Below are 139,803 nucleotides of genomic sequence, written 5' to 3'. Positions count from 1 at the left end.
AATGGGAGGCCATGCTTTAGCGTAAAGAGATTGTGGGGTGGGGTGGGGGTATTGCTGGGGAAGCCTCTGACCTTTGGAGACCCCCTAAAACGGGACTACTTCACTACAGCCCTGGGGGCAGCTGCAGGTTCCTGCCTCCAGAGCTGACTTTCCCTGTCAGCCAGGCTGTAGCATGGAGAGGACAGGGCTGTGTGTGTGTCGGGGAGTATGTCAGCGTGGGTCAGGATATCACAGAGAAGATTCAGGAGCCCAGAGCCTGGACCTTTGACCCTGGCAAGAACTCAGAGCTGGGAATGTGTGGTGGTGGCTGGGCCTGGAGGCCACAAAGGAGGAAGGAGAAAGGCCTCCCTAGAATGCAGCCTGGGTGAGGAGGCAGCAGCAAGTGGTCCTTCCCCTGAGATGGAGATTGGGTAGGGAGCTCCTATGGGAGGCAACGGCCTTCCATAGTCCCCAGTAGGGGAAATTTTGGTGCCTGACGGCTTCTGGTGGAGGAGGCTGGGGGGAGGGGAGGGGAGGCCGCGCAGGATGCTATGGAGCAGCGGCTTCCCCCTGTTCCTCCTCCCTGGCCGAGAATGCCAGGAGTGGACCAGGCCGCCCCAGTGATCCTTGGTGGGTGGGGTGGGCCAGCGCTGGGGTCTGTACACTCGGCTGGGTCTCATTGGCTGTCAGGACTGGAGCTGCACAGAGACAGGCCAAGCTGATGCAACGTGGGCCTATCATTGCAAGCCCTGTGGAGGGATGCAGCTGTGCTGGCTGCTGCCCAGCTGTTCCAGCGGGGAGGTGGGGAATGACTCTCAAGGCAGCCCAGCCAGGCCCAAAGGCCTCTGTTGTCGGCCTGCTCTGACTCAGGAGGGAAACATGCCTTTCATGGAAGCATCCAGCTCTCTGCTCTGTGTGTGTGTGTGTGTGTGTGTGTGTGTGTGTGTGTGTGTGCATTCACCACCGGGAAAGAGACCCAGCTGATGATGTGCTGCAGCTGTTCTCAGGGCTCTGCGCTCTCAGGGCCAGATGGGGAGGAAGGGTAAGGGAGAAAGAGCCTGAGGAGAGAGCCAGGGCCATCTGCCACCTCTTCTGTGGGGGAGTTTGGGCAAGTCCTTGATCCCTCTGAGACTTAGTTTCCTCATCTCCTTAGCTGGAAGAGTTGTGAATGAGAACTCAGAAGGCAGGCTTGGAGAGGGAAGGAGATGCCCCAGAGGGCACAGTGCACCAGTCTGAGCCCTGACACAAGAACAAGAGAAGGGACCTCCTCTTCCTCCTCCTCCTCTTCCTTCTCCTCTTCCTCTTCCTCCTCCTCTTCCTCCTCTTCCTTCTCCTCTTCCTCCTCTTCCTTCTCCTCTTCCTCCTCTTCCTCCACCTCCTCCTTCTCTTCTTCTTCCTCCTCTTCCTTCTCCTCTTCCTCCTTTTCCTCCACCTTCTCCTTCTCTTCCTGCTCCTCTTCCTCTTCCTCCTCCTCCTCCTCTTCCTCCTCTTCCTTCTCCTCTTCCTCCACCTCCTCCTTCTCTTCCTCCTTCTCTTCTTTGGTGTATTTTTCCTCTTCTCTCTTTTTCCCCCTTTTGTCTATTTCATTTTGTCGAGAAGGGTTTTATGTAGTCCATGCCGGCCTCGAACTTCTTATATAGCTGAGGATAAATTACCCTTGAGTTCCTGATATAGCTGAGGCTGGACTTTGAACTCTATTTTGTTTTGTTTTGTTGTTTTTTGTGACAGGGTTTTTTGTGGGAGCCTGTCCTGGAACTCTCTTTGTAGACGAGGTGGCCTCGAATTCACTGAGATCCACTTGCCTCTGCCTCCCAAGGGCTGGGATTGAAGGTGTGCTCCATCACCGCCCTGTGTATGGCCTTTGAACTCTTAGTCTCCCCCCCTCCCAAACCTCAGTCTTCCAGGTGCTGGGATTACAAGGTGCCACCTCCCCAGTTTAAAGGAGTGTCACGTGACACCCATCTTCCTGTGCCCCCAGACCTTGTGTCTTCCCTGCTGGGGGGCCTCAAAGGAAATGTTTCCTTCAGCAGCCTGGAAATGACATACGTGGCTTTGAAGTCAGGCCTTGGTTTAGGTCCCTGGGCTACACCAGAGGGCACCAGCAGGCTTGGCACTATGTCACCAAGGCCTCTTGGTGGCTTTGTCTATAAGTTGATTACCTTTAATTCTGCCCAGGACCTAGGCAGAGCGTTTGAGGTGTTGGGACAGTGGGAGGGGAGACTTGGACACATGGTCACTAGGGCTGAGGGAGTCTTGCTAAGCAGTTGAGGGTCCCAGGGTCTGCACTGGGGCTCAGGCTGGACTCAGGAACCCCATGTGGAGTACTGAGAAAGCTTTGAGGAGCAGTCAGAGCCTGTGAGTGCCTCAGGGCCCCCGCTTTCCGAGAGGATGTTCCCCAAATCCCACCTCTCAAATCACTGTCCTAAGCCTCAGGGTCATCATGAAGTGAAGAATAATGGTTCTTCACACACACACACACACACACACACACACACACACACACACACGCCACACCTTGTGTATGTGTGCACCCACTCGTGTGTGCATACCAGGACACAGATGTGTAGCGTCAAAGGACAACTTGTAAGGGTCAGTTCTCTCCTCCCACCGTGTAGGTCCCAGGAATCAAACTCAGGTTGTCAGGCTTGGTGGCAAGCCCCTTTGCCCACTAATCCATCTCCCCAGTCCAGTAGTTTGTTTTTTTTTTTTTTTTTTTTTGTTGTTTTAGATAGAGTGTCTCTATGTAATCCTGACTGTCCTGAATCCTGCTATGTTGACCAGGCTAGCCTGAACTCAGAGATCTGCCTGCCTCTGCCTCCTGAGTGCTGGGAGTAAAGGCGTGAGCTACCACTGCCCAGCTCAACCCCAGAGTCCTTCAAAGTCCGTCTCCCGGTTGCTCTGAGGAACAAAGTAAAGCAAAATGAAACACACCACTGGTTTGGAATGGCCTGTAAGCTGGACAGCTATCACTGGAGGACACACCCCTCCCTTCCCCCTCCCCTTGCTTCTCTCCCTCCTTTCTAGCAGCTCAGAGACCCAGTCTGCCCTCCCAGAGTCCGGGGGTGGGGGAGATCCTCCCAGTCAGCCAGAGAGCCCCCTGTCCCTGAGCACTGAGCACAAGAGAGTCCCAGCAAGTCTGTTCTTCTTTCTCCAGTGTAGCAAGGATGCTCCGAGGAAGCGCTATGGACCAGGCACTGTTCTAGGACCTGGGAGAAGAATGAGCTGAGCTGACCTTTGCTTCCAGGGCCTCCATGTTGGCTGAGAACCAAGAAACAAACACGATGTGATCACACTAGGAAGAAAGAAAGGCGAGGGAAAGGGGGAAAGATTCAAATTACACCAGCCACTGAGACTTGAAAAGCAAGTTTCAAGTGGCTTGAAACAACACAAATTTATCCTTACGGTTCTAGGGGTCAGAATACTGAATACGGCACTCCAGGGGTGAATCTGTCTTAATCCGTCATTTTTCCTGGTGCTGTGACAAAATGACCCAGGAAAGGCCACTTAAGGAAGGAAGGGTTTCTTTTGGCTATGATTTGAGGGGGTGCAGTCACCTCGGTCACAGCAGGTGTGTGGGGCAGCTGGGTCCATTGTTTGTGGTCAGGGAGGGGGTGGGGTGTGCTGATACTCAGCTAGCTCTCTCTTGTTTGTTTTTATGAAGTCCAGGCTCCCAGCCTGTGGGATTATTCTACTCACAGCTAGGAGAGACAGTCTCAGACACACACAGAGATGTGTGGCCTAGGTGATTGCAAATCTAGTCAAACCGACCAAGGAAATCCGCCATCATACTGTCCTTCCCAGCCTCAAGGTCCCTACAGTTCCGTGACTCTCTTGGCCTCTGCTTCAGCCTTCAAAATCAGCAATCATAGCACCACCAGGTCCCCTCCCTAGGACTCCTCAGTCCATCCCCTCATCTGACTCTGACTTCCTCTTGTAAAGACCCTCCTGATTGTGTTTGTCTTTCTTCACAAACACCAGAGCTTAGTTACCCACGTGAAGTCTCTTGACTACACAACGGAATGTGTTTCTGGGTTCCAAAGATCGGAACACAGGCCTTCAGGAAGCCATGATTCTTTTTCTTTTAATTCCTTTTTTGTTGATTATTTGGGAACCTCACATCATGCACCCCAATCACACCAATCACACTGACTTTCCAGTCTTCTCATGCCCCCTCCCGTGACCTCTGTCCCTGAAAAGAAACAAGTCCATTTTGTGTTGTCCATATATTCACTGGAGTATGGTCAAATTCCTGGTGGCCAGTCCCTCAAGGGAGGATGAGTCTTTCTCTGCCTGCATCTGTGCCAGAAGCCATCAGCTAAGAGGAGACTCGCGGTGGCCAGAGTGGGGTTGGGCCGGCTCCCCTGCCCTCAGGGACATGAGCATAGCTGGGCGGCACATCTGCATCAGTGGAACACAGGCTGGGGACATCAACACGACCCTTGGCCGTGTCAGGACCACTGGCCCACTCATGGCCTTCAGCAAAGTCTGAGGACATCACCACGACATCAGAGAGCTGCACAGACTACACATGTCCACATGGATCTCAGGTTTCATTGGGGTCTGTAGCAGCAGCATGGGCCACGGACACTGACATGGCCTCCGGTGGCCACGAAGAAGGTTGGGGGCTGAGTCTGTGTCTGTGTAAGTTCTGCCACCATCCCCCCAAGCCTGCTGGGCACTGCCGAATGTAACCTCAGCCCTCCTTCTCACCTGTCACAGCCGTCCAGTCTCCAGTTCTGCCTCTCTCCCTAGTGCACACACCACTCTGTTCTTCTAACTTTCCACCTCTCCATCATACGTTTGTTCGTGTTGTGGTGATACATAGTGTACCCTAATAAACTTGCCTGAGGATCAGAGGACAGAGCCAGCCACTAGCTCAGACACACAGCCAGGCGGTGGTGGCACACACCTTTAATCCCAGCACTTGAGATCTCATGCTTTTGCTTGGGAAGCACACACACCTTTAATCCCAGGAAGTAATATGGCAGAGCAGAGAAAGTTATATAAGGTGCGAGGAACCAGGAACTCGCTCTCTTTAGGCTGAGGATTTCATAGAGGTAAGAACTAGTGGCGGGCTGCTCTGCTTCTCTGATCTTTCAGCTTTCACCCTGACATCTGGCTCTGGGTTTTCTATTAAAAGACCATCTAGATTCAGACAACATCATGTAGTGGCACCCACCTGCCCTGGGCCGTGGGCCCGGACATGCTTCAGAAACTCCTCCCCTCCTCCATCTTCCTCTTCTGCTTTTTGGTTTTTCAAGACAGGGTTTCTCTGTGTGACACTCCTGGCTGTCCTGGAACTCACTTTGTAGACCAGGCCGGCCTCAAACTCACAGAGCCTGCCTCTGCCTCTGCTGGGATTAAAGACACGCGCGCCATCACCGCCCAGAAGCCATTGTTCTTATCATCGGTGAAGCCAACCCCAGCCAGTATCCTCTGAAGGGAGAAGCCAGTATCCTCTGAAGGGAGGTGCAAGCGCAGAGGGCCAAGGCCAGAGCAACTGAGGCATGATCTAGGGGGTGACAAGAAGGTTAGCTTTCTAGAAATCAAAGCTCTAGTCAGCTTTATCTTATCAGTCCATTCATGAGGCTGATCAGACCCCTGCATACAATCACGCTGTGCTCCAGGAACCCAGAGCCTCGGGTCACTGAGGAGATTCGGAGTTATTTCAACCCCTTTGCTCCTGGCTATCACACTTGTGTGGAGCTTAGAGGAAGAGCCCTGGATACTTGAAGGAGTCTGTGGGTGGGCACTCCTCTGCCCGGACTGACGGGTAAGGCGCATGCACAGCCACTGGTACCTGGATATAATCTTGGTATGTCTTCCTCAGTGAAGGCCAGGATTGTGTGGCTGAGGGAGGTTGGGCCAAGAAAGCCGGCCTGGAGCAGTGGTAGGAACCTTCAATGGCTGTATTGTTGGCCCTGGGCTGTGGCAGGAGAGGCTCCAGGGTCTGCTGAATGAGTCATCTGTGCTGTTGAGTTGGAATGCCCAGGTCAGGCACTCTCTTGGGAGATGACTTCCCAACCTACCCCCAACTCAACCCAGGCCCTGCCATTTGGCTTGCTGTCAGGGACCATGGCTGTAACAAGTCAGCTCTCTGTGCGGCTGGCTATTGAACTGTGGTCCTCCTTGTTGGAAGGTAAGCTCTGTAGACAAGCCAGGAACTGCCTGCCTTCATCAGCACCGGCACCACCAGGCACTAATCCAGAGCTGGGCTCAGCGGTGTTCCGTGTATGTCTGTGAGGGATCATGCACGCAGGGACACGTAAACACAGGGATGGATACATGGATGCAGAGCTCGCTGGCACCGTCATCCTCGCTTTACCTGGTCACCTCATTCTTGACCTTTGTCCCTAATACTTCCTTACCAGCTTCCAGCCTCCTCCACACTGTTGCCAGGGGATCATTCCAGCACACCACCTAGTGAGACGCTTTCTGGGATTCCCAGCAGCTCTCAAGAGGTAACCACTCCCTGCCTGGCTCCAAAGCTTCCTCTACCCCTGCCAGCTTCAGCAGCCCCCTTCCGGGTTCTCTCCTCCACCTCAAGCACTCTGGTATTCCCAGAACATCCTTCATCCTTGCTCCTCTCATGGATGGCTGCTCTGTCCAAGGCCTCCTGGGCAGCCCCTTCCCTGGGCTTTTTACACCTCAGCACCAGCTGTAATTCCCCGTTAGCATACCTGCCTTCCTTTCTGTAACCTGAGACCCAAGCAGCAGGAACTGAATCTAATCCATGCCTCCAGCATCCCCAGGACACAGCACAATGCTAAGCAGTTGTGTAAGACCTGCCCCCAAGACAGTGGGTGGGACGAGACCTGACCCGTGGACGCTTCTGCCCTCTGGTGTCCGTTTTGAGCTACTGCAGTTTCCTGCAGCTTTCAGGACCAGTAACATCAGTTAAGATCAAATCTGTTTAGAAGGGATATTTACTGGATCCCATCTTAGACCTATAAACGAGAAAATTTAGGAGGAGTAGCCTACTGATCTCTCTGTGTTAACGAACCCTCCAGGTGGTGTGGATACAAGTTTGCAAACTATTCTTCTGGCATCTTGGGTAAGAACCACTCCTGAGAGGCTGAGAAAACGGAGGAGACAGGAGGTGCCTGGGAGCAAGGTTGGAGAAATACAGGATGCTTAATTAAGGCTAAATTTCAAATAGAAAAAATGCAACATTTTGTTGTAAATGTTGCTTCAGACACCCAAACTTAAAAAAAAATCCATCGTTTCTCTGAAATTCTTCTTTAGCTGGGTGTGTTTTCTTTCTGAAGCCTTGTGTACAATACAGGCATAATTCTGCACTGTCACCATCTTAAATCCTTTCTATTTTAAAAATTTATTATTTAGTCAGGTGGTGGTGGCACATGTCTTTTATCCCAGCACTCGGGAGTCAGAGGAAGGTGGATTTATGTGAGTTCCAGGCCAGTTCGGTCTACAGAGCGAGATCCAGGACAGTGAGGGCCACACACACACACACACACACACACACACACACACAGGAACCTTGTCTCAAAAAACCAAGTATACATCTTTTTTAATTGAGTGTGTGTGTGTGCTCCTGGCAGTCGAGAGCGTGCATGGCCTGGGTGTAAAGGTCAGAGGACGGCTTCCAGAAGTTTATTTCCCTGCCACCGCGGGTTTTGAGCTGGAATTCGGGGCACCATGCAAGCACAGCAAGCGTTTTGTGACAGCTGAGACATCACACCAGCTGCCATTTCGAATCTTAATAGTTTTTATTTGTGGGGTTTTGTTGGTCTTACTTTTGTTGTTGCTGTTGTTTTAGACAGAGTCTCACTGTGTAGCCCTGGTTGTCCTGGAACTGGCTATGTAAACCAGGCTGGCTTCAGGCTGGCCTTAAACTCACAGAGATCTCTCTGCCTTTGCCTCCTAAGCGCTGGGATTAAAGGCGTGTACCCCCACACCTGACCTTAACATTTTTAAGCCAAGTATGGCAGCACACTCTTCTAACCTCAGCATTTGGGGTCTGAGCAGGGGTGTGGCAGAATCTGCCAGTGACTTGTGGGAGGCTGAGTGTGGGCTCCAGTCAATGCCCACCTGGGCAAGAGCCAGGGTCCAGGCAGACAACACAGGAAGGTGGCAGCACAGATGCAGAGTGACTTATTGAGCACCTACTGTGTGCTCGGCATGGTCCTAGAGGGTGGGAACTCAAAGCTGAAAGAAGCAAATATCGGCCCGGCTTCCATGGAATGGCTCTTCCATTCTGCCAGCCTCTGTCTCAGGTGTGTGCCTGGACCCTAGTGCCCTAGTCAAACAGAGGGCACGGACTTGGTCATTTTTCTGAGGTAATCAGATGTCGCTGCACCCTTTGGCAGAGATTTCACTTACGGAAAGGAGACAGCTGAGTTGGCAAGTGTCCGATGAAGAACCCACCGGTCCTTCTTTTTCTCCCCCGGGACCATCTTTGCTGCTACTTGTAGTCTGGGATAGGTGAGGAAGAGAGGGCAGAAAACACACTCCTTGTGTGGCACAGTGGAGACCTGGCCTGGGGTGGCTCTCTGGGACATGGTGGATGTTCGGAGTTTACTAACTGACAGCTTCCCCTTCTGGCGATCATCTCACCTGTCAGCTCGTGACATCTCCTCCTGGACTTGATTGAGTCTGAGCAGTTTCCTCTCTCCTTGTGTCCCCCAGCTCCCAGCCATAAGCCCTCGCCAGGTCCACCGATGAGCAGGCCCCCCTGTTTCATCCACTCTGGCAGTGAGAACCCCTTCTGGTTTGTGCTGACTCTCTCCAGGATACCCCAACATAGTCACCAGCCTCAGCATGTGTGGGGACCAGCCCGGTCCTGTGCAGTGGAGGAACACAGAGCAGGTCTCTGATAGCTCTCTCAACTCTTCCTCATTTGGCACAAAGGTGGGAGAGGGGCCAGAGTGGAAAGATGATTTCCTCTCAAAAAACCTGTTTAAGCAGGGTAGGTAATAGGCAGGGGCTGGTGGGCCAGGTCCGGGGGTTACTATGGTGCTCAGCAAAGGGTGTGGGATGCTCTGGTTTCCAGCTTCTAGAGCCTTGGCTGAGACCCCTGGGGCAGTCACTGGGAGAACAGAATCCTGGGCCTGGAGAAGCTGCGAGACAGTCCCCATGTCCCTGACCCTCCTGGCTGCCCTCTAGTCCACAGGGTCCACCCACTTCTGCTTCCTTGGGATTGACTCCCTGCAGGTAGAGGCTGCCTCCTCCCCACACTCCACAGTATTCCATCACTCTCCACCCCCATCCCAGCAACTGATGTGTTTTGCAAATTGTCTTTGTGTCCCAACTCTGTCAGGTTGCGCTTTCCTTGAAGTGGCCTGGGTGGGTCCTGGCTCACCGCTGGTTCTGGTGCCCGTTGGCTGCCTGGCGGGAGGGGTGTAGAGTGACGGTAGCAACAAGACAGGAGCGCCTGTACCGAGTCTTGGCTGTGTGCCAGGCTCCTGCCATGCTGTCCCAGCCCTTACTACTGCCACCCGAGCAGGGACGGGCAGCCCTGTGCAGCCAGGAAACAAGCTCACAGGCAAACACCTCTGGCCAGGGCCTCCCTGGGAAGGGAGGCGGGAGAGGCCAGCTTTGATGAGTCTTTCTCCCACAGAAGTCCTTGTCTTGCGTCAAGGAGATGGCTCCACTGTGCGGGCTGGAACCTGGGTGGAGGTCCGCTCACTTCAGACCCCACCAGGTGAGGGCGCTGTGCAGCGACTCAGAAGACGGGAAAGGTTAAGAGTGGGGAACTGACTTCCACAGTAGTGCAGGGAAAATCCAGTGTCATTTGGGCTAGTGTTTCATCTTCCTGATGACTCAAACCCAAACCAGTCCAGAGGCTCCCAGCAGTGCCAGGAAGCAAAGGTTTAGGAACCATCACGAAGTGGCAGTCTGTGGGAACTGTGGCAGGTCTCCGCTCCGCTAGGCCTCAGCTCAAATCCAACAGAGCTGATTTGCCCAGGGACGAGGGACATGGGACTTTTAAGGCTGAAATGGGGACAGTCTTGGGAAAACTAGAGCAGTGGGTTGTCTTATAATAGCTGTAACAACATCCCTCCTGCCCATCAGAGGCATCTGGACCATGGGTAAAGGACACTTGGGAAAAGCAGGTGACGTCATGGTCCAGACCCACAGGTACACCCTGGCAGGTCACCTTGAGAGTGGCGGACTCAGGCTTCACTGAAACAGCAGGGCCCAGAAATGAGAGTGACCAGGACTTAATCCCACCTCAGCTTCACAGTCACTGAGCAGTCTCGGATCACTTGCTTAACATCTCTGAGCTTCCTAGTCTCGTTCCTAAGATGAAGTCATATCCACTCGTCAGAGATGTTGTCAGGATGATGGTGAGATAACCCAGGAAAAGTAAAGTGGATTCTATTTCAACAGAACCACAGAATAACAGTGACTCAAATAAGTGTTTCTCACTTGGATACAGTCTGGAATTAGGAGCTGGAGAGATGGCTCAGCAGTTAAGAACACTGACTGCTCTTCTAGAGGACCTGGGATCAATTCCCAGCACCCACGCGGCATCTCACAACTGTCTGTAACTCCAGTTCCAGGGAACCACAAACCCATGGCAAAACACTAATGTACATAAAAACCAAACAAACAAAAAATCAACCAAACAAAAGTCTCGAAAAAATATGGTCCAGGGGTGAGGCGGGGGTTTTGTTTCATCCATCACTTATCTCAAAGGGTGTGGCACTTGTCTTCAAAACCCTAGATGGCAGCCAGAGCCCAAGTCATCATATCCATTCTCTAGCCTATAGAAAGAAAAAAGATGGAATGACGTCATGTTAGTCTCTCTAAGGGCACTTGTCAGAAGTCATACACAGCAATTCTATTCATTCTCCATTTGTTATGACTTTAGTCCTGCGAACATAGATAGCTGCAAGAGAGTCTGTGGAAGGCACTCTTTGTGTCGAAGGGCCATAAACCCAGGGAAAAAATCAGGAGTGTTGTCACTGTGGTAGAAGCAAGGCATGGGTATATGAATTCCTAGTATGGAGCCTGACCACACCAGAAACATGCAGAAAATGCATGCTCCTTTTCCCTTTAACATTTGCTGGCCTTTTCCCAACCTAAGAAAGACAGTGGCTGTGTGCCTGAGGCTAGCACATCCCATCCTGAGTGCGCTGGAAGGAGTGTGGGGGAAAGTGTGGGGAAGGAGCTAGAGCTGGGAAATAAGAGGCAGGGACATTCCTGGATGAGTCTGGCTGCTCACAAAGCCCTGAGGCTCAGTGTGTGTGCTATCCACAAGCTGAAGGGCCATTCTTCAGATGAGTATTCAGCTGTGGGGTTCCAGATGCAAAGTGCCCTCAGGAACTGGCCAGGGCTTGAGAGGAGGCTCTGGTTAGGAGATGAGGATGGTGCCCACCAGGTGTCCAGCTACACAGCAGGCTGCAAAGTGGATAGGCAGTGGGTCCCCTGGACAGAGCCCCACTTTCCTGGAGGGCCACCTTGAAGAGGAAAAAAAAAAAAAAAAAGAGGCATAGCCACGCTGTTAGATGTCTGAGGCACTGGAACAGGGAGGGCCGGCTCTGCCTAAGTATGCAAATCCAGGCCTGTACCTTCTAACCATCCAGCCTCTTACCATACACCTGCCTGGGCCCTAGCCTGGATGGAAATGCCTGGCGCTCTGCTTCAGCCTTTGTGGTCCCATCACATCTGGCAGCCACTCTTAGGGACCTGTACCATTAGCTCTCTCCCCCTCCAGGGCGACCTTCTCCTGCCTCCTTCTCTCCTTCACATCCCTGCCAACCCTCGAACAGCTGGGAGTCTCTGACTCAGAGAAACCTGAAGCTACCAGGAAGGAACTCCCACGGGCCCCAGAGACCCTGGCCTGTCCCCAGTGGATAGACAGGTGACCTTCTTTCGGTCTCAGGGAGGAACATGTGCCCCTCTGCCTGAGCATCAGCCCCAGGCTCCCACCTCCTCCAGGCCGTCACTGCTCCTCTCCTCTCACCCCTCCATCAACAGACACAGCTTAGGAAAGCCTTTTCCTCTGTCCTCTATACCACTGGTTCTCAGCCTTCCTAAGCTGAGACCCTTTAATACAGTTCCTCATGCTGTGGAGACCCCCAACCCCAAAATTATTTTCACTGCTACTTCGTAACTGTGACTTTGCTACTGTTATGAGTCGCATTGTAAACATTTTTGGAGACAGACGTTTGTCAAAGGGGTCATGACCTACAGGTTGAGAACCACAGCTCTGTATCAAATCCTCTCTGAAGAGAGGCTTATCTCCCTGTTTCAGATTCTCCCCTCCTCCCCTTACCCCTGTGGCAGCCAGGGTTCACCTCTGTTTTTTCCATTGAACTCTCATTCCTAGGTTCAAGAAGTAGCCGAGGCTCCAGGTCCAGGAGTGGGGGTGGGAGGATCCTCCATGCTTTGCCCTGTGCCCTGGCTCCTGGTCACCCCTCTAGGCCCCTCTCTCTGGCCCCTCCTTTCAGGCTACCCTTCTCCCCGTTCCCTGGTTCCTCTTCACTTCATCTTCAACCTCCTCGAGGCTCCTGGACCCCTGCTGCCGGCCTGCCCTGCTCTGTCCTCACCCTGGGCTCCCGCCTCTTTTCTGGCAGCCAATATCGCCTGTCCAGTCCCATCTGATCACATTTTTCTACGCCTGGAACACCCAGGTTTCGAGAACTCTCCCTGACCTTGGACTACAAACAAGTGGGCCCAACTTTTTTTTTTTTTTTTTTTTTTTTAATAACTAAGCCATCTAAATGTCATCTGAAAATGGACATGTCCAAATGTGAATTCTGGAGGGCTCCCTCATCTTCTTCTTATATCAGTTAATTGTGGTGCTTTTGGCCCTCCTTTTTCTCACAGCCTACCAAAGGATTTTTTTTTTTTTTTAAATTCAATTCATCAGAAAACCCTGGGACTGGGGAGACAGTTCAGTGACTAAAATGTTTGCCCTGCAAGCATGCAGACCTCAGTTCAATTCCAGGATTCCTCATTCTACAGTCACAGAGCCAGGGAGGTGGAGACACGTGGATCCCGGGGCTCGTTGGCCAGTCATGGCTCCTCGCCTAGTTGGTGAACTCAGGCTTGTCTGAAAAGACAAGGTGGATGGTTTCTGAGCAGCAACTCCTGAGGTCCCCTCTGCCCTCTGCAGCACACTGTCCCCCTTAATCCTAACGTTCTGCTTCTGAAAGACATCCAAGAATCTGGTCCCCATCTCTGCTCTCACTACGACTGCCCTGTTGTCCCTCCTCTATGGTTAACCCACCTCACCCCCTCACTCTGGTCCTCAGTCAAATGCCTCCAGTATCTTCTCATAGTAAATTGAGAAAGGCGGGCTCCTACCACGGCCTCCATGGCCTGGTCTCCTTTACCTCTTCAGATCCCAGGAGTCACCCTGTCCCTTCCAGCCACATGGACACCAGGCACCCCCACCGTAGGCCTTTCTTCCTGTCATTGCTTCAGTGTTTTGTTTTGTTTGTTTGTTTTGTTTTGTTTTGTGTTTTTGTTTTTCGAAACAGGGTTTCTCTGTGTAGCTCTGGCTGTCCTGGAACTCACTCTGTAGACCAGGCTGGGCTCGAACTCACAGAGATCTGCCTGCCTCTGCCTCCCGAGTGCTGGGATTAAAGGCGTGCGCCGCCGCCGCCGCCGCCGCCGCCGCCGCCGCCGCCGCCGCCACCACCACCACCGCCGCCACCACCACCGCCGCCCAGCTTGCTTCCATGTTTGCTTGAATGTCAGCTCCTCCTTCCTCCTGAGTGGCAGGTGCTCATCATCTACCACAAAGTCCCTTTAGTGAAAGTAGAGATGTACCCACTGTGCCAGCATGGCAGTCACACTGGGCACCAGGGAATCACTCGGGATAAACTCACAAGACTGAAGAAAGGAAGGAAGCAATGAATGATGAACCAGTATCTCTCCACCTTGTCGTGGGCTGCCCAGAAAGCGCAGTAGGAAAGGAGAACCTGGGGTCTGCAAAGGCAGCAAGTGCTTGCAATCCCCAAGCCATTTCTCCAGGTTCTGAATGTGTCTTTCATCCAAGCAGGATGTTATCACATCAGGTATTGTTCCAAAGTTTGAAGAATACACTGTCTTAAAAAAAATTACCGGGGCTGGAGAGACGGCTCAGTGGTTGAGAGCACTGGTTACTCTTCCAGAGGACCACATGGCAGCTCACAACTATGTAACTCCAGTTCCAAGGGATCTGGCATCCTTACACAGACATACAAGCAGACAAACACCAATTAACATAAAAATAAGTAAGTCCTTTTTTTTAAGATTTTTTTTTTATTTATTATGTACACAGTGTTCTGCCGGCATGTATGTCTACAGGCCAGAAGAGGGCACCAGCTCTCATTACAGATGGTTGTGAGCCACCATGTGGTTGCTGGGCATTGAACTCAGGACCTTTGGAAGAACAGTCAGTGCTCTTTACCTCTGAGCCATCTCTCAAAGCCCAAAAAAATAAGTAAGTCTTAAACAAACTTACCTTCACTGTATATCACCACTGACCTCATTAGAGGCTACCAGACTCACAACAGTAACACAAGTTTCTCTAAATCCTGATTTTTTTTTTCCACTTGAAAGTTTGAATTTTGTCATTAGCAATAAGTGCTATCAATTTGCCTGGAAACATGCCAGAGGCACTTTACTCATTTTTGAGTAAATGTCTGCCAGACACCCAAGGCTTCACATGTGTAGTTCAGCTGTCAGTATTTCTTTTAAGCGGCAGTGACGCTCTGTGAAAAGGGTGACCAGTTCAGCTCGCACGCTAGACAATTGCGTAGACATTTTCTTTGAACAGTTGTCACAGCATATCCTCTGTGGCAAAAGTGCTTTGTGACACCCCTCATGCTGTCACACGGAATATGCAAACGATCCCCGGGGTGTTGGGTAGCTCAGTGGGAGAGCAGGGGTTTGGTGTGTGCAACAGACAGGGATGTGTGTGTGTGTGTGTGTGTGTGTGTGTGTGTGTGTGTGTGTGCATACACATGCATATATATGTAAGATAGATAGATGGATGGATAGATAGATAGATAGATAGATAGATAGATAGATAGATAGATAGATAAGGTATGTATTAAGGGCGGGCATTGAAGCACCATGAAACAGAGAAAAAGCAAGAGACTGCACACACTTGGTGACTTCTTGCAGTCAGAGACGACCCAGGGGCAGGGTAACATAGGCAAATGATGTTTTCTTTTCTTGGTTTTTGTTTTGTTTTGATTTTCAAGACAAAATTTCTCTGTGTAGCCCTGGCTGACCTGGAACTCACTCTGTAGAGCAGGCTGGTCTCTAACTCAGGGATCTGCCTGACTCTGCCTCCTGAGTGCTGGATTAAAGGTGTGCACCACCAATACCCGGCTGTTAGTTGTTTTTTTTTTTTTTTTTTTTTTTTTTTTTTTTTCACCAATGGGTTTCACTATGTAGCCAAAGCTAGCTTTAAACTTACAATTCCCCTGTTTCAGCTTCCCTCCTGAATGGGGATTACAGGTCAGCACCGCCATCTCTCTTTAAATGATGCTTTCATGTTATTATGAAAAGAATCTGAGGGCTGGCTATATGGCTCAGCAGGTAAAGGTGTCTGCCACCAAGACTGACTGCTTGAGTCCCTGGAACCCACATGGTGGAGGGAGAGAACTGATTCCTCTGACCTCCACATGAGTGCCATGGCATGGAAATGCTTGGACACAAATACACACAGAGACAGAAATGAGAGAAGAACATTTTTCTAATAATGATTTTTTTTTTTTTTTACTGGTCATATTTTATTTCAAGAGCTTACGGTTTCTAAACTGAAATATATGAAAAATGATACACTGTATGGGACTGTTCACACCATGTTAAATGATAAAACAGTATGACATTTGAAAATACTAGAAAATTAACTACATTTCAAATAAATATATGTATATGTTGTTAACCATTAAAAGGATTCATTATTATTTAAAAACACTGATATGAATGTCTTTTAAATATATAATTATACACCTGTTGACTTTTAAAAAGACAAACTACTTTTCAGACATTTAACAAAGCAGTAAAAAAAAACATCTAATCTTGTACAAATGTCTTTAGCTACCAAAACCTATGAGAACTCATACAGCACAAATATTGGCCAACTACTTCTACCCATGTTAGGCACAGAGGAGCTGCTGTTTGAGTCATTCACACGGCTGAGAATCAGCTTTACAGACCTTAGTTTTTCTCTCAGGCATCCCTGGGGCAAGAAGAAAAGTCTAGAGAGGTCACACAACTTAGACTCTTGCTGTTTAACTAGTGCCTCCTCTGCTGTCCTCACATTGAGATGTAAAAACGGACTAACACAAATGTATAGGGAGAGGTTTGGAGGAGAAAATTGGATACCCTAGGGGTGGGTCAGCAGCTTGGACAGTGAGGTTCCTCAGAAGGAGTGGGTGAGCCTGGATACTGTAGCGCTCCTCATCATCGTTGGTGGCATAGAGCAGTTCCCATGAAAGATTGGCCCACTGGCCTCGAACAGCCTCAGCATTCAGCTTCCCGACGTGGACCAGGAGCTCCTGGAGCACCAGGACCCTCGCAGTGTAAACGCCCATACTAGACTCATAGCCCAGGGAAAACAAGCACGGCTTTTCTTCTAGAATTGCTTCTTTCCACTGCTCTTCGGTCACTAAACCGATGTACCAATCCCTCTCGTATTCTCTGAGGCAGTCCATCAGCTCTTTAAAGTCTTCTATTGGACCCAAACTGGCTTTATCAACCATTAGTTTCAGTGTATACCTGAATGCTTTCTGAACTAGTTGGAACAGTTCTGGTTTTTCTGAGAGCCAGTCCAAGGTGCCTGAGCAGGGTAAGCCACCACTGTAGACTCTTACTATTTGACCAGGACTAGGCACCATGTTGTCTGTTCCAAATAAACCAATGTAACACGCCATCACTGTATGGACATACACGGCTTTTAAAGCTTTATCCTTTGCGATTTCTTCCAGTACACCTGACTTTTCCTCTGAGTGAAAACACTCCACCTGCCTTAGAACGAACTGATACCAGTCTTCTGGAAACAAGGGGCTTGCCTCCGTTATTCTGGAATGGGGTGTACAGTTAGACCTCCACTCTTCGGGTACACTCAGCAAGTGCGACTGTGAACAACTGAACTCCACGAGAGGGATGAAAGCCACGTCTTCTCTCTGGCCCTTGTCAACAGCAGGGAACCCCAACAGCATCGTCCTGTACAGGTCATTTTGGGGGCCTGTGCTTGTGGAACGGTCATCTGCACTCTGGGAGTCTACTGACCCTGGAATGGGCAGACTGGTACCTGGTCGATCTTTGAACTGAAGGTTTTCTTTTTTGTTTTTGATAGTTGGTTCATCATCAAAAATACAATCATCAGACCAGTCGTGGAAAGTGTCTGAATTTAAACTATCCGAGTCTTCCAGGGATTTGGGGTATGGTGATGTGTTCAAGGCAGGCAGGACCACTGGTAAGGCTTCTCTGTTATTTTCAGTTCTGGGAATATTCTCCTGCAGGCTGGGCCTTTTAGAGCAGTGCTGAATAAGCACCCATACAAGCACTTTGACAAGGTCGTCTCTAAATTCCTTCACATTAATGCAACAGTAGGAATAGCCGCGCTCAAGGACCATTATCCATATCAGACGATCCTCAAAACGGCCCAAGTAATGAGAGCCAGGGAGGAGGGGGCCGAAACTTCCAGCTGCCATTGCAGTCTGCAGCGCCGCGGTGAAGCGGGGGATCATCTGCTGGTAGAACACCGTGTCTGTGCACACACATGCTGCGGTGCCCACCGCTCCTGGCCAGCTCTGACCCGGACGAGGAAACCCCACCAGGAAGATAGGAAGGGTGAAGAGGGGCAGCAGAGGAGATGATAGCAGTGCTGAGAAGACTATGATAATCAAGACAAAGGGAGCGAATACAGCGTTGAGGACACACAACGTTGTGGTTATTTTTCTGTGCTGTTTTTTTTCTGTCCACGATGCCAAGAGCACAGTCATGGCAAACTGCAATTTAGTGATGAACTGACGCACACGGTCTCGCATGACACCAATCAATAACAGTCTCACACCCGTATTAAGGCTCCTGTTCCACCAGCAGTCTGTGTGGGACACCATGTAGACTGCCCACACAATCACAGTCTCTAGTAAAGCATTTTCTGTGTTCTGCCACACCATTCTGAAAGCCCTGGTGAATCCGATGGAGACAGTCACAGAGTGCAGCCTGTATAAGGAGCTATCCAGTGCAAGGAAGGCCACCATAGCCAGAGGAGACACTATAGTTAGCAAGATCCATCTGACCACCCCAATCTTCAGGAGCTTGTTCTGCTTTTCGGAGAACACAGACACAGCTTGTATATTCTTTGGATAAAAAGGGTTTCGAAAAATTCCGAAGATGTAGATGCTTTGAGTTTCTCCCAGTATCCACAGTATTGAAAGTAACGCCATCAGAACATAGCCCAAGATGGACTGAGAGCTGCTTCTGGAGACCTGGGAGACGCCAGCGTAGTGATGTAGCAGCCCAGCCTCAAGGAGGGCCACACCCAGCACAACGGTGCACAGAAGGCATTCCTTCCTGCCGAATTGATGTCCACAGCTCCCTGGGAAAGCCTTGGGACCCCTTTCTACTCCGGGCCTGGCCACACCACGCCTGAAGACCAAACTCAGGTCGCTTAGGTTAAGACTCAGGAAGAATCCAAGTCCAGTCATGAAAAGCACCACACCAACGGTGCTGGGGATGAAGTAGGACACGACAGGTGTTCCAGCAGAAGTGATGAACATTGCCAATAACCGTAGGTGAGATGACATGGACGAGCCTCCAAGAATGAACACTAAAACCTGCTCCATTGCCCAGAAGAAAAGGGCGTCGGGTGGGGGGAGAGTCCCAAGTGCCCAGAGGAGAGGCAGCAACACAAACAAGATGTGCAGAATCTGATTCACTTGCTCTAGAGCTGGTATATTTACAATAAACCTGTGTGCAAGGTCCACAGAAACAAAGAAAAAAATATACAGTGGTCACAGGAGAGGAGTGATTTCGTAGGTATCCTGGGTCTGAAATGTTGCGGTCTCTGTGGCAGTGTTTACAATTAGGGAATATTCTGCTATGCAAAGGGTCAGCCACCCAAAGACAAAGAGAGTGGCCGTTGCCCCGGGGCTGCCGTACAGCGAGGTAATTCTGTCTGGGAGCAGATACCATGTTCCAAGACCACACACCAACCCGGCAAGACCAGAATGGAAAACTGTATTGGCCACGTATTTTTTGCCAGGAATCAGAAATCTGACGGTCTCAGCCCCAGCACAACTTGTAAACTCGTGCTCGTCTTCCTCCGCTAAGATGTTCAGGGCTGTCATCCTCTGGACCACCACCGACTTGCTCTTGGCGTGCGCACTGGTTAGCTGGATGACAGCCGCCGTGATCACCATCAGTCCTCCTGAGAGAGCTGCCGCCGAGTAGTCTCTCAGGATGTCCAGCTGGTATAGAAGAGTTCCTGTTCCACCTAAGGCCCATGGCATCAGGAAAAGGACAATCTGATTAACGTATATGTAAGGAGGGGCACAATAGCCTAATTTGAGTCGAGGGCCTCCAAGAACAGTCTGTGGAAAGCGCTTCAGCAGGAAGTCCTGTTTGTAATCGTTTAGCAGAGGGACATCTGGACTCATACTTCCCGTTCAGGACTGGTCTAAAAGTCACATCTTTTTCATAACCAGCAGTATCTGGAGTCATCTGAGGGGAAAGGCGACGCGAGGGCGTCCCGGGACCACATCTCCCCTGGGGAGGTCGGTTGGGAGCTCCCGCCCCACGACGAGTGCGGCGGCGCCAGCGGCTGACCCGGGGCCTCCAGGACCGCTCGCGTTTCCATGGCTAACGTCTAATAATGATTTTGAGGAGAACATTTTGTAAAAGAGCCCGAGCCTTGCAGATGCCCCTGCACCCCTGCCTGGAGTATGTGTTGTGTACTAGGTGTGTTTTCTACACCTTGATAGGCCAAGTACGCTCACATAAAGCAGACACACATCGTGCCACATCGTCACCACTCACTTCTGGAATGTTTCCATCTTGCCAAACTGAAGCTCTGTGCCCTCTGGACAGTGACCTCCCACTCTGCTCCCTGAGCCCCGGGGAGTTGTTGCTCTTCTTCCCTGGTTCCTGCACTCCGGGCGCCTCCTGCAGGAAGAATCGTCTGTCCTGTGTCTGCTCATTTCACTCAGCCTGTTATCCTCAAGGCTCATCCATGTTGTATCGTTATGGCAGAATTCCCTTCTCTTTCAAGGCTGAAGAATGTCACATTGTGTGTGCTCCCCCTTCCTTACCTGTTCATCCGGCTTGCTCCCCCACTTTGCCTGAGGTGAACAGCACTATGAACACGTGTTAAAGGCTCTGCTTCCAGTGTGTGTGTGTGTGTGTGTGTGTGTGTGTGTGTGTGTGTGTGTGTGTGTGTGTTGTACTCACAGTGGGTTGCTGGATTTTTTTTGGCATTTATTATTTTGTGCATGTCTGTGGGCACATATGTGCTATTGCGTGCATGTGGAGGTCGGAGGACAACTCGCTGTAACCAATTCTCTCCTTCTGCCATGTGGGTCCTGAGGATTGAACTCGGGCTGGCAAGCTTGGTGGCAGGCACCTTTATTCACTGAGCCATCTCATTACCCTCGCAATATTTTTTATTTGGGAGAATACAGTTCTCTTCCCTAAAGCATGCTGTTATACTGGCAGCCGTGCTTGATCTGAAATTACAGACAATTAACACTTGTGCGTTTTAATTTATAGCAATATAAATTACAGTATGTATAAATCCAACAATCGTGGTTCATTGGGGTCCTCCAAACTTTTAGGTGTGAAAGAGGTCCTGAAACCAAAATTTGAGAACCAGCTCCAGCCCTAGCTTATATTATTGCAGTGACCAGTATCAGGCAGCAGGGGGCGGCATAGGCAGCCAAATGCAGGCACTTGCTTTCTGCAGAAAATGTATACACACCTGCTGATGTGACCTATGCCCTACGCTAAAGACACTCAAGTAAATCTGGCAAGGAGTCCATAGTCCAGAGGTTAGCAGCCCTGCAGTCGAGAGTGATGGGGACAAAGTAACACTGGTTCTGAGCGGCCAAGGGTGCTAGTGAAGGGCCAGGCAGTATGGAGTTGGGATCCCCAGGCTTGAGGGAAAGCAGGACTGCAGTCAGAGAGGAACTGAAGGTCTGTAACCTTTACGGGTAATAGGTTCAGGAGTCCAGGAGAAGAGAGAGCTGGGTATCACCCTTCATTAACCTGACCCAGACTTACCAAAGCCACCCAACCCTGTCCATGTCACAAGGGGCCACACATACCTTCTTCACTGGTCCTTGTGCCCTCTGTGGTCCTCCATTCTTATCTCCTCCCCAGCCCCAGGGGGCTTTCTCTTCCCAGTGCCAGACTGGCCTCCTGCTCCTGTCCTTGGTTGCACCGTCCGCCTTTCGGTCCTCCTCTGGCACCACGCGAGCATGTGCTTCTTTGTCGGCTGCCCTGGAAAGGGCTGACCTGTCACCAAGGATGCTCCCCCATCTTTACCCACATCCTGCTCTCCCATCATCCATGGCCCCAGATGTCCACACAACATTTCATCCCTGGACCTTCCTGTCTTACTTTTCTTTAGCTGTGAAGAGACACCTTGACCAAGGGAACTTGTAAAAGAAAGCGTTTAATTGGGAGTTTCCTGCTGTGGGATGGTCTGTATGTCAAATTACTCTGATTGGCCAATAAATAAAACACTGATTGGCCAGTGGCCAGGCAGGAAGTATAGGCGGGACTAACAGAGAGGAGAAAAGAAAGAACAGGAAGGCAGAAGGAGTCACTGCCAGCCGCCACCAGGACAAGCAGCATGTAAAGACGCCGGTAAGCCACGAGCCACATGGCAAGGTATAGATTTATGGAAATGGATTAATTTAAGCTATAAGAACAGTAAGCAAGAAGCCTACCACGGCCATACAGTTTGTAAGCAATATAAGTCTCTGTGCTTACTTGGTTGGGTCTGAGTGGCTGTGGGACTGGTGGGTGACAGAGATTTGTCCTGACTGTGGGCAAGGCAGGAAAACTCTAGCTACAGTTTTCTTACATTTTCAGAGGGTAAGTCCATGACTTCACGGTGGGAAGCATGATGGCCGGCAGGCATGGTGCTGGAGCGGTAGCTGAGAGCTCACATCTGATCTGCAAGTTGCAGGCAGAGAGTGTGCTAGACTGGGTCGGGCGTGAACTTTTCAGAATCATAGCCCACCCCAGTGACACACCTCCTCCAACAAGGCCACACCTCCTAATTCTTCTCAAACAGTTCCACCAACTACAGCCCCAATATTCAAATATGTGAGTCTGTGGGATCCATTCACATCAAACCCTCACACCAACCTTTCAGCAGGTCATTTTTGTTTACTTCTACTTTGGCCTCAGGAAGTTGAGGCTGAGAAGAGGGTTCAGATGCTGACAATGCCCTGGTGTCCTGGACCTTCCATGGCACCCCCCTCCCATCTTCAATAAACGGGGCCATAAAGTTGTCTTGGTGTATGTCCCCAGCTTCTACAGTTCTAGTTCACATAGATTGTAGCTGCAGGGCCACAGGGGACGCAGAAGGTTGGGGAAGTGAAGGGCCAGCAGCCTGGAGCCCTCAGAGGCCCCATGCTGTGTGAAGGTGAAGAAAAAGGGACTATCCCAAGTGAAGCTCCCTCAGGATGAAGCCCACACCAAAGCCCACCAGCCCCTCCGTCTTCATTTTACCCATCAGGCACCTGTGTGGGGCTCACCACACATCAACATAACCCAAATGTCTAAGAAAAGCTGACTCCTTGGTCCCTTGAAACATCCTATGATATTTACCTACCTAACAGATGAGGAAACTAAGATAGAGAGAGATCGCAGAGCTAACACAGGCGGAGTCGGGGGTCTGGACGGACCACATGGCCCCGGAGTCTGCGCTCTCACTGCTCTACTCTGCAGCCTCAGTTTCTCTATTTTTTCTGCTCTACAGATGGATGGACTTTCTCACCCATCACGGTTTCCGAGCTCATGTCTCTGACCAGTGTCCCCTGATTACCTTGAGTGATCCGCATAGCCTTAGGTACTGTGTGTTCCTCGCTTAGCTGCTGGGACAAACACCTTATGAAAGCAACATAAGGAAGAAAGCGTCTATTTTGGCTCGTCCCATGAGGGCTCAGTCCATCACGGCAGGGAAGTCACGGAAGCAGGGTCACGGGAACAGATGCTCACATCGCAGTGACAGTCAGGACGAAGAGTGATGAGGATGGTCCTTGGCCCGCTTCCTTCACGTTACTCAAACGGTCATCCCAGTTTACAGAATGACCCTGCCCACATTTAGGGTGGGGCTCCTCACTTGAATTAATCCAATGGCGAAATCGCTCACAGACATGCCCAGGGGCTTGTTTTCCTAGGTCACTGTCGATCTAGTCAGGTTGACAATCAATATTAACCATTACAGGTACCCAGCGCTCTCTCATGCTCTCCCCGTGGTGATGCTGTGGCCCCAGCCAGCTAAGTGGGCACTCCTTGGGTTCACAGAGAACTTGACACGCAGGTCCATGCAGATAGTCTTGGACCCAGGGCTCATCCTAGAGGGTGTCACCGTCCCAGAATGAGTGTCCATTATGTGGCATATGACTCGGTCTAGTTCAGGAAACCCTGGGGAATGGAGAGGGAGAGAATGAAACACACTATCTCCGGGCAGGGGTGGGGGGCAATCACGTTCCATCCCTTGTCCTTAGAAGCTCAGAATCGAGTGGAGAAACTGAGTCACCGCCAGCTCTAATCCACAGGCGTACATTAGAAGGGAGGGGCAGGAGCCTTCACAGAGACAGGCCCCAGAATAGACCTGGTGCTGTCTATTGAAGTGGGGAGCCTTCTTGGAGAAGCCAGCCTGTATACTAAGTTTTACGGGATGGGACAGTCATCCCCTGGTGGAAAGGGACGCACGCAGGGACTATGGGCTGCTGGAGCCAGAGGCCTGGGTGGGAAAGCATCAAGAATCGGCATGTGCGGTGAGCTCAGCTGAGCCCCCTCAACAGTGAGCAGCGTGAGGGTAAGGTCACCGCCGCCTGCTGAGCCTCCGTGCCTCCTGCCCCTGCTGAGCACTGTGCCCACGCATCACACACACAGGTTATCCAGCAGAGAAGCTTTATACAGCAAGGTGGCCTGTTTAGAAAAAGAATGCCAAGTGACTGCTAACTGTCAGCCTGCAAGCGAGTGTCCATCTGGGGTGAGAACACAGAGTGCCGGGTGCACGTCCACTGCAGAGCTTCTGCGAATCTCTCTGGCTGGATGCGCAAGGTTCTCAGGAGCAGCGGGGCACACAGAAGGCTACTGTTTCCCATCAGCCTCCGGGCATGGGTTCCAAGCCAGTCCATGCATTGACATCCTCCCAGACAAGCCACTACCAGTCATACCACTGTCACACTGTGGCCTCCCTAGTCACAAAAGACCAAATTGCCCCAGATCAGAAGACTCCTTCTCCTCCAGAGGGGCAGGCAGGGGGCAAATGTGGGCGTTTGAGACCTGAGTGCTGGTCACCGCTCGGTGACCTTGAGAGGGTCTCAGGAGTCACCCGATGAGGCTGTGTTCTGAAAAGCATTTTTCTTTTTGACATTCTGTTCCTCTGACCCCCGCCCCCCAGGAGGCTGTCCCAACAGGGGCAGCCAGACAGCTCTACTCTGAGAACCTCATTCATTCATCTCTTTACGCTGAGGTCTCTCAAGGGCCACCAGGCATCAGCGGCGCCATGGTGGGCGGGGACATACATCCACAGAGTAGCTCCCAGCCATAAGGGGTGGGGGGAATGAGGCATGGACATGCCTAAAGAATCTTCCAGGCGCGTGAACTAGACCAAAGGCTGCCTCGGAGTTCAGGAAGGCATCTCAGAGACGGTGACATTTTTTTACTCAATTCTTGTGTGCCAGCCCAGGCTCTGAGGCACAGCAGTAAAGAAAACTAGTGAGCACTGGGTCTCAAACTCTATCTTCAGTCCTCCGGGGAAGCGGGAATAAACTCGGGGTGGGGTGCATGGCAGCCCAGGAGGACCCTAAGAGCAGTCACTTGGAGGAACTGTGTGGAGACAATACGCCTCACTTGCTCTTCAGTCTGAGAGAGGTGAGATGTAGAGGCAGAGAAGAGGCGGAAAGACGAGGCAGCTGGCAGGGGTCAAAACAGAAGGGCTACAATAGCAGGCTAGGAGCTCATGGCTTGGTGGTGCCGCCAGCTCAAAGCTGAAGAAGGTTCCTGGCAAAAAGGGAAGGTGTAAAGGATCTTCACACCATCACCAAGTTGAATACAGGCATTTTCGGTCTCCAAGCAGGCCTCACGCCACTCATATCTTGGGCTATGTTTTAAAGACACTCGTTTTCCCACGGAACTCCATCATGTCAACAGTGGGTTCAAAATGTCTCATGGCTCTCCTTTCACAAAATCCACTCCAGGCTCCCCCTCGGCTTCACCTTCAGCATCATCTGGCTGGGCTCTGGACTCCGGAGGAGCCAAAGAGATATTTGGTCCTTTGGATAAGTCTGAACTCCCCATCGACTCTTCCTCAGAGCATAGCTCTCTCCTGCGGCCAGGATTTCCCCAGGAGCACAGTCCATTCCTGCTAACTTGCTAACTCATTTTGACCTCGGCAAGCCCGTCCCCTGCTCTGGGAAGCCTCTGCTAACCAACACAAGGTACAGACCCAGAAAGGTGTCCCTTCTGCCAGGAATGCCATCCCTTCCATCTTCTAAGCCCACTGCCCATCTGGTTCCTCACTCATCCCCCTGCCAAGCTGCAGCATCTTGAGTTTATTTATCATTGTTATTATTATGTTTATGAGACAGGGTCTCATGCAGCCCACACTGGTTTTGAATTCACTATGTAGTTGAGGATGACCTTGAACTGACTGAACATCACAAGAGGCTAAAGCCTTTCAAAGCAAGTCTAGCCCACGAATGTCACAGAGATGGTGGGTAGACTACTAGACCAGCAACGGGGATCTGGGGCACATCACGTGGCTTCTTCAGTCTTGGTTCTCAGCAGTGACATGGAGCTCCACGCATAAGATTGGTGTGAGGTTTACAGATGAAGCTGTGCTGTGCTGCCTCATCCTAGGGCTCCCCAGGCCCATTAGTGACATACGCCCCGCCCGCGCGCACTCGCAACGTTCATTCATATATCAAACCCCTTCACGCCTGCTCAGTACCGGCACAGGACGCTGGGGCCTCTAAGACAGGGCTGAGGCGGGGAAGCCGGTGCGCAGCCTACAGACGTCACGATTCGAGGTGATTTGTCCTCATACACCTCCGCTCTTATTTTTGAAACTAATAACGACGCTCCTCCCTAAGCCGCCGGACGCTGAGAAAGGGGAAGTGTGGGAAACAGATCTGCTCTTTATTTTTAAAAACTTCTTTTGCACCGCTTCCTAAAATCTGAACCTTTCACTGCTCTCAAATGCAGCTCCGTGCAAGGAGCAGCTAGGAGGAGCCAAAGGCCAGCAGCACCACGCCACGCCCCGGGTTCCACCACCCAGGGACATCTCAGGCCCAACCTCGCCTCTTCCGTGCCTCGCTCTCGCGAGTTGCGGTCAACACAGGACCCTCGCGCTTCTCCCTCCATCCTGGTCCCCAGGCGGCCCGCTCCCGGGCTGCCCACCGCATTCATTGTCCTCCTCCAGCCCCACCAGTCCACGCGATCACCAGAGTCCCGCCCTCTTTCCACTCTGCCATTGGCTCCCGCTGCCCAACCGCGAGGGGACCCGCCTAGCAGAGTCCTGCACGCCCCGTCTTTGGCCGCGGACCGGCTAGGGGCGGGCACTCTGGTGGCCCCACCCTTTGGGGCGGGGCCAGGCTCGCTGGCGCTCGGGCGCTGTCTCGGCGGGGCTCGGCTCGGCTCGGCTCGGTCTGCAGCTCGGGTGGGGGTGGGCGGCGAGGGTGACAGCCGCGGTGGCAGAGGCTGCGGCGCCGGGCTTGAGCAAGCGACGAGCGCGGAGCGGGTGAGAGGAGGAAGTGGAGCGTCGGCGAGGAGCTCCAGAGTCCGCCGCCGGGCTAGGTCCGCCCAGATTTGCAGAGCGAGCCGTGTCGGGACCTGGGCAGACTTTGCCGTGCTCCGGCCGCTGGCGCCCAGCCTGTCCTGCCCTGCCCTGCTGGTCCGAGCTCGGTGTTCCGCGCCTGGACTTTCCCAGCCCGGTGGTCCGCAGCTGCTTGACCCGGAGCTCCGAGGCGGGACGCGCCCAGCCCCATCATACCGACCCTTCTCCGCCCGTGTGCCCTCCGCCCCCGGGTCGGCGCAAGGTGGCCCCAGCTCCCGGACCTGAGTGTAAAGGAGCCGGGACGCCCACCGGCCTCCGGCTCCTGGAGAACCAAACCTTTAGCTGCCTTGGACTCGACTATTCCGGACTTGAAACTGTACTGGCGCCGCCCGAGTCCAGCGCACCGTGAGGGGTCCCAAGCAGGCAGGACAGTCAGACTGAACCCCTGGGCTGGTGCTACGAGCCGAAGCTTCCACCTTCCTCCGCCCTAAGCTAAGGACTTGGGGGTGCTTGCACCAAAGAGAACACAGAAGCTTCTTCTGCCCCAGTCTCCAGCGAGCCGAGGTTGCAGGTGAGAGCCCCGGATGCGCGGCGGGAGCGGTCCCCGGCGCCTAGAGACCGGGCCCGGGTCAGTGGAGGGCGTGGAGGGGACACCCGCAGAGAGTCAACTATTTAGGAGAGGGCGCGCAAAAGATAGTAGAAACAGGCACTTATTGAGTGCCCATTGTGTGCAGGTCCGAGCCCCGCCCTTGCACTAATCGTTCCTTATCTGAAGCTCCGCGCTACCCCTCCCTGAGATAAAAGCTGTTGTGATTGTTATGGGCTCGGACCGATGGGGAAACTGAGGCATGACAGGGCTGAGGATCTCTGCTCTCGGTGCGGAGGATTTGACCGGGGAGAAGGGAGAAGATAGAGAGCAAAGAGGGAGGGAAGAAGAAAGGAAATAGACTGCAAACAAGAGGTTGGCAAGGTGGGACCACGGGGTGGGGGCATCCAAAATCCAAGCGCTGATCTTGAAGTTGCAGAGATACTTCTCCTTACCAGCGACTCTTGGATTATGGACCGGTCACCTCCCAGGAAAAGTGACCCAGCGTTGAGGGCAGAGGTGGGAAGCTTCCCAGTTCCAAAAGATCTCTTCCTGGGGTCCAGGTTGGAGGAACAACCTGCCTCCCAGAGTCGGGGTCCCCCAAGTTACTGAAGTATTCTTACCTGTTAGGGGCTCACCATGTTGGTCCCCAAGCCACAGCCATAAGGAAGCTGGAGTTGTTACCCCTCAGAACTCACCCTCCTTCCCTTCTTGACGTTATTAATGGGGACACTAAAGACTTGTGGGGAGCACAGTTGGCCCAGGCCCTAAAGCCAGTGAGTGGTTGAGCCAGAAGCAGACCTGAAAAAGATTTCCAAATATCCATCAAGGGTCCTCTCCCCTTCCCAGCTCATACTTTTCTGGGTTTGTGGCTGGGGTTTCCCCACCCTCAGTATGAGGTTGGGGTGACCATGTATGAGGCTGCAGTGAGCATGTGTGGTTGGTGCTGGGGCTCAGATCAAGGCCTGACCTCAGTTTCTGTGACTGCAGAGGAACCTGCAAGATCCTCTGGCCCAGGAGAGAACTTCTCTAGGTCTTAAGGTTAGGGTTGCCAGGTCTGGGGGTACAGTCCAGCTGTGCTGCTTCCCAGGCAGAGGTTCCTCTCACTGGCTGTCGATCTGTGTCGGACAGGGGTATTGTGAAAGAGCGTTTGGCACAGACCCTGTGGGGCTCTTGTTCTGGGTGGGGAGGGGGAGGCATATGGCCTTGGTCTGGGCACTGTGGCCTTGGCTGGGACTACTTAACCTTTGTTGTGCTGGACTCCCTGGAGTCTGGGGAAACCACCTTGGAAAGCACCTGGGAGATGGAGTGGGGTCTCAAAGACTAGACGCCTGTTCCTGGGGTTGGAGGGGTTCAGGGAGCCTGGAAGGTGATTAAGGGGCTTGGGATTCCCCCTCCCCCACCTCTGCCTGGGGATTCAGATCCTCATAATAATCCTTGCACCTAGACAGAGCTCTCCTTTGATGAACTAATTTCACACCTGTGATCTCATCTCACCGGTGCTGGAAAGAGCTGGGAACCTCAGGTGAGGCGGAGCAGGGGCTTGGGGGGAAGCCTCCTTCTGATGCCGCATCTGTGAAGTGGGGTCAGAACACTGTTACCAGCTCAGAGAACGAGAAGATCCCATAGGCAAGCGGTGGAGCGCTGAGGAGTTTGTGCCCAGTATGGGCTTGTTATTTGGGACGACCCTACGTGGGAAACCGAGGCTCAGAGAGGTGAAATCTTTGCCTGCTGAGTCTGCTCCAGGAACTATCTGATCGTCCACGGTCTGCCGAGTGGTGTGGAAATCACTCAGATGGGCTAAGTGGCCCGTGGTCAGTGCTGTGGTGATGAGCCTACCCTGCCTCCTGGCCATGGGGCAGCCATGTCACTCTCCGAGCCCTCTGCTTTCCTGTGAGGGTGGAATGTCTCTTCTACCAAGACTAACTGAGCTACAGATCCCCCCAGCGCCTGGCCACCATCCATTTCCTTCCCTGTGGAGAAAGGAAACTGGAGTTTTGACCAGGAAGTCTGGAAAATCCTCAAACGTGCCTGACGCTAGAACACAGGTGGCCGTGGCAGGCTGAGAGACTTCGACTTGCTTAGCTGGGCCCCGGGCAGGCCATGTACTCCCTGTGCCGCCTTGGAGCTTCCCAGGATCGGTTTGGGGACACTGGGAAGGGGCTCTGGATTCTAACCGTCCTCACACCCACTGTGGCTTCCTGTGGGGCAGGAGCTGGTGTCCATTCCCTTTGCCCCATTGTCTGGCCTCTCTAAGCACAGGGTGCAGTGAATAATTTATCATTGCCCTCCCTGGGAGGCAGGCTAGGGAAATAGCTGCGCTCTGCTGTGCTTCCGTCCCCTCAGAGGAGGCCAGTGGCTCCTGATTGTGTCTCGGTCCGGGTTATGCTGAGTGTGTGCGTGTGCGTGTGCGTGTGCGTGCGTGTGTGTGTGTGTGTGTGTGTGTGTGTGTAGGAGCAATATGGAGCAGGACAAGGAGAGAAGGACCTACCATCCTTCCTCCCCAGCTCGCTACCGTTGGGGGCGGGGGAGATACCTATAGGCAACAGCGGGAACCAAGGTAGCTGAGCTAGGATCAAGCTTCAGGCCTCAGATTCTAGAGATGTGGAGGAAGAGGAAGGGAGAGTGGCCAGGGAAGTCCTCAGGGAATCCTGCTTGTGCCCTTCTGCTCAGAGACTGGAGGCCGAGACACCTGACCATACGCGACCACTACTTCTCCCCTCTGTAAAATTAGCACAGTGAGGCTCACTTCTCAAGTTCGTCATGGGTGACCCTAGGGTCACATAGGTAAAACCCTAGGCAGCAATGGTGGTCAGTCAAGGAGGGCTTCACTGTGAACACAGGGGAGTGAGTCGGTGTGTATCGGGGAATAAAACGTCATGGTGGGTGGAGGGGTGAGGAGAATTCTGGAGGGTGACGCTGGGGTAGTGATTCAGAATCAGAAGGCTGAGCGATCGGGTGGGAGAGGAGTGGAGACTGTTTAGAACCCTCTGTGCAGTGGGGACCAGGCCTTGGGTGCGGCCTTCGCCAGCCATAGCCACCAGTGGGACCTCAGGTCCCTTGCTCATCACTGTTGAACACACCACATGTGACCACCGAGCTACCCTTTTGCTTGTGGGATAGTCTGGACCACATCCCTGCCCCTTCTCTGCTCACTTCTCTATCTGCTTGGGCCCAATTTGGGTCACAGATCCTGCCCCCAAATGCTCCTGGGTTGTCCGACCCTCTGGGGTGCCCCCTGTAAATGTTTAACACTTCATGGTAAACGTACCGATAAAAGTAATAATACTCTACAGTTTAGGAAATGCATGCACGATTAATTCTACTGTGGTGATGTTAGTAATAGCCAATGCCCTTCAGTACTTAGGATGGGCTGCACACTGTGCTGTGCACTTTAGAACTATCCATCATGGTAACTCTGCAAAATGGCTGTTTCTGCCGAGAGGCTGGAGCTCAGAGAGGTGCTCTGTCTTGCCCAAATTCTTACAGCTAAACCATCAGGGGACAGGGAGCCAGGCCTGCCTCTATTTCAACTGGAAATCTTTGCTCCTCTCTGTCACTGAATGGACACTTAGCCAGCTTCTAGGAGATGCTCTATGGCCTCAACTGCACTCAGTACCTCGAGAGCGTTCTTTGCATGTGATGAGCCTAGACTCAAGCCTTCTTACCTAAGCCAACATATGGCCGTGCTGGACTGAGTATAGTCCCCAGGAAGGAACCCGGGTCCCGGGCTCTGTGCTGGCTGGCAGAGTGTATTGCCTGCAGTGAGTCAGCCCCTCTGTGTCTTGTTTAGTGTCCCAGCCTTCTGCAGTGCCCTTCATGACCCTGGCAGGAGGAAGAGGTCACTGTACAGGGCCGAAGGATGTGGTGGGACAGGCAGCTGTGATTTTGGCCTCGCTGATATCTGGGCCAGGAGCACTGTGGTCACTTGAAGGAGGGTGGTGGCCTGGGCTGCAAGCAGCATGGTCATTAGCTATGATTGAGAGCTGGCGGGGCTAGGCCAGCTTGGCAGGACTAGAGGCCAGCTGGCTCGGCCACTGTGGGGTCATTGGCAGGGCAGCTGGCTTCTTCTTGCTATGCTGCCCGTAGGGTGCCAGGGCTTTGTGAGCCATGGCGTGCCCGCTGTTCTGTTATGGTTAGGGGAGGACTGGTAGAGTCCTTCCAGGCCTGGAGATCCCTCCACCCAGAAGCCCTTGGGACTCCTCTCAAGCAGGTGGAGTTCAACCCTCCTCGGTTGCTGGCCCGAGGCCCCTGTTTACCTGACTAACCCGGCGAGGGGATGGATCTCCCTGCTAAGCAGCCTGCAGAACCCCTCCCCTGAGTGCCCAGCGGTGTGTTTGGTACAAGGCAGCTGTCCTAGGGCAGAGGAAGCAAGTGGCCCCTGGCCCAAGTCTTTCACCTCTGGAGTCTGTTTTCTTACCTCTAAGATGAGCTGATAATAGCAATGTGTGAGGTTTAGTGAGATGTAGACAGAGGACCTGCCGAGGTCTAGCACACAGGCAGGCACACGGTCAGCGAATCCCCTTGCCTTTCCCTCTTTGGCCTCATGAACTAATGACTCTGTAAGAAGCTAACTGAAGAGCCCAGCGACTGGAACCAGGGCATGGCTGGGAGGACACCCTGGGGGAGGTTTTTAGGTGAATTTAGATGGGAGCTGCTGCTTCCCATCTTCATGTGTGGGCGTGAGCAGACAGTTGTTGGTCTGGGAGGGACCTTGAGCTGGGACTGGGGCAGGGAGTAGGTCCGAGATGTCTGGGGGCCTGGGTATCTCTTCTCACACCCTGTGGGGCAGCAATGATCAACTGAGACAAGCCTTTGGGATCCAGCCAATAGCTGCATTACCCTCCCCTCCATCCGCCGACAGGTGACACTACTGGAGACTATGGGCTGTGGGGGAAACAAACTGACCACAGGTAAACACGTGAGTGCCAAAATTCCAAGCCGAGAAGTGATTTCCTGAGGCTGGGCTGGTCCCACTCACAAGGCTGGGGCGAGCCCCATCTGTAAAATGGGGCTCTTACATCACCTCCTTCCCAGGGCTATGGTGAGGATGACATAGATCCTACACGTAAGATGCTCAAAAGGCCCAGCATGGCCTGGGGTTTGGCTCAAAGGTGGAGGAGCACTTCCTGAATATGCATGCACAAGGCCCTGGGTTCCATCCCTGGCCCCATGCATGCAGGCACAAAGCCGCAGCCCGTGATAAACGCTCAGGGAATGGTAAGCCCTTTGTTATCTGTGTCGTCAGGACCAAGCAGGTTGCAGAGAGGGAACAGGTGCTCAAGGAGAGCGTTGGAATGGATCCCAGGCAAAGGGCAGTTGCTCCGCAGTGTGAATGAACAGCCTGGCGGTGGGGAGAGGAGGACACAGAAGCAATGATGGTGCAGAATGGGCCTAGGTCGGTCAGGCCTGGGATGCCCAGGGAAGGATCGGGGAAGGCTTCCTGGAGGCAGCGCTTCTGAGCCGGGCTTGTGTCTTCCTTCCTAAGCGTAGCTAGAACCTCTAGCCTCTGCAGGCTGTCCTTCCTCCATCCCTTGCCACCTCTCCATCCACAACAGGAGGGCCAAAAGACAGGTGGGGAGGAAGTAGAGGCGGCGCCCCAGAGGCCTAGCCTTTCCCAGGCTGGGGGCCAGATTCGCAGGCCTGCTTGAGGCTCTTTTGTCTTCTGGCTCACAAAGTAGGCCGTCGCAGTGGGGGTCCCCGGCTTTCCCTCTATAGCTGTTCAGCTTGTGAATGAGTGAGTGGACTCTGAGGAAAAGCCACACACACACACACACACCGCGATGGCCCAGTACTCTAATCCCAGCACTGGGAAGGCAGAGGCAGGCAGATCCCTGTGAAATCAAGGCCAATCTGGTCTACAGAGTGAGTTCCAGGACAGCTGGGGCTCTGGAGAGAGACCCTGTCTCAAGGAAGCAGAACAAAACATCAACAACAAAAGAAGAAGACAAAAGAAAAAGTGTCCCCCAAAACCATCTCACCCCTCCCCCCCAGCCAAAAGGCTCAAAGAGAAAGTTCTTTCCTACATAAAGGGAGTCAGGACACCCCACCCCAAGAATCCTGAAGAAACTTACCCTAAAGAGCACCCTTGTGCTTGCCTTCGTTAGGACTGGCTGTGAAGGTTGAGGACACTCTGCCCTCTGGAATTTGGGATTAGAGTATTAAATCCCTTTGTTCCCTAAAGAGGTTCCTGAGGTAGGTGTGGCTGCAGCAGCAGCTCCGGGCCTTTGGGGCCTTTGGAGAATGTCTGCAGCTGTGGGAAGGCTGGGGCTATTTCTGAGGCAAGGGTTGGGCTCAGTTATCAGAGTTTCAGGACATTTCAGTAAGGGCATCTGAGACCTGCCTGTGGTCTCCACACACTGCCTGAAGCATCCCACAAGGCTGCCTGCTTGAGGAGCAGCTCCCGGCCACACTGCTGACCTGGGACTCCTCTGAGCCTCAGTCTAGCAGCCTTTGCTCCCCTGGTGTCTTTTTCCAGCCTTGGTTTCCTCATCTGAAGAATGGGGGTAGACATAATCTTTGTCTGATGTGAGACCATGCATGGAATGTGCATGCCTGACACGTCATGTCACCAGCGTGCAGTGAAAGGTCGCAGAAACAGCAGCAGAGCCTGGCTGGACTCAGTCTCCGGATTCTCTGTCCCAGCCAACTGCTTGTACCAAGTTTCTGGGGTCAGGGCTGGGTGGGGAAGGATGAGTCCATAGACTTGGGGTTCTTCCCATTGTCTGCTTCTTTTTTTTTTTTTTAAAGATTGTATTTATTTATCTTATGTGCATGGGTGTTTTGTCTGCTTGTATGTCTGCACCATGTGCATGCCTGACCCCCTCAGAGGCCAGAAGAGGGTGTCAGGTCCCCCCTGGAACTGGAGTTACAGACAGTTGTGAGCTGCCATGTGGATGCTGGGAATCGAACCCTGGTCCTCTGGAGGAGCAGCCAGTGCTCTTGACCACTGAGTCCTCTCGGTAGCCCCCCCTCCCCCCCCCCCCCCCCGTTGTCCTTCTTTTCCATAAACGATAGTCGGCACTCGATTTGCTTGGTTTGTCTTAGTGGTCAAAGTGTCAGGCTCCCTGTAACAATGGAGCCTTGTCTGAGTCCGCTTGTTTTCCAACCCGGACACTCGACTGCTCCGCCCACCAGGCCCGGGTCCCACCTGGGAGAACTGGAGAATGTCGGGGGGCGGGGGTTGTTTCCCAGTGAGGGGGGGTGTCTGGGAGACATCAGAGGCCTCTGTGGAAGTCCTCACCAGCAGTTGCCTCCCCCCCCCCCGAAATCAACCCCCGGTATTGCCAGCCAAATCAACCCAATGACTGTTGCAGGGTGAAGCCAGAGGGTTTAGAGACACAAAACCTTGAATTTTTAGTCCTGACTTTGTCATTTACTGCAAGGTGACAACGGGCAAGTCATTTTGTCCTTGAGCAGAGTTTTTCTACGTGAATGAGACTGTGTGTGTGTGGTGGGGGGGGGTCACGCTCAGCCTGCTAGTGTAGTAAGCTGGGGGGCCCCATGCCAAAGCCTGTTAACCGTTACAGTTCTCTCAGAGACGGAGTTCTGGGCTGCTTCTCTCCATCTCTGTCTCCGCCAGCAAGTCAGGATGAATGTGGCCTCCAGAGAGGCCTTGTCTTATCTCCCAGTGGGCAAAGTTCACGAAGACACCAGTGGTAGGTGCATAGAAACCCTCTGCGTGCCAGCTCAAAGCCAGGCCTGTGGTGGCCATGTTCCCTAGAGGTGATTGCCGCCACCACTGGTCTATGACGGTTATTCAGACCTTGCTGCCCTGAGCTCAGGAGCCCCCAGTCTCCTGAAGGCCAGGAAGGGAATATGGAACCTACAGGGTATGGTAGAAAGTCGTCATTGGTAATGGGGGGTGTGGGGAGCATGTGGGGCTACTTCTAAGCAAGGACCAGGTGACATGGTGTCAAGGACAGACTCTAAACTTGGGAGGAAGCCTGCCTAAGAGACAGTATAGGAGATGTGGCTGGGCACTTGGCATGGAAATGCTAGGAGGCCCCACAGGATGCTGACGGTGTCTGCAGAGCGTAGGCGGACAGGCCTAGAACACAGAGCCCTTGCAGCTAGCCCCCAAGGAGGGTCTGCCCCTGCCTCACTCACAGCTCACACCTGGGCATCAGTGACAGGGTTGGTGTCTCAGTGCTCAGAAGAGGGCCCTGTGGAGGGAGGGATGTGGGCCAGAGTCGGTCCTGGTTGTCAGTCCTGCCTCTGCATCTTTGAGTAGAACTGAAAGACGCCGCCGAGCTAGCCACTAAGCCTGGCTGAGCCTTAGCTGCGTACCACAGAGCCCGGAACCACTTACTGTCCATGCTGGCCGAAGGTAAAATGACGCAATGGATAGGGCAGCATCTTACATTTCACAGGAAGTTCTACAGTCACCCTCACCCAGCTCTCCTTCTCTGTCATCCCTTAACGCCTCTCCAGGAAGTTCTTTCTTGCATCTAACTGAAGTCCATTGTTCTGTAGCTGGAATCCCTTTCATCTTGTCTGGGGACTGTGCAGAGGCCGACTGAGCCCATCCTCCATCCTCGTGGGCCCAACAGTAGCTGCAGTGAGGCAGGCGGGGAACAGAGCAACAGGAACTGTCCGTTTCCACCCTGGAGCGTGGGGTCCCAGCAGTGGATAGCAGAGCCTTCTGCCCAGGGTGGAGGGTATGTGTGTGAACTGTCCCAACTACTCACACTCCAAACAGTGTGGCTCTAGGGCAGAGGAGAGGGCCCTGGCCCGAGCCAGAAGCCTGCATGCTGGTGGCCGCCTGTCCTGCCATGGGGCTTACATCCACAGTATCCTAGAGGATATCTTCAGTCTGCGGCCCAGGTCTCCCTAGCGAAGACATGCAATTTAGCTTCATGGCCTTTTTCTTATTCTTGGACCCCAGACAACCTGAGTGTAGAGCAGGCAAGGGCTCTGCTTGGTGGTTGATGGTGGTAGTATCTGAATCATTCCATTATTCAGGCTGAGGCTCCCAGGGGTGGCCCTGGGTTAAAGGTCAGTTGGCCATTCCTCATGGGTGGAGTGATGGCTCCTTCCTCAGACCAGACATGGCCGTCATGGTGCTCTCGGGCCTGCCTACCCAGCTAACTGCACAGCGACTCTGGCTTGCTATGTACTTCCTCTTCGGTGGAAGCACCCTATCCACTGTCTCTTCAATCCCTGCAAGTGGGAAACCAGAGGGAGGCTCAGCGAAGCTGGTACAAGGGTCTGGGGGGACTGGGGAGAGACCCTGGAGAGTCTCCCCTGACACCCAGACCAAGCCGGACCCTCTAGGTAATTGCCAGGGGTGGAACGCAGGATAGGCAGGTGGTGGTAGGCCAAGCCGGGGGCCCCATCTGGGAGAGCTGGGCATCCGGCTGCTCTGTGGGCAATGGGGGAGGAGACCTCTTCCTGGGCGTTCTGGACCCCGCCAGTTCTTCAAGCTTTGGGAACGTAAGCCTTTTGGTATCACAGGGGACTCAAGATTCCTTCTTGTTGCCTTGGACACGCACCAGTGTGGCCTTGCAAAGCATTACTATCGAAATGCCTCTGAATACCCCACAGTCTGTGAGGAACATTTGTTAGGGAGACAACGAGGGTAGGTTCTAGAAGCAGGCCTGCCTAGGACTGCACTGTGACTCCCACCTCCTCGTGGATCTCAGGTCCTCATCTTCTCACACACAGCACACCTGTGCTGGCTTTGCAAGTTGAGTGAGGGAATATTTATCCTGCACCTGATGCAGTTTTGTGGGGCTTTTTAATTTTTTTTATTTTTTAATTTTTTTTTTTTAGTATTTGTTTTGGTGTGTGTGTGTGTGTGTGTGTGTGTGTGTGTGTGTGTGTGTGTGTGTGTGTGTGTGTGCTCGCAAAGGTCAGAAGAAAGGGTATTGGATGAATCTCCTGGAGCTGGAGCCCAGTTACAGAAGGTTGTGAGCTGCCATGTAGGTGCTGGGAATTGAACCTGGGTCCTCTGGAAGAGCAGTCAGTTCTCTTAACCACTGAGCCAGCTCTCCAGCCCCCAGCTTTGTGGTTTTAACCATCAGCCTCGCTTTATAGATGAGAGGATGGAGAGTCAAAGCAAGGTGACTGTCTGAGGCCACTCGGTGCTGTGGTTTGGTTCCAGGCTTTCAGCCTGGGGAGGGGAGGGATTGTTTTTCCTGTGAAACCTCACGTCTACCCTCCAGTGACCTGCTGCTTCACTTACTCAGAGTCCTCCATGTGTAATGCCGGTGCCTGCTCTGGCCTCTTGTCCACAGAGCCAAACAGCACTTGCCTGCAACATAGGTATTTTCAAAATGTCTCGCGCATGGAGTATGCCAAATGGTGTAGGTGCAGGAAGCTGCCTTCCAGGCAGTGAAGGCCTGTGTCATGCCCAGAGGCTTCCTCAGCTCATCATACCTGTAAAACCATTTGCATAGTTTGGGACGGAACTTTCATGAAAGAGCATGGAGCCTGGGGTGGGGGAATGGTTCTTTTCCTGCGCTCAAGGTAGGAGCGGTCACCCTGCAAAGACGGGGCTTACAGAACTTACCTGCTTCGCCAAGTGTCTGCTCTGTGACTGTACCTGCTGGACTCTATGTTCTGGCACTAATCTCCCCACCCCTTCACCCTGCTGTCCACAAACCTGCCTCCCGCATCCCAGCGCCCCTTCTTTCTCCTTTTCTTTCTCCTTACTTCTTTCTTTGTGCTTATCTGAGTGTCTTCTCTAGTTGACTGGTCTTATTAGCCTTTATTCATGCATTCCTATCCAGCCGGCCGCTCGTACTCTGGGTCATGCTGAGAACTCCATCCATCCTGGTGGCGGATTTCTGCAGTGGCTGTGCTTGGTCAGGGCATGACCACACCCTTCTGGCAGAAGACAGGGAAATCATGATGCACAGAGCAAAGCTGGCACCGGACTTCTGCCTCTGCTTGCCTCGCCACCCTGAATCTCCACCATAATCCAGGGAGGAATCTCGACACCCCTCTGCCAACCATGGCTGCCTGGCACAGCAGACAAAGCCCCTGCCCTACAGTTAGCTCACATCTCCAACCCACCCTTGACCATCTCCTTCTCTGTACTCTGCAGGCTCTATGGTCTCACCTTCTTTTGTCCTCAACCAAGAATTAGTGGTGGGGGCTGAGCTTGGACATCTGCCTCTATTAAATGGTCAGTTCAGTGTGGCCTTTCCTGGATACCAGCCTCAGAGCATCCTCTAAAACACACACACACACACACACACACACACACACACACACACACACACACACTGCACACTGTCCTGCAATCTTGGGGCTTTTCCTGCATTACAAACGGTACAGTTAGCTCTTCACAAATTTGTGATATCTGTGTTGTGCTTTGTTTTTGAGACCAAGTCTTATACAATCTGGGCAGGTCTTGAACTCTAAGTGTTGTGATTTCAGGTGCACATTATCGTGCCAGGTTCCCAGGCTTGTTTGGAGGCCTGGAGCCCAGGACAAGCTGCTAGCCAAGTTGTTACCAGGCTGCCTTGTGCAGAGAGAAGCCTGTTCTTGGCTTAGGACCGTTGGCGTTCTGGAGACTATCTTGAGGACACCAGTGCAAGACAGACTTGGCTATAATAGTAGAGCTTCAGGCCACAGGACACGTGGAAGGTAGAGCTGTGTTGATTCTTCATCCACCAAACGGACCTGTCTCAGGCACCGACTGTGGGCATGGCACACAGCCAGCCCTAGGAAATGCCAAGACACGTCTGACTAAGAATCTTCCATTTCATCTCCCAGCCCACTAAGGGTTTTTAAAGAAAGACAAATACAAGCCTTAAAAGGAAGAAGCAAGTTTTTAATTGTTCCAGGTCGTGGTGGTGGGTGGGCGGGTGACACATTTATTCTGTGCCGTGGAGCTGTACCTAGACCCTGCTTAGCATCAGATCTCCCAGGAGCTATTGAGGACCAATTACCCTGGGCAGAGATTCCCAGCTGCTGTAGGAAGTCTGAGGAGTCAAGTGGAGTAAGGGAGACCTAGAAGAGGAGGGAGGGCACAGGACCCACTGGCCTGGACTTAGCATTGTAGTGAGACACCACATGGGGGGTAGGGTGGGGTGGGGGTGGGGTCTGTCCAATATTCTTAGCAAAGTAACTATAGCAGAGATGTAGAGATGGCAGTGAATGGGGAAGCTTGAAGGGCCCTAGACAATGGGAGCACAGGAAGACCACTGGAGAGGTTGCTGGGTAGATAAGGAGTGTCAAAGTACCAGCTCAGTGGGTGCCTAGCTGACCAGGAGTGCCCTGAGGGCCAGGGCCAAGTCACACTCATCCCAGTGTCCCAGCACTTGGCTAGTGTCCAGTTGGCATGTGTGGACTGACTGGATTTTTAAGCACGTCCTTCTCTGCGAGCCTCAAGTCTTCTCATTGTGGTTAGGCAAGGTCACTGGCACATCTTTTCTAAGGCTGAAAGGAGTTCTGGCATGCTTACTTCTCCTCCAGTCTTGAGGGCCTCCAGGCTGCCCCTGGTGGGGTTGGCCACCTTTCGTCAGTGAAATGCACTCCCCTTTTTACCTTGCCTCAGCAGTTGCTAGCCCTGGTCACCTCACTAATGGCGCTCCTGTGGCCCCAGATCTCACAGCAAAGCAGGATGGAGCTGGAGAGGCCAGTGGAGCCAGGCTGAAATGCTGGTTAGTACCTGCAGCTTGACGTGGTGTAGAAACTCTGGATGGTTCCACAGTCTGCCAGCTTCAGTTTCTTTCTCTGTTGAATGAGAATAATAATAACTCCCACACAAGGCGTTTGTACTGATCTAGGGAGATCTCATGGATACGGATTATAAACTGACTTAGGGGCTGGCAATGTGGCTCAGTTGGTAGAGTGCTTGCCCAGAAAAGCCCTGGGCTCAATCCCCAACGGTGTATAAACCAGGTATAGTGGCCCATACCTGCAACTAATCCAAACGTTCAAGAGATAAAGGCAGGGGGATCAGAAGTTCAAAGTCAACCTTGACTCTGTAGAAGTTCAAGTTTAGGCTGGGATAGATGAATCCCTGTCTCAGGAAGAAAAAAAAAGACTAGGATAGGATAGGATAGATAGATAGATAGATAGATAGATAGATAGATAGATAGATAGATAGATAGATAGATAGATAGACAGACAAATAGATTGACTTACACACACACACACACACACACAGAGCGCTATGATCATCAGATCATCAATAGTCTCTATTGTTCAGTTGCTGTGAATCCCCAGGCTTCTGGCTGACTTGTCACTGTTTCCAGAAGTGTCCCTTGGCCGTGGCTCACTGTTTCCTGCCAGGCTTCCCCTGATGCATAGGTGTTACTTAGGCCACAGCAAAGGACTCCGAATTAGGGACAAGTTTCTCACACAAGCCAGTACTGTGTGTCGGTGTGCACGGAGCAGGGACAGACAGACAGACACCTTGCTGTCCCTCTTGTCTCTTGGATGCAGGGACCAGACACCACCCTCCCCAGCGGCATCCCGGGAGTATGAGGTGTGGGCCTCTGGGACAGGTGGGAGGCACACTCCAGGGACTCTCCTCAACTTGCCAGCACTGCTGTAGGCCAGGACCGACAGGACCTGCCTGCATATGGGGGCCTGGCCTGGGCAGCTGGCGGTGATGAAGGATTGGGGCTGGGAGTCCCAGGACCTGAGGGGCAGAGTGAGAGAGTCACTCTGACATCCCCCTCCCTTCCCTACTGGTCTTAAGGAGGCGTCAGTGGGGCAGCTGAGAGCTCCAGGGTGACTTTTTTCATCAAAGCCCAGAACATCCACTCCAGGAGCCTGGTCAGAGCACCCTGGCCAGGATGGGCTCTCAAGGGATAGGGCTGGCTCTACCCAGCATCCCATCCTCCTGAGTCCTGAGGGTCCCTCCTAATGCCTTTATGCCTACAGCTCCCAGATGGTGTCCTGGCCCCATCAGAGCAGAGTGGAGAACAGACAGCTGGCAAGGCTGGCCCCAGAGACTGTCCAGATGTTCCCTACGCTTGGGTTGGTGGGTAGGAGAGGCCCAGGGGTGCAGCAGCTGAAAGGATGTACTAGCCTAGCAATGTAACTTAAGCTGGTTACAAAGAAAAGATAGGCCCTAGTGTGTGTGTGTGTGTGTGTGTGTGTGTGTATGTGTGTGTGGTGTGTAGAGTCAGGGTCTTACACACTCAAGACCTTGTCCATACTAGGTCAGCACTCCACCACTGAGTCACATCTCTGACCCACCTCCTGTCTTTCTGGCTTAGGAAAGGTTCTGTCTGGGTTCCCACACTTGTGCCCGCGCACCCTTGGATCTGCAGCTTGCCTTTCTGACCTTGATGGAAACGAGCTGCTGAAGCGGCTAGATCTGACAGGCCGGGCTGAGGTCAAAGCAAACAAGGTGCGTGGTCGGCACCCGGGAGGGAAGAGCCAATTCCAGGCCTCAGCAAAGAAACGGAGCCCTGTCGATACTTGATCCACGGTCTCCCTCAGCAAAAAAAAAAAAAAAAAAAAAAAAAAAAAAGCCGTTTCCACAAGGCCCAGGAAGGAGCAACAGCAGAGGTATGCTGGCGCCTGTCACTCTGAGTGACCCAGGGCCTGTCACTTTCAGGCAGGCCAGGCAACCCTTCAGGCTAACTAGGTGATCTGAGGAGTCCCTTTCTTCCTTGTTCCTTGGGTCACAGGGAACTGCGTGCTGCCTTGAAGGAAAAGCAGAAGCTACTGAGCTGGGAGGCCGAGGGCACAGCCCCAAGTACCGCCCAGGGGCTCCAGCACTGAGGCTAGCTTCCTGGTCCTGGTGACAGCCAGACTGTGAAAGATGGCCTGTGTGAGCCTCATTTGCTTCCTCGGATGGAGCAGCTGGCTAATTAACTGCTGGTTGCCTGACAAGTGTCCCCTACGTGTGTCAGGGTCAGTCCTCAGCCGACTACGTGCATGCTCAGTAGCCAACCTTGGGCATGAGGCCGGGATCCCACTCACTGTCCTACCTACCTACCCCCTGCTTATCCCTCAGTCACTGTGTTGAGGACTCAGGGAACAGAAGACAGCCATGTCCCAGGGGCCCCACTTTGGGGTGGATGGAAAGGAAGCGCCCACAGAAGGGTCAGTGGTGGGCACCAGTCCCAAGGTGTATCCATGGCAACCTCTACCCCAGGGAAGATTCTACTGTCCTCTGCCTCCAACCGCCTATGTGACCTTGGGCAGCTGATCTTCCTCCCCCTGCCCCAGTTTTCCCATCCCAAACAGGGTATTTGAAGAGGTGGCACCAGGACGCTGGCACCCAAAGGGAAGCCGTGTGGAGGCATTATGATCCCTAAAGGCAATGGGCCCTGGGGCTCTCACCCGTGGTTCCACTTTGGGGCTGCGACAGGTCACGGCTGCTTGGGATTGGGGTGTGCGGCTCTATAGGCGCAGGTTACCCTGCCCAGCAGTGTCTAGTGCAGCAGGGTCGAGGGATGCCTAGGGTTCCTGGGCAGGTTGATGATTGGAGGAAGTCTACCTGCTCTACTGCGAGGCTTGACGGCCCAAGGTCAGGGAGGCACGGACAGCCTGCTCTAGGCATAAAGGCCTTAGGAGGGACCCTCAGGACTCAGGAGGATGGGATGCTGGGTAGAGCCAGCCCTATCCCTTGAGAGCCCATCCTGGCCAGGGTGCTCTGACCAAGCACCCTGTGTGGCCAGGCTGCTGGCTCCTGGAGTGGATGCTCTGGGCTTTGATGAAATAAAGTCACCCTGGAGCTCTCAGCTGCCCCACTGACACCTCCTTAAGACCAGTAGGGAAGGGAGGGGGATGTCAGAGTGACTCTCACTCTGCCCCTCAGGTCCTGGGACTCCCGGCCCCAATCCTGCATCACCGCCAGCTGCCCAGGCCAGGCCCCCATATGCAGGCAGGTCCTGTCGGTCCTGGCCTACAGCAGTGCTGGCAAGTTGAGGAGAGTCCCTGGAGTGTGCCTCCCACCTGTCCCAGAGGCCCACACCTCATACTCCCGGGATGCCGCTGGGGAGGGTGGTGTCTGGTCCCTGCATCCAAGAGACAAGAGGGACAGCAAGGTGTCTGTCTGTCCCTGCTCCGTGCACACCGACACACAGTACTGGCTTGTGTGAGAAACTTGTCCCTAATTCGGAGTCCTTTGCTGTGGCCTAAGTAACACCTATGCAGCAGGGGAAGCCTGGCAGGAAACAGTGAGCCACGGCCAGCCCAGGCAGTCCCTCCGGGGAGTCCTGGGCCGCCTTAAGGCCCTCCAGTGGCCTAACTCAATTCAGGCCATAGAGCTGCCCACTCAGGCCCCACTGCTGTGAGTGGCCACCTGGGGTTGTCAGGTTCTTCCGGGCGGTGCAGGGCAGGCACCAGGTTCTCTGTGGCTAAGAATAGAATGCTGGATGTGATCTAAGCACAGCCCGGTGCATCAGCCTCCCACCAGTCACCAGGGAGCTTATTAAGTAGCCTCTGGGGCCACCCTGGGCTCTCCTGGGCCGAGGGGCTGCTGAGGAGAGTTTCACAGCCTGGTCCCAGGGGATGGCACTTTCCCTTTTTTCTGTAGAGTGTGGCTCCTCCCACCTGCCTCTCCCCTGGGCCTCCAGTCTCTCTGTGTCCTGAGGGGAATGCCTTCTGGGATGATGCAAACAAACAAACCAGCCTTTGAGTGGAACAAACCAATCAATAAAATGGCTTTTTGTCTGAAAGCGGAGAACTGAGGGTAGTGGCTGTTATTGAGTGCCTACTGTATGCCAGCCCTGGCCTCAGCATCTGGTGTCCTGGCTTCATCTAACCATCTAACCACCTATCCATCTAACCTGGCTCCATATAACCCCGTGGTTATAGCAAGGATCCTTGGTGCCGTGTCCTGACGTGACCTAGCAGAGTCAGGGCTGGGAACCATTGCTTCTGGAGGAGGGGGTTGCTGGAGGGGAAGGGGCCAGAGGCAGTCTCTTCTAGAAAGCTCCAGGGTGAGAAGATGTTATCCTTATGATTACAGGAAATCATGCTTTGCTCTATGTTTGAGTCTTTTCTACTTTTGGCACCTGTGTGGAACTGGAGGAACAACTGGCCTAGGACTGAGGATTGCGGCCCCCGTCATGCACGTAGCCGGTCCACACAGTAGGCACAGGCCTACTGAGTCTGAATTAAGTCCAACCCTCTTGGGTCTCTCAGTCCCTTCTACAAACTGGGCAGGGGCTGCTTAGGGCAGGGCCATGAGACCGAAGCAGCGGCTCCCTGCTGCCCCCTCCGGACCAGTGTCCTAGACTTTCCTCTCTGCAGGCCTCATGCCCACTCCAGCGGGGGTTGCCAGTGGGAGAACTGTAGGGACACTTTGGCATCGCGCATCACTCTTGGGAAGACCAAGGCACTGGAACAGAAGGGACCCAGGTCATATGTAAGTGGGCCCAGGAGCGCATAGTAGGAGCTCAAGGAATCCCTTCTTTCTTGAAGGCCGGGGCCTGCTCTCCTCAGGAGCAGCACTTTGGGGTCAGACTTTGGAGGACTTGGACAATCAGGGCTTGGAGTCAGCTAGAGGTCCAGCCTTAGCCTGGAGAGCGCCCTGCCCGTCTATGTTTGCCCAAATCCTGCCCCACTTAAGTGCTCCTGTGCAAATTTGAGGCCTTGCTGAGTGCCTGCCCCCCCCCACTACCCTTCTCAGCTCTTGTCTTCCCCCAAACTGGAAGCATGTGATTAAACTTTATATTAAAAATGCGTAGCACAGGCAGGGGATGGAGCTCATTTGGTAGAACGTTTGCCTCGCATGGAAGATGCTGTGGGTTTAAACCCTGGAACCACATTAACAAGCCAGGTGTGGTGGATGGAGGCCTGTAATTCCAGCACTGGAGATGTGGGGGCAGGAGGATCAGAAGTTCAAGGTCATCCTCGGCTACCTAGAGAGTTGAGACCAGTCTGGGCTAGAGAACCCATTTAAAAAAGCGAAAGACACATACAACATAACCATCTGAGCTGTTTTGACTCACAACTGCATGGTGGTAACTCCAATTTCATTGTTGTGCAACAAGCCCCCAAAGTGGGTGTTTGGGGAACCCAGGCCTAGTACTAATACACAGAGGAAAGTGCTTTACCCTGGAGCTACATCTCCAGAGCTTTTTCATCAGGTGAAAGCGTCACTGTACACCCATTAGACAGCCCTTCCCGGCCACTTCCCTTCCCGGCGTCTTCCCCTCCCCTCCCCTCCCCCAGTCCCCAGTCCCCACCACTCTGCTTTCTGTTTCTCTGAATTTGACTCCTTTCGAAGCTTCATTAAATGGAATGCCCTGGTATCTGTCACTTTGTGAGTGCCTTACTTCACTTAGGGTAATGCCCTCTTGGTTCATCAGTGTTATATAGCAAGTGTCAGGCTTTCCTTTTACAGGCAAAGTAATATTCCATGGCGTGGACATACCACATCTCGCCCATTCACCCATTCATGGACAGTTGGGTTGCTTCTAGATCTTGACTGCTATGTCAGGAATTAGACTTTTGAAGGGGAACAGGCCTGGGCTGTGTCAATGTCACCTTTGCTATGAGTCTGAGGCCTTTCCCACTGCGGCTCTGCTCAGTGGTAGAGCAGAAACTTGGCACGCAGAGAGGCCCGGCACACAGCAAGCTCACACTGAGTGGTGGGGAGAAGTCATTGCTATTACCTGACTTCCTATTACGGGCGTGTCCTTTTGTCTGTGGGTTACAGGACCCTCATGTCATCTCTACCCCATGATGTCAGAGCTGTGTGCCTGTCAGTTGGGCTCAGAGACAGTTAGGGGCGTGTCCAAATTCACAAGGCCAGTCAGTGGCCATGCTGTGATTCAATCCAGGTCTCTAGCAGCACCTAGAGTCCACAGGCCTTCGAGTATCAGCAGCCTGTGGCCCACCCACAATTCTGCAAGTGTCAGAGCTGCAGGGGAGAGGAGAAACAGGGTGAGCCTGTGGGGCCATTCCCTGCAGAGGGCAGAGGCCATGGCACCTCTGACCCCATGACCCCCCAGTGTTGTGAATAGCCAGTTGTCATGGCAACAAGGGCTTGGTCAGACTCACTTGTTCCACACCGGCTGGTCTAAGCCGTCACCTTGCACGGGGTAGAGGGGGTGGGGGGTGTCACACACTGCTTTTGCTCCCTCGTACCCGGTCACTGGTTGGCTCATCTCTTCTTTCCATCATTTCTTCGCTGCCTGGGTTGAAATCCTGCCTCTGCCACTTACTGCCTGTGTGACCTCAGGCAAGTTGCTTAAGCCCTCTGTGCACTATATCTTTCTTCTCTGAAGCAGAGAGACCGGTACTTTATGCAACAGATCACCCCAAACTTTGTGACCTTACATAAAAGCTGCCGTTTCAGGGGACTGTGGCTTAATTGGAGAATATTTGCCTAGTATGCCTGAAGCCCTGTGTTCAATCCCTTCTACCTCCTAAAACTGGCCATGGAAGTACAGATTTATAATCCCAGCACTCAGGAGGTGGAAGCATTAGAATCAGACGTTCAAGGTCATCCTCGACTACATAGCAAGTTCCAAGTCATCTTGGGCCACATGAGACTCTGTCCAAAAACAAACAAACAAACCCTTTCATTTTATAAATCAGAGATTTAAGATGGGCTCGGGCAAGCAGCTCCTGGCGTGATGCATGTGGCTAGAACAGCAAGGAGGTGGTCCCCTGGATTGGGGCTTCTCTTTGCCTTCATGTAGGGTCAGGGCCTCCTTTGTGCAAAAGCCTGATTGAAAACTAGGCATGATGGTACACACCTTTAAGTCCAGCACTCAGAAAGCAGAGACAGGTGAATCTTTGTGAGTTTGAGGCCAGCCTGGTCTACATAAGGAGTTCTGGGCTAGCCAGGGCTATACAATTAGACCCTGTCTCCAAACGAACAAACTAAATGCCTGGTTGAGCTCTCCCATAGCATGATGGTCCCTATGCAACCAAAGCTCCTGCAAAGTGATTCAGGGTTCCTGTAGGAGCAATGCTCACAAGTGAGGTAAGAGCTGTGTTCCCTTAGAAGACATGGCCTTGAGAGGTTCCGAGCGTCTCTTCAGCCATCACTTCCAGGCTCTCCCACCCTTGACCATGGATACACAGACCTCAGTTCTCCAAGGGAAGATGTCAGAGTGACGCTAAGGGTTTTGGGGGGGATGGGCAGTCCTGCTGCAGATGTCTCTGGTAATCCAATCTGCCCCTGTCGTAAGGGCTACATGAGTCAAAACAGGAAATGCCTAGAACAATGCCTAGGCATCGCATATAAGCTGGAGCTATATATAGCCGGGCGTGCTTCTGACCATATGCAGTTTACTCATGGTGTGCTGGCTGGCGGTAGGACCTGGCTGCCACTGCTGAAGCCAGTCCTAGGAACAGAGGCACTTCCCATGTGGGTGCTGGGGGATCTATAGGCATTTATCAGGTGGGGACGGTAGACACATGTTCCACACAAAGGAAATCCAGAGCTAAGTAGAGTCCCTGGAGAAGGACACAGCTCCAGGTGGCGGGACTCCCGGGGGTACAGAGGGCGGAACTAGAAGGGTGAATTGAGGCCTGCATATGACATTTATTCTTGATCTGTAGGTACCAGAGTAAGGCGTCAGGGCCCGCAGTGCCACAGTGAGGAGGCTACTTGTGAACTCAAGAGGATTTGGGAGGTGCTGGGGTGGCAGGGGGCAGGCAGATGGGGCCCATGCTGTGTTCGTTCCTGTCAGCTGCATCAGCTTTGAGTGTGACCTGTGTACCGGGGCTCTCTCCTCCCTTTCCAGCAGATCAGACCCTGTCACCTTCTCTGTTCAGTTTGGCTCCACTGCGGCCATGAGTTCTGCTTTGACAGAAGGGCTGGCAGCCCCCTCTGTCCCAGCTCGGCCTGCATCCCTCAGTCCTCCTCTTCACACGCCCTTCTTCACCCTTCTATAGCTTCGGGGTCCAGACTGACGGGGTAGCCCTCCAGGACTGGCCAGAGCCACTGTTCCCCCGAACTGGTGGGTTCAGGGCAACCGTGATCCGGGTCCCTTCTGCCGTCTCCGGGATGTTCATGCCCCTGAGGCTTGTCTCTGTGCTCTAGAAGCCTATGTGCTGGCGCCAGTGTGTCTCCCTGGTGTGTGCATTCACATGCATGCGTGCCTTATGCATTTTTGTCCGCATGCATCTGTCTGTGTGTGGCTGTGCGTGCATGTGTAGGGGGCACGTTCTCTGGGCACTTGTGAAAGCTCTAGAAAATAGCAATAAAGGGAGGTGACTCATAAAGGGCTCCTGGAGGAGCAGAGGGTGGCATCCGTCCTTGCCCTGGGGGCTGAGGGTGAGAGCAGACACAGCTGGCTGCCTTCAGGAGCTAGCCTGAGTCTTTGACATGCTGCTTCATCTGGGTGTTTCTGGACTCAGGGCGGGCCGAGATGTGTGTGTGTGTGTGTGTGTGTGTGTGTGTGTGTGTGTGTGTGTGTGTGTGTGTGTGTAAGCAGCTGAAGGCACACTGAAGCCTATGGGGCAATCAGGGCTTCCTGCAGGAGGAGTTGAGCCATGACTCTAGAGAAGACAACTGGGAAAGGGCGGGGAGCAGGAGCAGGGCCTGGTGCACCATGGGTTAAGGGATCTGAGGCAGATGGAGTGGGAGGGTGATGCTCATCTTCCTGGGAGTCAGGAGATGGAGGCCCTTGAGATGAGGGATGAGGCAGGCAGGCCTAAGGGAGAGTGATGTGTTCTTACTTGGCCACTGTGGTGCAGGGCACCTGAGGGGTGCAAGGCAGGTGACCTGGACAGGCTACTCAGATGCTGAGATAGGTCCCGGTATGTGAAGGCCCAGTGGTTGAGCTCAAGATCTGAGGGGTAAGAGAGAAAATGGGCATGGGCTGGGCAGCCGTGCTGGATGGGGAGAGAAGAGCAGTAAGGGCCTGAGAGCTGGAGGAAATGTTTCCAGGAAGCCAAGGAGGGAAACCTTTCCAGGAGGGTCAGGCCAGTGTTAGCCGAGGATGAAGAGGTCCTGCAAGGAAGCTGCTGGTGAACTTGATGGGACAGAGGGAGGAAGTGGCAACATGAGCATGGACGACTCTTCCAGATGTTTCTGGACAGAGAAGGAAAGATTGGATTTGGACGTGATTGCCTGGAACAGACGCAGGCCTGTGTATTCCCAGCTAGAAGGAGCCTGTCTGCAAGGGGTCTAGGCACCCTAAGGACCTGTTATGGTCCTCAGTTACAGGGTTGGAGGGTGCCTAGAGGAGGTGCTCTTTCCATGGGGGCAGCTTAGAAGCATAGAAGCCTAAGAGGGATTGTGTTGGCAGCCTTCATCCTGCCCAAAGCACTGCCCACCTCCAGGCCCCTGTCTGCCTTCAGGTCTGTAGAGCAGCATCCGGCAGGCTGGAAGAAGACTAGGATGCTTTTCAACCAGGCACAGGTCAAGAGTGGAGCCTGGGAATGTGTGGGGCTGGCCTCCTCGGTGCTTGATGTTGCTTCATGGATGTTTCAGGCAAGAAGGTCCTGGAAGGGTCAGAATGCTGATTTGCCTGTTTGCAAAGAGACCACACCCAGACCCAGCCCTGGTCCCAGGTCTCAATTACTGGGAAGTTCTTCCTTTGAGTCTAGCCTATGTCTTTCCTGCTGTGTGTTCCCTCCTGATGAACTTGTTCAACCCTGAGCCAAACCTATCATCCCACTGAGCGCTTGGAGCAGCAGCCAGTGTTTTTACAACTTGTTTTCGTGGAGTTGGTTTGAAGTCTCCCTGCATTCCCAGAATGTCAGACCCGCCCTGATTCACAAGGATTGACCAAAAAACAGGGTCAGAGCCAGCTAGGAGTCTGAGGACTGAGTCATTCTCCTTGGACCTTCCGCAGAGCCTTCCCTTTGCCTTCTAGCAATGAGAAGAAGAATGGGAAGTGAGCTCAGAGGACCAAGAGGGGACAGCAGCAGCGTGTGAGGACATGAACACATCTAGATGATGCAAGCAGTGGGCAGAGAGGAGCGGAGGGCCGAGGCCGGGGCTTTCATTTGGGAAGACTCAGATCAAGTTCATGTTCTATTGCCTGGCTGCTGGGGGTCTCTGTGCCTCAGTTCCCTCATCTCTGCAATGGCACAGACCCCTAGGTATCTGAGGTCACATGACCCAGGTGCAGGAGCCTCATGAGAATGGTTTTCAGGAATTTTAGTGAGATATAAAGTGCAAAGGGAAGAGAGGTGAGAGGTAAGAGGTGAGAGGTGACCTCAGCCAACCCCATGCAGGTGATTGGCAGACAACGACAGCTGTACCCCAGTGGTAACACTCCGGGGGCAAAAACTTTCTTGGTAAGGGTCTGCCTTGGAGGATGGTGGTGTCCTGGGGTGCAGAGATTCCAGCAGTCCTGAGGACTTTGGCCCCCACAGTCAGGTGCTTGCCTTTAGGAGGACATGGTCCAGTGTGTCCTCCAAAAGTAAAGGGTTCTGGGAAGGTGGTGGAGCCTGGCTGTTGGCTTTGGAGATCTGACAGGATTAGGAAATAAGGCCGAAGGAGTGCTGACTGCCCAGAACCCAGCCCTGGTGAGTGACAGCTTGAAGGAAGGGTGCAGGAAGGGAGCCCAGGGACCACACCGTCAGCAGGGCCGTTGCCACGCCCCGTGATCTTCCAGTCTGGGTCTCCTTGAACTCAGCAAAGGACGCTGACCTAGTACAGGGCTACAGAGGACCTTGGCTCGTCTTTCCTCAGTTGCACTTGACTTTTCCTCCCTGGGGAGCTCACACTGGTCAGCACGTCCCAGGAAGGAACAAACAGGAAGCTGTCCTTCCATGCTGTTCAGACTGAACCTGTGTCTGATTTAGATGCTGAGGTCAGCCTGGGTTGGTCTCGACGTTGGTGTCCTCCCTAACTCTCCTCTCCTCCTCACACCACAGGTAATTTCACCCATGGTTTTGCCTCCTGACTCAGGCCACTGGGAGTCTAGTCCTGGAGAGCACGGGCTCCAGTTCTAGTCCAGCCAGACTCTATCACCTGCTGTGTGACCATGGCCACATCCCCTGCCTTCTCTGAACCTCAGGGCCTCAGGTTCCTAACCAAACTTGGACAGGTGTTCCTCCGAAGTCAGATGATTTTAGCACGTACTAGTAATCCCTGTTTGTCACGGTGATGCCCAGAGACATGAAGTGACTGGCCTGTGATCCCACAGCAAAGGGATAGAGACAGGAGGGTCAGGACCTCCTTCCCGCTCTATGGCCAGCTCACTGGGCACCTCGCACACACTTTCTCAGCTCTGCTCTGGCCCCGTCATGGCCCCTTTTCCTTGGGAAGTGAGGACAGACTGAACCATGTGGCCCCTCCCTCTGTGACACACGCTGCAGCTGTCCTTGTCAGTCTGCCTCCCAGGTGCTGTAGGGGCCCTGCTGGGTGAGAGAATCTATGATCACCTGGGTCTGGTTCTGCTGTCACCTGCCACGGGTCTTCGAGTCCGGTTTGAGGCAAAGCTGAGCCCTGCCCTGAGGCTTGGAGAATCCTCACCCCCCCCCCGGGTGGGGGGGGGAGCTCACAGTTAGTCCCAGGGCGATGGTCTAGACATCTCAGAAACAGTGGAAGGAGCTGTGCTGGGGTGGTGGTGCCCGAATAAGTCTACCGATTCCTACACAGATTCAGACCTGTGCTAGGCAGGAGTGGAGGCTGGGGGACAGCTGTGATCTCGCAAGAAGACTTCTCACTCTCTGCCTTCAGCCCAACCCACCTTCATACACAAAATTTTTCTCCATTATAATCATGGGCTCCCCCAGTCTGTCCCATCAGTCCACGGGGCACTCAAGAAAGCTCTAGAAATGTGTGGTGGGCCACTCAGGCTTGGGAGTCAGAGCAGAAACCCAAGTGACTTTGCCTGTTCCAGCGTCATCCGCTGCCGGTAGGAGTCATCCCTACTGCAGTGGAGGGAACAGTGTGTGCAGGTGTCTCGGCCTGGCTCTGGGTATTAAACGGCAGCTCGGCCTTCCCACCATGGCAAGCATGGCTTCCTTGTAGGAACTGAACTACACATGTACAGTGAGTCTCCTGGCTTCGAGTGACAAAATACTGAGTGTCTGTATTCATTTATTTTCAGTGTGTGTGTGTGTGTGTGTGTGTGTGTGTGTGTGTGTGTATGTGTGTGTGTGTAGGTCAGGGGACAACCTTGGATATTGGTCCTCATCTTCCATCTGGCTTGAGACATTGTCTCTTTTTGTCCTGCACTGTTGTGTACACCAAGGCAGCTGGCCTGTGAGCTCCAGAGAGTCTGTCTCCACCTCCCACCCCCCACCTCCCCACAGGAGCGCCATGATTACAGACACGGGCTGCCATGCCCGGCTTTATGTAAGTTCTGGGGATTCAAACTCGGGTCCTCACACTTGTACAGCAGGTGCTTTACCCACTGAGCCATCTCTCCATCGGGGAGTGTGTACACTTAAATAATGCCTCTGAGGGTTGAGTGTTTGGTTGGAGGCCTGCTGATGTAAGTAGTGAGATTTGCATTTCATTTTTATTTGTTTCATAAATCATATTAGTCTTCACTTTAGCAAGATTTTCATAATATTTGTGTTCTGTTGGCAGCAGTGATTTAAAGGATTAAAAACAAGATGCAATTATCTTGCAAGGGGCACAGAGTTTGAGCCCTGGGGGCGTGGCTCCCTGGCAGAGCACTTGCCTCACATGCAGAGGCTTTGACTCCACCCCCAGCGCCACGTTCACGTCCACAGTGTGTGAAGTTTGAACATATTTCTGTCACAAGTGTAAACTACAGTGAATGTAAATACAAGAAAATTTATCTTTGCAGACATTGTCTTTATGAATGTATTAAAATTGAACAACATACATCCTAATTAGCAACAGCTTTTAGAATAAGATTGCTTAGCCTGGCCAGGTCATGCAGGCTCAACTCTGTGAGAGACTGAAGCACCAAGATCACGTGGTCCATGAATGCTTGGGCAATCTAGCAAGCCCCTGCCTCAAAATATAAAGAAAAAAAATGATAAGGGATGGGGATATATCTCAGTGGGAGAGACTCTAGGTTTAATGTCTAGCACCCCCAAAACTAAATAAATAGACTCAGCATGGTGGAGCATCCCTGGAATCCCTGGGACCCACATGTAGAGGACAAGAATTGACGCCCACAAGTTGCCCTCTGACTGCTTGCTGCATTTACACTCACTGTTGCACACACACGTAAATAAATACATAAATAAATATAATTTTTAAAAGAGCGAGGATCTCATTTCCTGTTGCAGGAGCACAACAGGAATTGTTAAATACTGTAAGAGGTTCCTTGGGCACCATGCACGTTTCCTGTGAGCCCCACTAATAAAATGCAAAAGGAAGAACACACACACACACACACACACACACACACACACACACACACACCAGCAGCAGCAGCATGTATCCCTCTCAGCAGATGGCCGGCAGGCATATGGACAGACACACCTTTTGTTCTTCAAGTTCAGAACAGAAGACAGGTTTGCCGGAGGCCTGAGTGGTGCTGGCTAGGGAGCAGGAGCTTGAGTGAAATCGTAGCAGGTGCTCCAGTGTTCCAGCAGCTTCCCCTCTGCCATCCGCCTCTCCCGCTGCTTCGATCCTGCAGGGGGTTTCAGACTGAAGAGCCACTTCCTGTTTGGGGCCCAGAACTTCCTTCAAGTGACTCACTGTTCTCGCTGTCCCTGTGCTGGGAAGTGGAGATGGGGCTGGAGCCAGGCCTGGACATGTCACCCTTAGCCTGGACCCCCACTGGGTGACCAGAGACTAAGTCAGTGGCTCAGCCTGAGGTAGGAAAGGAACTATCTTGGTTCACTTCAGGTGTGAGACTGTTGTGTCTTGGCTGGCCTGGTGGGCGCAGGCTCCAGTGGAGAGAGCAGGGAGTGGGGGGTGGGGGGTGGGGTGGGGGCGGCAGCCTCTGCTTCTCGTCACCCCTCATCCTGCTATTGCCGGCAGCCACCCGCCCAGGTGAGGTTGATGGCAGAGCTGAGACACCTCAGTGTGGGTCTGTCACACTTCCTCTTCCCCAGAGAACAGAGAGGCATGGTGGGAAGAGCTCCAGGCTGGGGCATGGACTTGGATCTCTAACAACAACAACTTTCCGGTGACCGCATGGGTTCCCTGCCCCATCTCTGCGCCTCCATACCCAAGTGTGTCCACTGTCTCCTGCTAACAGTGATCTTGGTGCGGCTCAGTATCGAAGGGTTTATCCCAAGAGATCATGGATTGTAGGGCCGGGGCTCAGTTGGCAGAGTGCTTGCCCAGCAGGCACAAAGTCCTGGGTTTGACTCCCGGTACCACATAAACTGTGGGTGGTGGCACGCGTCTGTAACCCAGGCACTGGGGAGATGGAGGATCGGGGGTGCACGGTCATCTTGAGCTACATCAGGAGCTCGAGGTCAGCCGGGGTTGTGTTGAGACCCTGTCTCAAAACAGGAAAATAGAACGGAAGAAAAACAGTGTTAAGGGCTTGGCAGACCGTTCAGGGAATCAAGTGATTGCTGCGCAGGCCTGAGTGTTGATCCCTGGGCCCCATGGGAACCTGGTGGGCATGGAGGCCTGCCTGTAATTCTAGGGCTTGGAAAGCAGAGGTGGGGCATGCCTGGAGCAAGCTAGCTATCCCGACTGGCCGTATCAGCAAGTTCTAAGAGACTGTGCCTCAGTGAATGAGGTTGGGAAGCAATGTCAGCCTTAGGCCTCCTGATGCACACATGCACGCACATGCACCTGCACAGATGTGTGCCCACACACATGAACACCCATACACACACATACGCTACCTATACACATATGCATGCGGAAAAAATTTAAAAACTACACAATGAAAAAAATATTAAAAGAAAATGAAAATGATATCTGGATGGCTTATTGCTATGATCTTAACCCTCAAGAGACGGAGGCAGAGGGATTGCTTCAAGTTTGAGAACAGTCTGGGCTATAGATTTTAAAATTAAACCCTGTCTTGGTAGAGGAAAAAAAGAGATTGGGGGAGATTTGGGGTTTAATTTAAACTGGCCCCTTGCTGGGTGTGCCCGTTTCCTAGGGCCTCTGCTTTATTTATTTATTTATTTATTTATTTATTTATTTATTTATTTATTTTAGAAATGTTTATTTTTTTAACGTGTGTGTGTGTGTGTGTGTGTGTGTGTGTGTGTGTGTGAAGGTAGAAGGCAGCTTGTGGAAGTCAGTTCTCTCCTCTGAGTGTCCCCAGGGTCAAACTCAGCAGGCTTGGCAATAACCACTGAGCCATCTTTCCAGACCCCTAGAGCCTCGGTTTCAAATCTAATAAGACTCACGTGGTGCTCTGCACATATTAGCTAGTTCCTCCCACACACAGGCTAGTGAGCAGGCATCATTATTATTGCTTTATTCAGAAGGAGATTGAGTAAAATGTTCAAGAACACACTACACAAGCCAAGATGGCACATGGGTAGCTTACCCCAGCACTGTATTCTCTTGGAGGTCCTTGTTACTCCGGCTGTGGTCCTTGGCGCTGTGACATGGGCATTCAGAACCTCAGGCCCAAACCAGAGATACTAAGGCCAACTGCAGCTCCCAGGATCTCAGGGTGGTCCCTGGTACTCTCAAGTCTGAGCTGCCCTGCTCTGTTTATATCCATCCCTCTGCCTCAAGCCTGAGGATCGCTGTGTTTTTCTTTATTTGTTCCTTTTTTTTTTTTTTTTTTTTTTTTTTAATGGTGGGCTTAGACCCAGGGCCGTGGGGTGTGCTGTGTCCCCAGCCTTCTTTTAACTTTTAAAATAGTTGAGATGTCTCACCAGGTTGTCCGGGCTGGCCTTGAGTCACCCTGTAAGCCCACAGAGCCTTGAACTTTTACCCTTCTTCCTCGGTCTCCTGACTAGTTAGATTTACAGGCCTGCACTAGCAGGGTCTGTGTCAACACGTGTGCTTTGTAAACTATAAAACGCATCACATCCCGAGGATTGTGAGGAGGCTCGGAAGAGCTGCCGAGGCTGGGGTTGAGCAGGAGGGTGGGGGTGGGGTGGAGGGCAGTCAGGGATCGAGAACGAGCGATCAGTCTGTCAATCCTGTCCAGTGTCTGGAAGCTGTTTCTGGGCCCAGCTCTGCGTGCCCACTCCGAAGCTGGTCGCCTGTGCTTCATGTTGGCTCCAAGAGCTGAGTGGGATGAGGAGTGCTGTCAGGTTGACGGGAGCCCAGGCCTGGCTATTGCTGCCCTGTGTGCCCTGCCAGGCTTGGCGTCCCTGAATAGGCAAGGTGGCAATGTCCTCTGAGGTCTGAAGGGCTGACTGTGGAGGCCCCTTCCTCTGTAGCCAGTCTCCTGTCTCTCATCATAGCTCCTGCGGTGGGGGGGTGTCCCCCTGGCTGTGGGGGCTGGTGGGGAGGCCATGCATGAGTCATAATGCAGGCACATAATTGTGGTGCCCCAGATCCACCTCCGGCCCACCGGCCCTCCCCTTCTTCCCCTGGCGGCTTCCTTGGAAGAACAGCTGGTCTCAGCTCCCCTGAGGAAGCAGGTTCCCTGGCAGCGGGAAGGTCTCTGCCCCAGATGGCTGTACCTGGGGCCTATTCTCATAGGCCCTGGCTAGAGGCATGGGTGTTCAGGGAGCAGGTTCTCTGGGTTTGTCCTGCAGGAAGGGAGGTGGGACCTTGTGTCCCTAGATCAGCCACCAGTCTCGTAGCTTCCCTAGGGACTGGGGGCTTCCCGGGAACTACCCATCAGTGGGCCCACCCCCAGCCCGGGTGGGCAGCATCGGGGTGGGAAGTCCCAGGACAGAGCTCATTCAAACCAGGTGTGGAGGGAAGATGTGGAGGGAGATGAAGGCTCTCGGTGAGCATGTCGCCTTGTCTCCCCAGCTCTGCGATTGAAGTGACATCACCATCTTTGTGGACAGGACACCCCTGGAGTGCAGCCCATAGCCACCGGATCTTCTTCCAGGTAAAGAAAGAGGAAAGGAAGGAAGTGGGGGCGGGGGAGGTAGAAATGGGCTGCAGAGACCACCCCCCTGGCTTCTCGGGGAAGAACTCTGCAGTCTATGAAGACAATCAGGAGGGACAGGGACGATCGTCCCATCTGTGGACCAGGAAAGTGTAGCACCGTGAAGAGGGTCCTCTTGCCTAGCATAGCGTTTGAGTTCCGAGTCTCATCGGATGTAGCAGTGGTTGTAATGGCCCCTGAGGTTGATGCCATTACCCCATGTTATAAATCGGGAAACTGAAGCATAGTGTCATTAGGTCACGTGCCCAGGTGACTAAATAGGAAATCTGGGTTTCGAACCCAAGCAATATAGGCTTGTCTCCAGCCCCTGTGCGTAGCCTCTCTATAGCTCGTATTAGTTATTTCTTTGAGCTCCACTTTGGGGCTTCTAATGGGCCCACAGTTTCGGGGAGGATTCATCTGAACAGGGAGCCTAAAGAAGGCCATGCTTTCTGGTCAAAGAATGAATGGTAAATGGTGGGACTGGAGGCCTGGGCCATGGAACTGCCCTGAGCCCTGAGGTGGGTCCCAACTCCTAGGATTTCCTTCCTCAACAGTCAGTCAAGGCGCTAATCACCAGAGAGAACACGGTGGCCCTTTGAACAAGGTGAAGACAGGTTTAGGCCTCATGTACTGAGACATGCCTAGGCAGAGAGACTGCTTCTCTTTGCAGAATGCTGTGGGAAGAGAGAGACAGCGATGACGGGGTGGGTGGGGGTGATGGGGGGGTCTTGCACCCAGCCTCAGGTCACCTTCATCAGACCTGGGACAGAAGCATGCAAACCTGTGTCAGAGGCTTAAGAAAAAATTGTAGGAGAAATGTGCTTAACTGAGTCTTTTTTTTTTTTTAAAGCCACTTAATTTTTTCCTATAAATTGGGAAACAACTAATTATTATTCAAAGGCAGAATTCAGCCTAGACTCAGGAATAGCTCTGTAGTTATGTGGTTAATTTATTTAGAGACAGGATCTTGTTGTGTAGCCCTGGCTGACCTTGAACTCTATCCTCCTGCCTCAGCTTCTGGATCTTAAAAGCTCTGATTGGTTCTTTCTCTCCTTGTTTTGTCCATTTAACCGGTTTTCCTCACTGGCAAGTACGTGGGCATCCCCTTGGTGCCTAGCACAGTGTGTGATATCCAGGTCCCCCGCCACAGCGACTCATGTCAGGGAGGGGTCTGGGTCTGTGGCGCCTTGTGTCCAGATCACTGGGTACAAAGTGGCAGATACTTGGAGCTTCAGACAAGGCTGGCCACGTGGGACAGGAGTCTGGGTAGAAGTAGCTGATGACCAAGGACTGAGGTCACTGATGACTCTCAAGGCCTCGGCTGGTCTATGCGAGCCCAAAGGGCCGAGGCCATGACTTGGGGACAGGGTGGCTCAGCCCAGGGCTTGCACAGGTCCATGTGTTAATGTGGATAGGAGTTGAGGGGAGGGGAGGGGCGAGGCACAGATGTTGAAGCTGTCAGCAAGACTTGTCTTTGGAGCCTGGTGCAGGAGGAGGGGATGGAGGCTGGAGGGGCAGGCTTGAACCAGGGGAGGTGTCCTTAGGTGGGAAGGCCTTGCTTCTCTCTCTATCCTGGGCCTGACTGGAGGAGCTTGTTTGGATAAGAACCCTGCTGGTTTACATAAGTAAATAAATCATTGCTCCTCATTCCTGCAAGGGACAAAAAACAGGGCAGAGAGAATTTTCAAGGTGTCAAGTCTCTGCCAGACCCAGCTTCCTTCTTCCCCACCCAACCTGATGCCAGTGGCCCCCTTTCTCAGGGTCCCAGAGGGCATGAGAGAAAGCTTGATGAGCCCTTTGAATCGCTGGGCTGTTCGTCAAAGCCCCGGACATCCACCTGAGAGTAGGTGAGTCAGCCCCATGCAAGGCTCCTCCAGGCTGGTCCTCTAGACTCAGCCAAAGGTCTCTGGGTTACTCCAGGGAGAACTGGACAGTGCTCATGAGTGAGGGGAGCCATGACAGGGCCAGGAGCTCCTCCCAGGACAATCTTCCTGCTGTCTTGATGGCTTGGAGCGGCTGCCCAAGCTTCCAGAGAGGCAGGAGTGCCCTAGGAGCCTGTCTAAGGAGCCCAGCATAGCAACTGGAGAGAGGCCAGAAAAAGCATCCTTGCAACTTACTTGGGACTGATATTTTGTGACTTCCTAATCCTGAAATCCTACTCAGCTTGCTCTAGAATTCTATAGTTGTGGGCATCTTGAGGGAAAGGATTTTTAAAACATGAGGTTTTTTTTCATTCATTTATTTTGAGACAGGGTCTTGTTTTGTAGTAAAGGCTGGCCTTAAACTCAGGCTCCTCCTGCCCCAGCCTGCTGAATGCTGGGAACATGCTCCGCAGGGTGAGCTGATGTTGAAGTTGGTTTGGGAATATGGGGCCGGAAGTCTAAGGTTCTGTGACACAAAACTCTGCTCTCTGGTAGGACTAGCCATTCTTTTATTGAGACGGGGTCTCACTTGGTAACACTGGCTGGCCTGGAACTCGCTATGTAGACCAGGCTAGCTATGAACTCACAGGCTCTGCCTGTCTCTGTCTGTGTCTGCCTTCCAACTGCTGGGATTAAAGGCATGTGCCACTGTGCCTGGCAGCGCTGGCCATTCGAGGTGACTCTTCAGTCCTGCGCTTGTAGCTTTGACTTCGGACTGTGGTTCTCACCCTTCCTAAAGCTGTGACCCTTTAATACACTTCCTCATGTTGTGGTGACCCCCACCATAAACTTACTTTGTTGCTACTTCGAAACTGTGATTTTGCTACTGTTATGAATTGTAGTGTAAATTTTTTGGAGATAGAGGTTTGCAAAGGAGGGAGGGATCCTCAGTCTTTGGGTCCAGGAGAACCAAAGGCTTCTAGGCAGGTACTTGAACCTGTCAAAACCATGGCCTTGACTGTACCCCCAAACATTCGGGTTTATTGCCCAAGCCCCTGCCTGAGGGAGAAGGTTCTGCAGACCCCTGGTTCTCAGCCCACTGCCAAGGCAAGGCTCAGAATGTGTGATTTCCAGCATCTGAGGCCCTGGGCAGCTTCCCGTTTCTCTCATTGATGACGTCTGTGAAATGAAGATCTTGGTAATTACCTGGGAATCCGTGTGACACCTCACCAGGATGATGTGTGTGGAAGCTCTTTGTAAACTGTAAAGCACCGTGCCTGCATCTGTGAGAGAGGTTGCCTTTGCCACACTGAGGTCATCTCCTTGAGGGCAGGAAGGGCCCTACTGCTTCCAGATGGAGCGCCCGCTAAGTCATGTCTGACTGACCCCAGTGGAAGCCTCTAACATACCAGTGACAGAGCTCAGAGCCTGAGGGTAGGACAGGCCAGGAGAAAGCTGGAGAGGCACTGGAGAGGATGCCTCTGTGCTGGGAAAACTGCATCGCCTGGGGTGCACACGTACTGAAGACCTGGCCTTCCTTGGCCTGGGGGCTCACAACTATGGGAAGACCTGACCTTCCTTGGCCTCCAGTTCTTTCCCAGAAGAGCAGCCATCTCCTGTGACAGAAGAGTTGGGTAAACAAGAGGCCCTGGCATTACCATGCAGAAGATTCATAATGGCCCTAATTATGGCATGATTAATTCTTTGAGGGCTCTGGCTCGAAGCCCTCACTGAGTTCCTTTTCCCCAAACAGAGAGCAGGTGTGATGGGGCGGGGCCTACCTGGGGGCCTCCTGGGCTTCCTTCTGCCTGTCTCTTCTCCCACCACTGCCTAGGGACTTAGATTTCCTCCCCGCCTTGGTCTAGCTACTTCACTATTGATTCACCAGAACCTAGGGCTTTCTCTGAGATCCAGAGAGATGAAGCTCGTCACCCAAGATCACACAGTAAGATGGCGACAGCCTACTGCTCTCCGTGCAAGCCATCTGGAGAAGCCATGGGAACCTAGGGCCTCTGAGGCGGCTCCACCAACAGGTAGAGGTAGGCATGGGTTAGCCTCACATTTCTCTGTTCCCATGGGCTTGTCACAACCTCCTCCGGGAGTGAGAACCTCCAGAGTCAGGTGGTTCTTCACGTTCAAGCCTAGCCCGGGGAACAGAGGGTCTCTTCTGCCATCAGCAGGAAGGACTATGGGATGTCCAGTCCTCCCTGAGCAGCCACATCTCTGCTTTGCCCTGGGGATGAAGAAAGAGCTGGTGACTAAAAGGTGAGGAGTTGAGCAAGGAAGAAGTCCCCGGAGAGTGTCTGAGAGAAGATAAGAGATGTGGTCACCCAGAAGATGGAGGTGGCCTGTGGTGGCCGAGCTTAACCTCAGACCACCATTGCTGGACTTGGCTGGGTTTGAGCCACACACAGTAGGTGCAGCCAAGGCCAAGGAGAAGATATTTCCCAGTGTGTCCTTCCTTCCGTGGGGCCTGGCAGACCATGGGCAAGGCCAGGCCCACACCCAGCCCTGGCAGCCTCAGGGGTTTCCTCTTCCAGTTTCTGGCCTGGGTGTCCCTGATGCCAACCAAAACACAGTGCTCTGCCCTGGGAGGCACAAGCTGCTGGCTCCTGTGGTGATAGAGAGGTATACAGGATTAGACTGAGCACTGGCCCACCCTGGGGGCTACTGCAGAGGAAGCCTGGACATTATTTAGCACCCTGGTTTTAGATAGACTCCCCTGAAGTTATCTGTGTGAGCTTTATCTCTCTCTCTCTCTCTCTCTCTCTCTCTCTCTCTCTCTCTCTCTCTCTCTCTCTCTCTCTGTGTGTGTGTGTAATAGACTTTTAAATATCCATTTTAGCCTTTAGAGAGGTTGATTAGTTCCCAGCCACGCTCTTTCTCTGCTCCCCTCTCCTCACGCTCTCCCTGTGTTTTACGATCTGCATTACTGTGGTACCTTAGGGACAGTTGATGAATGAGTATCAATACATGGTTATTGACTAGAGTGAGGGTTTGCATGGCCGGACCTCTGGGGTGTGACGAGTGGGGCATTACTGGGTCATCCAGAAGACTGTGGCTGCCCTGACCTCCCTGTGCTCCACCTGCTTTTCCCTCCCCCTGAGCCCCGGGCAAGCACTGATCTTTTTGTTGTCTCTATTTTTTGCCTGTTCTAGAATATTTAAAAGAGGCCTGCTGTCATCCACCACTGTGCTTCCAAGTTTTCCCTTGTCTTTCTGTGGCTTGCTAGTTCTTTCTCGGACACACAGTTTCACTGTGCAGTTCTCCAGTGCTGGGATTACAGGCCTCTGCCACCATGCCCAGGCTGCTGATTTCTTTTTATTGTTAAATAATATTCCATGGTGTGATGCATCATAGTTTACCCACTTCTCCCAGGCACAATTTGTAGACATGGTCTCCACTTGGTAGGATTGCTATCTGAAGGTTCCTTGGGTAGCACTAAATACGGCACTTAGGAAGCTCATACCCTCATCGTGCCCACACCACCACCTAGCAGGGACGACCTCTGTGGTGCCCACCACAAGACCTACCAGGCCCCTTATGCCCAGGATGCTCCACATACCCACTAATCCTCACCCCCGCGGAGCCCACCATACCATACATCAGGCATGATGGACAGCAGATGGTGTGACTAGCAGCAGTTACCTTGTACCTGTGTGTCCTGCTCTTCCTGCAGCACATGGGCTCAGTTTAACACCTGCTGAGAGCTGGGGCCCCAGTGAACACCTTGTCCTAGGAAAGGGTTTGGGCTGCAAACCATAGACATGATTCAGGTTCATTTCAGTGGAAGAGCTCCTTGAAGGGGACAGGCCAGTTCTCAGAACTGGAGTGCCTTGGAGACCCCAGCCTGGGTAGGAATGGATGGGTCTAGGCATAGCGAGAGCCCAAGGCCCCTGTCCCTTCTGTTACAGTGGCCTTCAGAGCTGGGCAAATAAAGAGGAAAATGTTTTATTATATAAGATACAATTGGTCTATTTCATTGTTATTGGGTTGTTTGTTTGTTTTATTGTTTGACACCGGCTCTCACCATGAATCTCTGCCTGGCCTAGAATTTGATAGATAGTCCGGGCTAGCCTCGAACTCACAGGGATTTACCTGCCTTGGGCTCCCAAGTGCTGGGGTTTTAAAAAAAAAAAAAAAAAAAAGGCACTAAGAATGCCTTGTTTTATTTTTGCCTGGAAATTTGTAGACCAAGGTGACCTTCCTGCCTCAGTCTCCCAAATGATGTCATTACAGATGTGTGCCACCCGCTGCACCTGACTGGCATCACTTGCTTTCTTTTCCTTTTTTTTTTTTTTTTTTTTTTTTTTTTTTTTTTTTTTTTTGAGACAGGATGTCACTGTGTATCCCTGACTGCCCTGGAAACTCACTCTGTAGACCAGGCTGGCCTCGAACTCATAGAGATCCTCCTGCCTCTGCCTCTCAAGAGCTGGGATTAAAGGTGTATGCCACTACACCTGGCTACAACTTGCCTGTTTAAAGAGCACAATTCAGTGGCTTTTAGCATATTCACAGTCACATAAACATTGCCACTAATTCTAGAACATTTTATCACTTCCAGAAGCAGCTCCCACGTCAGGTGCTCCGTCCTTCTCTAACGCTCCTGGCCCTGGGATTATTCATTAATCATTGTCTGTTTGCCTGGGCAGGCCTTATAAATAGAGTCACTTAATAAGCAGCCTATTTTAACTAGCTTCCTCTATCTACGGAAGCATTTTCAAGATTTGTTTGTCAATCAAGCACCCATGTTTTACTCCCTTGTGCGTGTGTCCTTTTTTAGGTACCGACTCCCTGTTTCTGAGACAGGGTCTCTCACTTGGCCAGCAGCTCATCAATAGGCTAGGCTCGCTGGCCATCGAGCACAAGGTTCTGCAGGTTTCCAGCTCCCCAGAGTTGGGATTGTAAGTACATGCAACCCTGTCTGGTTTTATTTTAGTTGTGTGTGTGTGTGTGTGTGTGTCAGTGCCCTTGTGGAGACCAGAGGAAAACTTGTGGGAGCCGGCTCTCTCCTTCTACCATGTGGGTTTGTTCTGGGGGTCAAACTTGGGTCATCAGGCTCAGTGACACCCACCTTTACCCCCTGAGCCATCTCACTGGCTCCTATGCCCAGCTTCTTAATGTGGGTTCTGGGGATCAAACGCAGCTCCTCATGCTTCCAGGGCAAACGCCTTACCACCTGGGCTGTCACCCCGTTGCTTTTCACTGCGGCAGACGTGAGCGCTTCCCTGTGCTGGTTCACTCGGCCCAATTCTGTGACAGGTAAAGTAGGGCTCTGAGAGAATGACTTACAAAGGCACATAGCAAGTCTCCTGAGGGAGACCACACTAAGACTCGGGCCCTCACACCTCGGAAAGGAGCCTGAGCATCATGGTCTGAGATCTGGTTGGCTTGGCAGCTGGCAGTCATAGACGGGAGGAGGAGTGGGGGCACTCGTCAGGCACATTCCAGGAGGTTAGGGTGGCAAGAGGACCTTGGAGGTGGGCACACATACCCACCGTCTTGCCAGGGCCCCATAGCAGGCACTTTCTCTCCATGGAGGCCTGGACATTCCCTGTGAGACCAGGAGGCTGGAAAAGTTCAGAGCCAAGTGTCCAGGCAGAACACAGGACATTGGGCTGGGGAGAGACCTCTCTTGTCCCGGAGCTGGCAGAGGTCCTTGGCAGGGGATTTCTATGGTAATTGGTTGGTATGAACAGTCTTAGGAGGTGGCTCGAAGAAATCATTGCTGCTGAGTGGTGCCATTAGCATGACTGGAAGGGGAGGGTGGGGACAGGCTGGGGACAGGTGGGAAGAACCTTGTCCGTGAGAGCTGACCTATGTGTCGGCTGCCCAGTGTCTGAGCCACAACTCCGTGAAGAGAACTGGATTCTCCTCTATCCAGCAAGCTTCTGGAACATTCTCTTCTCACTGCTCTGTGCTGGTCCCTAGGGTTATGGGGCAGGTGCACATGTCAGCAGTGCACACGTAACAGAATGGTCCAGGAAAGAGTCCAGGACCTGTAGGCTACAGTAGGCCCGAGAGACCTCCAACTGAGCCAGGGTTCATGGGAGGCTCTCTGGAGACTACCAAGGTTAGGAGGAGAGAACCAGATGGGACAGAGGGCAGGCTGGATCGGCAGGGCAGGTCCTGGTCAGGGGGCTGGTGCAAGTGCACCCTGGCTTTAGTGGAGTTTTGAGCAGAGGCTGGCTGGCAGTATGGAGGCTGGGGAGAGGAGACCAGGCCAGGGTGGTGGGAGGCATGGCTTATGGAGGGCCTTAGAAGCAGGCAGGGTGACAGAGCTGGGCTTGCAGGGCCTGGGAGACTCCCCCCTGCAGAAAGGCAGGAGCCACTGGCTGCCATTGTCAGAGGCAAACAAGATGGTCACTGGCTTAGGTCACCTGGTTATTGAAACTGGGAGGGGATGAGATGGCCCCTGGTGGGGATACACAGAGTGAATAGAAGGAATTTTCCAGCTATGGACAGGCTAAACATTTACTGGAGGCTGGGAGAAGCCCAGGGGTAGAATCACTGTGTTGTGGGTCCAGGTGGGACACACTGCCCTCTTTTAGAATGGAGCTGTCATTTCTGTTCTTAGGTGAAGTGACTAGGAGGCCAGCAGTCAGGGGTCAGGGAGCTCTGGCCGTGCTCCTGGATCCACCTGCGGGGCCTTGGTCCTCGCAGGGAGGCGGCTCTCCTCCACCCCAGCCTAGCAGTTCACAGAGCCCCATAATTCCCAAAGCAAAGCCTGACGCCCTCTCTACACATCACTAAGGCCCAGAGAAGAGCCTGTCACAGAGCAAGTCACTGACCAGAGCGAGATGAATCCGAGCTTCCACCCACACTGGAGATGCCTCCTTCCCGCTGGGAGGCAGGGGCAGATGTGATAGCTGATGTCACAGTGAGACCTAATGTTGGGGTTTGCATGGATGAGCTCCGGCTTCTTGGCTGTGGCTTCTGTTTCCACCTTCTCTGGAAGACTGAGAATATGAGAATGTATATGTGGGGGTCAAGACGGTACTTGTGTTGGTAGCTGAACTTGGGTGAGAGTCTCCCAAGTGGCACTGTTTTTGAAGGTGTGAAGGGGTCATGGAGGGCCACTGAGGCTTGGCACTGTGTGGCAGGGCTGGAATCCCTGAAGAGAGGCCACTAGTGAAGGTACAGCTACCGAGGCAGTCAAAGCCCCGGGATTGAAGGGGCCGTGGAGAGAAGTTGAGGCTTGGCACCATTTGGCAGAGTTCGAGTCCCTGAGGAGAGTGCAGGAGGGGCTACTGGTGAAGATGCAGCCGAGCTGCAGGGGCAGCCCCAGCACTTTGGAGATGCCTGGGCCCCGGGGTTACCACCAAGGGCAACAGGAGTTGTGGAGTGGAGCTGGGCCGAGCCTGGGAGACAAGCTGTGTGTACTGTGGATAGCAGATGTGGGGAAGTGCTGCGGCCTTTGGTGCCCAGAGGGTAGTGTGTGAAGCCCAGACATTGGACACTGAATTATTTACACTGTTGAAGTTGGGTTTGATTTGATTTGATTGCGACTGTGCCCTGATTGTTCCCTCTTGGAGTAATGATTTATGCCCTAACTTCCTTCGATGATGGACTGTGTGTGACCTGAGAATTGTGGGCTGGAATAAACCCCTTCTTCCCCAAGTTGCTGTTGGTCATGGTGTTTTAGCACAGCAACAGGAGCCCCAACTAAGACACCCGCACGTAGAGGCTGGCACCTGATGAGTTAGTCTCAGACACTGTCTCCAGGAAGCTAAGTACCCATGGCCACCCTCTCCTCCTTCCAGCATGCCCTCACTCATACTCTCAGCTTGGGGGTGGCAGAGGCAGCCAGGTGGCAGAGGGGATCTGTACACATCCCCTCCCTCTGAAGAGCCAGACAGGAAGGATTTGGGGCTCTGCAGGCCGAATGGCCCTGTAGCAGCCGCTTGCCCTAGAGTTCCAGTTAAAGCAAACATGGGCTGTGTGTGTGTGTGTGTGTGTGTGTGTGTGTGTGTGTGTGTGTGTGTGTGTGTAGGGAACTGTGTGTGTGTAGGTGACTGTGGGGGGGGAACTGTGTGTGTGTGGGGGGGACTTTGGGGAAGGACTGTGTGTGTGTGTGTGTGTGTGTGTGTGTGTGTAGGGGACTGTGTGTGTGTAGGGGACTGTGGGGGGGGACTGTGTGTGTGTGGAGGGGACTGTGTGTGTGTGTGTGTGTGTGTGTATGTGTGTGTGTGTGTAGGGGACTGTGGGGGGGACTCTGTGTGTGTGTGTGTGTGTGTGTGTGTGTGTGTGTGTGTGTGGAGGGGATTGTGGGGGGGGGACAACTGTGTGTGCAGAGTGGCCAAGCAAAGCTATGTTCAATAAAGCTTTATTTATGGATGCTGGGATTTGGCTTTCATATAATTTTTATGTGTCACAAGATATTCTTGTTTTAAGTCCATTTCCCCCAGTGATTTAAAAATGTAGAAAACATTCTTAGGTTTCAAGCTGTACAAAGAAAAAAAAAGTAGGTAACAGGTCAGATTTGGCAAGGCAGTGATTACAGTTTGCCAAGCCGTGGTCTAGAATAAGGTTCCTTGGAGCCAGACCGCCTGGGTATGAGTGTTAGCTTTGCTGGATCACCTTTGTGAGGGCCTGAGTCTTCCTGAGCCTCAGATTTCTGATATATAAAATGGCTAAGACAGGGCTTTGAGATTGTGAAAGTACTTAATTTCAAATAAGTATCAAACGTCAGATGGAAGAGTTACCATTTGACCCATCAAATCCATCCCCACAGTTTGTACCAAAGAGAAATGAAAATAGAGGTCTATGCAAAAACCGGTGACAAGCTAGAGTATCCCTCGCCAGATGAGTGGTGAGCAAGATGCAAAATATCCATAGCCTCGAATATTATTCACCTATTAAAACTAGTAGCTAGGAGTGGTGGTGCATGCCTGTAATTCCAGCCCTTGAGAGGCTGGTCAAGAGTCCAAGGCTATCCTAAGATACTTACTGAGTTCAAGGGCGACCTGGGCTACATGCGGCCTTGTCTCAGGAAAGAAGGAAATGAAGTACTGACTGATGCATGCTGTGACACGGATAAACCTTGAAGACATTTTGTTAAAGAAAAGCAGTATCACTCATATATTGGAACCATGGATTCCAAGACGGGGAAAGCTCTAGAACTGGTTAGTCTACAGCCACAGAAAGTGGCTTGGTAGCTGTCAAGCCTGAGGGGTGCGCTAGGGTGAGCGAGGGTGTCACTGACATGGGCTTTGGGTAGTGGTTGGGACAGCAGAAATGCTCCGGGGTCAGGTAGTGGTGGTTAGGAACCAAGTACAACTTGAGCAGATACACTAGAAAATGCACATGCCGACCACCACAGAGCCTTTGTGCAAGGGTGAACTTTACAGACGTGAAGTATGTTTCAATAGAAAAGCAAGACACCGCTTCCTTCCCACAGATGCTGGTAGCATTACTGCAGGGAAACACAGGGTTGGGGGCCCCATCATCTGAGGATCTGGTTGGGAAGTTATGGCTTTGGGTCTTAGAGGCAACAGAGCAAGGCGCGCTTCTCATCTGTACGTCGGGATCGCCGTACTGGTGACATCCACAGAGTAGGGCTGGAGTTCGAATGATGCCCGGTTTCCCCGGTCACACTTGACCAGCACCAGCCCGGGGAGGCTGGGTCCTGGGGAGTGGGGCAGGGTCCAGACTGACAAGCAGCACTGGGTAGAAGCGGTTCATCCCTCGGGGTACCTCCTATTGTCCCTCCAGCCTCTACAGTCCCCGCCATGCTGAATGCCCCTTGGACCTGGAATGCGTGGGGAGGCTGGAGTGGACCTCTGATGCCTTTACGCAGTGTGGCTGCAGGCGGGCACTGCCCATTCTCTCTCTGAGCCTTGGTTTGTCCAATAGTCAGACGACTTTAGGACAGGGTGCCTGCCACTTCAGGTGACGGTGATGATGAACGGGAGGCATGGCTGTGTGACACTTTCCAGGACCTGCTGCATTTTCCAGCACCCTGAGCCCGTCAGTGTTTATGATCATGTATTTTGTAGAATGTTTATTTTGAAAAGTCTGTTATTGCCAGGCTCTGTTCCAGTTACGGGGGAGACAGCAGAGAATTAAAAAGACAAAACTCCTCGCCTTCGTGGAACTTACCGTGGGGTTGGCAGACAAACAGAATAAGCAGATAAATTATATTTAAGAACGCGGCTGAGAAAATAAATCTGAGACTATGGGAGGGAGCTTAGGGGGTGGGGGAGGGGCTCCAGGGCTGCAAAAGTCTTACTAACCAGGCAGGATGGTGCATGCCTGCAACCCCAGCCCCTGGGAGGCTCGGGCAGGAGGATCAAAGTTCAGGGCCAGCCTTAGTTATATGATGAGCTGAGAGAGACAGGGAAGGGGGAAGGATCGGGAAATGGAGTGGGGGAGAGAGAGAGATAAACAGAAGGAGAAGAATGAGATAGAAACCTGAGAGAGAGAGAGAGAGAGAGAGAGAGAGAGAGAGAGAGAGAGAGAGAGAGAGAGCTATGCAGGTTCCCAAGGGAAGTGAAAACAACATCACACTAGGTAAGTGTGGCAGACACTGAGGACATCAGTGTGACTGGAGGGGAGAAGCGGGGAGGATGAGTGGCAGAGGCAGGTCCCAGGGGCCTTTAAGGATGGCTCTCCCTCCAGCACCCAGGAGGGCCCCCAGAAGAGGATCACCTCCCTGACCTAGGTGACGGTGACTTCTGCAGAACCAACGCCTCCCCCTGACTCACCCTCTGTGCTTTCTCCTGCAGTGCCAGCCAGGGGCCTCCATGGGCGCTTGAGGGCCGGGCGCCAGGGCCGCGGGCGCGAGCATGGTGAGACACCAGCCCCTGCAGTACTACGAGCCCCAATTGTGCCTCTCCTGCCTCACGGGTATCTACGGCTGCCGCTGGAAGCGCTACCAACGCTCGCACGATGACACCACACCGGTGAGCTTCCCTGAGATGGAGTCAGAGGCAGCCCAACGCCCAGTGATGGGCCCTGGAGCTGAGGGAAATCAGGGTTCCGTTCTCTGTGTGGTTCTGGGCGGGCCCATAGCCCTTCCAGAGTTCAGTGTCTTCCTCAGCAAAACTGTCCTGTAGTGATTCCTGAGGCCCCTGGTCATGTGGGATGGTCGGGAAGGAACTTGTCTGCATGGGTGTAGATAGTTAGCTATTAACCATCTTCTGGTAGTGGGGCAGCCTGCTCCAGGGGCCTGGACAGGAAGGAGTGGGGGTGACTAGGATCACCCCCAGAGGAATGAGTTCCCAGTTCCCACTGACCTGAAAGGCCAGGTAGCGGTGTCAGGAGGGTGAGGAGGTAGGTCTGGCCATCCTGGAGCCTGGGAGCTGATGGGGCCATGGCCTGGCACCAGAGCCCAGTCACCTGAGCTGCTGGCTTGCCAGGCCTGGCAGCAGGTGCTAAGCTGGATAAAGAGGCCTCAGTGCTGGCTTCCCGGCCAGACCAAGCAGCACTCCTGTCCCTGGGGCGCTATCCGCCTGTGGATCTGGTTTCTTCTCTGAAGGAACCCGATTCCTGTGTGGTGTTTATCTAAAAGCTTTGCTGCCTGGAGAACAGCTTTTCTCCTCCCTCTTGCTTGTCTGAACAAAGAAGGTAGCTTCTGAGTGCACCAGCCCTAAACAGGCTGCAGGGTCAAGGGTGCAGCGGCTGAGGTCGGAGGCTCAGCCAGCCTGGAGGGATGGGGAGGTCAGGGTGCTTGCCGACCTGCCTGCCCTCATCTGTTTGTGCTGGAGAGGGACGGAGTGCCAGGCTGTGTCAGGAGCCTAGGACCCCCATGAGAAGCACGGACCACCAGAATGGACCCAGACACTCCACACTGGGAGTCCAGCAGGGAGGAGGAATCACGACTGAACCGAGCAAGGGAGAGGAAGAGGAAGGAGCATGGCCAAGGCCACACAGTAACCCTGGCAGTGCCCGGGTAGAACCCACCTTCCACTGTGGCCTCAGCCTGAGCTGGCATCCTGGGTACTACGTGGTGTGGGCATTCTCTCTTGGGTAAACCGGAGTTTTCTGCCCGAGAGAGACACAGACCAGAGTCGATAAAGGGTCAGTGGCACCTCTTCCACTAGTCGCCAATGTCCACATATACTTGGGAGGGAGAGGTGGTAACTTACCCTCTCACGGGCCGACATGTGAGACAGGGATGTGAAGTGACCAGCATGGTGTCACCTGCAAGACGATGATAGGACAAGTCATTCCAGATGCCAAGCCTCAGCTACGGCATCACTGAGATGGGAAGGGACCAGATTAATGACATCAACGTTATGGGCCATCCACTTTGTTCCATAGCAGTCTGCCCCATTCAGGCCTAGGGCAGGCGGCAGGCCTCTTTGACCTGACTGCCCTGTGACTGGTACCCTTTGTGCTCTGTGAGTCAGCGATGTACTGACAGGCTCTGCGCCTGTTGCTCCTAGTGACCCATGGGTCACGGAGAAGCAGAAGCCAGGGACTGGAGCAAGATCATACAAGTGGTAATGAGCAGATCTGGGGGTGGAAGGCAGCCGAGGCAATGGAGGGGTGACCAAGCTCCTCAGGGAAAGGCCACTGGCCAGGCAGCCTTCTTAGGCCATGAGTCAGGAAGTGAGGGGGCTTGATTGTGACCGAAAGAAGGGTGGAGAAAGTATGCCACCGAGGCAGTGACTAGGAGCCTGTACACAGCTACAGCCCAAGCTGTGAGGACACCAGGGTCTGGGATGCTGGCTCTGGAACTGAGGCTGAAGGAATGGCAGAGACCTCAATCCATTCTGCTTCTGCAGATGGCTGAGCTCACCTCAGGGGACCCCAAAGTCAGCTGATGATGAGCCTCCAAGGCTCACAGCTCGCTTCCTCTCCTGCTCGTGAGAACATTCTTTCTCTCCTCCCCTCTCTTCTTTCCGAGTCTCCTCCTGCCGCAGATGGCCAGGATGGTGATGGGGCCATGCTGGGCTCTCTTACCAGGCACAGTAAAGGGAACGGAGGTCTGTGATCGCAAAGACAGCGGGTGCAGGCTAGGCATGGAGTTCCGTTGGTAGGATGCTTGCCTGGCCTGCAGGAAGCCCTGGGTGTGCTTCCCAGCGTTGGATAAGCCGGGCATGGAGGCATGTGGCTCAGGTGTGTGAGCCCAGCACTGAAGAGTGGAAGCGGGAGGATCAGAAGTTCAAGGTCCTTCTCAGCCCCTTAGAGAGTTCCAAGCCAGCCTGAGTTACCTGAGGCCCTGTCTCAAAACAAAAGTAGCTGGTGTAGGACAAGGCCTATGTACAGTCAGTCTGCTGGGCAAGTCGAGGCCACTGCTGGCTCTGGGGAGCAGGGAGGAGAGGCCTCTGCAAGGGGGTCCCCCATCACCTATATCTCAGCTGTGAAATGAGAGCTAGGAAATAAGGCAGATAGTCTTGGTAAGAGTTAACATTATTGACCACCTGCTGCATGCAGGAATGATTTACTGCCCGTAAACGAGCGAATGAACATCCCTGCTGGCCGCATCTAATTGTGTACCCACTTTACAGAGGGAGAAATCCAGGCCCAGGGCAGCTGTGCAGGAGGTCACGACAGGTCTGCAAGCCACAGTTGCTGGAGGCTGGAGGCTGCAGGAAGCTTGCTTGCGCTGATGTATGGATAAAGAGAGCCCAAGGAGAATGGGGCCAGGAGCAGGCTCAGGAAGTTGCTGGACTGAGGAACAGGGTCTGGGGTGAGGCAAGGTTGTTCTCTGATGCCCGGCTGGGATCCCCAGGGGCAGCCTGGTCAGGCTGGACTGCCTCCCAAGCAGGTGATGGAGGTGAGCGGGATCACAGAACTTGAAACGGAACCCCTCCATGAAGGCCACTCTTCCGCCCACTCCCAAGCCTTTGTTCCCAGGACACACCATATGGAAGCAGGAAGCTGGGAGCCTGGAGATGGACTCGCCTCTCCTGCTGCTGGCCGAGGGTGTGGAGCAGCTCGGCTCAGGGTGCCTCACCCGACGACAGCAAGGAAGGGAAGCGGAGCTTTTTATAACTGAGGATAATTAATTGGCTGTTGTTTGTGACTCATTACTTTAATACTGCCAATTAAGGACTCAGTGAGACAGAGACTGTTCTCAAGCTGGCCCTGGCCCTCCTCCCTCTCCCCCCTCCCCCAAGTCCCTGGGTCCCCTGAAGGCGGTAGTGTCAAAACCAGCTTCCATACTGAGAGGGATTTAGGTCAGAGGCCTGGAGGAACTTCCTAGCCAGACACCAAGAAGCAGAGTACGGCAATCAGCTGTCTTGCACGTCTGTGCTACCCTTGCCTTTTAAAAGCTGTTATGACCTTAATGGATCCCTCCCAGCTTGTGGATGGAGCTCCAAGAAGACTGATTTATTCAAGCTGAGAGGCCACTGGCACGGTGTGCACCCCTGCTCACACCCCCAGCCTGTATCTTCTCCCCTCTTCCACCTCCAGTGAGTTAGGCGGAGCTGCACTTATGTATGCAATCAACAAACCTATTCTGGCACATGCTCACAAATCCCAGTTGTAGCTGACCTGGTTCTCTTCTCCCTTGAAAGGGAGCCCAGGCTGGTGAGGGCCAGGGGACAGTTATGAATAGACACCCAGATCACTCAGGGAAATCAAAGCCAGGTCCAGGGGATGCTGGGAGTGGGTGGTATAAGTGTATGGGGTAGGGTGTCTGTTGCTCCTGACTTGTGTCCGGGAGCTGCAAATCATTGCACTGCATCGGGGGAAGGGAACACGCTGCCTGGAGGCCTGAGCCTGCAGCGGCACTGAGCGGCCCAGGCTGCAGCCTTGGGTCAAGCTTTGCAAAGGCCCCAGGGGTTACACTGTACAGAACTCTGAGAGCCCTTGAGAGGAAGGCCAGGGAGCGGAAAGAGAGTCTGGGGAGGTGACATGCGCATGTGTGTGCGTGCACATGTGTGCACGTGCAGGGATGTGGGCAAGAGGAGAGACTCCACAGACACCTTCAAGGTCCCTTCACAGGCTGACCCAGGCAGAGCCTCCGAAAGAGTCCCTGTCATCCCACAGTTCTTAGTCCGGGAAGTTGGAGGCCACCCTAAGAGAAGCGGGCTGTGCTGTGGGGGCATGGGTGAGTCTTTGGGAACGAAACAGCGGGGGCAGGCAGGCCAGTCAGTGTCCCCAGCCCCAGTGGCCTCTCTCTTGGGGTGGAACTGGATGAAGCTTCCTTTTGCCATGAAGGTCTGTCACTCTGCCCCTCCCTTGCCCTCACACCAGCCACGCTAGCCATGCCACCCAGGCTTCTCCGTGTTCTTAGAAAACCCCCTCCGCACAGAGGCTTCGCCTCCCTGCCCCGGTGCCCGCTACTCTCCCTTCTCTTAACTCAGATGTCTTTCCAGCAAACCAAGCTGTTGCTCCTGCCCTGTCGTGTGGGCTCTCCCAACACTTTGGGCCAGTGCTAGCCCTATGGACTGGGATTTGCTGACTCTTCCAGTGGACTCACGGCCTGGCTCAGGCTTGGCAGTGCGTGCTAGGAGAAATGCAGGAAGAACGATGGCTGGCATAGTGGACAGGGACGAAGGAAGCTGCCGAGGGGGTGTGCCTGTCATCTTGATGACTACTATGGGGGAGTTCTTGAGTGTTGGGGTCCTGGAGAAGGAAGACACACACACACATATGATAAGGAGCTTGCTGTATTCCCGGCCTGCCTCTTGGGTTTCTGGCTGTGGCTGGCCGGGCAGGGTCCTGACTCAGCCCTTGGGTTCTCCCAGATCACCCTTGAAGGCTGAGATTGTTTTTTATCTACAGGTGGACAAGAAGGGGAATTTCCCAGCTTCCTGTCCTGGCAGCCTTGTGGTTTGAGTCGTGGTTGGGGTGTAGAGGAAGAGAGACTTCGGGGTTGCCTTGGTGATGAAGTCCTTAGAGCAGATTCCAGGATATGGTTGGCTTCAGCTGGACCCTCCTAGCCAGGCTGCTGCATGTCTAACTTTGCCTTTCCTTCTAATGCTACCCTGGCCCTTAGGCAAGCCCTGGGCCTCTCAGCCTCAGCCTGCTTGTCAGTTAAGTGGGGTGCTAGACAGCAGGTACCCATGTGCCTCCTGTCCCGTGTAAGAAGAGACCCAGTTCTAACCTTGAGAAGAGTTTGCCCTCTCTACAGACTTCCCATGGATGGCACTCTCCTTTTGGTGACTACAGGGACAGAGCCTGAAGGATGAGGAATGATCTTCTGGACTTCAGTTTGCTGCTTCTATAGTGGGGCGGTGTGAGGAAGAGAACGGGAGAGGGTCTCCTGGCATCTTTCATCTCCTCTGCGAAGGGCCCTAACAACGCCTAGGTCTGAGCAGGTGGAGGCCTGGACCATTCCATAGAGAGGGTACATAAACTACTCCAGCCTAGGCCTGTAAACTGGAGAGGCCTGAGGGGTGCTCAGTGGCCTGTCCTCAGGGTCCTCCAGCTCTGCTATGCCTGAGGGATGGACAGGAGGAAAGAGGAGTTTCCAGCTGGGCCTGATGCCATCCTCCCACCTAATGAGCTGCTCTGAGGGCGCCCTGGCAGAAGCGAGGACAGACAGAAGTCTAATTGCCCAGCCTTCTATAGCCCGGAGAAATAAATCCAGCCTCTTAGGCTGCCAGGAACTGGCTGGCGGTGGGATTCTAATAATCCCCTCCCAGCTCGGCCCTAATCCTGCCATCTAACTCAGCCCTGCCCAGCAGCCCCTCCCCCAAATCTCCTGGGCCCAAGCCAGCATAATCCTGCCAGGGCATGCCCGGCTCTGCCTCCCAGGAACTCCTGCCCCCTTCCCAGCCCACATTTCCTCCATCCCTCATTTGAAACTTGGCGAGCTGAGCATGGGACAGAGGTGTCACTGAATGCTGAGAGTCGTATGACTCTCTCTGGGACTCCCAAGCAGAGCTGGACCACATGGGACTCTTGGGCAGTTAAGCTGAACAGGTCAGCTCAAGGCAGAGTCGCACACAGGAAAAAGGCCTGCTTCTGTCCAGACAGGCTGAGAATCTAAAATGTGCAGACACCAGAGAACTTGCCGTGTGGTAGACTGAGGTGGGTGTCATTGCAAGTGTCCTGTAGTATGGGGGCATTCATGCAGCGGCAGTGGGAGATCTTGCCCCTTACCTCACACCAGAATAAATTCCAGATGGATTGAAATGTATTTTTAAACCTTTCTTCTATTTAGAAAGCATAGAGGAAATTGTTGAGAAAATCAGACAGCCTGGAGAGACACTTGAGGCTCTGTTGTGCTCTGGGGTAGGCCCTGGAGACTCTTGGTGTTACTGCCGTCCTGAAGGATGGGCGGGACTCAGCATTGACGGTAAGGCTGAGCGTTCCTGCTGTAACTATGACTTAAGTGTAGTGTCTGCTGCTCTCCTCAAGCACAAAGGCGGACCTGAAGAAAGTCAAAGCGGGTAGACCTGACGGTGTGCAAATTTAAATTGGGGGTCTGGGGTGCAGTGATTGCCAGGTGTGAGGAAGCTGACGGTCAGCACTTCCTAACACCATGGAATCCCAGCTCTTGGGAGGCAGAGCCAGGAGCATCAGGGCTTCAGAATCATCCCTAGCTTAAAATAATCAGGGGTGGGTGGGTAGACAAGACGACCGAGAAGGTATAGGCACGTGTCGTCCAAGCCTGGTGACCTGGAGTTCAAGCCCCGCAACCTGCAGTGGAAAGAGAGATCCGACTTGCCAAAATTGTCCTCTGCCTTCCACAAAGGTACCACGGCACCCACGTGTGCACGAGTGCAAACACACACCTAACCAAACGGTGTTTTATTATCCAATTACTTAATTTTAAAAATGGCCATAGAAGAGAAGCCCGAACAAGACCTGCCCGATATTACTTGTTCTCTAAACAAGATCTGCCCCATCCATGTCTGCCTCTGCTCCTTCCTGCCCAGATGGAGGTTCATCATGGGCCCGTCCTCCCAGCAAGCCTTTTCCTACCAGCCTCCCTTCCTCCTCCAGGAAGCTCTCTGTGCCTGCCTCGATCCTCCCATAGCGGATGGTAAAACCTCGTCCTCTGCACTCTTGGGCAGTCCTTGCTCTCACTCATGCCCATGACCGACCGACCGAAGTGGCCGGTCTGCTGCCTGGTCACGGCAGCAGACTCTTGGGTCTCCACAGGGAAGGGCTCAGCATCCCTGTGAGGAGTGACTGGAAAGATCAGTGGTGTGCGCTGTGAGGCAGGGAGCTTTTCTGAGTGCATGTCCGTGTGTCCCAACTCCATCTGCTCTCTTCTCTGTCACCCTGCTCTCCCTTCCTGGGTTCCTAACCCCATGGCCCTCTCTCTAGGCCATTCTTCTACCTTGGTTCATAGTATCTCCATAGTGGAAGGGTGAGATGAGGAAACCTGAAATTCTCTTCACCTGTGACCCGCAGTGGGACCTTGGGCAAAGCTTTGACTCTCTAAGCCTGTTTCCTCTGTGGCCAGACGAGGATAATTACATGCCCTGGCTCTTGTTTTCTTGAGACAGTCGAGGACCACAGAGACACCTAGGCCTGGCTTCGAGTGCTGGCTGCCCAGTGGTGTGTGTTCTTTGTGACCTTAGGCCAGTCACTTTCCCTGTCTGGGTCTTGGTCTCGATCGTCCTACATGCTTTGCAGAACGGTGGGAGAGAGAGACGTAGAGAACCCTACCCCAGTGCCGTGAAGAGCTCCTCCAGGCCTCTGCCTCCCAAAGTTGGTCTGCAGCCTGTGTGTGAGGTAGGGGCTGAGCAGTGGCATGCCAGGGTCATGTCAGGGTCAGCCTCCTGACTGAGTTCCTAGGGCCCACAGCACAAAGCCTGCAGAGCCAGGCCTGACTTCTTGTTCTCCCTGCCTATGGGTGCCCACCCTGGGCCAGGAGCAGGGGATCAGGCTGGCTGTCCTCAGCAGCCAGAGGAAGACTCAATGTAGAGCAGGGGGAGGGCGAAGACTTGATCACCGTCTTCGCATAATTAAAGGGCTGTCGGACGCGAATGGTAATTATAGGAACCATGGTGGATCTGGCGACTTACAGCTTACATGTGTAATCGCTGGGGCCTGGCAGCTTGCCTGTGAGGTGGTGGTGATGTCATCTCTGTGAACAGGGGAGGAAGCTGAGGGTTGAGGTGCTGAGGGCTTGGCCCACAGCCGCACAGCCAGTGGGTAGAAGGGCTGGAATTAAAGCCCGGCTGTCACACACACACACACACACACACACACACACACACACACACACACCACTCTCTCACTGGCCGTTTGACTCCAGTATTATTTGACTCCTTTGGCTGCATTGGTCTGTGTGGTTTCCATCTAAGGGGCAGGTTTTTTAGCTCCACTGGAGGGAGTCAGAGAGGCGGGAAGGGAAGGGACCAAGGGAACAGCTCCCCTTCCTGGCCAGTGCCACATTGCAAGTGCGTCATTCGTGCCCTCTATGGCACACCGTACCTGTCCTCGTTCTGAGAGCAGGAAGCTAGGGCTCAAAAGAGGTCGGACATCTCCAGGGCTGCTCGGCTATGACCATCCCAGGATTCAAACCCAGCATGGCTGAGTATCTGAGCCCGCCTGCTGGTCAGGCTGAGGGCCTAAGAGGGAAGAGCTTTCGGGGGGCTCTCCCTGGACCTGCCTGAGCTGCAGCAGGTTGAACTCCTATCCTGCCCTGGGTACACAGGAGACAGGAACTGAGCGGGACATCTCAGGCTCCAGTGTCTCTGATTCTGAGTTGTCAATGTTGCCAGGGTGAGACCGGCAGCTCCTGCCAGGCACTGTCAGGTCACAGCGTTCAGAAGCCGGGCTCTGTTCTGTCTGGGTACCCCCAAAAAGTGACTGCACCGGCAATGATGGGCAGCTGTGTGCATCCTGGCGGCAGTCAGGGGTTCAGCCGGTAGTGAGTGGAAGCCGCGGGAGCAGAGTCAGCCCACCCCGGGTGCTGCCCATGCTTCCTGTGTCCAGTCGGGGTCGGGATCTGTCAGAGCCTGGCTGCTAATGAGCTCTTTCTGTCAGCAGGGTCTTGGAGTGCGGCGGAAGGCTCTGGGGTGGGAGTGGAGGGTGGGGGTGGGGGGACTGGACACAGACGAGGATGCTCATCAACAGGAGGTAGGGAGGAGAAACCCCTACCTTTGATGAAATCAGCCCCCTGTGGCCCTTCTGCCACAAAGGGTCTCAGCTCCTGGAGGACCAGGGCACGAGTGGGAGGAGATGAGACAGGGCTGTGGGGCTGGAACCTTGGGGATTCTCTGTCAGTTATCACTCCTCAGCTTCTATCCCCTGGCCAGGCCACCCATCCACCGCCACCCCCACCCTGCTCCCAACCCAGACCTCTTCTCTCCATGTGGCAGACTCCAGCACAGACCTTCTGCTACCTGCCACCTGTGTGAACACGGAGGGGCCGCTCCCTTGCTGTCCCCAGCTGCCTGGGCTCGGCGGGCCCCTGGTCTAAGGCCAGTCTGTTCTTTGAAACTAGCCTCCTTGCATCTCACAGTCTCACGTGAATCCATCCTTTCTTGGTTCCCACACCATATCTGAGCACCACTTTGTGTCCCAACACGCTGGTAGGCCCTGGGGACCCAGGTCACACCATGCCCTACTGCCCCCCACCCCCAGGAATGTGTGAGCTAGTCAGTGAACTCGCCTTTTATGCCACACTTACTGTGAGTCACTGGAAGAGGCCCAGCTTCCTCGACAGCACCCTTCCAAAGTCAGGCTTGGAGTGTTCCCACCCTACAGGCGAGGCCTCCAGGCTCTGAGGGCAGACCCCCGGCTTAAGCCTAGCTCTGCAGCTGGGTGCCGTTGGAGGGCAGGTGGCTGGGTACCAAAAGTCAGCACAGGATGCTTGGGGGTGGGAGGTTGTTGGGGGACACAGGGACACAGAGGCATCCAGGAGGAGCCAGAGGTTAGGCCTGGGGGTGGGTACAGCCTACAGAAAGGGGAGGGCGAATGGACACCAGGCCTGGGGTTGCCATACCGAGCCCCGGTGGGGTAGGACAAGTTCAGGGGGAACATCTCAGAACTCCCTTACTTGGTGGCCTCTCCGACCTCTCCCAGCCCATGTTGACCCCCTCGACTCCTGTCTGCCAAGACGACTGTCACAGCGCTCTACGTGTGTGGTTAGCTGCACAGTGGCAGGCACAGTTGCTTACCCACGGGTGATGTGATCAGAAGGGTCCTTCCCTTTCTGAGCCATCGCGTGCTGCAGCGCATCCCTGTAACCCCCTCTGGTGCCATGCCGAGAGACGGAGGGCCAGGGCCTCAAGCTCCACTGGTGTCCCCTCGGAGGCTGGTGAGGCAGGGTGCCCTCTGTGTCTCCTCGGAGCCCAGCCAGACCCACTCGCTAATGGGCAGAGCATGCCCAGGCCTTTCTCCTTGGTAATTCTCCCTGACGAGGTCCATTAGTGCCCCTGAGAGCCTCTCTATCAGTGGGACTGCGGGGAGGCCACTTCCTCTCCCACTCGTCACCTTCCTCCGCCATCCCCTCTCTTCCGACCCCCGCCATTCAGTTTTTTTCCTCTGATTGTTCTCGGTACAGCCATGCACCTCTCTCCTCCTGTGTCGGCCTCTTCGGCCCCATCCATCAGCTGCCTGTGGCCTAATGACCTCCAGCTTCTGAGGGAGTTTAATCACTAGGCTCCTCAGCCCGAGCTTCTGGAGATGAGGTTCCTAGTTCCTGGTTTCCAAGGCCCCGCCCCCTCCTGCCATGCCTTCTCATTGGCTCTAACCTTGTCAGTTCCCCAGCTGCTGAGAGCCTGGGACCGCTCGTAGGTGCCCTGGCCTTGCCTCACCGCAGGGATGTGGCCAAGTGAGCTCAGGACCCCTGCCTGCCCGCCTTCCCCAACCTGTTCCGCCTGCAGCTTTGGCCTCCTGGCCCCTTAGCAACGCTGTCCTGGGGCTTGTGTCATACTTGTGGTACGTCCCCTGCCTGCCCTCTCCACACCCAGGCTATTTGCCTAGGACAGGCCCCGGTAGGTTCAGGCTCCCCGTCCCAGGAGCCTCCCTCTGCCTCGGTGGACTAGCTGTGCGTGGGCCCTGGAGTCTGTGGAGCTGAGACCCGTGCGAGTTCGTGCTTGACAACGTGACGGGGAGGTGGGAGTGTGCTGTACTGAGTGGGAGCCCGATGTTAAAGCTGACCTGGGACCTGCCAGCTGGACGCCAGGAAACAAGCCTTTGATGAGCGCGTAGGAGCGGGAGGCAACAGGCGAGACTGTCCGGACTGGACCTCGGGCTGGAGTTGGTGGAGGAGAAGGTGCAGGCTCTGGGGAGAAGGACTGAGGGCCACTCACTCTGCTCCTTCGCCATCCCAACCACCTTAGTGCCCCCCCCCCAGGTCCGGTCCCCACAGGAAGACCTGTCTTGTTCTAGCCAGGACTCTCTGTCCTAGTCTGGGGCTGTGCTGGCCCATGCCCAGGTGGGGCGGACACAGGTGAGCTTTTCTCTGAAAAGCTATCTTCACCCCTCTACACACCCCCACTCCGAACCTGGTGTAGCCCAGGCTTGAAAGACATGTCACCTTCACATCCCTGTTTACAAGCAGAGCAGGGTTAGACCCGGCAGCCTAGCTCTGCACATGCCCGTGAGTGGCGGCAGCTGCTCACCCAAACATGGGTCACCACCTTGGTATGAGGGTGTCAGTGTGTACCCAGTCCTGGATTATCCAAGCTGAGAACCTCTCCTGCATGGGGGCAGGGGGCCATTCATATCAACCTTGTGCTATGAATGCCATTACTGGATTTAGTTCACAGAGAAGAAACAGTCACAGAGAGGTTGAGTCACCTGTCCAGAGACGCACAGCTCATCAGTGGTCATGGGGATTTGAGATTCCCGGGTCGTCTGGCTCCAAACACAACATTTAGTTACTGATGTGGGATGGAGGGGGTCTGGGAAGTTAGGGAATGTTTTTTCTCCTCCTGACACCCTCTTTCCTAGTCATCAATACTGATGGGTCCCATGCCATCTAGGGGCACAGAGGGTGAGTTTGGAGAAGAGAGGCATTGATGCTTTGGAGCACAGTGAGTTCGAGGGGCTAGAGCTGAGTCCAGGAAGGCTTCCCAGAGGGGGTGGCATGTGACCCAACTCCATAAATCCTCCATGGGAAAATGGGGACACGGAATGACAAGCCCAAGCCTGTGGTCCTTCCCGGTTGAGGGGATGAAGCTGGGGGTCAGGGGTCACACACACAGAAGAAAGGGCATCCTTGCTTGGCTAAACAGTGAGGGGCCAGGGGGATATTAACCAATGGGAACTCCCGATCCTTTTGCCAGGCTGGCCATCCTGTGTTGGAGAGATCGGAACGGAAATGGGACTTTGGGGGACTCAGCGCTCCAGGGGTGAATAATCTGAGTTCTCGAATCTCATTTCAGATCATTGCTGTTGACCTCAGCAGCTTCTCAGGGCATAGCAAGATGATCTGCCCTAGTTTGTGCTGCTGAGCTCAACAGAGGCGTGGAAGCTGGGGAAAACCCAGGGCTTGGCCAGGGGATGCACTTGCAAGCCTCTGAGCCCAGGCTCCCAGGAGCTGCATGGCTGGCCTGTGTTTACCCACTCCAGCAGGAGTGGAAAGGGTGTGATCTTTCCCAGCTCAGCCCTGAGGCCCCGGCACCATAGGGAGAAGGCAGTTGCTGCATTTCTTCCAGTTAGGGAGCTCACTGGTCCTAACCTACTAACTAGCTGTGTGACTCTGGCAAACTGGCGGGTCTCTCTGGGCTTCAGCGTTTCTGTCAGTAGCGTCGGGTAGAGGTGGCAAGCAATGCCTGCCATGTGAACTTAGGAGAATGGAACAGGGGAGATGTAAGGGGCTGGGGTTTTCGCTCGTTGACAGTGCTTGCCTAGCATGCACAAAACCCCGCTTTCCATACCCAGCACCACCTTAAAACTACTTGGCTGGCAGGACAGTTGACTCAGTGGTAACACTGACCTGAGTTCCATTTCCAGCATCCATGTGCATCTCACAAGTGCCTACAATTCCAGCTCCAGGAGAATCCTTTGCCTCTGGCACATATCTGTAATCCCAGCACGTGGGAGGTGGAGACCAAGCGGACTAGGCACTCAAGGCCATTTTCAGCTACATAAGGAGTTCGAGGCTGGCCAGGGCTACAGGAGACTCTGTGAGAGGCTTTCTTTGTTCCTAGGGACCAGCACCAGGACAGCAGACTAACTAGCACACACTGGGCAGGCCTCCAGATGCAGCAGAAAGGCCTTAGGTTGCCGCTTGCTTCCTGGTGGGACCCCCAGCCTGCTCCTGGCTGTGCGCTCTTGTGGGAGCCGCCCGATGTGACGCTGTGACGCTGTGACGATTTTTGTGACTCTGCCCTCTGCTCTGCTCCTGCAGTGGGAACGCCTGTGGTTCTTGCTCCTGGTTTGCACCTTCAGCCTCACTCTCACCTGGCTCTACTTCTGGTGGGAAGTTCACAACGACTACGATGAGTTCAACTGGTAAGTGGAGGAATCCCCCGGGCCCAGCCTGGCTCTGGAGTCCTACAACCCGCTCCCCTGTGGCCTCAAGCAAGGCCCACTCTGGAGCCCAGGTCCTGCCCATCTGCAGGCCTTCAGGAAGGCTTCCTGGAGGAGGAGACATGGGAGCTAGCCTGAGCTGGCTCTTAGATCCCCTAAAGTTTACAAGGAGACTCAGTGATGCTCTCTAGGCCCAGGCTGTGAAGAACAGGAGCAGAAGGCAGAGTGATATCAGCCTGAGGTGGAGGGCTGCTAGCCCCCTTCGAAGACAAGAGCTCAAGGCCAAGAGAGACCAAGATCTGGGCAGAAGAGGCAGTTCCTGGCCTCGGGCTCCCTGGCTCCTGTGGCTGGACTGGCATGGCTGGCAGGTGTCACTGTCTAATTCAGCTCTGCCTCCTTTAGGGGCACTTCGGGTCCAAGGGCAGCTACAACACTACCCAGGCTTTAGACACTCACAAGATGCATGATTGACCTGTGATATGTGATAGAAACCAGGCCCCTGCTCTGTCACGTGAGTGAGCCTGGCTCATCTTGCTGGGGTACAGGGCAGGCGGAGGCAACAGCAGTGTGTCCTTTACTGTATTCATTAATGACGGTGGTCGCTGTCTAATTCGGCTCTGCCTCCTTTGGGGCACTTCGGGTCCAAGGGCAGCTACAACACTACCCATGCCCTCACCTCCTCCATTGCCAGCTTTGTGTTGACCTGGAAAGACATGGGCAGGGAAGCAGATCCGGGGTGCTTCTGAGAACTCTTTCACTGACAGATTTTGGAAACTGAGGCCCAAGTTCACATGTCCAGTGTGGGGAGTCAGGGCTAGGGAGCAAGCCTCTGGTGCGCCCTGAGTTTCTTTCTCCCTCTGTGAGGTAGGATAACTCCAGTCTCATCAGGTTCTTATGAGGATAAGACAGGGGGATGGGTGGGGGCAGGGCACAGAGCTGCTTCCTGGGAGGCCAAGTCTCCACCCGAGGGAGGCTCTGACTCAGAGCACCGGGCTCGTCAGACTCGGCTTCTGGTGGGCTGAGGTTCAAGGATTCTGCTAGGATCCCAAGACTATTAATGGGACATGACATGTCCACCCACCTGTGTGTTAGTTACTTTCCCGTCACTGTGACAAAATGGTTGACACAAGCGACTTCAGAAAGGAGGGGTCTGCTTTGGCTCACAGTTCCTGTCAATCATGGCAACAGGAGCTTGAAGCAGCCGCTCTTGTCACATCAGGCTCAGGGGGAGATAAATTCTGATGCTCATCTTGCCTCCTGCTTTTTAGTCAAGCCAGGACCCCAGCCCATGGGATGGCACCACCCACATTTAGGGTGGTGTCCCCGCCTCATTTAACCTGGTCTAGAAACTCCCTCAGTGCGTCCTAGGTGAGGCTAGATTCTGTCAAGTTGACGATCGATATGAACTGTCATACTCTCCGAAGCTCCAGACTGGACCACCGTCATTAATGAATACAGTAAAGGACACACTGCTGTTGCCTCCGCCTGCCCTGTAGCCCAGCAAGATGATCCAGGCCCACTCACGTGCCGGAGCTGGGCCCTGGTCTCTATTACATATCACAGGTCAATCATGCATCTTTGTGAGTGTCTAAAGCATGGGTAGTATTGTGGATGCATGAGAACATTGCTTGCTGGCCCTCAATGGCAATCCCTAGACAGCAGCACACGCCCTGTGTATATGGACAAAGTGAGGTCTGAGGAGGGACACTCACCCGTGGTCATACAGCCGGTCAGTGCCAAGGACACATGTCAAGTGCAGTCTGAGGAAATACGGCCTCAGAGAGGGTAGAAGGGCCTTTGCGAGGTCACACAGCAAGCTGCTGATGGATCAGTGATGGAGGTTTGACCCTCAATAGCTTCCTGTCACTGGCAAGACTCAGCAGATGCCAGGCCTGTCTAGGAGGCAGCCCAGAGGCCTGCCTGCCAACTGCAGCTCCTTTACCTGCCAGCTGTTTCTTGGGAGGCTGGAGCTTCCCTTGAGTCTCTGGGATTACGTCCTGCACAAAGAGGATGTAAGCACCAAGGGTCAGCACTGGATGGGCATAGGCAAGGAGAGCCACATAGGGCCAAAGAGTGTCCAACCTTTTGACATTGAGACACAGCGCTGTCATCGACAGTGTACGCTAGAGAACTCCACCGTGGGATTATTGCGAACAAACAAACACACCCAAAGTAACCAAACTCACAACAACGTTTGACGGACATTCACAATTTCTCTTGTGCAGGTTGGACACACCTGTAAGCTATTGTGTGTTGGTCCTGGAGGCTTTCCTGCCCAATGTGGCCACACTTGAGAGGCCAGTGGGACCAGAAAATCTCTCAGGAGTAGCTCCAGGGCTGATTCCTGGACTTCTTTGGGCCTCAGTTTCCCAAGCTGTAAAGTCAGATGAGCCTAGCCTGTGATCTTCTGAATGGTGGGCCTTCCCACAGGCTCAGAGGAGGGCCCTGGGAAGGGACAGATTCCCATGGAATCTTCCTGATGTCTCCTCCCAGCTCCGGGCAGGCTACCACTACTTGTCCTGACGCTGGCTCACTCTTTAATACCCCGAGTGAGTTACTTTATCCTTTGAGGCTCTCGTTCCCTACAAACACAAGGAGGCTGTGAGTGAGTCATCATTCTGGTGAGCAGCTCAGCTGCATCCTCCAGGACCCTTAAGAAGTTCGCTCCCTCTGCCCTGTCATTCTGTTTATAGCAACCCGACCCAAGGAAATAGAAATGCAAAAAGATGTGTTCGTTCTCTCGTCTTCGTGTTAGTGTAGAAAGTGAATCATTGCAAGCCATGATGTTCCACGACGGGAAGCCGGCTATAGATGGCACACGAATGCAAGAAGACCACATGCTGCTTTCAAATAAATCACGTTTTCTCAGCACTTTTCCTGGTTTCAGTGGGTGCTCTCGTTAGGAGGACATTTGTTATGTCCTTGTCACAAGCCTCCCTCCCTTCATTCCCTGAAGCCCCGTGAAGGGCTTTCTCTTATCCCCCTCCTACAGGTGAGTGGACTAGAGGTTACATCTTATCCATTCTAAGGCTCCATAGTTACACATTCTGTCATTGAACATGAGGTGAACGACCGTCAAGGGCATCTCAGAATCCGTGATGCCTGTCACCTCCACAAGGTCCTATGAGCCAGCAGGGCAGTGTGGAGATTAGATCCAGAGTGTGTTCGTCCCTCGGGGCTGTGTTGACCATGCTCCTGAGGGTGGTCGGGGTGAAGTGTTTATCCCAGATCTGCTGTCCACACACGTCTATAGGTGCAGCGGCCGGTGGGAAGGAAGGGTAATGGCTCTCAGAACAGTGACTGGGCTCTTCTGCTTCGTGCCCCGAGTGCCCACCAGAAGTAGGCATGACTGGCCCTAAGGGAAGCACTGATTGCCAGTATGGGATGGGAAGGGCTTGCTCGTGACTCCTCAGCGGCAGCTGTGTGAGAACAAGGATTATCCTAGCTCCGTTGGCTCAGCAGTGGCCCGGTGGGGGTCTGACCACTGCCCCTCTCTTCCCACCAGGTACCTCTACAACCGCATGGGCTACTGGAGCGACTGGTCTGTGCCCATCCTCGTGACCACAGCCGCTGCCTTCACATACATCGCAGGCCTCCTGGTATGAGTGGAGAAGCTCCCCTGGGCTCATGTGGGTCTGTTCCTAGTAGAGGGAGACATGGCCTGTGCTGGTCTGTGAGGAGAGGGTGGGCTTCTGGCCAGACCCCTTGAATGTTGCTTGGGTCTGAGGCCTGAGTCCTCCAAGGTAGGAGGTCTCATTTTATGAGTCCCCTTCAGCTGTCCCTCTGGAAGCCCCTTCTCATCCCCCACCCCACCTCCAGGCCAGCAAAGAGTCATTCTGGCTTTCGGCACCTACCACAGACACCTTCCAGAAACTGCTTGGGCTGCCTACCCCCAATGTCCTCCGCACTAAGAGACTCAGGTTGACCCCATTCTGCCCTTGGGGGCTCCTTGGGGACAGGGCTCAAGTCTGTTTCTGAATCCCAGGGTCTAGATCTCCCAAACAGTTGATGCATAAAGTTGGGCAGTTTGCGTGCCAAACCCAGGAACCTTGCGCAGGGGAATTCCTAGAGGAGGAGGCTGGAGGCCTGGAGTAATCTGGAAGGAGGCCAGGCCAGGCCAGGGCTGGGCTGGGCATTCCTGGTGCCTGTGGGGAGGGTGTGCTGCCTGCCTAGGGTCAGACCAAGGGCGGGGGTGTGGAGCAGGGCATCTGGAGAGCGGGCAAGCTTTCTCGTCACACTTGGCTTGACTGGTCCCCGGGGACCCCCTTCAGGTCCTGGCACTATGTCACGTCGCTGTGGGGCAGCAGATGAACCTGTACTGGCTGCACAAGGTAAGGGGGAGCTGCTGTACTCGGGGGTAGGGGGAGCGGGGGAGGGGAAGAGGCGTGGAAGCAGAGAATAGCCTGGGTGGTCCCTCCCCGGGTCACCTCTGTAACTGCGCTGTGTATTCCACTGGACCCTGACTGCGCCGGGCACCATCCAGCCCAGCTTGCATTCACCCCTTTAACCCTCACAGACCTACAAAGTAGGCACTGCCACCACCCCACCTTGCAGGGGCAAAAAACAGAGAGGTTGGTCTACATGCCTAAGGTCTCACAGCAAGAGTGGAAGGCCCAGGGTTCAGCTCTGCAGCCATTCACTCACCAGCGCTAACTCTTCTCGGCTCCCACCTTCCCTACTGGCTTTAGTGAGTTCTGGTGATAGGGCCTAGGATGACCCAGACTGTCCTGGGCTGGTCCTGATGACTGACTCTCTGGGCTGCCATGGGATAGTCACCTCAGCTTCTGCTGCGGGAGACGTCATTCCCACCCCTGAGCATGCCCGCCTTTCCTTGGCTTTTAGCGCCTTGCTCTGGCCTCATTTGCTCACTTGCTCTTTCCTGTTATTTGAACCCTCCCTGGGCAGCTTGTGTCCCAAGGGAGGGGCTTCCCCCCAGCCCCAGCAGCCTCCCCATCTCCCAGATGCATTTTGGAGCATTTGTGTTATCAATTTCTATCAGGTCTCAATCCCAGCCCACTCCAATTTGGTGCTCCTTGAAGACTAAATTGGCACTGATTGCTTCCCTGGTGTCCTCAATGTTCATTCCAGACCTCATTCCAGAGGTCCCAGGACTTCATCTGACTCTCATGCGCTCTCTCTCTCTCTCTCTCTCTCTCTCTCTCTCTCTCTCTCTCTCTCTCTCACACACACACACACACACACACACACACACACACACAGACACACACACACTGAGTGTAGATTGTTAATGCCTGCCCTGCTTGAACAGAACAGGCCACAGAACAGAATTGGGCCAGTCCTGGCCAAGATAGAACCACCCCCACACCCGTCTAGAAGCTCCAGGGTGTAGAGGGAGGGGTGGGTCATCTCTTTAACCAGAGCATGGCTACGAGTGAGTACACCATCTAAGAAGGGGCAGAAACGCCTAGAAACAGATGGGACCCTGGAGATGGACCCAGCTAGCCGAGGGACATGAAGAGGGAGTTAAGGCACAGATGAGCATGAGTTGGATTGGGAGGTGCAGGGCCAGCAGTGGGGGACACCTTGGGAGCCAGGCCCAGGTGGCCGAAGTCTTGCAGGGATGAAGAGAACAGTAGGACAGTCCCGCTGGTCTTTCTTTCTGAAGACTGCTCTGGGACTTCCTCAGCCCCCTCCGAGAGGTCCTTTCTACTCTGAACTACATAGCTAACACTTGAAAGAGGGGACCAGCTGGCACCTGGGGATGGGGCACACATGCTGTGGTCACCTCCTGGGGCTCGTAGGGGAGAAGCCTGCAGTTCTGCAGAGCCAGGCAGATCTGGAGGCTCCATGCAGGAGTCCCTCAGCTAACCTGCTTCCTGCTTCCTGCTTCGGGCCCTTTGTCCTCCATCCACACAGTCCTGGGAGATCTCAGAGGCGGAGGGGCCTGCCAGACAGTGCTGATCCAGGCTGGACTGGTTTCCCAGGCTCAGGGCATTTGACCAGGGCCTGGAAACTCTACAGAGTTAAGGGATCCTTGTCATCTGTGTCTGCTTACTTTATCTTAATTCACTCTTTTATGTGACCAAAAATTCAGACATGAAAGAAATCATACTCAATGAAAATTTCCCTACATACACTGCCTTTTCATTTTAATTACTTCCCCGTGTGTGTGTGTGTGTGTGTGTGTGTGTGTGTGTGTGTGTGTGTGTAGCACATATATGGAAGTCAAAGGACACCTTTTGGAAGTTGGTTCTTCTTTCCCACCATGTGGGTCCTGGGGATCAAATGCAGATCATCGGGCTTGGCAACAGGTGCTATCTCACTGATCTCCCTTGGTTGTTGTTTGGTTCATTCATTCATTCATTTATTTGTTGTTGTTGTTTGGTTTGGTTTTTCTAAGCAGGGTTTCTCTATGGAGCTCTGGCTGTCCTGGAACTTACTTTGTAGACCAGGCTGGCCTGGAACTCACAGAGATCTGCCTGTCTCTGTCTCCCAAGTGCTGGGATTAAAGGTGTGAGCCACCACTGCCCGGCTCCTTTTTTTCTTTAAATTTATTATTTTTTTTTTTATGAGCACGGGTATTTTGCCTGCATGCATGTAAGTATACTGCCTGTATGCAATGCCTGCAGAGGCCAGAAGAGGGCGTCAGAGTCCCCGGAACTGGAATTGCAGACCGTTGTGAGCAGTCATGTGGTCGGTCCTCTGCTAGGGCAGCCAGTGCTCTTAACTGCTGCAGGGTCTCTTCAGTGCCCTCCCTTTCTTAAATGTGCACATAGTTCACCTCCCCTTTGCCCCCCTCTTAGAAAAGTGCAAGGAGCCCTTCCTGGACACAGGAAGGCCATGCCCATCGGCGCCTGTCACCTGCTCTTGTCCCCTCATTCTCTAGGTATCTACGCAGCTCCTGTTAAAGATCCAGTGGTTTTCAATCTTTTTCCAGGGCAGTGCAGCTCTGATCCGGGAGAAAATAAACATCGTGTGTTTTTCTTTTTCTCTTTTCTTTTGTTGTTATTTTGAGACTGCGTCTCACTTAGAGCTCACTCTGTAGACCAGACTGGCCTCGAACTCACGGAGATCCACCTGCCTCTGCTTCCCGAGTGCTGGGATCAAAGGTGTGCGCCACCACTCTCGCTGTCCGCTTTTTATTTCATGTTATGTTATTTTTGGGACGGGGTCACTGTCTGGAGCCCAGGCTCATCTCCAACTCATCCTCCTCCTACCTCAGCCTCCTGAGTGCACACATTACAGATGTGTGCCGCCATGTCCAACAAGAAGGTCTACTTTCATAATCTTGATCTTGCCCAGTGCCCTCTTTGCCACACACCACCAACCCATGCTCCCTAGACAGTAAGTGGACTTGGTCTTTCACAGAGGTGGGCACTGGAGTTTTGGCTTCCTGGTTCCTATCCTTTTGCTGTGGGGTCTGCTTATTAATTTACGGGAGCTCCTGGTAGATCTGGGGAGTTGACCCTTGGGCTGATGAACTGCAGATAATTTAAAAATTGCTCAGTTTGTCATTCATCTTTTGACTTTGTTTCTTGTATTTGTGCCATGTGATTTTTTTTTTTTAATTCTAAAAGAACATTTAAATCTGGGTGGGTGAGGTGGCGCACGCCTTGATCCCAGAACTTGGGCAGCAGAGGCAGGCAGATCTCTGTGAGTTCGAGGCCAGCTTCGCCTGCAGAGCAAGTTCCAGGACAGCCAGGACTGTTACACAGAGAAACCTGTTTGAAAAATAAGACAAAAACAAAAACCAAACAAAAGCCGGGCGGTGGTGGTGCATGCCTTTAATCCCAGCACTCGGGAAGCAGAGCCAGGCAGATCTCTGTGAGTTCGAGGCCAGCCTGGGCTACCAAGTGAGTTCCAGGAAAGGTGCAAAGCTACACAGAAAAACCCTGTCTCGAAAAAACAAAACAAAACAAAAAAACCACCACCACCACCAACAACAACCACAAAAATCTGAATCTGTCATCTTTTTTATGGCCCTTGGGTGTTGGGTCAGACTTGAAGGAAGGGCCCTTCCCACTCCAAGATGATATGAAAATTTTTGTGTGATATCCCTAGGTAATTGTATGGCATTGCTTTTTTGACATTTAAATGTTCGTAGATCTTTTGGAAGTTATTTTGGGGCCTAGTGTGATCTTGCCAAGCTCCCTGGAGATGCTTCCCAGTGTCCCCAGCATGTCCTCAGCCGTCCCCCTTGCACACACACACACTCTCCCCCTCCAATCTGAAATGCCGTTATATTCCTTTAATGCAGTCAGACCTCTTCCTGAACTTGGCTTTCATTTACTTCTCTGGTTTTATGCCAGGGTCACGTTGCTTTGAAGATGACAGTTTTATGGGACATTTTAATCCTGGTCTGTTTAAAGTCCCTGGTTCTCCTGAGTCCCAAGGAGGGGAAGGTAGAGAGAGGGGTTTAGGAATGAGCAGGGAGAGGGCCATCTGTACTAGGTGAATACTGTGGCCCAGAGCTCCAGCCTGTGAGGGAGCCCCAGGAGAAGTCTAGGGGCCTGGGAGGTGAGGGAAGTCAAGGGATTGTGGGGAGCTGTTTTGTAGCAGACAGAAGACCTGTCTGTGAGAGGACCTTTGTGCCCAGCCACCACCCAGAGCCATCTCAGATGCCTCTTGTGAGGGGGGCTGTCCTGGCAGTCTCCTCCCAGCTGTGGTGATATTCACTAGCTCTGCTCTGTCCCTGTTCTGTGGTGCTAATTCCCTACCCCAGGGTCAGCTGCTGTGGTCCCAGGCTTGGTCCCAGGCTGAAGCCCAGAGACTCTGCCTGACCACAAGTGTGGCTGAGCTGGGCTGGTGCCTGCTGAGCCCTGGACACCCCAGCAGCACCATGAATTCAGGCTGTTCCTCAGCAGCTGGGGCACGTGACAGTTCTTTCTGGCAGCTAGCTTCTGACCTTCCAGCTGCTCCCTAGAAAGGCACGTTTGAGAACGTCCTGTCTGCCAGACGCCAGGTTTGTCATGATAGCATTGAGCAGCGTTTCTTGGGTGCTCACTGTGTGTGACGGGCACTTCCCCCACAGGGTTTCATCTGTTCCTCTGTCACCCCTTTCGGTTATGATTATTCAGAGTGGAGGCACTCACGTCTAATACTCATTTCCTTTCCGTGGCAGTCACTGTGCAAAGCATGTGTGTTCCCATTTATGTCCCTGACCCCTCCCCGGGAGGCACTCACTCATCACTGTCCCTATGTCCCAGCTCAGAGAAGTTCCCCAAAGTTGTACTCTCCTCCAATGCAACAGAGCCAGGATTTGACCCAGGAGTGTGACTCAGGTATAGAGAGAGACCCGGGCCTAAGAACCAGGCACCTGCCAAGAGACCAATCTACAAGGCTGGATTCCAATTCTTCTTGGGTCTCAGCACACAGGCAAGACTCAGATGAATGAGTGAGTGAGTGAGTGAGTGAGTGAGTGAGTGAGTGAATGAATGAATGAATGAATGAATGGGATTCTTTATAGCCATCATAGTCATAGCCCAGAAAGACAGAAATGCCATGGCTGAATTCAGGTCTACCCAGGCCTCCAGGTGCTCCCGGGTTAGGTTTGGGAGGGGTCATGATGTTGTAAGCCTGTGTTATTCCTGTGGCTGAAGCACACCATGGGGAAGAAGTCTCTCCCCGAACTTTCGATGCTGCTGCCAAGCATGATGGGTAGTACAGCAGCAACTGTAAAACTGATGAAATTTTAATTGTATTAGGATTATGGGGAATCGGTTTTATTGCAAGGGCTTCCGCTGGTGGCCTCCTATTGTAATAAGATGTCTTCAGAAAGTGCTCTTCAGAGGCTTTGCTGGTGGAGGAGGGGCCGGAACCATGAAGAATTCTAGGGCTCCAGAGAGGACTGAAGCAGGGAACCCCAGCTTAGTCTTACTTGGTTTGGGGTTTCAGGTGCCATCTGTCACCACAGATCTCTGTCCCTGAAGGTACCTCCATGTTCATTACAGCTGTGCCCCCACACTTCCTGTGGAACATCCTAGAAGCTGGGCTGGGGATGTGGCTCAGTCGCTAGTGTCTACCCAGCATGCAGAAGTCCCCAGCATAGCATAAATATGGTGGTGTATTCCTGTAATCCTAGCGGCAGGAATGTCAGGAGTTCAAGGCTACATAAGACCTTGTGTCAAGAAAAAAAACAGCCAGATGCAGGAGACCCAGGCAGCCAGTTTCTCAGGCAGCACCATGAGCAGAGCCCAGCCTCAGCATCTGCTCCCCAGTGAAGCCCAGTCCTCTCCCACTGCACATCTCTCTCCTGCCTCTACCTCTGGCCTTCCTCTCATGTCCCTGCCGCCTTCAGCCCATCCCAGGCTCTCTCCTTCCCTCCTCTTCCTTGCTCTTTGTGAACTTCCTCTTCTTTTGGTTTTTGTTGTTGCTGGTTTTGGCTTTGGGTTTTGGTTTTTTTGAGACTCGGTTTCTCTGTGTAGCCTTGACTGTCCTGGAATGGGCTCGGTAGACCAGGCTGGCCTCGAACTCAGGGATTCACCTGCCTCTGCTTCCCAAGGATTAGAGGCATGTGCCACCACAGCCTGGCCTTTGTGCACTCCTGCCTTCCTCCCCTCCCCTCCCCTCCCCTCTTCTCTCCTCCTCCAAACACAAGCTCCCTTCTCTCCTGACGTGACCCTCTGTCTGGTACCTCCCTTTCCAGATGGTGCTGGTGGTCATCCTGGCCTCCACGGTGGTGGCCATGTCAGCAGTGGCCCAGCTGTGGGAAGATGAATGGGAAGTGCTGCTGATCTCCCTGCAGGTGAGTGAGCTGGGCTAGGGACAGGGACATTGCTTCCCCAGGACCCTTGCAACAGGGGGTGCTTTTATCATACCTGTTCCCCCACACCAAAGCTCAGAGCAGAACAGGAAGGGGTTTCCTCGTAGCAGGATTCCCAGTGTCTTCAGCTGACAAATGGAGACAGGATTGCCTGTCGTGTAGGTAGAGACAGTCAGCAGCATGCTGGTGACCTGAGCGTCTGGGCCTGTCTTTGAGTCCCAGGTCCCCCCTGCCTCTCTTCACACACAGGGCACGGCACCATTCCTGCACATAGGGGCCCTGGTGGCCATCACTGCACTCTCCTGGATCGTAGCAGGACAGTTCGCCCGTGCAGAGCGCTCCTGTGAGTACCCCCCCCCAGGAGGGCCCACGCATCCCGGACTTCACAAATACCAAGGCCTGCTTAGGCTGTCCCTACTGGGACTCTACCTGGGTGGCCTGGGCATGAGGTGGGGCCTTGGTGCTGGGCATGGGAAGGGGGAGGGGCTGGCTCTAGGTGGTTCACAGATGCTACCAGAGGTTGCTCTGGATCCCTGCTCTGGGTCCCTATGTCTGTGTGTACATGGGTGCCTAAGTTGTAGATGGGGTGCACTTCCTGTCAAGAGCAAAGGCCGCTCCTCAGATCACCCAGTTCTGCATCCCAGTCTGGCCCACTAGGCCTGGTTGGGCCTGGTGAGGGCCGAACAGGTGACTCACCGGAAGTTCCCACCGCCCGTGTCTGCAGCCTCTCAGGTCACCGTTCTTTGCTCCTTCTTTGCCGTGGTCTTCAGCCTCTACCTGGTCCCTCTCACCATCTCGTCTCCCTGCATCATGGAGAAAAAGGACCTGGGCCCTAAGCCTGCCCTCATTGGCCACCGAGGGGCCCCCATGGTGAGTGGCCCCAGAGGGAGGACCCTGAGGGAAATGGATGTGATCCGTGTGGTAGCAGAGCAATAGGCCAGCTCGATGCCCTTTCAGGAGTAGTAGGAGGGACTGAGGAGAAGACCTGAGAAGCTGGGTGGGCATGGATCCCGAAGAGCCCTAAAGACTCCTGCTAGAAAAATCCCAAGATATGCTAGAGGGTTTTCGGCTCCAGCCCTGCACTGCCAGCCCTTGGCTAATGGAGGCCAGGAGAGCTGTAAGCAGGTGACCTCAGGGCGAAGGCCAGGTCGGAGGCAGGAGACCCCAGTTCTAACCACTCGAGGGAAGACAGTGGACTTGACTGAAGAGGAAGGGGCAAAGTCAAAATCAGTATTGGGATGCAGCACTGAGGTGCCAAGCACCCCGTAAGAGAGCTGAGATAGACAAAGTCCCCAGAGCCATGCTGCCTTGGGGGGCTTGGTCCAGGCCCTGGCCAGCTGTGGTAGAGGTATGGCTTCACCATCTCTGTTCCCTGTCCCCTCCTAGGCCATACACACAGTGATGGTGGCTGCTGTGGGGTGAAGGCGAGCATGGACAAAGTGTCCAGATAGATCCCAGGCACACAAAGTAAGAGACAGGATTGCGACCTTCCGCGGGACCCCTTTTCCGATCAGAGTGTCCCCATGCACCAGCACCTGGGACCTGAGCCTCTGGGTAGAGGCGGTGCCCATCCCTACCTACGCTGGAGCTCTCTAGATACCCGGCCCTGCAGGGAGTGCCATGTTGTTGGATTCAGCGTAGAAAAATGCTCTCCAAAGCCACGGGGCTGGGGGGATGGCTCAGTGGTTAAGAGCACGGTGTGATTGAGAGCATGTAGCATGTAGTGGTTAAGAGTGTGTAATTCGGTTTCCAGCACCCAAATCAGGTGGCTCCCAACTGCCTGTACCGCCAACTTCAGGGGCATCTAATGCTTCTGGCCTCTGGCCTCCATGGTACCTGCATACATGTACACACACTCACATGCGCACACACACACACACACACACACACACACACACTCACACACACACCGACTCACACACATACATATGCACACACTTACATACTGATAATAATTAGAACACTCTGCCAAATTAACAATTTTTAAGGTATTTATCTTCATTTTTATGTGTACGGTTGTTTTGCCTGGCACTGTGGAGGCCAGAAGAGGGTGTCAGATCCCCTGGGACTGGATGGCATTGTGTGTGAGCTGCCACGTGGGTGCTGGGAACCACACGGGGCCTCCTGAAAGAGCAGCCAGTTCCTCGCTTCAGAGCCGTCTCTGCAGCCCCCAGATTAACAATGATTATTTAACATGGCCTAGAATCACAGTTTAGCTTTCCTTTATTTTCTCCCCAAATATCTTTTTGTAGTACAGACTTTTAAAACCAGCATCCAGTGACATCATGCTGCCCATCTGCTTGACACATGTCTCCCCGGAGCCTTTTATTCTGTGGCAGCCCCCCCCCCAGTTCTCCTCTGTGCTATTTATCTGTTGACAAAGCCGTCACCAGACAGGCTCCCAAGCTGTGCACTTGGCTGCTCGCGTCCCTGTGGTGGCTTGCTCATTATGCCTGTTGTTTCATTTTTTGAGACAGGGTCTCAGGGTGCAGCCCAGAATCGCTAGAACTCACAGACCTCCGTCTCACCCTCCTGCGTGTTGAGGAGGTCACAGGTGTGTGCCACCATGCCTGGTTGTGGTGTTCAATTTTATGGGTTTTTTTTTTCTTTACCCAACATAGGATAATGGTGCATATTTGCAGGTCAGGGTGTTATTCTCACATGTGTGCACAAGGCATTATTCTCACATCAAAGAGATTCACCTGTCACCTCACACAGTTTCATTGTGTTAGGAACATTCAGAATCCTCTCGTCCGCCTGTTTTAAAATATACAGGGAGTTCTCATTTACCACAGCCCCCCCCACCACTGCTGCAGACTGCCCAAACCTCTCCCCTCTGCCCATTAGTCCTACCTGCTAACCAGCCTTTTCCTCCCCACTCTTAACCTCAGCTAACCACTATTCTGCTCTTTACCTCTGCGAAGTCAACTTTAAAAAAATGGTTTTTTTTTTTTTTTTTTTTTTTTTTTTTGGTTTTTCGAGACAGGGTTTCTCTGTGTAGCTTTGCGCCTTTCCTGGAACTCACTTGGTAGCCCAGGCTGGCCTCGAACTCACAGAGATCCGCCTGGCTCTGCCTCCCAAGTGCTGGGACTAAAGGCGTGCGCCACCACCGCCCGGCTAAAAAAATGTTTTTTTTAATTGGGGGTGCAAGGTTTATGTCTCAGAATACGTGTGGAGATTCCGAGGACAATCAGCTGGAGTCAGTTCCCTCCTACCATGCTGTCCTGTGGATGAAACTCAGGCTGTCGAGTTTGACAGCAAGAACCTTTACCTACTAAGCCATTTTGCAGGCTCTTTAGTGGCGGGTTTGGGGGGGGGAGCATCCAGTGCCCTGTCGATGTCACCGTGAATGACTGTGTCCAGGGTCACCAAGTGTGTGTTCAATGGGGCTTCTCAAATGATTGCCAGCCTTTAGAGTTGCTAGGTTTAAATCCAATCTCTGGTTTGGTGCTGACCCCTAGTGGTAGGAGGAGGTATGACAACTTACTCTGCATGGAATTGAAGGAGACTTGGAAACTCACTCCTCAGCTGAATAAATACTTTCAGAGAACAGTGAGCCCGCATCCCCAATGGGCAGAAGAGGAGGTGGGTGCTTAGGAGGGAGAATTTACCCAAGGTTGCAAGGCAGGGTCATGCAGTGTGGTGGCTGGAACTGATCTGGGTGATCTGCTATAGGGTTGCGGCTTAAGTTGGGTTTTAATGCATGTATTAGTGTATGGATGAAGAGAATATTATCGTGTCTGAATAGATGAAGAAACTCATCACACCACAGAAACCCCATCTCCTCTCCTTCCCCCTCCAGAATCTCCACCAGGACTGGGCTCTGAGATTAATCCAGAAGGAACTAGGCTCTGCCCAAGGCTGCCACAGAGCCACAGACCTGTAGAAAAGGCCATTTGCTTCCAGAGTCTTGCTCAGGGCCTGTAGTGCAGCAAGGGTGATGTGGTCAGAGTTACTGTGTGCTAAGCCCTAGCTGTGCCGGGCTTCCATATGTACATACTCAGCACACGGCCCCCCCCTCCAGTCCCCCGGGAGGTACACATGCCCTAACAAATGGAAAACCTGAGCCTCAGAGCAGCTGTGTGGGTGCCTGGGTTGCCACAGCAACTCCACAAATGAGCCAGGGTGAGAAGCAGACCTCCCAGCAGGGAAGACTACCCACTGGCTGGGGAGGGGTCACCAGTGGGACCCTAGCTCGGCCCTCACCACCCTTTCCTTTGCAGCTGGCTCCAGAACACACCCTGATGTCCTTCCGGAAGGCCCTGGAGCAGAAGCTGTATGGGTTGCAAGCTGACGTCAGCATCAGGTTGGCATGGGGGAGGAGGGCAGTGGCAGCCCCCACTCCCTAGCGTCTGCATTTGGGTCTCGGGGTAAAACCTCCTGACCCTGCCTTAGCCGCGGGAGCGTGGAGGCTTGGATGGTCCACAACAGGCCAGGCACCCTTTCAGGGCAAATGAGGTTTGTGCCAGACTCCAGAATGTAAAGAACAGGCTCCTGTTTGGATGTGAGGACCTGGAGCCCTGCCACGGACACATTAGAAAGAGAATTAGATCCGTGTTTCTCTGCTGGGTGAGTGCAAACACTTGGCTAAGTGAAGCAAGCAAGGTACAGAGAATACAGTGGCAGTGCTGGATCCAAGACTGTACAAGAAGCCAGGCGGTGGTGGCCACACCTTTAATCCCAGCACTCGGGAGGCAGAGGCAGGCAGATCTCTGTGAGTTCGAGGCCAGCCTGGTCTTTAGATCGAGTTCCAGGACAGCCAGAGCTACATGGAGAAACCTTGTCTCGAAAACCAAAGCAAAACAAGACCATACAGAAGTGATGTGCACATTTCCATCTGTAGATCACCATATGTGTTAGTATAAGTGCTAGACCCACCCCGACCTATCTCCTCACCCCCGAGGAGAGGAGAAGGCAGGACCACCAAATACTATTCCACGGGGTGCACAAGGAACAGTTACACCTTGCGTGTGAGGTTACCCCTCCCGGTGTGGACAGCATGGATTAGACACACCGTACCTCTCCGGCAGGAGTTGATAAAATGCCTTGAGGAGCGGGAAGCCTGGTGCCCTTTATTATTTCACACTACGGCGCCCGTGAACCGTGGCCAGCCCTGGTGGGATGAGAAGGATGAGGGAAGTAGGCGGACTTGGTCAGAGGGGCCTGTGCTGCCACTGTTATCAATATGGCATCTCAAGGACTTGGTCTGAGGCCAGGTCCCACCACTTCGTGGCCGTAGACCTTGACATAAGTGCTTCCTGCTTAGCCTCATTTCCCCATTATCACCTAACGTTGCTAAGTGACAGAACTCACTTTCCCCGGGCCTCCCCTCCTCAGCTGTCTTCCCCACTTGACCTTCGTAGAGTCCAAGGACTTGTTCCTGGAGCCTTTTGAGGTCCCCACCGGCCCAGGACGCTCCCCATGTAGGTGGAGAGTCTGGAGCTGAGATGGGAACAGAAGAGCTGTGTCCTCTGAGGGCGGGGAGAAGGGAGGGTGGTGACTGGGGACAGGGATAGCCCTGAGTGGGGGGTGACAGTGACCCTCTCCTGCAGCCTGGACGGCGTGCCCTTTCTCATGCACGACACCACCCTGAGGCGGACCACCAACGTGGAGCAGATGTTTCCAGAGCTGGCCCGCAGGCCTGCGGCCATGCTCAACTGGACTGTCCTGCAGAGGCTCAACGCTGGCCAGTGGTTCCTCAAGGTCTGCCTATACCTGGGCCTGCTGTAGGCATGGGAGACGTGGAAGACTCCTAAAGGAGGAGGCAGGTGGTCCTCAGCTCAGAGGACCCTAGCCAGCGACCTTCTGTGGACTCTGGCATCCAGACCCCGGAGCTATCACTGCTTGTTAAGGGTCTCTGGTCTGGTGGCTTTCCCTCTCAAGGATGCTGATCCTTAATAGGCTTGTTGAAGCTGTAGCCCTAAGACCGAGGATATAGTTCACTTGGAGTACTTGCCTAGCATGTGCTAAGCCCTGGGTTCAATCCCTAGCACCTCATAAACTTGGTAGAGTAGCGTAATCTCAGCACAAAGAGGATCAGGAGTTCAGGGTCATCCTTGGCTATGTAATGGACTCAAGGCCACACTGGACTGGCTCCAAGCAAAGGGTTCTCTTGGGAAGCAGGCGGGGACCACCGAGGTGAAGGTTAGGTCCCTAACTGGGCCACAGCCATCAACTGCCAATACACCAGCAGTCACTGGCTGCCCTGGGTCTCCATGCTCTACTGCCAGGGAGGTGCTTGAAAGCCCCGAAGGGCTGGTGACAGCCGTGTATGTCCCTGTCTCTGCCAGACTGACCCCTTCTGGACAGCCAGCTCCCTGTCACCCTCAGACGTCAGGGAGGTCCAGAACCAGTCCATCTGCAGCCTGGCAGAGCTCCTGGAGCTAGCCAAAGGTAATGCCACACTGCTGCTCAACCTTCGAGACCCGCCCCGTGATCATCCTTACCGTGGCAGCTTCCTCAACGTCACGCTGGAGGCCCTGCTGCATTCAGGCTTCCCACAGCACCAGGTGAAGCCCTGTTGGTGACCCTGGCCTAGCCCCTCGCACCACCATAGACTCACCTGTCCCCTCTGCACACTTCACCCCACTTCAGCTTCCCCGTTTGGAAAACAGGGCTGTGTGTGCCTTCTGTTCCTGACTGGTCCGTTCCGGGGGCAGGAAAGAGTCCCATAAGTGCTTTCGGATGCTCAGAGGAGAGTGGGCGCCTCTGTGTTCCCTGGTTACTTCAGTGGAACGAGACCCAGATCACCGTGGTGTGACACTTTGGGAACCTGAAGCCACTGTGACACACAGTTCTGTAGATGCTCAGAGGCGGGGGGGGGGGGGGGGGGGGGCTGCCCATCTTGTCTTGACCAGGGAAGCTGCCCGACTTGTTCACTATGGGCTCCGTTGCTGTGGACGGGCCTCTTTTTGACCCTCGAAGGGTCTAGCAGGACTAGAGCCCTCACCCCAAGTCTGGAGATGAGAGGTCTGACCACCTTGGCTCCTGCCGGCAGGTCATGTGGCTGCCTAACAGGCAGAGGCCTTTAGTTCGGAAGATGGCTCCTGGCTTCCAGCAAACATCTGGGTCTAAAGAAGCCATTGCCAGCCTACGGAGAGGTCACATCCAGAAGCTGAACCTTCGATACACTCAGGTGTCTCACCAGGAGCTCAGGTGCCTGCCCTGTGCCGCCCCAGGTGCCCCTGAAGGAGGGAGGGAGGGACTGTGTACCCCCAGTTTAACCCTCCACCTATGACATGTGGGCACAGGGCAGAACACACACAGGGTTTGGATGTGGGCGGGAAGCACTGGGCAGAGCGGGGCTTGTCCTGTGAGCTTGGACGCAGACATGCCTTCCTCCTGGGGTGGCTGTGAGGGTGACGGTCTGTCGGGGTGCTCCTCCAGCTTCATGCAGCAGAGCACCTAGAGACAGCTGACCAACCTCTGTCCCCTGCCCAGGGACTATGCATCCTGGAACCTGAGTGTAAACCTCTACACTGTCAACGCTCCGTGGCTCTTCTCCCTGCTGTGGTGTGCCGGGGTTCCATCCGTCACTTCTGACAACTCCCATACCCTTTCTCGGGTGCCTTCTCCCCTCTGGATCATGGTAAGTTGGAGATTGTGGGGCCTGAGGGCATTTAGGGCTATCAGTCACCTGCCAGGGCTCCCCCTGGGGAGAACCTGGGATGGTGGCAGTGTGTGTGTTGGGGGGGGGGTGGCTATAGGCTAAGGCAGAATGGGATTGTCACAGCTTCTGAGGTCTGAAGTGCTAGAGACCCTGGGCCTGAATCATGGAAAGATCACATTGCCTCAAGAAACTGACAGTTCCCTAGGTTGTGGGCTACTTGTTAGATTTGGTTTTAAAAGAAAGTTGTTCCTGCCAGGCGGTGGTGGCGCAGGCCTTTAATCCCAGCACTCAAGAGGCAGAGCCAGGGCGGATCTCTGTGAGTTCGAGGCCAGCCTGGTCTAGAGAGCGAGTTACAGGAAAGGCACCAAAACTACACAGAGAAACCCTGTCTCGAAAAACAAAAACAAAACAAAACAAAACAAAAAAAAAGGAAGTTGTTCCAAAAAGAGGGTACAGCACAGGTCTACTTGGAGGACCATGAGGAGTGTGTGGAGGTCAGTCGTGGAGCATCTGAGACGAGCTGAGTTCCCGCTCCTGCCCCTGAGGTAACCCCAGGAGTGAGGCAGAGGCTCCCCTGCCACGTCCCCGAGGGCGCAAAGACAGGGAAAGTGCCCATAGCTAAGGGCGGCCGTGTTGGCAAGTCAGAGCTAAATTACAGGTGGTTTCAGGAAAGAGGTGTGGCCCAGGCCAAGAGGGCCCCCGTGGTGGACAGGGAGCTATGGAGGTCTGGGCCGTGAGCTTCAGACTGATGCAGCTCATCAGGCCCCCTCCCTGCCAAGCCTGAAAGAGCCACTTTCCAGTTGTGGTCCTTAAATGCCCCCAACACTCCTCGAAGGTGACATGAACTAATAGGCAGGCAGCAGAAGGGTGCAGGCCCCACGAAGCTGATGGACCCCAAAAGTGCCCCCCATTTGTCTTGGGCTGAAGGTGCTGAGGCTGTACATATGGGGCTTTGTTTTCCCCAGGCCCTGTGATCAATGTCCTCTTGTCCCATACCTATTTATAGGGTCATATGTCCATCTGCCAGGCACGTGGCACCTTACATGCAAATAAAGGATCCGTCTTGTATCATTTGGCTCTTGCTTTGAGCTCCTGTAAGCTTACACACACTTGAGACTCCACACACCACTTCTACCGTGAAATACACACACAGACACACACACACACACACACACACACACACACACACACACGCACATGCATGCACGCACGCACATACACACACGCACACCTTAGCCCAACATGCCCAGAGTCCACTCTTACAAAATAAAATATTAAGGTACCTCAAGCTCCTCCCCTGCCCTTCCTCATTAGTCTAATATAAGAGGTCCCGCAGTCTACGGCCCCTCGGTCTAGGTGAGCCATGACTGTAAGCTGGTCTTGGGTCATTTCTCCACAGCCCCCAGACGAGTACTGCCTCATGTGGGTCACTGCCGACCTGATCTCCTTCAGCCTCATCATCGGCATCTTCGTGCTCCAGAAGTGAGTAGACCCCAACATGTCCATCACCAGCCTACCCTCAGCAGGCCCAGGCCCCACCCACCCTCAGCAGAAGCCGGATGGCCTCTAGAATGAGCTCCCAGCTCGGGGCTCAGAGCCAAACCTTGCCCTGATCTGCTGTGTGCTATCTGGTGGACGCTGCCCCCTCTGCGGCCGGTCTGCCCACCACTGTCAGCCAGGGCATGGGGTTCACTCCTGGGAGGACCGAGGGCTACTCTGCCAGCTGAAACCTCCACACCCCTTAAGACAGCTGGCACGTGATTGCCATGGGTGGGATGGGTGGTCCGGGGAGGGGAAGGTGTTGGGCCAGCCTGGGGCCCTAGGCAACCAGGAACTAAGGGGCTGGGGTTGGCTCTTGACTGACGTTCTCTCTCTGTCCCATCCTGCTCTGATGGCGCATGTCCCTCCTCTCTCCCCTCCCCCTCTCTGCTGCACTCTGGCCTCTCACAGCTATCACTTGATCAGGTAATTCTGGTGTGTGCCCTCCTGCTCCTCTTCCCCCTTCTGGCCACTCCCTTTCCAGGTCTGTCTGAAAAGCCGCTGTTCAGCAAGTGCTGGGTCACCTTGCCCGCCTCTGCCTGCAGCACTGGCCGTCTCCACCCTCCCACCCCGCCCTCCTTTCCGCTGGTTCCTTTTCTTTTCCTTTTTCCTTGGAGACGAGCTCTCACTACGTAGCCCAGGCTGTCCTCCGACTTTCAATCCTCCTGCCTCAGCCCCCTGTGTGCTGGGATCGATTCTTCCGGTCTGGCCGCGTGTGCTGTACTAGTTGGTCCCCCTGCAGTTTTTGCAGGTGGGGACCAGCGTTTCCTTGGTAGGTGCTGACCCAGCTTCCCTCAGCACCGGAGTGTCTCCCCTGGGGACAGGGCCCTCACATCCCCAAGTCCAGCACTCAGGGGGCCCTTTGCCACCTGCCCCTTGCGAAGTCCCATTTCTGTTTCTCTCCTGCTCCGTTGGCTTCCGCCTCTCGGGACTTCCTTTCCGGTGGTCCGTGCTGTTTCTCTGTCTCTCTCCCATCGCCTTTTCTTCTTCACTGTCTATGACCCACGCCCTCACTCCTCTCTCCCTCCCCCGGGAGACCCCACCCCCACCCCCAGTGGCTTTCCTGTCCCGGATGTGCCTGGCTGTAGAGACCCTGGCCTGACACTTTCCCCAGTGGATTCTAACATTAGTGGCCAAGGTGAGACCTAGGTATTAGGGATGGTCAGGTGTCTTAGGACCTGCTGGGTCAGGCAGCTTAGCTGGACAGCTTCTAGGCCAGGGTCCAGGACTGAGCTCTGGAAAGGAAGTTCAGCTTGCATAACTTCTTTCCACCTGCAGAGTCCACATGGCGCTGCCTGGTGTGGTCCTGAGCCCACCAGACGTAGCTCAGGCAGAGTCATTGTCTCCTGAGGGAATAGGCAGAGGGAGAAGAGGGGACCTGGGAGATGAAGCAAGGGGAAGATAATTTCTCTGTGGGACTTATTCTTTCATTCATTGATTCAACAAACACTTGGCCAACACCGCAACTCCCCGGGCATTGAGGCTGGCGCTGGGGGCCTGACAAGGAGCCAGAGGAACAAGCCCTGGCCACAAGGATTGGCAAGGCAGCCGGCCCAGCCCAGGCACAGTGCCTTCCCCTCCTGCCTCCTGCTTCCCCCCCCCCCCCCGTTTGCTCCGTCCTGCCACCCTGTCTGTCCATTTCCCCATCTAGAAACCCACAGTGAGTTTCCTATGGAGTCTTCACTGCCTCCAACCACCCATCAGGGTTCCATCTCCTGGGGAATCCAGGGTGCTTATTTCTAATCAGATAACTCCATACCAAGTTCCTCTAACATCCTTGTCTGGGGACCTGTGAGGGCCAGTCCTCTTTGGCCCCTTCTGGCTTTCCTCAGCCCATTGCATTGGCGGGTTTATAGGAGGCCTCTGCTGGGGCTTCCTGAGGCTGGTGTGTCCATAAAGCTGGTCATCAGTCACATCTGCTGAGCTCCTCCTCATCCTCGACTGTCCCACCCAAAGAGAGCCAGGACGGAACTAATAAAACTGCCTATCTGGGCAAGGGCTGCTGATAAATGAGGGGAGAGAAAGGTAGGAGAGCCCTGGCTGGGAATCAGTAGATCGCCCCTCTCTGAGCCTCAGTTTACCCATTTATGCTGTGACTCTCAGGCCACATCAGGAGAGGCTCTGGAAATGGGCAGGGTGTCTGCTCCAGGGAGGCTAGGGAAGGACCTGATGCCCATGGGGCCGTCTCTGCAGGTGGCGTCTGGGTGGCATCCGGAGCTACAACCCAGAGCAGATCATGCTGAGTGCCGCCGTACGCCGGACCAGCCGGGACGTCAGCATCATGAAAGAGAAGCTCATCTTCTCAGGTGACAGCCTGCATGGACCCTGGATTAGGGGGTGCACATGTAACACAGCAGGGCAGTTGGACATAACCTCTTCTCAGGTCCACACCCGTGCACCTACTGAGGATAGAAACACATGCATCTCCACATCAGACAACCCCAGATCCAGGGGCTCAGTGTCAGCCTTTGGTGGGGGAACAAAGGTGACGAGCTGGGGTAGGGGGTGGGGTGTCTGTCTGAAGGTCCTACACCTTTCCTTGGTTCACACACAACTCCGATAAGTGGCGACCATGCTCTGTCCACTGCTGGTCCCTGCTGACGTTCCCAGTCTGATGAAGGCAGCTGTAAAGACATGGGCAAAACAAGGCATCACTGCAGCTCTTGTAAGAAGAGCCGAGGCAGAAAATGTGCTCAGGGCTCCCTGGGGCCGCAAGGAAGGTCTGGGGTGGTGACGTAGCTGAGGTGTGGAGGAGGTCCAGAGGTGCCTGTGTAGTGGGATGCTCAGACACAAGAAAGGAGGCTCCCGGGGGAACGGGTATGCCCCCCAAGGCTGCGCCACGTTCCAGAACCTCGGCTCTGCCCAGCTCTGCCAACATTAGGACACGGGTGTCCTTGAGGGGCTCTGCTCAGGTCCCCACCCTTGCGGGCTGTGATGGGGGCTGGATGAACCAGGCTGGCTTGAAATAGGAGACCCCAACCCAGTCTGGGGGGAATCAAGGAGGTGGCTGGTAGACCAACATACCAGAGATGGGGAGACCTGAGCCTGATTTTAGGAAAAAGAGGGATTTCTGGGGAGGGAAGTCACTCAACAGAGAGAAGCCTGTGTGTCCAAATGCCTGGAGGAAAGCAAACACGGAGTAACAAGGCACCTAAGGGTGCCATGGTTTTCTGCAGCAGGATGTTGCGGGGGGTGGGGGTGGGGGCTGCAGAGGACTAAGGGCCCAGGAGGGACCAAGGGGCCCCTGAACGCCAGGCTCAGTGCCCACAGGCTCAGTGCTAACTGGATCCACTGGTTACAGCTGCCTCTAAGTGCCTTCCTCTCCTCTTGTCGTCTCCCTGTCCTCAGAGCCCGTCTGCCCCACTCACATTCTGTCTCCTCTGGTCCAACAGAGATCAGTGATGGCGTGGAGGTCTCTGACGAGCTCTCCGTGTGTTCAGACAGCAGTTACGACACCTATGCCAACAGCGCAGCCATTCCCGTGGGCCCTCGAGGTGGTGGCAGCCGTGCCAAGACCCTCACGGACCGGGGTGGGCATTAGCTGAAGATCTGTCTGCCCAGCTTGTACCTAAGGTAGAATCCCGAAGAGCAGCGCTGGCAGAAACCAGAGCTGGCAGAAACCGCACCTGGAGCGCCCTGGGGGCTGGTTCTGCAGCCTGCTTGGATGCTCCCAGCTCCCTGGTCAGTTCCAGCCTCTCTTGCGGGTGGTGCCCTCTCCACTGAGGCTCAGCTGGGCCTGGACTCTAGCCTCTCAGATGCCCCTGCAGGCCTGGGGCTTTTCATCCAGGAAGGGAGGGCCTGGTCTCCTGGTCCACTCTCAAGGCCATCCTCAGCCTCCCAGCCTGGAAGGTTGGTGAGTCACTGGCCTGGGCCATGTGCCCCCTGGAAGTGGAGAACGTGGATGCTTCCCCGCGCCCACTCCTGTCTATTTCTCTGTGCTGTAAGATGATTCTGTTCTCATCCTGCCTTGAGGACGTTGGCTGGGCCTCGCCCCTGCTGGGCCTCGCCCCTGCTGGGCCTCGCCCCTGCTGGCAGCTCCACTTTCTGCTCCCATCTCAAAGCACAAGGAGGTTCATCTCAGGAGGAAAACCAGCGGCTATGATGGAGACACGTTCCTCCCAACCAGCTTCCCTCCACCACTGGCCCCTGTCCCTGAGAACTAGTTAAAGATGGCCAGAATCACAGGCTGGGCTGTTCTGCCTCACACCCAACTGTCCAAGAGGCCTCTGGGCAGAAGCAGCCTTGAAGACCAGATAATTAACAACAGACTGATATGACCTTGGGTTCCCACAGCCGTGGCCACAGGGCAGTGGGCCACCTGGGCAAAGTGCTCTGGACTCCGTCAAGCACGGGTGTCTGGCCAAAGATGCCTGCAGGAAAGGGAACCTAAGGGCTAGGACAATTAAAGCTGCCATCTCAACGTGTGGTGTCTCTGAACTGTCAGTGGCAATCTGGGGACACATCATGTGAATCTGGGGTTGTGGGCTGGGCCCTGGGTTTGAGGAAGAGCCATTTCACAAACAAAAGTGAAAATGACTGACTATCTGAGCTCTTCCCTTGGTAAGCCATGATGCCTAGGCTTCAGGAGCCCTGAATTGCGAAACCAATAAACGCCCTTTCATTGGGGATGGGGGTGCAACATGGCAAAGTGACCACCCAAGGCCACGTAGCTTTGAACAAGTCCACATCTTTGAGAAGTCCAGATCCACACCCTGAACTCTCATGTTTAAAAATGTCTTGCTAGAGTGTGGTGCCGCATGCCTTTAAAAAATATCTTTTTAAATTCAAAAAAAAAAATATTTATTCGTGTGTATGTATACATGCCCCTTGTATGTGGGCACCCTCAGAGTCCAGAAGACAGTATTGGCTCTCCTGGGTCTGAGGTACAAGCTGTTGTGAGCCACTTGATATGGGTGCTGGGAACCAAGCTTGGTTACTCTGGAAGAGCAGCCAGTGCTCTTAACCTTAGTGACCCATCTCTCTAGTCCCCAAAATGTCTTCCTGAAAATAAACTTCAGTGGGCTGAGGAGATGGCTCAGTGGTTAAGAGTACTGGCTATTCCTCCAGAGGAGCAGGTTTCAATACCCAACACCCACATGGTGGCTCACAGCTGTCTGTAACTGGCCTCCACTGCACACATGTGGTACAGACATACACACAGAGAAACACCCATACACATATAATAATTTCTCTTTTGAGGCAGGGTCTCTCCATGCATCCCTGGCTGTCCTGGAATTCACTATGTAGACCAGGCTGGCCTTGAACTGCCTTCCTCCGACTCCCTAGTGCTGGGATAAAAAGGTGTGCTCCACCATACCTGGCTCAAACAAAACAAAACCAAAAAAGAAAACTCCAGCTCTGCTGAGAGTAAGGGGGTGGGGTGGGGGGCAGGGCCTTTTGTAACCAGCTGGGAATGGCATGGCAGGGTGGAGAGTCTGGATCTGAGACAGGCTATAGAGGGGGGTTAGCAGGTCCTTCAAGGTGACATGGAGGTATCTGAGCTCCTGGATGTGGAGAACAAGCCCCGAGTGCAGAGATGCCTCTTGCCTTAGTGGCTGTGGGTCTGGCTGAGGCAGGCCGGCACCCTCTGCTCAGCATGAGAAGCAGTCCCTGGGCTGAAAGTCAACACAGCACTGGGAACACTGGTGTCGTGTCCCCTCCCACCTCACAGTCTTTGGGACTCTGCCTTCTGCCCTCTGTGGGGAAGATCAGCCGTAGAAACAGGGAAGGTCTTTAACTCTCGAGGCTCCCACTGAATCTGCATGGAAGAAGAGGAAGGCTGAACTCCTGCACCATGCTGCACTAGGTCAGCGGTTCTCGACCTGTGGGTCCCAACCCCTATGATGGTCAAAGGACCCTTTCACAGGGGTCGCCTAAGACCACCAGAAAACACAGATGTTTACATTATGATTCATAACAGCTAAATTACAGTTATGAAGTAGCAACTAAAGTAATTTTATGGTTGGGGGTCACCACACCATGAGGGACTGTATTAAAGGGTCGCAGCATCAGGAAGGTTGAGAACCACTGCATTAGGATAATGCCATGCCACTTAGGGGACCAGTCACATCTCCAAATGTGGGTGTTCTAGATAGAATTCTTGCTATAAGAAGATTCTGTCACCTTCTAGGAAGAAAGGAAATGATCCCCTTCCACATTCAGACCCTTCAGTACCCCCCCCCCATTAACCTTTCTACACAGCCCCTTCCTGGGGAATCTGGGAGGATTTACCCACTGTTTCCCTCACCACTGAACATCTAGCAAGATCTTCTCTTTCTGGGGCAGAGATCATCTCCTGCCTGCCTGTCCCTGGACACAGACAGAACACAACCAGATCTGCCAGGTTGGGAGGGGTGCGCTATCCTGCCCACATGACTCAATGGCCACTCTCCAGCCTGTGGAAACCCATTCCTAAACGATGACAGTTTCGTGGAAGCCTCTCACTGTCCATCCAGTCAACTCCCCTGGGCTCACTGGCCATCCTGATGAGCCTTGAGACACCTTGCAATCACAGGCAGGGGGGTAAAGAAGTGCAGAGCCTGGGGTCCTATCCGGAATCTCGGGTTGCACCCCACCATCCCAGAGCCTGCTGCGGTAACCCTGCCCGGAGGGCCCGAGCAGAGTCAGGCCACTTCCCTGTCCACCAAGCAGTGACTGGCAGGCCTGTCTCCATGCTCCCCTGGGCCTTCAGCTCACGTTGCACCCTGGCTTCTCCTCCCTGGCTTAGGGGTTGCTGAAAACCCCACCTTGCTGAAGCTCTCCAGTAGCTCCCTTGGCTACAGAAGACACCTCACTGCCCACTTTAAAAAGAAACAAAAGAGCCTTTTCACATTCCGGCCACTCCCTGTGCATCCCTGCTTCCGCTCCTCTAGTGTCCTCTAGCTCAGACGACCCCCTATCTCCTGCAACCCATCTGTGAACCCTCAGCCCCTCCCCAAGTATAAGGGTCCCCAAGCCACTTCCATCCTTTTAAATTTCTTACTATGTGTGTATGTGTTTGTATGTCACAGTACAGCTGTAGAGGTCAGAGGGCAACTTGTGGGAGTCCGTTCTTCCTTCCACCATGTAGGTCTGTCCTGGTGTTTTTATCCGTTGTTCTGATAAACACTGTGGTCAAAAGGAATGTGAGGAAAGGATCTGTTTTAGCTTACAGGTCATAGTCCTTCGTCAAGGGAAGCCAGGGCAAGAGCACAAGGCAGGAACTGAGGTAGAGAGCATGGAGGAACACTGCTCACTGGCTTGCTTCCCTCTGGCTTGCACAGATACCTCTCTTACGAATCCCAGGACCAGCTGTCTAGGATGGCACTGCCCATCATAGGGTGGATCTTCCTACATCAATTAGCAATTGAGAAAAGACTTCACAGGGCCCGGCAGCAGTGGCGCACGCCTTTAATCCCAGCACTTGGGGGAGGCAGAGCCAGGCAGATCTCTGTGAGTTCCAGGTCAGCCTGGTCTACAGAAAGAGATCCAGGACAGGCACCAAAACTACACAGAGAAACCCTGTCTCGAAAAACCAAAAAGAAGAAGACGACAAGACTTCACAGACATGGCCACAGACCAGTCTCATGAGGCAGTTCTTCAGTTGAGATTCCATCTTCCCAAGGGACTCTGGGTTTGTGTCAGGTTGACAACCTAAGCCGTGACAGGGTCCCAGAGATTGATATCGAGGCTATCAGATTTGGCAGCAAGTGCCGTGGCCTGCTAAGCCATCTCCCGGCCCTGGTAACACCCTTTCATGCCTACATAGAAAAGCTCTCTCCTCCCCCAGTACAAGAGCAGTTAACCATTTCCTGTTTGGTTTATTTATTTATTATGTATACAGTGTTCTGCCTGCATGTTTGACCTTGCAAGCGCCAGAGAGAGGTCACCCTGAGATCTCTGATTATCGGAATGGTTATGTGCATGAACAAAACAAACCGACGATTGTGGTTGCTGGGAGATTATGAAAGCTTTTTTCAGGACCTCTGATAAAGCAGCTCAGCCTAAGCTGACTCTTGCACCTATCTGACGCCATATCTGTCTCCAGCCCCTTTGCTGTACTTTTTCTATTTCCTGTGTGAACTCAAGAGAAAACACCATGACCAAAAGCAACTTGGAGAGGAAAGGGTTTATTACATCTTACAGCTCTTGGGTCACTGAAGGAAGTCAGGGCAGCAACTCAAGGCAGGAACCAGGAGGCAGGAACTGAATGAAGCAGGGACCATGGAGGAACAATGCTTATTGGCTTGCTCCTCCTGGTTTGCTCAGCTTGATTTCTTATACAACTCAAGACCACCTGCCCCCTGTGGGATGGGCCCTCCCACATCACTCACCAATCATGAAAATGCACAGCTGCCACCACCTTGGGGGCCCACGGGGGTGGCTGTGCTGTTGACACAGGTGTTATAACTAACTGGCAATAGACTGTTAGGCGAGGACATTCTTTCAATTGAGTGTGTGTCTTCCCAAATGACTCTAACTTGTGTCAGGTTGACATAAAACTAGTCAGCACAAGCTGGGGAGATGGCTCAGTGGTTAAGAGCACTGGCTGCTCTTCTAAAGCGACCCAGGTTCAATTCCCAGCATGGCAGTTCACAGCTGTCTGTAACTCCAATTCTAAGGGATCTGACACCCTCAAACAGACATACATTGCAAGCAAAACACCAATACATTAAAAATAAATATATTTTTTTCTTTTTTTCCGAAGCTGAGGACCGAACACAGGGCCTTGCGCTTGCTAGGAAAGCGCTCTACCACTGAGCTAAATCCCCAACCCCAAAAATAAATAAATTTAATTTTAAAAAGGACCTAGTCAGCACAGGCTGACTAGGTCCATAGACAAACATCCCCCAGGCTTCAGAGCACAAACTCGGCCAAACCCTCTTGCATTAGTTAGATGTTTATCACTGAAACAAGATACCAGCGAAAAACAACTTAATAAGAGGAAAGATTTATTTGGCTCACGGTTTTCAGAGGTTTCAGTACTTGGCCATCAACTATTTATGACCTGTGCATGGTGAGGCAGAACACCACAGTGGCAGGGAGCATGTGACAGAACAAAATGGTGGACAGGAGGCAGAGAGCAAGGAAGTGCAGGGCCACCTAACCAGACCCCAACTCCCACTCTCCTCCACATCGCAATGATAGCATCAAACAATTAACCCACTCATGGATGAATACAATAAGAAGACCCTCAATGACTTCTCCATTGCAGCACCAGCCCAGGGACCAAGCTCCCAACATGTGGAGCTTTAAAAAAAATTATTTTTTGAGACACCGTCTCACTATGTAGCCCAGGCTATCCCAGAATTCACTCTGTAGACCAGGCTGTCCCAGGACTCACAGAGATCTTCTTGCCTCTGCTTCCTGAGTGTTAGGATTAAAGGAGTGCGCCACTGCAACTGGCTTAGATGTTTTTAAATTACATTGTATTTGTTTTGTATGTGCGAATGTGTGTATGTGCATGGCACCTGTGTGCTATAGCATGTGTGTGAGCAGGTTCTCTCCTTCCGCCTTGCGGACCTCAGGTCCTTAGGCGTAGAAGCAGGTGCTGGTACCTGCTGAGCCATCTGACAGGCCCCATGTGAAGCCTGTTAGAGGACACTTTAGACTCACACCAAACCATACCTCCTATCTTCCACAGTCTCTAGGCCTACCTGAGCCTGGCAGGATGGGGCTCTGACACGCGCACACACACACACACACACACGCACACGCACACGCACACGCATGCACACACACACGCACACACACGCATGCACACGCACACGCAGCAGAGCAGGAGTCACCCTTACCCTCCTGCTGGTGAGAAGAGTCAGGCTGAGTGGCAGGCAAGGCTGTAGTTGTCCAGTGCCCGTGGTGGTGTGCTCACAGAACAGGACAGGCCCCTAACAAGGCCACCTCCTCCCCAGACTGCTGTGCTCTTCGGTGACAGTCCTCCACAGAGGCAGCAAATGGTCACGTCCCAATCCACTCCTCTGGCTTCAGGAGGCCAAGCGGACCCAGGCTGTCCCGTTCTCTTTTCCATCCAATTCCATCTGCTCGGTGCCGACATGTCCTTCCCACTGTGCCCTCTCCAGGAGGCCCACACTCCTCCAGGCACACACCGCGGTCACAGGACCACATACACGTAACACGCAGAGCACAGAGAGGTCCTTGTCACATGCACGTGAGCCTGTGTCCACACAGACACGTGCGATACTAATCTCTCATAGACACACGCCCCTGACATGCAAATGAACAGCCGCAGATACCATGGATTATGCAAAATTCTACAATGACAGGTGTGCTGTGAGGCAGGAACACACACATGGCAGTCACAAAGAGGCAGGCGGGAAACCTGGATCCATAGCTGTGGCAGCCACATTCTTGGTTACATCCAAAGTCATGTAGTCATATGTCCACATAGCCCAAGCACCCCAGGACTACACAGTCACTGTGTTCCATGCACTCACACACATGCTGACAACCACCCCATCTACCTGAGGCAGACACCCCATACACATACCACACACAGTCACCCCCAGTCCTCGAAACACCACAGCCCAGCACTGCACACGCAGTCCATCCCACGCCTATCCACACCCCTCCCTCCCTCCCAAGACGGGTCCAAGAGCAGAACAAAAGCCCAGTGCCCATTCCTACCAGCTCCCTCTCCTCCCCTCCCCCCTGGCGTCCAGTCCCTTTGTCCTCCCGCAGCTGAGCCCAAGTGGGAGTCTAGGCAAAAAAAAACGAGAGTAAAATCAAGAGCTCAGGCTGTTAGGCAAGCGGGCAAGCGGACAAGCCGGCTAGCTAGCGGCAGGCACAGACTGGAGCGGTCTCTGCTAGAGCAGCAGTTCCGAGTCCCTGGAAGAGGGCGTGGCCAGGTAAGCACCAAGTACCTGGGGGCAGGGTTTGGGAAGCCTGGCTAGAGGACTGTCTTGCCGTGGGAAGTGTCTATCCAAAGTGTGAGTGTGTGCGTGTGGGGGTGGGGGGGGAGAGGGTTTTGTGCATGGGGGTGGAAGTGGGAGGGGGTAGCAGGATAGTGGAGTGCTGAGCCAGTTTCCACTGGCTGAGTCTCAGCCCCTGAGCCGGCTTAGACTCTGTGAGATGGGAGAAGGCTGGTGGAGCCCCAGGTGGGAATCCCTACCTTCCCATGTGTCCTTGGGCCCTCCAGATGGTGGGACTCCACGATGGAAACTGGGTCTCCCATCACCGGGTGCCCATAGTTCCCTGAGCCTAGAGCAGTAGGTGGCAGTAGAATTAAGTATTGGCAAAGTTCCTAGGAGGTGAACTTAAGGACCATCACAATAGCAGAGGGCTTGTCCTGAGAATGCCTGCCTTCCTAAGTCTCAGCCTAGAGGGTCGCTGTGTCCTAGGCTAGCTAAGGACAGTCTCACTGGATCCCTGGTTGTTCCTAGAGGACATGCCCCCCACACACACACACACCGGCAAGTCCTGCAGAGGGGCTAGACTTAACAGCCTGGTGCACGGTGGGCTTGGGCTGGTCGCCTCTACCTGGGCAACAGTCATTGTCCATCAGGGGCTTAGTTCTTGTGACCCTGAGGCAGTGGATCCACTACTCGTCAGGATCCTGCATAAGCTGTGAAAGCCAGGCTGATCTGCCCTTCAGCAGTAGATGAGAGAATGGAGGTTGAAAGGCACCCGCAGAGGCAGAGCTGAGCCTCCTCGGAGTAAGTTCCCACGGTAAGGAGAGCACTGCCTATCTCCAGACCATGCCAAGTGTTGGCTGCGCGTTCTTAAGGACCAAATCCTAACCAGGGTGAAGAGTGCAATCTGTGTCGTGTTTTCATAAACACCCCTTCCCGACCCCCACACAAAACCTGTGAAGGAAGGGCAGGCTCCCTCTGTGTGACCGATTCCTCACGCTTTTCTCCACTCACACACAGCCCATGTTCTGCCCCCTTTGCATGAGTGAAGGGGGAAGCACATACTACAATCCCAGCACTTACCCACATCCCGTCCGATAGCGTTCTGTGGCTAGCCGGTAGGATCTGCTTCAGAGGAGATTGGGCTGGTGGCTTACCCAGGCCAGACAACTCCAGACTAAAGGGGATTGGAACCCCACGTGCCTAGAGCCTGGATCTTTCCACTGGAAACTAGAAACATCTCTCACTCCCCCGCCTTGACTCAACTAGTTCTACTCATCTCAGGATCCCTTTCTTAAATCTCCTCCAGCTGTGGGTACTGTCCTTTCTGAGTTCCTCCAATCCTCCCCCAAGGACCCCTGCCCAAGCTCTGAGCTCCAGAAAGGCAGGGATTATGACTGGCTCAAAAATCACTCCGTAATAAACACTAGCTTAATTAATACACGCACTTGGTCTTGTGTAAGTGTTGAACACCCAGGATAGTATGCTGGTGTGCTGTGGTGGTTAGGGAAAATCCTAAACGGAAGAGTCTGGTCAAAGGGAGGTACCTACAGATCTGAAGGAGACAGGAAGCGACACACACACACACACTCGCACACTCACGGTAGCCGGAATCCCTTTACCAGAGACTACAGCTCGTGCAACGGGACCCTTCCTACAGACATTTTGTCCAGGTTTCAGCAACCTCCCTGAGGTAGCCACTATCCAAGCCCAGTACGAGTCCTAAACACTGCATAACTTAGACGTGTATAAATCGTTCAACCCCCCTCCCTTTTTGCCTCTCCTAAATTATCCTATTTGAGTCTGCCATCTGTTTCCTGCAGAGCCTGGCAGGAAAAACCTTAGCCAAGCCCGAACGGAAAAGGGCAAGACGGCCGAAGTAGGTACTGGAGGGGAAGACCAGACACAGAAGGCAGGCAGGGGCTGACTCAACGCCATCAGAAGTCTAGATGGGCCAGGGTGGGGACAGTAGGTGCACGGCCAAAGTGCATGGTTGGCGAACTAGTGAAGGCAGGCCTCAATGTGCGGGACGTCCCCCTGCAGCCCCATTCCCAATGCGATCTGTGTTCTCTTCCCGCAGGATGCGGGAGACCCCGGGGCGCGAGGAGTCGGAGTCGGAGCCGGGCGTGGAGGCCCCGTGCGCCGCAGCCTGCCACGCGCAGCGCATCCTGCAGACGCTCAACGCGTACCGGCGGAGCGGCACCCTCACCGACGTGGTGCTGCGCGCCGGCGGCCGCGACTTCCCGTGCCACCGCGCGGCGCTCAGCGCGGCCAGCGCCCACTTCCGCGGCCTGTTCGCCGCGGGCCGGCCCGAGCGCGCAGCGGCCGTGCTCCCCGTAGGACCCGAGGCGCCCGGGGCGGCGGCGGCCCTGGCCGTGGTGCTCGACTACATATACGGCGCGGGCGTGCGGCTGCGCGCCGAGGAGGAGGCGGCCGCCGTGCTGGCGCTGGCCGAGCGCCTGGGCGTGGCGGGGCTGCGGGAGGCGTGCGCGCGCTTCCTCGAGGGCCGCCTGCGGGCCGCCAACAGCCTGGCGCTGCGCCGCGTGGCCGCCGCCTTCTCGCTCGCCTCCCTGGCCGAGCGCTGCGGCCGCGTGCTGCGCCAGGCCTTCGTGGAGGTGACGCGCCACGCCGACTTCCTGGAGCTGGCGCCCGACGAGGTGGCGGCGCTGCTGGCCGACCCCGCGCTGCGCGTGGCCCGCGAGGAGGCCGTGTTCGAGGCGGCCATGCGCTGGGTGCGCCACGACGCGCCGGCTCGCCGCGGGCAGCTGCGGCGCCTGCTGGAGCACGTGCGCCTGCCGCTGCTGGCGCCCGCCTACTTCCTGGAGAAGGTGGAGGCCGATGAGCTGCTGCAGGCCTGCGGCGACTGCCGCCCGCTGCTGCTGGAGGCCCGCGCCTGCTTCATCCTGGGCCGGGAGGCGGGCGCGCTGCGGGCCCGGCCGCGGAGGTATGGCCTCCCGCTTGCTGGCCCAGCGATGCCTCGTATCTTCCCCAGCTCTGGTTCCTTCACTGCCCCTCATGAATTGTCACCGTTTCTTGATACCCGGCGTTCTGCCTTGAAGAGTTTAGCCCTGCGAGGGAGGGATGCATTCCATTTCCTGCCTCATCTGCCATTCTGAGAAACGGGTCCAATTGGGAATCTGCTCTCTGGGGACCCACAGGCTAGTAAGGCAGCTAAACCCACAAAGGCATGAGAAATGTCCACTCTGCCCGTGCAATGCCAGACCCAGAGACTGACTATAGGTGGGATAGTCCACAGTGGCCCTCATACCCGAGGGACAGAAGACAGGGGTGATGTCTCTAACTTTGACCGCGAGGCCAGGGACACAAGATGAACGGTTAGGAAAGCACTAGCCAGAGGGTTAGGAAAACCTGGTGAGGCCAGAAACCCAAAGACTCAAGAGTGGAGAGCTCTGCAGAATGTCTGAGTAATCTTGCTCATGGCAATTCCCCATTAGGAGGTGGCTAGGGGAAGGACACGGTATATTAGGTGTTAGGGATGGAGGATTCATATCAGACAAAACTGAGCATGACTCAGCCCATAACTCATGAGCCTCAGTTTCTTCCTCAGTAAAAGGGACAACAATCCTAACAACCATCTGAAGGATTGAGCAAAGAAAGGGGAGAGTCGTTTTTTCTGTAACTTAGAGGCGAGTAGACTAGTTAAGGGCTAGTGACTTCCTATCATAACCAGAGGTAAGACTGGAAGTGATGGGTTCCACTGGCAGCCGCCAGTGTATGCAGAAGGGCAGCGGCATTGTGTGATGTGATCCAAACAGCAAGAAAGGAGCCGGGCTTGCTGCTGGATGCCTGTCAGTCCAGCACTCAGTAAGCAGAAACAGGATAGGGAATTGAAGACCAGAGGCTGCACAGAAAAGGGCTGGGGATATGGCTTAGAGGCAGAGCGCACTAGCCGTCGGGTGCAGTAATCCCCAGCATCCCTTGCGGGAGGCCGAGGTGGCGTGGGAAAGGGCCGCAGTGCGAGTGTGGATCTACAGGTGTTCGGTTTATCCTCACCCCAGATTCATGGACCTAGCCGAAGTGATAGTGGTCATTGGCGGGTCTGACCGGAAGGGGCTCCTGAAGCTGCCTTTCGCCGATGCTTACCACCCCGAGAGTCAGCGCTGGACCCCACTGCCTAGCCTGCCTGGTTACACACGCTCTGAGTTTGCCTCCTGTGCACTGCGAAATGACATTTACGTTTCTGGTGAGAGCGCAACGGAAGTAGGAGCCTCTCATCTGCCCCCCCCCCACCCCACACACACACCCCTTTTTTTCCCCCTCTAATCAGCTCTCCCATAATCCCCTACAGTTTGTGGCTAAAATCCTGCATGTGGTCCAGCAAAGCCAGTCACCTGTAAGGGATGTTGATGTGGGTCTTGGGGCCGGAAGGCCTTAAGCTGTGGCTTTGGTCTTTGGTCTGACCAAAAAGGCCACCTGGTCTTCAGCAGGTCATTTCCTGGTCCCTGAACCTCATCCTTATTTCCTGTATGGAAACTATAATAATCCCAGCACGGCAGAGAGATGGGGATGGAAATGAAGGTAGAGCATTGGTCAAGAACAGTGACTGGGTCACCCTCTCCCCACACACTGTGCAGATGCCCCGCTCTCCCTCGGCCCACCACACATTCTTCGTGATTGTCTTGTGGATTCCCCTCCTCCTTTGCTTCCCTGAGCACAACTGGTATCCCACCACGGGGCACCTGGTGAAGAGCACTCTCCCCTCCCTGGATCTCTCTGGCACCCTCTCCTTCCATTCAAAGCACACTGTCTGGGTGGTAGGCGCAGTCTTACACCAGCCCAGTGAGAAAACCTTCCTACACTCTTAAGCCTTCCTTTGGATTTAGGGGTGTTTCTGGCTCTCTGGGGGCACTGCCCCTTTCTCCATAGGAGGTCACATCAACAGCCGTGATGTCTGGATGTTTAGCTCTCATCTGCACACCTGGATCAAGGTTGCCTCGATGCACAAGGGCAGGTGGAGGCACAGGATGGTGGCCCTGCAGGGACAGGTAGGCACATGCTCTGGCTACTGCCCTGGGATCCAAGCCGTAGACCATCTGGGGAAGGAGGGATCGGAGGCCCCAAGTGATTAGGCAGGACTTGCTCGAGATCACATAATAATGTTAACAGTCATCACAGCAGCTCACACTTGCAAATCAGCACATGGGAGGCTGAGGCAAGAGGGTCGTGAGTTTGAGGCCAGCCAGGGCTACATAGCAAGACCTTGTCTCAGCATCACCACCCATCCCAGATAAATAGCCATTGCTGTAAAAATACAGTTTAGTGTTGAAAGGTTTGGGCCTTGGGACCAGAGTACTGAGTCTTGACTCTGCCACTTACAAAATCCTGCTAGTTATCTTTGTAAACCTCATTCTGCATTCAGAAACACACAGGAGTCAGGTAGGTGGGTGGTAAAAACCCTTAGCAACCACTCGGGTTATTACTAAGCATCATCTGCAGCTGGAATTACAGATGCCTGCCTCCCGTCCCCTGTGTTGAACGGGAAAGGGGGTTCCTGAACTAGGGAAAGAGGAACTTGGCCAGGCAGTGGCTGCACTGAGATGCCCCTGCTCACAGACTGACGCAGTGGGGTGTTGGAGTCGCCTGTAGCTCTAAACCCCGGGGCTCTGGCCTCTGTCTTCACCCTCAGCTCTTTGCAGTGGGCGGCTTCGATGGCCTTCGGCGCCTGCGCAGCGTGGAGCGCTACGACCCGTTCTCCAACACCTGGGCGGCCACAGCGCCCCTGCCGGAAGCCGTGAGCTCTGCAGCGGTGGCGCCCTGCGCTGGCCAGCTCTACGTGATTGGGGGCGCTGGGCAGGACGGTGTCAACACTGATAAGGTGGGCTCAGGCCTTGGGATTAGGGGACATAAGAGGCTGCAGGGAAACAGCGTAGCCTACTGTGTGCAGGCTAGATCTGGGCGCTGGCGTGAGACAATCTAGCACTCTGGGAATCATTTTGATCAAGGAAATGAGTTAAGAAAAATGACCTCAGCCGGGCGCACGCCTTTAATCCTAACACTCAGGAGGTAAAGGCAAGCAGATCCCCGAGTTCCAGGCCAGCCTTGTCTATAGAGAGAATTACAGGACAGCCAGGACTATACAGAGAAACCCTGTCTTGAAAAGACCGAGGTCGGGGGTGCGGGTGCAGGGAAAAGGAGAAGGGTGCGCAGGGCGGGGGGGGGGGGCGGACCTCAGAGGGTACTCAGTGAGGCACCTATACTCTTCCGATTGGTGCCAACCATGTGGGTTTCATAGATTTTAAAAGTTGAAAAATTGATCCAGGCCGTGGTGGTGCTGGTCTTTAATCCCAGCACTCAGGAGGCAGAGACAGGCAGATCTCTGAGGCCAGCCTGGTCTAAAGAATGAGTTCCAGGACAGCCAGGGCTAGAAGGTCGGGGCTGGAGGGATGACTCATCAGTGTACTTGCTGTTTTTGCAAAGGACCAGAGTTTGGTTCCCAGCACCCATGTCAAATGGCTCACAACTGCCTTCCACTCTAGCTCCGGATCTGACACATTCTTCTGGCTTCCACAGCCACCCACAGCCGCACAGAGAGATGTATAAATAAAAATAATCTTTTAAAAAATTAGATGACAGAGTAGGATTAGTTAAAATGCTTTCCTTCCATTCAAAAAAAGAAAGAAAGAAAGAATCTCTTATAAGCTGGGGTTGTAGGACCCAGGAGGCTGAGTTAGATCCTAGCACTGCATAAGCCAATCATAGTGGACTAAAAATTAGGGTAATCTGCCGAGTATTCCTAGAGACACAGGTCAGAGGCCATGGTAGCGGGCAGGTAGGGGTGAGGCTCATCTACCCCCGCTTCCCTCCTGCAGGTGCAGTGCTTTGACCCCAAGGAGGACCAGTGGAGTCTGCGGTCCCCAGCACCATTCTTGCAGCGGTGTCTTGAGGCTGTCTCCCTGGAAGACACCATTTATGTGGTGGGAGGCCTCATGAGTAAAATTTTCACCTATGACCCTGGCACCGATGTCTGGGGAGAGGCAGCTGAGCTGCCCGGCCCTGTGGTAAGTGGGGTCCCCTGCACTGGCACATTCAGGAGCGCAGACCCACTTCCAAGGCTCTGGAGCTTAGCAGTCCGAGGTCCTGCATATGACTCCACGCTGAGGGGCATCACATCGTCCCCTGCTTGTCCTCCCAGTGACAGAGGAGACTGGCCTTAGAGAGGCTGGCCCAAGGCCATCAGTTGGGCTGTAGTAAGCCAGTGTCTAGAATTCAAGTGTCGTGACTTAGTAAGTTCCCTGCTCCAGTGACATCAGCGGCCAGGGGTGCAAGTTCTGGCCTCCACAGCCCCCTTTCCCCCCCACCTGCTGCCCTGAGACTCCAGGGAAACTATATAGATGTATAATTGGTGGTCTCTGTCAGTTCTGGGCCTGGGTGATTCCAAGACCGAGGTTCCCAGCTCTCTGAATGAGACTGTAGGATGGCAGTACTGTTCACATGCACTCGATCTTCCAGGCTTGACTTCAGCTTTTTGGTGAAGACCAAGTGAAGGATATCCCACACACAATGGCAGCAAAGAGGGTGCTTGCTCTTCGAACTGTGCAGATGAGATAGATCTAAGACAGAGCAGGTGACTTGTCCAGGCCATTTATTTAGTAAGGGTCAATTATTTTGTCTCCCTGCCATCCAGATTGCCTAGTCAGTCTGTAAGGCAAGACTCTGCTATGTGGCTTGGCCAGCTAAGAACCCAGGGAGTCCCTGGCTGCATCCCACAGTTAACTGTCTGTCTGTCTGTCCACTCAGGAGAGCTGTGGCGTGACGGTGTGTGACGGGAAGGTGCACATCCTCGGTGGGCGGGACGAACATGGGGAAAGCACCAACAGCGTCTTCACCTTTGACCCCAGCAGTGGGCAGGTGGAGGCCCAGCCAGCGCTGCAGCGCTGCACCAGCTCGCATGGCTGTGTCACCATTGTCCAGAGCCTGAGCAGATGACTGGGACAGCCTGAACCAGGAGGGAGAAAACTTGGGCATATGCGGCACTTGGCTCCCCTCCTGGACCCTCCATGTGAATAGTCCTCTAACTTATTGCCCCTTTTCTTGTAGAAATAAAAGGTTGTTCAAAAGTCGGGTGTGTTCCAGCTCATGCCTGCTTTATCCAGAGAAGGTATTTTGCAGTTCGCCAGCGCGGCTACGCCACTGTAGGCCACGCAGCCAGCCATACTCATCTTAGACTACGGTGAATTACTCCGTTCTGGACACCGGAGCGTGCGATTGGCACCAGGAGCAAGGTGCCAGCAGATTCCATCTGGTGACGCTCTGCTTTATAAGTTCCCTTCAACCTCCCCAAATGACACTAATCCCAGACGATTTATTCATCTACCCGAAGGAGCCTGTTTCTTTTTAAAATTTACCCACTTACTACAGTGTGAGTGCATGATGTATGTACACATGTGCATGAAGTGCATGTAGAGGTCAGAGGACAACTTTGTGGAGTCTGTTCTATCTTACGTGGGTTCTGGGGATCACGTCTTCAGGCTGGCATGGCAAGACTACCAGCTCGAGCCATGTCCACTAGTTCTCATTCTTAATGCTATGATGTTGTGTATTAGGACCCAACATAGCAATTTTGGAGGAACATCGGCATTCAACTGTTAGCACACCCATTACCTCATTTCCTTTCATTACTGGAGATACAGATTTTACTTCTGTGTCATGGTACCTGTGTGGAGGCCAGAGATCAAATTGTAGACGTTGGTTCTCTCCATCTAACACATGGGTTCTAGGGACTGAACTCACTCACATCAGCAGGCTTAGCAGCCAGAGCCTTTATCCACTGAGCCACCTCTCCAGGCCCAATATTCTTTTGTTTCAGGGTAGAAAGCACCACAGTCCTGGCCAAATCCCCAACATCAGTGTAAGACACACTCTGATGCCACTTTACACTTGATATGGCCCAGGGCTCCAGAACAGTATCCGGACAAACTGCTGGATGGGAAAAAGGGAAAACCACACCCAGGATGCAGAGGGTTTCCAGGGATGAGGCTGCAGTACTTAGTCCTGGCTGGCCCCATCTGCAGATCCTCATTTGCACTCAGATTGCCTTTTGAAGAGGAGCCTGTCTCTTTCCCAGTCTCTCCCATTCTCAAAGCCCCAGGGCCATGTCTGCAGGGTCTCTCCAGCTGGGGCTGGCCCATCCCAGCCAGGCACAAAGGCTCTGGTCCCAGCTGAGCTCCAATAGCACAGATTAGGGAACTGTGGCCATCTGTTCACAGCTGATAATGACAGCAGGGGATGAGTACAGGCCAGCACCACAGCCTGCCTGTCCCCACCCTAAGGGGACACTTAGGACAAAGCAATGGCACCTATCATGTCTACCCAGGAACAATAGGAGCCCATCCAGGGCAAACTCTTCTAAAGGATGTCTGTCCCCTGGCTAGACACTTCATGAAGGCCAAGCAGTGATCCCAAGCTTCCCACTCAGATTCCCAAAAGGACCCTATTTTTTAAATTTTAACCACTTACTAGTGTTCTATAGTGCTGTTCTGTGCATGCTCTGCCAGGACACACAGGCAAGTAAGACAAGAACTCAGAATGGGACAGCCTAGATGAAACAGTAAAGTAACCACTACAGCAACCTCCCACCTCCTTGTAGCATTTCTCAAGTATTGTACTATCCTTCAGAAGTCTGGAAACATCAGGTGGAATCACGCTTTCTTTTACCCATGACAGGAAATCTCACTCATCAGACAGATCCAATGGATGTAGGGGTACACAGCAGCACTTCATTCAGTCCAGAGGGATACAAGATGGCTCAGTGGGTAAAGGCATACCTTGCCATTCTAACAACTGGAGCTCAATCCCAGAGACCCACAGTGGAGGGCAAGGACTCCCAGAAGATGTCCTCTGCAAACTGGTGACTGGAGGGAAATGTGTTGACATTATTTTTACTAGAGATTGAACCCAGAACCTCAAGCATGCCAGGAGAGTGCCCAATTTTTAAGGCCACCTATCAGTCATTATAATTGATGTTTACAGACCTGAGTGAAAGTTTCAATTGTGGAACCAAGAAAATCAGTGTCTTCAGCAAAACCAGGAGTTATTGTTTCCCATAACTACTGTAATTTAAGTACAAAAGCAGTGAGTAGCTAGAGCCTATTTATTACAGACTTGAAATCTGGAATCAGTACTTTCCAGTTTGTTCCAGCTTCAACTAGGGAGCATTCACTGCATGAGGGAGCGCTCACTTAGGACATAGTATTAGTTCTAGGATCTGTAGTGAGGCCCAGGCAAGCTTCAACTATGGAGACCCTGTCTCCAAAAAAGATCCCTAAACCCGAGGGGATGGGGGTTATTCATTGTGCTATGTACTTGGTCAGCTGGGGGTGGGGTAGGCAAAGGACACATCTAAGTACTCAGGAGAGGCAGGATGGGGAGTTCCAGGGCAAAGCAAGCCACAGCCAGACCCTTACTTACTCTACACCAAAGGCTGTAAGAATGCATCTAACACACACCCCTCCCCTCAGTGGCTGACTGCCCACTGTTGGAACAGCTTTTGTTATTTCCAAGCTACTCGGGGCTGCAGCCTTATGTGTAATTAGGAAAGCTTAGGAGTAAAGATTAAGTCACTTCCAACCTGGGATCTGACATTAACTCCCCAACTGGAAGTGAAGATTTTGAGGTGAACCTCAGAGAATCCATTCCTGTAAACGACAAAGGTTAGGCCTGCTGCCAATCAGATAGTAATGGAATGTGTCCAACACAAGATGTTATTAAATGTTGTTAGTGGCCCCAGGAAGTTACAACCTCACCTTATACATACTAGACTTGATGAAAAACAAAGGTGAGCTGTTTTCAGCATTCAAATCTAGTATCCCTGAGGAGACCAGTCCCGAAAACAAGCAGAGGTAGGTGGACCAGTCAGGAATGGGGCCCTGCCTCAACACCAAAACCACATGGTCATGCTCCTGCTCACAGGTCCACCCAGAACAAGTGCCTGAAGTGCTTCAGGACTGATCTCACACTGCCAGCAACTGTACTTCCAGTGAGTTCTAAGGACCAGCTCCATTTGCGGTTTTCCCTTCCCAGGCTGCAGAGGGCAGAACTTGACTAAGCCCTTCCTTCCTGGCTGCTCTATGGCAATGCTGCTCCAGTGCCACCTACTGGGAAAGGAGCAAACACTAGCTCACAGGCTAAACTTCCAAGTCTGCAAAAAATTCAGTAGGAATTTAAAAGATCTGAAAGTATACCACTGGGTGTGCCAGGACCACTCACCCAGCATGCTCAAGACCCCCACACTTGATTGGTCCAATATTGGGGGAGGAGGGAGTTCATAACATTTCTAGCAAAGCTACTGATGCTGAGTTTACTCACGTGGATGCTAGTTCTTGGAGTGCAAAGGCACTGTATTACTCGTCATCACCTTGCTACCTGCCTCTTGGCCTCCCTACTTTTCTAGGTTTGTGGTTATTTTGCCTGATTGTCTGTGTACCATCTGTCTGCAGAGACCATCAGATCCCCTGGGACTGGAGTTAGGCGACTGTAAACAGTAAGTGGGTACTGGGGATCTAACCTGGTTTCTCTGGAAGAGCAACCAGTTGTTTTCATGAAGTCTCACAAAATCAACTCAACCATAGCCCAGCAAATAATTAGCTGTGCCAGTGTCTAGAGAATTCAGATGCCAATTATTTGTCCTATATTCATGAGCTACGTGATCAACCAGATGATGGCTGCACACTTTATTCATAATACCCTAAGGCAGAGGCCAGCCAGGGATATACATTAAGACTACCTTTATATTTTTAAAACATGTACATCTGAGGGCTGAAGAGAGTGCAGGTTAAGAGTACTGGCTGCTCTTCCAGAGGTCCTGAGTTCAATTCCCAGCACCCACATGGTGGCTCATCAAACATGTTGAGATCTAGTGCCCTTTTCTGGTGTGCAGGCACAAGACTACATAATAAAGGTAAACCTGTACTCAACATGTATGGAACTAAGCTGGCCGGCATTAGGTTGTGGATATGGTCAGTGTGCTCCCAACTTACGTAACTTACTCAATTAAGTTCTTACTCTGCAAAGCTACATAGGTGAAGACAAAGAAATAAAGATATAAAATGGTTCATGAAGGCTGAAGGTCTTTCGGCACTAGTCAGGCGGCACCCCAGGCCCTCGACAGTCTTCTCATCAGAGCACAGGCCAACATAACTCAGTCACAGCTGAACACTGGACACAAATCCAGTCAGGCTTTGTCTTTGTGCAAGATTTTATTAAACGTCTGTTTGTACAGGACAACATCCAGCCTCCAGATGCAACTGTCAAGACCCTGAAACCAAATAAAACAATGTAAGAAAAAACTCATTTGAGTGCTTTCATTTACTACATGGACGCAAACTCCCATGCAGGGTTTTTACCTTAACTTAAACACATCGCAGCACAAAGGCTTTTTTACTGAAACCTTGACAAGGCCACTAAAGGGTATACTGAGTAGCAACAAGAGTATCTGTAAACTCTTGAGCAAAGGCAGTGAAGGAAACACTGACAGATCTGTACCCTCCCACACAGGAAGCAAAGCAAAAAAATAAACAAACAAACAAACAAAAACAAAACAAAACTTATTCACACACTGAAACATCACAAGTAACAATAAAAAACCCCAGCTGCTGGCCCAGGAAGGTCACTGCAGACATACCTGTTATGCTGTAGGCACTGGCTGGGGCATGGCAGGTGGCTCTGGCTTCCCACCCTTCTGTTCTGAGATGGGGGTGGTGGGCAAGATCTCGTCTTTCGGTTCCACAATGCTCACGTGATCAGGCAGAGGCTTCTTGGGCCCGATCTTACCACTTGGGTCCCAGGGCAACATGATCTTCACTTTGATGCCCAGCACACCTAAGACACCAGAGCTAGAACTGAGCTGGGGTTTTACCAACTCCTCCCCAACAGGAAAACAGCAGCACTTACTCAAAAGCACTGTGATCTGGCCCTTCTCAGACAAATGCCTCTAAATCAATCAATGAGCAGGACACTTTTGCCAAAGGAACCATGCACAGCACCACAGAACATGGCGCTGACGAGGACCGAGAGCAAGGCGTGACCTTTCTGACTCGTCATCATGTCATCACCGAAGGGCACACAGAAGGCTAAGACAACTCATTTCTTCACAGCCCCTGTAACCACCAGCTCCTTCCATAATAGACTACCCAAACACAGGTCCACGGAAATACACCCATCTGCTCATCTGCCCTGGGCATTCCTAGCTACCCAGGCCCCCAGGTTCCCTTCCCAGCACAGCTGCTCACCTTGTCTCAGGAGCACATGGCGCACAGCAGTGTCAACATAGTAGTTAACAGGGTCTCCACTGTGGATCATCAGCCCATCCACAAACTTCATGGACTTGGCCCTCTGTCCTCGGAGCTTCCCAGACACCACAACCTCGCAGCCCTTGGCCCCACTCTCCATAATGAACCGAAGCACACCATAGCAGGCCCTTTGGAAGAAGAGAGTCACCTGTTATTACCCAAGACACACTGTCTGTCCCTCCCACCAAGCTTAAAAACAAAACATTTGGGTTTCACTTTAGTAACTCTCAAATGGTAGCTTGGGAAACAATCAGAGCTCAGCAGAAACAGCAATTCACTGCCTGGATGCTTTTCCACCTTGGCCTGTATGCTAGAATCACCTTTGAAGGATAAATTCTTTACACCCTCATGCCTGGGTCCTTCTCCAAGCCATTATCTGGGCTGCCAAGCTCAAGCATAGGTATTTTCTCACCTCTTTTATTATTTTATCTATTACCATGTGCACATGATATGAGTGCACGGAGCCCCGAGGACAACTATGGAGTCATGGCTCCTTCTTTACACAGGTTCAGGGAACTAAACTCTGGTTGTCAGGCTTGCCTTTGTCTGGTGACAAGCACCTGCTGTCAGGAGACAATTCTTGGAGACAAGGTCTCACTACATAGTCCTGGCTGGCCTGGAATTTGCAGAGATCCACCAGCCCCTGCCCTAGAGTGCTGGATTAAGAATACACAATACCACATCCGGCAGGAATAGGTTATTTTGAAAAACGCTTGCTAGGTGGCTCCCAGGTACCATCCTAGTTGAGAAGCACAAGAGCCCCTAACATACTTTTAGCCACCTTGACATAAGAGCACTAGAAAAACCCTTAGGCCTATAAAACCTAAGATTAAGAACCGTGGTGGCACACACCTTTAATTCCATCACTAGGGAGGCAGAAGGCAGATCTGAGCTGAAGCCAGTCTGAATTCCAGACAGTCACGGCTGTACAGAGAAACCCTGTCTCAAAAACAAAACAAAAAAATCTGTAAGCCAGGCAAAGTGGCCTTTAATTTTGGTGGACCATCTCCGAATTAGGTCAGCTAGGGTTACAGTGAAACCCTTTCCTCCACAAAAAAACAAAAACAAACAAAAAAGCCTTTTCATATTCTCTTCTAATTCTCATAACCAAGGAAAGGAGGCACTTAAAAAAAAAAAAAAAAAACAGACCAGCTCAGGTAGTGTCCCAACCTTCACCTCACTTAGTGCCATACAACTTACAGGGATAGCTGAGACAAGGCCTCACCTCCAGGCTAGTCTCTTACTTTGCAGGCGTGAGACTGGCTTTGGATTCCCAAGATTCTTCACCTTCACAGTGCTGGGATTAGGGGTGGGCAATATCACGCCTGACCAACTTATAGCAATTTAATGCCTTGATTTATAGTTCTTTCCCATCACAACTGTCATCTCTCTCTTTTTAGACAGTTTCTCTGAAACAGTCCTGGCTCCTGGAACTCTGCAGACTAGGCTGGCCTTGAACTCAAGAGATCCACCTGCCTCTGTCTCCCGAGTGCTGGGACTAAAGGCGTGTGCCACCACCGCCTAGTCCGTTATCTCTTTACAGCCCCCACAAACATAAATGCATTAATAGATCCACGTGACTTCTAACTTGTTGAAATGTGTGGTATCCCAGAAGCACTAAAGCCATTATCCACTAACCATGGATACCTCACACAGGAGCAGCAACAGGATGCTTTCTGCCCACCTATCAAGGGTCCTTTCTAAACCGCACAATGCAGCCCAACACATGTCCCCTCCCTGTATGATTTTACTCTTGTTCCATTCTCAGTGTCCCCAAGTATTCCCATTATTTGACCATTCTTTAAGGGCTCATACTACAACCCAGGCTGGCCTGCAACCAAGCAACCCTCCTCTCGGTCTTCCTAGTGTTGGTATTATAGGCATGTGTCACCCACAACAGGCCCTCCACTAGGTCTCGCTGGCCTAACAGTTCAAGGGGGCATAAGCTATCTTACTGTTGCACCAGCAGTGACCAGATGATCCTGTCACTGCTAACAAAAAGTCAGGCACACACTGATCCACAGAAGGGCAAGACCATCAAGTCTCAGAACACTTACCTTCGCACAGCAAGCCCTCCTAGGAGTTTGTAACGCAGAGACTCTGCCTGAGCAATGGCACACAGACCTCTTGTGGCTACCTTTTCTGCATAAAGCTTTAAAAGAAGCAAGAGACATATTTATTACTCACCAGTTTTCAATTAAGCCACGGTAATATCCCTTAACTACCGAAGCATTCCTCATTGCCCCCCTCTGGCTCCCCACAACCACACTAGCAGAGCAATGGAATAACCAATCAACCTGTGTATCATTTCTATATATAAATGTAATGCAAAACACTTTGATCACCAGAATACTCCCATAAACTTAAGCATAGTGTTCGTAGTTTTAGACAGGGTCTCACTATGGCAGCCCTGACTAGCTCTGCACTAGCCACCATCCTGCCTTATGGCTGCCATACTTGGCAACTCTGACAGAGTATCAATCCACCAGTAATATTCAATGGCCATGTCAAAAGGTTCAGAAGTACCATTCTATAGAAACATCTAAATCCAGTCTACAACAACCCCTGGTATAAGCCAGGGGAACTCACCTCTACACTGCCCTCAGGGAAGCCGAACCTCTTCTGGACTACTGCAGTCAACTCTCTGATCCGACGACCCTTCTCACCAAGAACATTCTGTGTTCTGCAGAGGGGGAAAGTTATAATTTACTCAACATCTCATGTGTCATCTATCACACAGCAAGAACACACGTTAAATGAAAAGGATTAAGGTAAATTCTTTCCAAATGAGGTTTTAAAAAAATCAACTACATGCTGGGTGGTGGTGGCACACGCCTTTAATCCCAGCACTCAGAAGGCAGAGGCAGGCGGATCTCAAGGCCAGCCTGGTCTACAGAGTGAGTTCCAGAACAGGCTCCAAAGCTACACTGAGAAACTGCCTCAAAAAAAAAAAAAAAAAAAAAAAAAACAAAAAAAAAAAACAGGGATGGGGGGCGACTACACTCACCAAGGCCAGGTTCATTGGCTGGCTGCCCCGTGTTTGCATAGCATCTTAGCACACACAGTGATCACAGGTGATAGTCAACTACATTTTTACCTGGTGGCTAAAATAATGATTTCTGTCCTGGTTGGTGTAACTCGGACTTCGACTCCAGAGTAGCCATCTTCAGCCAGCTCCCGAGTGAGAAACTCATTCAGTTCAGCTTTGAAGATGCCATCGGCCACAAACTAAACCAAAGAAATAAGTTCAGAGTTAAGGTGGGGTGGAGGCTTACTTAGTGCTTCCCCTGTGGCCCTGCAGGACGGCAGCAACCCTTCTCAGACAAATGCCTACAAGTCATCATTAGGAGGTTCCTTTGACCACAGCCACAGAACGCAGCACTAGGCAAAGATAACAGCTCCTCGTCAGACTCGTCATCACCTCTTCACCGAAGGGTTTTAAAACATAATTTACACACGCAAAACAAAAACCTATTCTCAAGTGGCACATGAGCACAGCAAGGACACTGTATAACGTCTACCTGGAGAAGGAGGGCAATCCTAACTCAAAAAGCATTGGGAACAGCAACTTTATGATCTGCGTGCATTAACCACAAACGCCGATAGGGCATTTCTAAACCTGATGATCTTCACACAATTCTCCCCCCCCCACACACACACGGAATGACAAAAGTCTGGGACGCTTTTGCTGCGGCTCCCCAGAGAGAGCTCGCCAACAGTCAGCAGCCTTTCCACGGAGGCGGCTCGCAGGGTGACGGAAGGGAATGCATGGCTAAGCTTCGCTTACCGAAGTCGCTGGGTTAGCCCGCACCCTCAAACTGTGCCATGAGGTTACCAGAGACGGCCCGAAGGCGCCCGGTGCTCAGCTCGGCCCAGAGTCTGTCCCTCCCTTCCCCAGCCACAATGCGCTATGCCGGAGCCGGCCCAGCCCAGCACACAATCCACGTCCATCCACGGCCCACAGGGACGCCGGGCGGCACGAGCCGCTCCCCAGGACGGACCCGGAGCCGTGCGTCTCACGGCGGCACCTGCAGAACGCCCCGCGAGTCCCCGGGCCGGGCCCAGACGCTTACCTTCCTCTTCTTGGAAATCTGGACCGCCATCTTGCGCCGCGCGCGGCCGAAAGGAAAGGAAGTAGCTCGCGGGCGGAAGTGGGTATAAAGGGCGCGGAGCGACGACGCGACGCGACGCGACACTTGCAAGTGTTCATGGGAAATGAAGTTTTGCGTTAATAAAAGCGAAAAAGAGACAAGAAGTGTAACCTAGCAACCTGCAGTGTAGGCGGAACAGGAAGTGCAAATCTAATTCTGGTCTGAAAAAAATCAGTGTCCCCCAGCGTGGTGGAGCACTCCTGCGATTCCAGCACTAGAGAAGTGGAGGCTGGGGGATCAGAAATTCAAGGACATTCTCGCCTACAAAGCGAGTTCGAACGATGCCAGCTTGGGCTGCATGAGCCCCCAACTAAAAAACAAATAAAAACTTTGAACAAACCAACCGTGAGGCAAGAGATGCAAACCACAGATAGAAGCACACGCTACCAGAGTTGACCCAGCACGGAACTCTGTTGCTTACACCTTCAGGCCCACACTAATGAAAGCTGTCATTGCAGTTCATTTAGGAAACCAGCCAGATGGCTCAGTAGGTACAGGCGTTTGATTTCGATCCCCTGCATCCGGAGGTCAAAGAGAACTGATTTCACAGAGTTGTTCTAGGACCTTTCCACGGATGCCCTCCCTCCCCCCACACTCCCCAACCCCAACCCCTGGCACACACAAAAATATCAATAAAATTTAAAACAAATTCACTTAGCCACCCTCATCTCTAATCTGGAAACCCGTTTTCTCTGTTCTAAATGACAATAGGTTCTAGTATCATTCGTTCGAGGGTCTGTTCAGCTTGCTCCCCCGCCCCCCTTTTTTGAGACTAGATTTCATCTGCAGCTGAGAAAGACCTTGAATGATTCTCCTGCATCCACCTCCCAAGTGGTGGAATTAGGAGTATACTCCATACCTAGACTATATTACTTTTCATTTACCAGTACCTCAGCTACATAAAGTCCATTCAAATTTGTAACAAAAATCAGAGCAGTGGCTTGTGTGTTCAAATTCTTTTTTAAGTAATTTTTTTTCCCCACCCGGTCATGGTGTTTCACACCTGTCATCTCAGCACTTGGGACTTTGAAGCAGGAGGATTACCTGTTGGAGAACAGCCTGGGTTACAGAATGAGTGAGACTGTCAAAACAAAAACAAACAAAAGACCCTGGGTGCACATAGTGCACGTACATATTTGCGAGCACAGCACAACACCCATACATACACACACACACACACACACAGAGTCTTTTTTAAAACATTAAAATCCTATGATGTTTATTACAAAGTTTAACCGTGACCCTCAAGATGGGCTTATCTGTAGCATTTCTGGTAAATTAACACCTGCACCAGAACCTCTGAATTTGCCTGGTGGTGGTAGCGGCGGCGGCGGCGGCGGCAGCGGCGGCGCACACCTTTAATCCCAGCACTCAGGAGCCAAAGCCAGGCAGATATCTGTGAGTTCGAGGCCAGCCTGGTCTACAGAGCGAGATCCAGGACAGGCACCAAAACCACACAGAGAAACCCTGTTTCGAAAAAACAAAACAAAACAGAAACCTCTGAATTTTTTGGACTCACAGAGGGATGGGCTACCAAAACCAGCAGGGCTTTGGGGATAGACTGTGGGATAGTATAAGTCTGGGCCACAGGAACCCCCTTCACAAGGACTCCAATGTCCACCAACAACCACTCCTTGCCCAGAAGCAAATTTGGCTGCACTAACTTGTACTGCAGTGTTCATGGCTCAGCCATCTCCAGAGGACTCGAATTCACCCTGTGCTAATCCCACCAAACTAAAGTAATGGCCATTACCCAAATTCCTTTAGGTAAATTAAGCAAGCTTAATTTTCTGTCAAACAGGGCTATCTCCCTAAAGTGGGGTTTGAGAGGACAGCACTGGACATAGGAGAAAGTGGGATTTAAATAGCTCAAAAATTGCAAGACTAGGGGGTTTTCAAGGGTTGGGGGGATTGGCAGAAGCACTTTGGTTATGTAGGACCTTGACAGAACATCTGATCTTGTCAAGGTGAAGGTCAGGGTATAGGATATGGAACATGTCAAATTCCAGAAAATGGGTCAAGACCTGGTCAAACCCAAGTTTTACAGAAACCAGGAATGAACTTATTTGACCTTGTGACAAGATGGCTTCGGATTTTAGGATGGAGTCAGGCTGATGAAGCCGTTTCCCAGTTTGCAGTGCACCATGGCTAGGTTGTCTTCTTGTGGCTATCTCCTTGCAACCAAAGACCTGCCCCAGCTGCCGTAGATCCTTTGGCCTTAGGGCTGTGGCTTGAACTCAAGCTCCTCACTTCAAGGTGCCACCACCAGAAAAAAATCAAAACAAAAATCTTTATTTTTTCTTTTCGAGACAGAGTTTCTCTGGGTAACAGCCCTAGCTGTCCTGGAACTGGCTCTGTGGACCAGGCTGGCCTCGAACTCACAGAGATCCACCTGCCTCTGCCCCCCGAGTGCTGGGATTAAAGGTGTGTGCTGCCACCGCCTGACAAAAATCTTTTTAAAAAGGACTGTTCTACCAGGCAGTGGTGGCACATGCCTTTAATCCCAGCATAGGGAGACAAAGGCAGGTGGATCTCTCTGAGTTCGAGGACAGCCTGGTCCACAGAGTGCATTCCAGGACAGCTAAGGCTATACAGAGAAACCCTGTCTAGAAAAAAGAAAGAAAGGAAGAAAGAGAGAGAGAGAGAGAGAGAGAGAGAGAGAGAGAGAGAGAGAGAGAGAAGGGAAGGAAGGAAGGAAGAAGGAAGGAAGGAAGGAAGGAAGGAAGGAAGGAAGGAAGGAAGGAAGGAAGGAAGGAAAGAAAGAAAGAAAGAAGGAAGGAAGGAAAGAAAGAAAGAAACTTTGAACCTCTGAACTGGGCAAGATGGTTCATGCCTGTAGTCCTGCAGTAGAATACGTAGAAAAGACCAATTATTAGATGTTGGTTTGTTGATATGTTTAGTGATTTTCTTAAAGCACTCCTTGTACTCCCATTTGCCAAGCATGACTTCACTTGCTACCTGGAACAGAATGACCGGGAGAAATCGCTGAAACGGTTGGTCATTGCCCCTCACAGCCCGCTGACTGCCACATTTCTGTAAAATCTTGCTTGCTTGCCCGGTCCACCTGTGTTACAGGGTATAACATGAGAATGCAAACTGAACCTGGGATCAAAGCCTTTCAGGACCTGTCCTGGCTTCGGTCCACTGGTATCTCTCTTCTACTCTATTAGCGTCAGAATGCTTATTCCAGAAAGGTTCTCAAACAGTCCAAGGTTTGGGAGGTAGAGCCAGGAGGATCAGAGTTCAAGATTGTCCCTAGCTACATATTGAATTCAAAGTCAGGAAGGGCCATATGAGACTGTGCCTCAAAAGTAAAAAAATAAAATAAAATAAAGTAAAGTAAAATAAAATAAAATAAAATAAAATAAAACAATAAAAGAGAGAGAGAGCTAGAGCCACGTATGGTTGCGAATGCCTTTAACCCCAGCATTAAAGAAGCAGGAGGATCTTTGTGAGTTCAAGGCCATTTTGGTCTACATAGTGAATTCCAAGACAGCCAGAACTACATAGTGAGACCCTGTCTCAAAAAACAACAGAGAGAGAGAGAGAGAGAGAGAGAGAGAGAGAGAGAGAGAGAGAAAAGAAGAAGAAGAAGAAGAAGAAGAAGAAGAAGAAGAAGAAGAAGAAGAAGAAGAAGAAGAAGAAGAAACTTGAACCCCTTCCCAAATAGATGATCCAGGCAAAAACTGTTCCCAAACTGTAATCCTGCATGCCCACCCCCCTCCCAGTTTAATAAAGAAACTCTTGAACATTATGCAGAGCTCTGGAATTCTGAAGAAGGAGAATGGGGGAGAAAGGATTGTAGGAGCCAGAGGGTCAAGGACATTACAAAAAAAATGCCCACAAAATCAGCTAACCAGGGCTCATAGGGGCTCACAGAGACTGAACCAACCATCAGGGAACCTGTACAAGCCTGACCTAGGTCCTCTGCATATATGTTATGGTTGTGTAGCTTGGTGTTCTTGTAGGACTCCTAACAGTGCGTGTGGGGTGTCTTGGACTTTTTTGCTTGCTTTCGGAAACTTTTTCCTCCTACTGAATTGCGTTGTCCAACCTTAATATGAGGGGATGTGCCTAATCTTACTGTAACTTCATATGCCACATTTGATTGATAACCCTGGGAGGCCTGCCCTTTTCTGAAAGGAAGTAGAGGAGCTGTGGGGGACAGGGGAGATGGGAGGGAGGTACCAGGAGGAGAGGAGAGAGAGAGAAACTGTGGTCAGTTGGGATGTAATATATGAGAGAATAAATAAAAAGGAGCTCTCCTCCTACTCGAAGTCATCCCCTCTCTGTGTTCTGGTTCGCGTTCGCTGTTGCTCGGAGGCCTTGTTCTAGCTCATTCTCTCCCATCCTTTGCTCTTCCCTCATTCTGGCTCCCACGATCAACGCGCCACTCTAGGTTGTGCCTCTTCCAGCTGTTTCCATGGCATTCTGTGTGCCCTGCTGTACCACTGCAGCTTTCACGGGGTGACCAGAGCAGAGCTAAGTGTTCATATGTGTTTGGCCCCCAGCCTGCTCTCCGAAAGACTCCCGAATAAGCAAAATACTTTAACTGAGGCTCACTAAAGAACCAGGGATGCTTGCCTAACCTGGAGAAAGGCCTGAATCATGGAGGGATCATCTGTCCCCCGAGAGCACCTAATGCCCACGACCAGACACCATGACGTCATATATTCCCATCGATTACATTAAAATTGATCAGTGACTCACTCGGAGCCTCTAGTTGAGTCCCTGCTCATGAATAAAAGAACATCGTGGAATGAAATTGAAAAGACACTGCTTTCCTGGTTGTGTATCATTGCTAAAAGACTAACAATTCTGAGTCTGTCACAGTAAAAATGAGCTCCAGGGTGAGGAAGAGAACACCTTTCTCCTGTCAGTGGGGTGTAAATGGGTACTGCCTTTTCTTTTTTTTTTTTTTTTTTTTGGGTTTTTCGAGACAGGGTTTCTCTGTGTAGCTTTGCGCCTTTCCTGGGACTCACTTGGTAGTCCAGGCTGGCCTCGAACTCACAGAGATCCGCCTGGCTCTGCCTCCCGAGTGCTGGGATTAAAGACGTGCGCCACCACCGCCCGGCGGGTACTGTCTTTTCAAAGGGCACCTTGGGAGGAGTTTCCACAAGAATCTAACCCTTAGATGCCTTTTGGCCCAACTAAATAAACGCATTCTGGTTTTCTTTCTCATGATCCTTATGCCTGCATCTCTCCAGTGCTGAAATTATTGGCAAGCACCACCAAGCCTGGCTATGAGGAGCATCGAAAACTGATGCTGTGGGCTGGCAAGAAGGCTCAGCTAGTATGAGCACTTGCAGCCCACTCCTTACAGCCTGAGTTCAATCCCCAGAACCCACAGAAAGGGGGAAGAAAAGAGCTGACTCAACAAAACTGTCCCCTGACAGGTGTGGCGAGCACTACTCTTGGTCATCCACACACACACCCGCCACAACAATGACAGCAACAACAACCAACAATAATAATAATAAAGTTAAAAATACCAATCTTGGCTGGGTAGTGGCAGCGCATGCCTTTAATCCCAGTACTCAGGAGGCAGAGAGAGGAGAATCTGAATTCGAGGCCAGACTGGTCTACAGAGTGAGTTCCAGGATGGGTAGAGCTATATAGAAAACCCTATTTCAGAAAAACATATATATGTATATATAGTTTTTATATAGTTATATAATTATATTATACATATATTATATATAGTTATAGTTATATATTATATAACACACACACACACACACACACACACACACACACACATATATACAATCTTGTTTACGCCATATGGAAAACTGAGTTTTTCACTCAGCTGAATTCCTGGGATCTCGCCTTGTTCTAGACAGTCAGCTGTGGAAGAACCAAGGAAGCTAGGTGAGAAAGGGGAATCCAGGCCAGTTCACTGAGCCCTGGAGTCTGGGATCTGAGGCCGCCAGAGCTCTTCTTCCCCATTCACACCCCTCGCCTCTTTTATGAAATGAAGTTTGGCTGCCCGGGGAAAGGATAAAGGTGAATCCAGCTATGTCAGGCCCCTGGCCTTGTTCAGTTTTCCAGAAGCAAACTGGCAGGAAGCCAGGGCACACAGTGAATTTTAAGTCCTTGGATTTGTATGGATTTGATTTAATGGATATGGATTTAAACGTTGCCTGGGGCCATCTAGAATGCCTTCCAAAGGGCTGAGTGGCACATGCTTATAATCCCAATACTACAGAGATGGAGACAGGAGGCCCAAGAGCTCAAATCAAGGTTATTCTGGGCTGTGCAGTGAATTTAAGAAGAGCCTCAATGCCGTGAGACCTTGTCCATAAACAAACCCAAACAAACAAATATTGCAGAAGAAGTAGGGGGTTGTAAGACCGGAGGTGATGGATGACCAAGGCAGGAGTGCTTCCCAGGCACAGCAGGGCAGCTGCACAGACAAACAGGGCAGTCACATGCACGGGACCTGAACAAGCTCAAGCCAGGCAAAATCCCCACCAGCGTGAAGTGTGGAGTCTATTTTCCTAGGAGTAAGACCCCTGATAGGTGAGCCAGGAACCAGGACAGGTCTATACCCAAGGGAATTTGAGCAACACAGATTGGATGGGTTTGAGAGAGAAAGATGGTGGGGGAGAACACAAAGATGGATGTTGGGGGACAGGGTGATATTGATTGATCGAAATAGATTGTATGAAATTTTCAAAATGTTAATAAAATGTTTATTTTAAAAAGGACGTTGGGGAAATTCTAGCTTCTTTCACTTACCCAAATCCTAACAAACATCTATTTGGTATGGCACAGTGCTCAAAGTCACAGGCTTGATGTAGGCAGGCTACACTCATTTCTGGCTCCAGTTCTGTGACATCAGTTATCTCTGCCTCAGTCTCCTCAAATCAGATGAAAATGCTGATAAATCATACCAAGGAATCATTGTGAGATTACGTCAATCAATACAAGCAAAATGCTTAGCACATGGGATGTAGTTTATAGTTATAGTTTAGGGCATTATTTGGTATTATTATTCCTATTTAAGGTAGGCACTGGGATCACTGGTTGATCTGACTCAGCCTCTGCTTTCCAGGAGCTGGAGCTAGGGAGATAGGTAAATAAAAAATTACAGAGACAATATGATTCTAAGGGTGCATCTAAGAAGTTGTTATGGGGGCTGGAGGGACAGCTCACCCTCAGGAGCCAAGAACTTACACTGCTCTTCCAGCAGACCTGAATTCAAGTGGCTCACAACTACCTCAAACTCCAGCTTGAGGGGACCCAATGCCTTCTTTTGGCCTTGGAGGGTACTTACACTCATGTACATATACTCAAATTCACACACACACACTTTAAAAATAAATCTTTAAAAAATTGTCACAGAACCTAATCCTTCAGTTGAAGCTCAGAGAAGACACATGTGTGGGAACATGGCCAGAAACATGGGCATAGTGAGCAGGATGAAGGAGCATAAAAGGAAATTCCATGCTGTGGAAATAGCTTTCTTTCTCTGATTCAAAATAATAAAATACACTCATAAAAAGGGTAGAGGCTGGGGACATAGCTCAGTGGTTAAGGCACTTGCTGCTCTTGTAGAGAACCAGAGTTCAGTTCCCAGCTCCCATGTCAAGTCACTCAACCCCTTATAACTCTAGTTCCAGGGAATCTGATGCCCTCTTCCAGCCTCCACAGACGCCTGCACATGTGTGGTGCACATACAGATGAGCAGGCACACACACACACATACACACACACACACACACACACATTTTTTTAAAATTAAAAATAAATAAAGGCTAGAAAAGGCACAAAAATGTCCCAGGGAAGGAAAAATGACACTATATGGTTAGTGTAAACTTTAGAGGCAGGAGTTTCAGATCTTTCCCTGGGTGTGGATATCCACTATGAGGAGTAGACTGCCCCTGTGATGCCACGTGCCTAGAAAGATCAAGACACGGGTGTTAGGAAAGCTGGTGCCTATGAAGGAGGATGGAGCAGGCTTGGCTGTTCAGCTAAAGATGGGCCAGTGTGGAAATCTGCAACCAGCTCAATCTGTCTCCCACCCCAGTGTGGTATTGTGTTGCCCCAAATATTGTGCATGCTAATAAACTTATCTGGGGTCAGAGACAGAACAGCCACAATATTAAATACAGAGGATAGGCAGTGGTAGCACACGCCTTTAATCCTAGCATTCCAGAGGCAGAAATCCTTGTGTTCAAGGATACAGCCAGGCATGGTGACTCATCAC

At 53.0% G+C, this 139,803-nt stretch overlaps 4 protein-coding genes and 2 non-coding genes across 9 annotated transcripts; 2 read left to right on the top strand and 4 right to left on the bottom strand.

The window, feature by feature from the left end:
- Positions 1 to 15,665: 15,665 nt before the first annotated feature.
- On the bottom strand, positions 15,666 to 19,760 carry LOC114698699 (pecanex-like protein 4). Its single transcript, XM_037197220.1, is given in 1 exon segment — positions 15,666 to 19,760. A coding segment is annotated over 1 exon segment (3,327 nt). The 5' UTR covers positions 19,560 to 19,760; the 3' UTR covers positions 15,666 to 16,232.
- A 7,004-nt stretch (positions 19,761 to 26,764) lies between these two features.
- On the top strand, positions 26,765 to 107,834 carry Gdpd5 (glycerophosphodiester phosphodiesterase domain containing 5). 3 transcript variants are annotated; one of them, XM_028877499.2, is made up of 18 exons: positions 26,765 to 27,491; positions 57,139 to 57,220; positions 69,852 to 70,028; positions 83,294 to 83,397; positions 86,921 to 87,014; positions 87,687 to 87,746; positions 94,022 to 94,120; positions 94,388 to 94,481; positions 94,863 to 95,008; positions 98,362 to 98,444; positions 99,691 to 99,841; positions 100,429 to 100,647; positions 101,136 to 101,293; positions 101,579 to 101,726; positions 103,147 to 103,229; positions 103,698 to 103,712; positions 105,480 to 105,592; positions 106,679 to 107,834. In XM_028877499.2, the coding sequence occupies exons 3-18, from the start codon at positions 69,912 to 69,914 to the stop codon at positions 106,825 to 106,827; spliced, it is 1,833 nt and encodes a 610-aa protein (XP_028733332.1). In that variant the 5' UTR covers positions 26,765 to 27,491; positions 57,139 to 57,220; positions 69,852 to 69,911; the 3' UTR covers positions 106,828 to 107,834. The 3 variants fall into 3 exon arrangements, with proteins under 3 accessions (XP_028733332.1, XP_028733333.1, XP_037053112.1); XM_028877500.2 differs by lacking the exon at positions 103,698 to 103,712 and having other exon boundaries at positions 26,766 to 27,491; XM_037197217.1 differs by lacking the exons at positions 26,765 to 27,491; positions 57,139 to 57,220 and adding an exon at positions 69,546 to 69,636.
- Positions 107,835 to 113,903: 6,069 nt separating this feature from the next.
- Positions 113,904 to 122,214, top strand: Klhl35 (kelch like family member 35). 2 transcript variants are annotated; one of them, XM_028877427.2, is made up of 7 exons: positions 113,904 to 114,130; positions 116,214 to 117,077; positions 118,153 to 118,337; positions 119,021 to 119,139; positions 119,781 to 119,969; positions 120,964 to 121,152; positions 121,892 to 122,214. In XM_028877427.2, exons 2-7 carry the CDS (start codon positions 116,215 to 116,217, stop codon positions 122,078 to 122,080), a joined length of 1,734 nt encoding a protein of 577 aa, XP_028733260.1. In that variant the 5' UTR covers positions 113,904 to 114,130; position 116,214; the 3' UTR covers positions 122,081 to 122,214. The 2 variants fall into 2 exon arrangements, with proteins under 2 accessions (XP_028733260.1, XP_037053104.1); XM_037197209.1 differs by lacking the exon at positions 113,904 to 114,130 and having other exon boundaries at positions 115,923 to 117,077.
- Positions 122,215 to 126,329: 4,115 nt separating this feature from the next.
- Rps3 (ribosomal protein S3) lies at positions 126,330 to 131,621 on the bottom strand. The gene is made up of 7 exons (XM_028877501.2): positions 131,514 to 131,621; positions 130,538 to 130,668; positions 130,030 to 130,123; positions 129,498 to 129,592; positions 127,381 to 127,568; positions 126,774 to 126,970; positions 126,330 to 126,407 (listed from the first exon to the last, which is right to left on the bottom strand). The coding sequence occupies exons 1-6, from the start codon at positions 131,541 to 131,543 to the stop codon at positions 126,777 to 126,779; spliced, it is 732 nt and encodes a 243-aa protein (XP_028733334.1). The 5' UTR covers positions 131,544 to 131,621; the 3' UTR covers positions 126,330 to 126,407; positions 126,774 to 126,776.
- LOC114698751 lies at positions 127,064 to 127,208 on the bottom strand. The gene has a single exon (XR_003735403.1). It is a non-coding gene; the product is annotated as a small nucleolar RNA SNORD15 (small nucleolar RNA).
- Positions 130,754 to 130,874, bottom strand: LOC114698752. The gene has a single exon (XR_003735404.1). It is a non-coding gene; the product is annotated as a small nucleolar RNA SNORD15 (small nucleolar RNA).
- Positions 131,622 to 139,803: the final 8,182 nt, after the last annotated feature.

This window comes from Peromyscus leucopus, chromosome 1 (assembly GCF_004664715.2).
Source record: "Peromyscus leucopus breed LL Stock chromosome 1, UCI_PerLeu_2.1, whole genome shotgun sequence".
Lineage (NCBI taxonomy): Eukaryota > Metazoa > Chordata > Mammalia > Rodentia > Cricetidae > Peromyscus > Peromyscus leucopus.
This window is presented reverse-complemented; position numbering and strand designations above follow the sequence as displayed.

What these genes read in the sequence shown, in the direction of transcription:
- Gdpd5 (XM_028877499.2), top strand. Translation starts at nt 69,912, where the DNA reads ATGGTGAGACACCAGCCCCTGCAGTACTACGAGCCCCAATTGTGCCTC. An exon ending in CGCACGATGACACCACACCG is followed by an intron (nt 70,029 to 83,293) that starts GTGAGCTTCCCT and finishes CTGCTCCTGCAG; the next exon opens with TGGGAACGCCTGTGGTTCTT. An exon ending in GTGTCTCACCAGGAGCTCAG is followed by an intron (nt 101,294 to 101,578) that starts GTGCCTGCCCTG and finishes TCCCCTGCCCAG; the next exon opens with GGACTATGCATCCTGGAACC.
- Klhl35 (XM_037197209.1), top strand. Translation starts at nt 116,083, where the DNA reads ATGGGCCAGGGTGGGGACAGTAGGTGCACGGCCAAAGTGCATGGTTGG. An exon ending in CTGCGGGCCCGGCCGCGGAG is followed by an intron (nt 117,078 to 118,152) that starts GTATGGCCTCCC and finishes TCCTCACCCCAG; the next exon opens with ATTCATGGACCTAGCCGAAG. An exon ending in TGGTGGCCCTGCAGGGACAG is followed by an intron (nt 119,140 to 119,780) that starts GTAGGCACATGC and finishes CTTCACCCTCAG; the next exon opens with CTCTTTGCAGTGGGCGGCTT.
- Rps3 (XM_028877501.2), bottom strand. Translation starts at nt 131,543, where the DNA reads ATGGCGGTCCAGATTTCCAAGAAGAGGAAG. An exon ending in TCCCTGAGGGCAGTGTAGAG is followed by an intron (nt 129,593 to 130,029) that starts GTGAGTTCCCCT and finishes CTTCTTTTAAAG; the next exon opens with CTTTATGCAGAAAAGGTAGC. An exon ending in GGAGGGCTTGCTGTGCGAAG is followed by an intron (nt 127,569 to 129,497) that starts GTAAGTGTTCTG and finishes CTTCTTCCAAAG; the next exon opens with GGCCTGCTATGGTGTGCTTC.